Source organism: Passer domesticus, assembly GCF_036417665.1.
Source record: "Passer domesticus isolate bPasDom1 chromosome 26 unlocalized genomic scaffold, bPasDom1.hap1 SUPER_26_unloc_1, whole genome shotgun sequence".
NCBI lineage: Eukaryota > Metazoa > Chordata > Aves > Passeriformes > Passeridae > Passer > Passer domesticus.
This window is the reverse complement of record NW_026989901.1, coordinates 101,610-243,884: the sequence shown is the minus strand read 5'-3', so window position 1 is coordinate 243,884 and position 142,275 is coordinate 101,610. Positions and strand designations below refer to the sequence as shown.

Here is a 142,275-nt window from a genome sequence, read left to right as displayed (position 1 = left end):
AAATATGGGCTTTGAAAGACACGGTTATGAAGGATGAACCCCTCCTACCCAAAACCGATTCCACTGTCCAGCAAAAACCAGCCAGGGAAAGGGGCCTAATTTATTCCTATAGTAATGTTACACAGGTACAATCGATCTGGCTTTGCTCGTGAATATATGTACAATATCTACAGACACAAGGACTCTGGATGCTAGGGCCCGGGTAGTCTTCTCTAGCCTTGTTTTAGAGTGACCGAGGGCTGAAAGCAGCTCAGAGTTCTCGCAGTACCACTTTCCACAGGCCCCCATGGCGGAGCCTACATATTCAATGTCCACTGCATTAGTCAGTTGTTGTATCTGTGGGTGAAGGCACTGATATTTTTTGGCCTTCCCTGCAGCAGCCTCCCTCAGTGAGGAGTTACTGTGCTCATATCTGACCATAATGTCAACCACAATGCCTTGGAATCCTTCACAAAGATTAGATCTGGCTTTAACAGTTTGTTAACCTCATCTCACAAGCATGGTTCCTGGAAGACTGTCCAATCCGCTTTCTTAGTTTTGCAGCTAGGAGTTTCATAGATGGCATTATGTCTCTTAATCCTGGCATCCTGTCTAATTGGACAGTTCCCGACAATGTGAGCTACAGTTTCAAATCTAGCAGCACAATGCCGGCATAATTGAACAAAATTCTCCTGTCTACCCCTAGCCAGGAATTCCCTTGTGAGGTAGACATTTGCTCTTAACTGTAGGGCCGATATAAGTTTTTGGTGACGTATGCCGCTGTAGTGCCTAATTCAGGCGTTACTGATGTCATCATTCTCAAAATTCTCGATACTATGTCCCTGGGCAACCAGATGTATCCACTTTTGAAATTCTATTTTCCACCAACTGCACAGTTTTGGGTAGCGGACCTTGGGACTAGGTACCTCCCATTCTGACTGGCCTTCATCACCACCGCCTTCTATCCTTGGTATAGGTTCCCAAATCGATGGGATGGACTCTTTTCTTCCACCAGCTCTTACCCACAGTTTCTCATATACCAATTCCAGATGTTCATCCCTTAAAAAGCCCAGCAGAGCCGCATCAGAAGACTGCGCCAACCTATGGAGTCTTCTCGCCTGTATGCTTGGAATAAGCACCACCAATTTGATGATACCCAGACCACCATCCTTAAAACTCGAATACAAGATGGCATCACATGTACTCAGTGGAAGATGAAGCCATTCCTTGACCGCCTTACGAATCAACAGGTCAAGGGATTCCAGAAGGCCCACGCTCACCTCGGTATGGTCAGCCAAGTATACTAGTCTCTGGATGGTATAAGTCCTAAGTATCTTGACTTTCTGAAGAGGTTTGAGGAGTGAGTTCCCAATCCGATGTAACCAATCTATGAGCTTCTCTGACAAACCTGAATCTGCAAAGCCAGTTCAGGGGTCAACCCATGTGCCGAGAAATTTCTCTGAGCTCCCTGGGTCAATCATCTTCAGGGGGGAACTATTTATTTCCCGAGGGGGACAATCATTGATAGTATACGAGTCCTGAGTAGGCTTGATATAAAAGCCATGACATTTCTCCCCCTGAGTCCGAAGACCAGTAAGTTCACAAAAGGTCTCCAGAATTTTGATGTTACGATTCATGCCATCACAGGAGTCACTCAGCAGCTCTAGATCGTCAGCAAAAGTCATGGCCATTATTTTTAAATTCCCATGATGGAAACCTTCACCTTCACTTTTGAGTTTGCATAGAAGAGGGTCCATCGCCAAGTTGAACCGTACAGGTGACATGGGATCACCTTGCTTGACACCTGAGCAAATGTAAATGGGATCTGTCTTTTCCCTCCCAACGGAAATGTACGTTTTGATATCTTTGTACATTTCCCTTACCAACTTCACAACATGCAAGTAAATCCCTCTCTGGATCAGACCCTCAATTACATGCTGATGACTGTCAGTGTCAAAGGCCTTTGCATTGTCCACGAACACCACCCCCAGATGTTTATGCTCCCTTTTCGCATACTTCACCACAAGTTGCAATAACTTGAGGTTTTCAGCACAACCCGGAGCACAAATAAAACCCCGTTGACGAGAGTTGATGGGACATGCCCTAGACAGTCTCACAGTAGCGATCCTGGAGAACAGCCTAATCACCATGGAACCAATGGTGATAGTCTCCAGTTATTGATATAACCAAGTCTCACCACCTCGGAAGACTTGGGTATCAAAACTGTCCGGCAGTCCTGCAGCGCGTCTGGGATAGTGCCAGTAAGCAGCCAGAGGTTGAAGATCTCAGTCAACTGGGAAAACTTTGGGTCTTTTATTAAGATGACCCAAAGTAATCCCATCTGGCCCAGGACCAGAGGACTTAGCCATCTCACTCACGTATTTCTCAATCTCCTTTTCAGTAATCAGGCCTTCAAATACGATGTTACCTGTCTCCGCATGCGGAGGGAAATTCGCCAAGCTACCAAACTCTCCCGTTGTATCCCATTGTATCTTAAAGTGATCGTGGACAACCCCAGATGGTAACTGGAACCACACAGTTTCCGTACTGTCCAGAATAATAGGCGCCAGATGCCTTCTATGCAACTCGTACAACACCTGAAAACTGAGAAATTTCCCTCTTTTTACCGCCCTTTTACGCATCCAATTAGTTGCTGTTTTGGATGCACTCCGACCACGAACCATCTGCCTTTTTCAACCCCTGCTAGATCTCATATTTTGGCCTGGCACACCCAGGCTATTTCGAAACTCATCAAAACCCTCATTCACCAGCTTTGGCAGATTTTGACCCTTCAATGCCTTCTTGAAGACTTCATGATACCTGGCAAATATGCCAGGCAATAAACCAGTTTTGATGGCATCACGGTAATGGAGCCTCAACCGTCCCTCCTTTGGCAGTTTAGCAGACCCGGAGTGATGTACCATCTCCCTCACGCATTCCAGCCCAACCTGATCTTTCACAGAGGGACCTCTCCCCAGAAGGTGCCTCTTATCACTGATCTGCTTAGGAGTTTGCATGGAATCTGCTCCGCAATAAGTTGGTTAATATGCCCGCTAATTGTACCAGGAGAGCCTCCTCCTCTTCAGTCCATACCCTCTTGTGGGCCCCCCTCAATGATGACACCTTGGGATGGGAGGCATCAATCTGTTCAAGATATCTCACAAGAGGATGTCGTATCCTTTTGTGTCAGCCCAGGCCAATCTTGGTGGCAAACCCTCGTTGGCATACCTCACAGACCCACTTGCCAGTAGGAACCACACACACTTGTACCTTTACACGCTATACTGTGGTAATTAAGATTTTGCTTGCCACACTTTGAGCACTTAAATACCACCTTTTTCTGCCCGTGTGCCCTCTTCAGATGGTCAATCAGGCCCAGCATCCTCGTAAACTGGGTCAAGCAACAAGGACAAGATGGATTTTTGTCAGGTACGGATACAACTGGTGTTCTTATTGTACCATCATGGTTTGACCTTGGCACAGTGCCAGTGCCTCCATGAAAGGTATATTTTTAAAATGGTTACTGTGAGATATGACTCAGAAACAGAACAAAGCAGGGTCCAACTTGGGAATGGAGGGAAAAGACAACACTTCATTAATTTACAACATGGAGGCAAAAGGGAAAAAAAGAAAAAAAGCCCACACACAGCAATCCACAATGGAACACCTCCAAAACACTCCTTCTCCCCCCACCCCTCTAACACGCAATCCTCTCTAACACTCAATTCTCAGTTTAATACTATGCTTCACACAACCTCCCCCTAGTTCACCAGGAGAGTGGAGTCTCTCTCTTGCACTATGGGCCTCCCCAGGAAACATAGTTGGAACTTCTTGTGCTTCCATGTCACATGTGGCAGCCGCCCAGAGAGAATCTGCTGTAGTGACCATCTTCTTTCTATGTCCAGTGTTTTTACCACTGTCCATGGATCTAATCTGCTTCTTAGGTTCTTTTAAGAATTCCTTGCCCACTTCCAAGAAGTGGCAGCCTCTCACTATTTGGGACACCTGTCCCCCCTATATTTCACCCCCTGGGGTCGAGGGGCTTCATGAACAGAGATTCTTCTCTGCTGAAGGCAGGGAGCTCCACTACACCCTCCTCATCAGTCTCTGTTCCCTCTACTTCTTCTTACAACAGCTTTGTCACTCTTGGCTTCTGGCCAACTGCCTCTCCCAAGGTGCAGTCTCTACATTACAGGAAGAAATTGGTTCTGTCCCGGGGCCATGTAAGAGAAAAGTCCAGCCAAAAGGTCACTTCAAATCATCTCCTCCATCTAGGGCACTTCTCATCTGATAGCATTTCTTCACCTACTCAAGCTTTCTTCTCATTTGCCCATCCTCTGTCCCCTCTCAATTCTCAGCTGGGGAGGATCAGTGTTTTTTACAGCTTCCATTATCTCAGCACCAAGGGGGTTAAAACCTCAGCCGCGGTCTGCTGGCGGCTGGGCACCTTGCCCCCCCCTTCTTCTCCAGGCCATGGTGCCGGGACAAGATATCAAATTTCAAGCCAGCACAGTCTCTATCATTCTCTTCTGGGGGCGGGGTTCTGCCCAAACATCCCAGGTCTCCTCCACCCCTGCACCTTGCAGGGCTCCAGCCTCCCTTCCCACAGGTCGCATGGCCTCCCCTGCCCCACCCAGACGCAGCTGGGCAGAGGAGAGGTGAGATTGACTCACCGACTGGACTCAAAAGAGAAAGTGCCTCTGGGAATCCTCTACTTTTAACCCCTGTGTGTTCTCAGAGGCGTATCCAAGTCCCCAGTGGCCATACCAAGTGCCAATTTTCAAATCTGGCCACTGATTGGTTTGACCATAACTTTCCCAGAAACTCACTTCCTGGTCAAACCACGACACAGCTGCATATTTGTTGAAGCTGTGCGCTCAAGCCACTTGCCTCCAAGTTTCTTGAAATACATGGTATTGTACTGGTTGGACTAAAATTGTAGCAAGATGCATGATGTCATAAGGTGCAAGCATATCCGCATTAATTATATGTATTTATTGCATTGCCTCTGAGGAATTAATACCAAACTGTGGCACTTTCGATTGGAGATCTTGCACAACCTTCCAGGCAAAGACGTGATGACTATCATCCTGCCCTGTTCCAGGAACTGCTTTAAAAACTGCTGGAAAAGCCGTTCCCTTGGTTGTGGTTTCACTGGATAGTAGGTAGGGACAGTGGGCATCTCGTTCATCCGTTCATGCACGTCACTAATTAGATGACGAGGCATTTGGCTATTCAATAAACATATATAAATAATAAATGTCTCTTTTCTGGGTTAAGTAAGGTGGCCAGCCACTGGAAGTCCAGATTAGAATTGAAAGACCAAAATACAGGCTAGAAGGACACGGTTATGAAGGATGAACCCCTCCCACGTGAAACCAATTCCACTGTCCAGTTAAATTGGCCAAGGGAAGGGGCCTAGTTTATTTCTACAATAGTACTAAACAGGTACAATCGATTGAGCTTTGCTAGTCAATATATGTACTATATTTACCAAGGTGACAAGTACTTTGGATGCCAAGGCCCAGGCGGTCTTCTCTAGCCTAATTTTAGAGGGACCGAGGGCCAAAAGCAGCTCAGAGTTCTTGCAATACCACTTTCTACGACCCCCATGGGGAAGCCTCTATATTCAATATTTACCGCATGAGTCAGTTGTTGTATTTGCAAATGAAAGCGCTGATATTTCTTGGCCTTCTCGGCAGCAGCTTCCCTCAATGAGGAGCTACTGTGCTCCTATCTCACTGTGACATAAACCACTAACACCTTAAGAATCCTTCACAAAAATTAAATCTGATTTAAACACTTTGTTAACATAATGTCTCAGGTGTGGCTCTTGAAAAACCGTCCAATCCTCCTTCTTAGCTTCACAGCTAAGGATCTCACAGATGTCTTTTGATCCTGGCATCTTGAGTGATTGGACAATTCCCAACAATGTGAGCTACAGTTTCAAACCCAGCACCACAATGTCGGCATGATCGAACAAAATCCTCATGCCTAGCACTAGACAGGAATTCTCTTGTCAGGTAGACATTGGCTCACAGTTGTAGGACCGTTATAAGTTTTTGGTGAGGTATGCCCTTATACTGCCTAATCCAGGCATTACTGATATCGTCATTCTCAAAGTTCTCAACACCATGGCCCTGGGCAACCAAATCTACCCATTTCTGAAACTTCATTTTCTGCCAATTACAAGGTCTTGGGTAGCAGACTTTAGGAACGAGTGCCTCCTGTTCTGACTGGCTTTCATCACCAGCGCCTTCAATCTTTGGTATAGGTTCCCAAATTGGTGGGATGGACTCTTTTCTTTGGCCTGCTCTCAACCACAACTTTTCAAATAGCAATTCCAGCTGTTCCTCTCTTTAAAAACCCACTAGAGACTCATCAGAAGACTCTGCCAATCTATGGAGTCTTCTCACCTGTATACTTGGAATAAGTGCTGCCAACTTGATAATACCTAGACCACTGTCTTTAAAACTCAAATACAAGATGGCATCACATGTGCTCGGAGGGAGATGAAGACATTCCTTAACTGCCTTTCAAATCAGCAGGTCAAGGGACTCGAGATGGCCCACGCTCACTTTGGTATGGTTAGCCAGATATACCAGTCTCTGGATGGTATAAGTCCTGAGTGTATCGACCTTCTGAAGAGGTTTAAGAGGTGAACTCCCAATCTGATTGAACCAGTCCATGAGTTTCTCTGATAAACCTGAATCTGCAAAGCCAGTCCAGGGGTTAACCCATGTGCCAAGAGCTCCCTGGGTGGATCATTTTCAGGGGGGAACCATTTATCTCCCAAGTGGGACAGTCATTGATGAGTCCCTTTTAGGCTTGATGTAAAAGACACTTCTCCCCCTGAGTCCGGAGACCAGTAAGTTCACAGAAGGTCTCCAAAACTCTGATATTATGATTCATACCATCCCAGGAATCACTCAGCAGCACTAAATTGTCTGCAAATGCCATGGCCATTATTTTCAAATTCCCATGTTGGAAACCTTCACCTTCACTTTTGAGTTTCCATAGAAGAGCATCCGTCACCAAATTGAATAGTACAGGTGACATGGGATTGCCTTGCTTGACACCAGAGCAAATGCAAATGGGATCTGTCCTCTCCCTTCCAATGGAAATGTACATTTTGATGTCTTTATACATTTCCCTTACCAGCTGCACCACATGCAGATCAACCCCTCTCTGGACCAGACCCTCAATTACATGCTGATGACATACAGTGTCAAAGGCCTTTGCAATGTCCACGAACACCCCCAGGAGTTTATGCTTCCGTTTTGCACACTTAACCACAAGTTGCAATAACTTGAGGTTCTTGGCACAAACCAGCACGCAAATAAAGCCCCATTGTCAGGGGTTAATGGGACATGCCCTAGACAGTCTCACAGTAGCAATCCTGGAGAACAACCTAATCACCACGGAACCAATGGTGATGGGTCTCTAGTTATTGATATCACCAAGTCTCTCCAACTTGGAAGACTTGGGTATCAAAACTGTCCGGCAGTCCCACAGTACATCTGGGATAGTACCGGTAAGCAGCCAGAGGTTGAAGATCTCAGTCAACTGGGAAAACTTAGCGTTTTTAATGTGTAATTAGATTGAGAGGTTCTCGAAACAATTTAAATGCGCTGACTACTACTGCTAATTCTACCATTTGAGGTGAGTCCTGTATTGTTTGAATGTCTGATTCCCACTCTTTTGTGGTTGCGTTCTGCCAAGTAATTACTGATTTATGTGTTCTTCCTGAACCATCAGTGAATAATGTTATTGCATCCAATAGTACTTCACTTATCATGGACTTTTCTCTGAAGCTTAGTTTTGTTTGCAGCAGCTTGTGTCATGGGAAATGAATTGAACAAGCATTTGAATAATTTAATAATGCAATTTGCAAATCCAGTAATCTTTGCAATGTCCAATATTCTTATTTCAAAGACAGGTAGATTGTTTCAAAATCTTTGCCTGCCATTACTAACAATCTGGCTCTGGCTCTGATTATAATTTGGGCTGTCATTTTGAATGTGGTAAAAATTGTTTTGGGAGATCTGTAGGGTAAAAAAATCCATTCTCTTATCATCAACGGTCCTTTTCTGAGGAATCCCATTGGAATATGAGACCATACAATTGTATTTTTTTCTCCCAAGACTGCAAGGAAAAATGGTTGCATCATAAAACAATGTGCTTGTCTCTGTTGAAGAGCTTCAGCAATCTTCTCAAGGGCATCTTGAGCCTCAGGGGGATTTGATATCACATTCTCCTTGTTATAAATGAGCACAAAGGGCCATTCGAGTCAATTACATAGCCAATTTATTAATACAGAAAAGAGAAAGCAAGTGCAGCGCTGGGCGGCAGGGGAGTCCCCGCTCCACCAACTGCCGCCTGAGGTTGCTCTGTTCTTCCTTTTATACCCTCCTCCTTCTTGGCCACGTAGCGCTTCCCGTGTCCCTCTGTGCATGTTCGCCCAGTTGCTAGGGGGTCTTCTTCTGCCTCCTGGTGGTCGTTGATGAAGGCCTTCGGTAGTCTTCCTCGATGCCCTCTGCTTGAACCTTTGAACCTAGTACTTGGAACAACTTGTAGTTTGATTAGTGCAGCGAACCTAGCAATGTTTGTCTTTTGTGGTTTTTGTTTTCGTAAGCAGACTGCCTTACGGATTACTTATTTACATCACGTTCTTTTTCGTATCGGTGAACAAAAAGGTCAAGTTTCCATCACAATTCCCCCCTTTTCTATTTCATTCTTTTTGTTCACTAAACCGGGCAAGCTCTTTTCTACTGAGCTCTAAATAGTCTTCTGTTTCCCTACCATTCAGAGGTTCATACCTTGCTCTAATAAGCATAAGGTGGGCAGCTTCTAATCTTCCCTTTACTATGTTAATTATTTTATTGAATATGCAAGGCCCGAAAGTTAATGTTAGGATAAATAATATTAAGGGTCCTGCTATAGTGGACAGGAGTGTTGTGAGCCAAGGAGAGTGGTTGAACCATGAGTCATACCAGCTTTGCTGCGCTTCCCTTTCCTTTTTACGTTTTTTCAATTGCTTCCTGAGCTCGGCCATGGTATCTATTACTATTCCAGTGTGATCTGCATACGTGCAACATTCCTCTCGTAATGCTACACACAGCCCTCCTTGTTGTAAAAACAGTAAGTCTAACCCTCGTCTATTTTGGAGCACTACTTCCGATAATGATCTTACTGATTTTACTAGTCCATCTATGGCCTTTTCAATTCTACTTAAATCTTCATCTACTGACACTCTTAGGTCCCTCATTCCCTTCTGATGGTTTACTAGAGCGGCTGCCCCTGTTCCTACTCCTGCTCCTCTTATCCCTAGCAATATAGCTAGCGTGAGAGCTGAGGCTGTGAAGGGCTCCCTTTTCATCAAATGATATTCGGACACGGTCTGATGTTCGTATACGTACTCCTTTGGGTGATATATAACCCGGGGGAGTATCACTACCTGTATGCAATACTCGGAAGACTCGTTAAAATGAGGTATGGATATGCATGGAGTTACTCCCAACGTATTACACACCCATTTGGCATTCTCTGCCGGGAGGAGCCATTGAGCGGGTTGTCCTTTTCCTTTCCCGGTGTCTGCTGTGATGTTACACAAATGTTGTTTGTCCTCGGGAACTTTCCCTATACATTTCCCTTTCCCTGTTACTTGAGCTACTGATATACCTGGAGTTCTATCTGTTCCCTTTTTCCAATAACATTTTCGTGGATTAGATCCATTAATTCTGCGAAGCTCTGCTATAGTACCTATAGCCTCGTAGAAGGGGGGAGCAACAGCAAAGCACAACCAACATTCTTTTGTCAAATTTGGGTTTGTATGGTTTAAAACTCCAAATGCTGCTTGCATTACTTTCCATAACACGCTATGCTCTTGGGTGGTTTGGTCAGTTAATGGCCACTCACTTGATCTCTCGGTGGAATTTTTTACCTCGGAAGTGTTTGCATTCTGTATTTCTCCAGTTATTATTCTATTAGGCCCCACCGCTCGACTATCTACTGGTGCTGCCTCTTTTTTTATCAAAATCATCCCTCTTCTATCCCTTCCTGGTTCCCAGAGTTGTAGACCCCATGTTTTCCCTATGAGCCAACTAGAATCCTCAGGTTGTGTTACATTTAGACATATGTACTGGCACCACCGCGAGTTTCCTCCCTGTACTGTCCCATCATACCCATAACGTGGGTCTTGACATCTTGGGGGCCCACGGTTCACCCTTAAGTATCTATTTGGCCCTCCTCCGGGGGAGAATCCTAGTGCTATAGTCTCACATCCCCAATATGCACAGTAATTATATCTAGGGTAATTACAATAAGACTTCCCGGGATTCGAGGCTGGACACATGTAAAAGGTTTTATATCGTCTCTGGGGGTTATGGGGGCTTGTTGGAGCATTTCCTTCGGGCCATATGGTGAGCAATTCAGTTAAGTAAACACAAAAGGCTGGGGCTCTTGGTTGGGTAAGGTTCTTGATTACTCTCTGATCTTCCCATTTAACTAGAGACCATTTAAAGGGCTCGTGTGATACGCTGGCTTTTGCCCCAGACAATGTCATTAGCATTATCCACACACTCCAGCCCCACCTGGAAAAATGGAAGGACCCACTGCCAGAGTGGTTCATTCTATTAGTTCTCTGCTTTGTCTTCTCCCCTCTGTTATTCCCCTCGCCCAGTTTCGCCATCGTCATATTGTGGTCTCTATTTCTGGTGCTGTGCAAGAGTCGCCCTTCCCCATGAATCATTCCTCTGCCTAACCCGTCAACCCGGTTGCTTCGAGCTACGGGGTAACTCATCTTCTCGGCAGCAAGAATTTTCTTCGGGGATGGGTTCAACTCCTCCTTCTCACTTTCTTTCCGGCACTTGGTCCACAAAATATCGACAGCAGGCAGAATAAAGGGCTCGATAGGGTGATAACAGTAAAGCTCTGGATCGATTCCGTTAGGGTAGATTTTTCGCCACGCAAGGGGTCTTTTTCTTAATTCCCAGGTGGCTACCTTATATTTCAAAACCCCGGTTGGTTAGATCCCTGTATTATTCCCGACAGGGTGGGCATACACTTCGGGGAACCCTCCCCCTCTGGCAGTGAATCCACCACTTCTCCTTACAACTAAGTCTACAGTTAATCAGCTATAAGTATAATTTCGCAACCTGGTCCGCTAAAGCGTCCTCTGGAGTCTTGCCTTCTGGGACAGGTCCTATTACTGAAGTTCTTAGGGAGGGAACCGTATATAAACACTTAGTACTCACTATGAGAGAATGAGCTATCTCTGAACACTTACGCAGCCATCCTTTGACTTCCCATCGAGCCCAGGCTAGCAACAACTGTTCTGGGGTTTCATAAACTGCCCTAAATTGAGAACAGGGTACTCTATTTTCCTGCTTTAGTGCAAGACTCCAGTCGCCCTCTCTGAGGTCTCTACTCCGACATTGCCCACACCACAATTCATTCAATACCCTTTGTACTGTCCAATACACTTTATGGCAACCCCCGCACCTGAACGCTACCCATGCCTCGCAGCACTCCTTGCCGCAGTTACAACATGGACTGCGTCTAAGGGGTCGGAACGAAGGTTCTTCCTGATGTCTATAAGTCTCAATCCACCAAACCCAGTTGTCCGGGGGGTTCGTTATGGCCTCTCGCGCTGCTGAATTGAAGCGTGCTAAACTTAGTAGATATGGCTGCAGAACTAATGACAGCTTCTGTTGGACTCTCCTTTGGTCAGCCCGTTCCAGTCTTTCCCATTGCTCAGTCATCAGGATGATGTCCCATTTTTGGGGTTTTGGTGAAAGTTAGTTTTAGGCCGTCTGGGGGTCCTTTTATTCTCCACTGAGGGTTCTGTGGATGCTCAGGGAAGTTGGAAGGGTTCACTGGTCCTTTTATTCTGCTGGCGTGAGTCCACCCTCTTTCGGCTGTCCGTACAGCAGTGTCTGTGGTGAGCAGGGTGAGATATGGGCCTTCCCACTTTGGGGCTAAAGGGTTTTCTTTCCAGCTTTTGATTAACACCCAGTCTCCTGGCTGAACCTGGTGTAATACAAGATTTAGAGGAGGTCTCTGGACCCACATTCCCTTTTCCCACAGTCTCTTCCTGTATTTTTCTAAGGTGACTAGATAGCTGTTCAAACTTTTATTACTGATATTAGGGTTTGTCTGTACTTTTTCTAGGCTGTAGGGCATTCCATATAACATCTCAAATGGGGATAGCCCTGTGTCTGCCCGGGGTTGCGTCTTAATATTTAGTAATGCCAGTGGTATACACTTTACCCATGACAATTTAGTTTCTAATACTAATTTGGTTAACTGCTTCTTTATTTCCCCGTTCATCCTTTCTACCCTTCCCAAACTCTGGGGATGGTAGGGGGTATGCTGCTCCCACTTTATTCCCAGGGAGTTGGCAAGATCTTGGGTTACCTTCGAGGTAAAGTGTGGTCTTTTATCTGAGTCTATAGTTTCAGGTACCCCATATCGTGGCACAATCTCCTCTAACAAGATTTTTACCACAGTATGGGCGGTTTCCCTGGTGGTTGGAAATGCTTCTACGTAATGGGTAAGATGGTCTACCATTACCAAGAGGTATCGTGTCCGCCCTACCTTTGGAAGTTCAGTGAAGTCAATTTGTATGCGTGAAAATGGTCTTTTTGCTAACGGCTGACCCCCTGGGGGCAGCTTCCTTAGGTTGCTTCGATTGACCCGTAAACATGTTGGGCAGCTTTTGGTAATGTATTTGGCTATATCATGTAGTCCTATAGTCATATATTGGGTTGCGAAATGGTCTGCTAACCCCTGTGCTCCCCAATGTGTACTTTGGTGTAGTTTATACAGGACTCTCTGGGCTATCGCTTTTGGCAGTATCTTCCGCTTATCCTGAGTTACCCATTCCCCATTGAGTTTAGACAGTCCCATTTTCTTCAGTTTGTCTTCCTCCTCAGGAGTAAAGATCAGTGTTGGATCTTCTTGCCTATCCTGCTCCCTTGATTTTTCTTTTAGGAGCATTACTCTAGCTGCTGCTCGTTTGGCCTCTTGATCTGCTGCATTGTTACCCCTAGTCTTGAGATCTGTTCTTGTTTGATGGCCTTTCAAGTGCACTACTGCTATTCTCCTTGGTCCTCTCAGGGCTTGTAGTACTTCAATTATCAATTGCTGATGAATTAATCCCTTCCCCTGTGAATTTACCAATTTCCTCTCTTCTCATAATTTTCTAAAGGTATGTACCACCCCGAACCCATATCTAGAATCAGTATATATTGTTCTCTCTTTCCTTTTTAAGAGCTTCAAAGCCTTTAGGATAGCATATAGCTTACAGGCCTGTGCTGACCAGGATTTATCTAAGGCCCCTGATTCCACCACTTGTAGATTTGTGCCTTCAATAATTGCGTATCCTGATTGGCGTTTCCCGTCTACCACCCGGGAGGACCCATCTACAAATAACCTTTCTCCCTCGTCTAATTCTTCTTCTTCTAGGTCAGGTCTAATCTTGGTCTGTTCTTCGATGGTTATTAAACAATCATGTATTAAAGGTGTGTCTTCTACATTTCCGAACAAAAAGGTAGCTGGATTTTGAATAGCGGTTGTTTCTAATGTGAAATTTGGTGCTTCTAATAAAATCCCCTCATACTTCAGGAGCCTGGCGTCAGATATCCATTTATCTGCTTTTTGCTGCATTACACTCCTGATATTATGGGGAGAGTAAACCTTTAAGTTGCTGTTAAAGGTAATTTTCTTAGCTTTTTCAACTAATAAAGCACACTTGGCTAACATTTGCAGATACGTTGGCCATCTCCTGCTTACGGGGTCCAAAAGTTTCAATAAGTATGCTACAGGTTTCTTCTTGTCTGCTCATTCTTGGGTTAGTACTCCAAAGGCAATTCCCCCTTCTATATTAACGAATAAATAAAAGGGTCTTTTCAAGTCGGGGAGACTTAAAACTGGGGCGTGCACCAGGCTCTCCTTTAGTTCCTTCAGGTTCTCTGCGTCCTCCTGAGTCCATTTCATCCACCCGTCCTGAGTCAGTTTTTGATATAAAAACCTTGCCTTACTACTGTAATTCTCTATCCATTGTCTACAATATCCGGTTAAACCTAAAATTTGTTTGACTTGTCTCTTATTCCTGGGGGTTGGTAATGATAGGATAGCTTGCACCCTTTCCGGATCTATCCTTTTTTCACCTCGTCTTAAATAATGTCCCAAATACTTTACTTCTTCTTCTACAAACTGTAGTTTAGCCCTTGAAACCTTCAGTCCTTTAAGCCCCAGAAAATTCAAGAGTTTTATACTCTCTCTTCTCACTCCTTCCTCATCCTTCCCTGCTAACAATAGGTCATCTACATATTGTATCAGGGTTATCCCAGGTTCGGTTTGGTAATCCTCCAAAATTTGTTCCAAAGCTTGTCCAAATAAATTAGGAGATTCTGTAAAGCCTTGGGGTAATACCGTCCATCTAAGCTGTTGTTTTCTCCCTGTCTCCGGGTCTTCCCATTCGAAGGCGAAGTAATCCCTGCTTGCCTCATCTAAGGGGCAAGCCCAAAAGGCATCCTTCAGGTCGATTACACTGTACCAGTGGTTGTCCGGACTCAGTTTGCTCAATATTGTATAGGGATTAGCTACCACTGGAAACCTAGCTATTGTTCTCTTGTTTATTTCTCTCAGATCATGTACTAAACGATAAGACCCATTTGATTTTTTCACTGGTAAAATCGGAGTATTATAAGGGGACATACAGGGTTCTAATAACCCTTGTCTGACTAGTCGGTCGATTTCCGGTTTCAACCCTTTTCTCCCTTCCAAGGACATCGGGTATTGTTTTATTCTTACCGGAATCTCCGGATTTCTAATGGTTACCTTGAAGAGGGTAATTTCTAATCTGCCGGCATTGTCCGGATTATACCATACTTCGGGGTTGATTTCTCCCTCATCTTCTAATCTTAAGGGACACAACTTAATCTGAATCTCCTGTTCTATCACCTTAATTTGAATACCTAATTCTACAATCATGTCTCTACCTAATAGGTTATAATCTGATTCTGGTACTAATAGAAAATCCCCAATGCCCATCTTAGAGTCCGATTCTACTGCTACCTCTTTTATGATTTTAACTTCAAACGGTTCCCCTTTCGCTCCCACTACTGTAGCAGTTTCTCTAGATAATCTACACCCTTTAGGTAAAAACTGGAGAGTGGACCTTTCAGCTCCAGTGTCGACCAGGAAAGTAATGTCCTGGCTCTGGGGACCCACCTTCAATTTTACCAAGGGCTCTCTTCGATGTTTCTGGGTCCCCAAGAGATAGAGCCCCTGACCCCCCTAGTCCTCCTTAAACTCCTTCTCGTCCCTAATCCGTGTTCGACATTCCCTCTTAAAGTGTCCTCTCCTTCCGCAGTAAAAACACACCTTCAATTCCTGTCTATCCCGTGGGCTCTTGCACCCTCCTGGGGGAGGCCCATTCCGCCTCGGTTCTCCTTTGCTCTGTTCGGGTCTCCTATCCTTTTCCTGACTTTCGCGCACTGCTGCCACCATTATCCGAGCTTGTCTCTTGTCTCGCTCTTCCTCCCTTCTTACATACACCTTCTGGGCCTCCCGCAACAATTCATCCAATCCTCTGTCCTGCCAATCTTCCAGTTTCTGTATCTTTTTCCTGATATCTTCCCACGACTTAGAGACAAAGTGTACTTTCAGTACTGCCTGTCCCATTTGTCTATCTGGGTCCATTCCTGAATATAACTGGAAATTCTTTCTCAACCTCTCTAACCATTCAGTAGGGGTTTCATCTTTCTTTTGCCTTTCATTAAAGGCCTTGTTAATGTTCTGTCCTCGCGGGACTGGTTCCCTAATTCCTTGCACAATTATGGTCCTGAGATCCTGCATGTGTATCCTATGGGCAGGATTTTGATGGTCCCTATTAGGGTTTTGCAGGGGCCATTTTGTGTCTGCAGCTGGCCCTTGTGCATGTTGCGCGTCCCAGATACGCATTCCCTCTCTCCTAATCATATTCTTTTCTTCTGCAGTAAACAAGATATTCAATATAGATTGTAACTCCTCCCAGGTGTACATGTTGGGCCCTAAGAATTGATCTACCCGCTCGGCTACTCCAAGCGGGTCCTCCAAAAGGTGCCCCATTTCCTTCTTAAACTCCCTAACATCTCCTGAGCTTAGGGGCACTGATACAAACCCTATGCCAGCCTGAGGTCCTCCCATAGGCATTTCTCTTAAAGGGTATAAACCTGTTTTGGTTCGACTTCGAGTTACTGGCCCCGTGTATTCGGGTTCCTCCGAATCCGAATCTGTCCCTGCTGGCGCACTTGGAGGAGCCACTGCCGCTTGTGCTTGGGGTGGAGGTACATAGGGTGGAGGTGGCACTAAAGTGTCTTCCGGTTTACTTCCCTTTTTCTTGCTCTTATTTCCCTTTGATGTTTCGGAGAGTCTAAAGAGAAACACCCCGGGTCTCTCTACCCAGATTTTAGCACAATCACTCTCCTCCTGAGTACAGGGGGGTTTTCTACTATTTACCCAGATGTTTAAAGTTTGCCTGACCCAATCTTCCGAGGAACCAAATACGGGCTAGAATACACTCTTAGAGATTTCTTTCCCTCCCCATACTTCCACACAGTAATGAATCATTTTAGCCTTATCTTTATCCCCTGTACCTGGAAAATGCCGCCAGTTTTCTATCATAAATCCTAAAGGACTTTCCCTGGGTATCGGAGGGAGTTTTGCCTCGACAGGGGGGGGCTTACTCTTTCCCTGCCCCATTCTTCCGGAGTGCCTTCTTTCACACAATCAACTTTCGCTTCCCCTGGTTCGTGGCCCAAGCCCTCGCGGGTCTGTGGGAACCACACTACTAAGGGTCCACACTCACTTAGAGGGTCTGGCTGCCAGCCCTCCTCTCATGCACATCACACAGTCGCACTCCGGGATCCCGACCCCACCCGAACGGATCCCGTGATACTTACGCGTCCTGCGTCTTCGTCCGGACTTTGTGCACAAATCTTTTAAGGGGTCTCCTTGGGCCCGTAACCTCCCTTTGCTTCCTCTTTTCCTCTTTTCGGGGTTCGTCGGTCGGGGCTGGGGGAATCCTTTCAGGTCCTGGGGCCTCCGGATTGGAGGGGCGCCTCCCCAGGATTGAGAGAGCTCCCCAACGGCCACCGATCCGAGTCACGGCACCAAGTTGTTATAAATGAGCACAAAGGGCCATTCGAGTCAATTACATAGCCAATTTATTAATACAGAAAAGAGAAAGCAAGTGCAGCGCTGGGCGGCAGGGGAGTCCCCGCTCCACCAACTGCCGCCCCCGAGGTTGCTCCGTTCTTCCTTTTATACCCTCCTCCTTCCTGGCCACGTAGCGCTTCCCGTGTCCCTCTGCGCATGTTCGCCCAGTTGCTAGGGGGTCTTCTTCTGCCTCCTGGTGGTCGTTGATGAAGGCCTTCGGTAGTCTTCCTTGATGCCCTCTGCTTGAACCTTTGAACCTAGTACTTGGAACAACTTGTAGTTTGATTAGTTCAGCGAACCCAGCAATGTTTGTCCTTTGTGGTTTTCGTTTTCGTAAGCAGACTGCCTTACGGATTACTTATTTACATCACGTTCTTTTTCGTATCGGTGAACAAAAAGGTCAAGTTTCCATCACACTCCTTTCAAAAAATTGAGAAGTGATGCAAGTTCGTCATTTGTGATCCCCAAAATCGGCCTGATCCTATTGATCTATCCCAAAAGTTGCTGTAGATCCTGTAGATTATTGATTTGAGTCCTGACTTGTTTCTTCTCTGGTCATATAGTTTGTTCTGTGATCTTCCATCCCAAGTATTTCCATGGCAAGATTTCCTGGATTTTTGAAGTGGAAACTTCCAACCCAGCATTCTGGACTTCCACAATCATGCTACTAGGAGCCTCTCGCAACTCTTGATGTGTTGGTGCTGCAATGAGCAGATCATCTATAATAATGAATGATCAATACCTGTTGTCCTGGTTTAGGGCAAGTTTGGGAGGTAACCCCCAAAGGGGCTTCTCTACAAAAACAGATTCAATTGCCCCTCCTCCCTCAACCGGTTTGGGAGAAAATATCTCCTTGGAGAAAAAGTGGAAAGAAACCTGTTTATTAAACAATAGAACCCAAACAATATTAAACAGTAAAACTTCTTGCTGCCTCAAGAAAAAAAAAGGCAAACTCAGAACAGTCCCTTCCCCAGGTTGCAGCTCGGCTCACTCAGTCTTTGATCAGTCTCTCTGGTGCTGGAAACGCCGCGGCCCAGGCCTGGCCAGGGGGGCCACAGGTGGAGCTGCTAGTGCTCTTCTGGGTGTTCAGTCCAGAGCAGGCTTGAACAAGTCCAAGAAAAAAAAATCACAGTCCAAGGAACTTCCTTGCCTCAGCTGGCTAAAACTAACTAAAAGCAAACAAAAAAAAAAAAGGAAAAAAAAAAGAGCTCTGTCCTGCTGTCTGTCCATCCGCAGACAACACAGTCCAGGAGCAGGAATGTGGAGGAGTGAGTGCAGTCTGAAAACAAACTGCGCGCTTCTTCCCTTCCCTCTTCACTCTCTAGAAGAGAGTCTTAAAGGTGTAAAACTTATTATTCAGTATAAACAGAACAAGACAACGGGGGATAAAAGCATCATATAGTCAACACAGGACATTCCACCCTTTATCCCCATATTGTCAGCTTACTTACTAAAACTAATATATATTCTAACTCTACAAACACATGCATTATACATCCAATATACAGCTATACACAGACAATGGTGGTAACATTCAGCAAACAGTGATATTTATACATAGTTCTCACCCAACAATCAGATCTTCCTGAGGTACACATCGCTTTCTTCCATCTTTTTGCATTATTCACCATGTGCAGCCTGGTCCTTGAGCAAAAACAACCCTGCAAATGGGTTTATTTGTACTCAAGGCAGGATTGATCCAAACTGTCTTCTCTAACAAACCCCTGGCATGTACCACTGGGACTTTGTCTCCATCTACTCTGTGCAAAAGGTCAGATTGGGCAGGGCCCACTTGGTTAGTAGAGCCTTGGGTATTAACTAACCAGGTGGCTTTTGTCAGATGCTGCTCCTAAATTTTGAAAGATCGCCCACCTAAGGCTTTTAAGGTGGTTTTTAGCAGTCTATTGTACCTTTCCACTTTGCCTGCAGCTGGTGCGTGGTAGGGGATATGTTACACCTACTTAATGCCATGTTCTCTGGCTCAGGTGCTGATAAGGCTGTTCTTGAAATGAGTCCCGTTGTCTGACTCAGTCCTCTCAGGGGTACCATGCCTCCAAAGGATCTGCTTTTCAAGGCCCAGGATGGTGTTACAGGCAGTAGCATGAGGCACAGTGTAGGTCTCCAACCACCCTGTGGTGGCGTCTACCATTGTGAGCACGTAGCGCTTGCCTTGGCGTGTCTGGGGCAGTGCGATGTAGTCAATCTGCCAGGCCTGCCCATACTTGTACTTGGGCCACCGCCCACCATACCATAGGGGCTTCACCCTCTTGGCCTGTTTGATGGCAGCACACGTCTCACAGTCGTGGATAACCTGAGAAATACTGTCCATGGTTAAATCCACCCCTCGGTCTTGTGCCCACTTATAGGTGGCATCTCTGTCCTGATGACCGGAGGCATCATGGGCCCATCGAGCTAGGAATAACTCTCCCTTGTGCTCCCAATCTAGGTCTAACTTGGACATCCCTATCTTTGAAGACTGGTCTACCTGCTCATTGTTTTTGTGCTCCTCATTAGCTCTACTCTCGGCGACATGGGCATCTACATGGCGGACTCTCACAGGTAGCCTCCCTACCCTGGTAGCGATGTCTTTTCACTCTTCAGCAGCCCAAACTGGTTTTCCTCTACGCTGCCAATTAGCCTCTTACCACCTCTCCAGTCATCCCCACAGAGCGTTGGCTACCATCCATGAATCAGTGTAGAGGTAGAGCTTTGGCCACCTCTCTCTTTCAGCAATGTCCAAGGCCAGTTGAACAGCTTTGGGTTCAGCAAGTTGGCTTGATCCACCTTCTCCTTCAGTGGCCTCTGCGACCTGTCGTGTGGGGCTCCATATGGCTGCTTTCCACTTCCGATTCATTCCTACCGTGCGACAGGAACCATCAGTAAAAAGAGCGTATTGTGTTTCTTCCACTGGCAGTTGGTTATATGGTGGAGCTTCTTCAGCACGTGTCACTTCTTGTTCCTCTCCATCAGTGAGACTGAAGTTTTCACCTTCTAGTTTGTAATTATTTCCAGAATCCCAGGGTGATTCAGCTTTCCAATACGGGTGTGCTGTGTTATGAGAGCAATCCACTTACACCCTGTAGCACTGGTGGCATGGTGGGTAGAGGGAACCTTTGCTTTGAACATCCAGCCCAGTACTGGTAGTCGGGGTGCCAGGAGGAGTTGTGCTTCAGTGCCTATTACCTCTGAGGCAGCTTGGACTCCTTCATAGGCTGCTAAAATTTCCTTCTCTGTTGGAGCATAGTTGGCTTCAGACCCTCTGTAGCTTCAACTCAAAATCCCACTGGTTGGCCTCGAGTCTCCCCAGGCACCTTCTGCCACAGGCTCCAGGACAAACCATGGTTCCCGGCTGCAGAGTAGAGCACATTCTTCACATCTGGTCCTGTTCTGACTGGGACATGGGCTACCGTATGAGCAATCTCCTGCTTAATCTGGATGAAGGCTTGTTGCTGTTCAGGGCCCCAGTGGAAAGTGTTCTTCTTACGGGTGACTAGATAGAGAGGGCTCACGATCTGACTGTACTCAGGAATGTGCATTCTCCAAAATCCTATGGCACCTAGGAAAGCTTGTGTTTCCTTCTTGTTGGATGGTGGAGACATTGCTGTGATCTTGTTGATGACATTAGTGGGAATCTGTCAAGAAGCCTGCGGAGGCTGATGTCCGGTGGTGTCGCACCAGGGATGGACAGGGTACACAGCATCTCAGGACATTCTTTGGTCAGGACAGTGGTCCAGTGAACTTGAAGCAGCCCAGTGGATCGAAAGCCGCCATCTCCTTGCAACGGTTCAGCTGTCCTGCAAACAGAGGACTTAAAGGGCACAAGTTGAGCAATCCATGTCCCTTCTGGGATAGTGATGGGGGTGGGCGTGGAGACCATGGCACAAATGTGTCCCATGAAATCTGCATGAATGAGTCCCATGTGCACAATGATGCCCTGAAGGGCGGCACTAGATCTCCCCATAAGGAGAGCACTCATGCCCTCACCCAAGGGACCAAAGGCATCCAGGGAGACCTTGTGTATTTTGCAAGAATCTAAGACAACTGTTGCTGTTGTGCAGACATCAACACCTGCTGAGCCGTGGGTGCTGGCTGCAAGCTGGCTAAGCAGACCTCCATCAGCTCCAGGGCTTGGAAAGAAGCTTGTGTCTGGGCGTGTCTCCCTTTTGCGCTCTGCTTCCCATTTTCCAAGCCTGGCAAAGCCTGGCCATTAGCACAAACAGTTGCCTTACAGACATCTGCAGTATGGTTTGGCCTTCCATGTCGACCACACAAAAACAAGGGAGTTGTGACCTTCTGTACCTTCTTTCCCTGTTTCGTGCTGGCCTGAGCATTCCCCTGCTGTCGTTACCTGCCCTGCGGCACTGTCCAGACTGGCTGCACAGCAGTAGCCATGGCAGGCTGCGCAGCAGTAGCCAAAGCAGCCATCTTATGACCTGAGGTGCCTACCTTTGCACAGGCCTCCGCCATGTGGGAGACAGAAGGATCACCAGGAAGAACCTCTGTGTTTCTCCCTACAATCATCATTGCAGTTACATCTTGTAAGGTGTGTAAGCACAAGCCTCCTTGCCTCAGGATCTGCCACCTGATTCTCCACAGAGGCAGTCAGCCTCTCTGCAAATCATAGGAAAGACTCACCTGGATAACAGCCTCCTGGATAACAGTCACAAATGACTCCTTTGGAGAAGCCATTTCTATGGTCTAAATCAACGCTGCCATGCCTATTGTCTGGCACTGATTGAGCACAAGGGGATGGAAGCCAAGCTGCCCATTAGGACCAGCATAATTGCCTGTGCCCAACAGCACAATCACACGTCTGGGATCCTGTAGACCCAGTGTAGCATTCTGCTGCAGGAAATGGAAGCTCATTTCTGCTCCATGAGATCCTTCCAGATATCCAAGACCAGTAAGTCCTCCATAGAAACCACATGGGTTGGCATTATCACAAGAGCTGCAGGCAAAGTGCCAAATGGCTCACAGTCACCGCACCAAAGCAGGGAGCAGCGGGTAAAAACTGTAAGACCTCACCCATGGCTGTCTTACACACGGCAGTCACCAGATCTCGCAATCAACATGAAATGAACGACACTCATATGCTGAGATGTCCAAGGCAAAAAAGGCGCGTTTAATTCCAGACCTCGATATTTATAGAATTCCAAAATTTCCTGGCGGAAAGCTCACACAGCCTTGGACGTGTCCATGAAAACTGAGATTTTATTGAACTAATGAGCAGGTACAAGGAATTATCAGTAATCAAATACCACTATCAAATACCATAGCAAAATACTTGTGATCAATAACAACATGCAAAAGCCAATAGAGAAATGCAAAAGCCAATAGAGAAATACAAAAGCTAATTATTATATTGTCATTTATAACGTGGCTGCAGCCGCAGCAGAAAGCTGCCTCTGCTGCAAGGCACTGAGGGGGCTCATTCACCCCCTGACCCACCACCACATCCATGAGTGTCCCCAGAGTGCCCTCAGAATGTCCCCAAGTGTCCCCAGTGACGTCACCCCAAGAATTCCCATCAGGATTTGGGACAATTTCAATGCAAATTCCCATAAATTCCCCACATTTGTCTCCAGTCCCAAGCAGGCCAGGGGACAGGTGACAGCAGCGATGTCCCCAACGATGTCACTGCCACAATGATGTCACAGGGGTGACATCACTGTCCTGAAGCAGCCTCGGGATGTCCTCTATGGCTTTTTGGCACCTCTCAGCAACTGCGTGCCCACTGGGGCCATCAGGGTCACAACTGAAGAAGAGCGGGGCAATGTCCCCAAGTGTCCCCAGCAGGTGATCCTTGGCCAGGCGGGTGCTGGCCTCCCACAGCCGTTCAGCCACAGCCACCTTGGCCACCAAGTCCTTGGGGACATCGGGGGATGCCTCATTTGTCCCCTTCAGGGTGGCCTCAATGTCCTCAACCCTGCGCTGCAGCTCCCGGGGGAACGCGGTGGCTTCGTCACACGCGGCCACCAAGCGCTCCAGCAGCCCCAGGGCCACCTCCTCCTCCTGCCTCATGGTGGTGGCCATCGGGCTGGGGGCCACCACGGCTTCTCCTGTGTGCTCTCCCATGGCCTCTCCCATGGCCCTCCTCACGGCCATGGCAGTGCTCCTGCCGGTGGCCGCGTCCCTGCAGGCGTTGTGGAGCTTGGTGGCCTTCCTGGCCAGCTGGAACCAGCTGTGCTCGAGCACGGCCACTGACCGCAGCCACTCACTGGCCATCATTGTCACATGGTCCCAGGTGACCCCTGGGGTGCTCTCGCAGGCAGCCAGGACCCGGCCCAGGGAGATGGGCGGCTCATCCTCGCGGTGCCACCAGGTGAGGCCAGCATGGTCCAGGGTGAAGGAGAGCTGATGGGTGAAGCTCTCCAGGGCCAGGTGCAGGAACCCTGGGGACACGGCCAGCATCACATCCCCGTCCAGCCTGGCTGTGGTGGCCACCAGCTCACCCAGGGTGGCCACCACAGTGACCTGCCGCTCCAGCAGCTGGGAGTGGGACAGCTGGGGAGGGGACAGGAGAAGTGTTAGTGACCTGGTGGCACTTGTGGCCTCCTGCGGTGGCCTCTGTGCCCTCCCGGGGTCCCCTTTGCCCCTCCCTGCAGGGCTCTGCTGTCCCCTCTGTCTCTTTCTCACCCCCTCGTTCCCTCTGCCCCCCCCCCGCCCCCTCCCGTTGTCCCCCCCACCCCTCTGTCGCCCTTCTTCCCACTATGCCCTCCTGATCCCCTTTCCCACCCCCTGTCCCCTCCCAACCCCCCCCCCCCCCGTGTCCCCTCCGTCTCCCCTGTCCGCTCTGCCACCCCCGTGTCCCCACTGTCCCCTCCCGCCACCCCGTGCAGGGATTGTCGCACCTCGCGGGGCTCCATGGCCGCTGGGGACACTCCGGGGACACTCCGGGGACACTCCGGGGACACCAGCCCCTGTCCCGTGCCTCTGTCCCAGCCGGTGTCACCGCCCCAGTTAAAACACGCGCTGAAGGGGCGGGGCGAGGTGACGTCACACCCACAGGCCCCGCCCCCCGCAGAGCCACGTGCCGCTGGTGGCCCGCTGGTGGCCAGGTGACACCGCGATGTCCCCTCCCCCTGCCGGGCCCCCTGGCAGGACACGGCCACCGCGGGCAGGGCCAGCAGCGGGTGACCGTCCTCGGCCACCCCCAGGGCGGCCCGGGCCGAGCCCAGGGACACTGCGGGGACACGGGGGCACTGCACAGGTGGCACCAGGGACACGGCAGTGCCACCAGTTCCAGCCCAGTGACACCAGTTCTGTCCCACTGTCACCACCCCAGTGCCACCAGCCCACTGCTCCCAGTTCTGTCCCAGAGCCACCAGTTCTGTCCCACTGTCACCACCCCAGTGCCACCAGCCCAGTGCTCCCAGTTCCACCCCTGGGTTTTGGGGGTCAGGATTTATTTTCTGTTTGCTCCTGATCACCTGGGGATTTCCTTCCCATGGAGGTGCTGATTGATTAATTGATTAATTGATGCTTGGGATGGGGTGGGGGGGAACTCTGGGGGTTATTTTTGGGATTTTCACTCGGGGGATTTGGGCTGGGAAGGATGAAATTTCGACAGGAAAGTCTCACAGATATTTCTGCTGGGCAGGAAGATCTCTGAACGTGGAAGCTGAGAGCAGAATAGGAATGGAAGCAGGTTTTGGTACAGAATTGCTGAGCCAGCCTTGCTGGACAACTGAAAATTGTCTAAATTAAGAATTGCTGAGCCAGCCTTGCTGGACAACTGAAAAAATCAAAGGTTATGTCAAGATGGAAAGAGATTTTATGGCTTAGAGCAAAGGATAAGCTGACCACAAAATCACCTTATCTCTGCTGGGAGATAAAACAACAGAAATAAAAATTATATCTTTATAACAAAGTCACTTTAACACCACACATATAAATCCATTTTAATATTTCCAAAAGCCAATGTTATAATGTGTATCTCTAACATTTATAACAAATTCACTTTAACACCAGACGTACAAAATCTATTTTAATATTTGCCAAAAGCCACAGTTATAATGTGTATCTCTAACATTTATAACAAAGTCACTTTGTTATGAATAGAAAGTTGTATTTTTTTTAAGTTTCAGAGTTAAAAAAACCAAGCCAGACCGAGTCAGCTTCCTTTAGTTTCACTGCCGAAGGAAAGCTTTTCAAATACCTGTTAATGGCAGGTGATTAACTGATTGTTTCCCTGATGCTGGCTGCATACTAAGAAGATACCAAGAGAAACCCTCCAGGGTAAAGAGATGAACAGTGACACCAGAGACAACATGCAAATGAGAAACGCAGTGCACCCTGGATTGTTACAGTTTTACAGTTTTTATAAGAAAAACCCCTAAAATCACGAGCCATAAGTGACTTAAAGTGACGTCTAAGGATGGGAGCATTGTCCCGTACCTGCTTAAACCTTTTTATTTCTCACTCTAACTTGAAAAGAAACTGATTAAAGAGACGCCCCGGGTTTTTAAACCAACAAACTAAGGACTCAACGACTCTCCCGTGAGGGCAGAGTCCCCAGTTCTGTCTGCAGACCAGCGGACAAAACTGCATCATCCTCCTGCTTCGTGCCACGCCTGGGAGCAGCGGCGGCGAGGGCGCAACCCGTCGATTTCTTCCCACCTGAGCTGATTCTTCTTAATAAAGGCATTAAAAAGGAGAAAGATCTCCTGCCCATTTATTTCAGCTTGGGGGCTCGTCCGGGATAGCCACGCCTGAAGAAGACACCAGGACTGGGACGGCCGCCCACCCTGGACCTGCAGGACAGCTGGCTATCAGGACCAGAGAAGATTGGCTTGGGACAGTGACACGGAGCAGCGTCAGATAGGTGAGAATATCCGGCGGCGGGAGAGGGAGGCGAGCGAGTGTGTGTGCATGAGACGAGGGCCGGCAGCTCGGCTCCTCGAAGCGAGTGAGGACCCCTCAGTACCGCGGTTCCGCACCCCCGCGAGGGGGCCGGCCGGGAACAGGGGGAAGCGAGTGGAACTGGTGATTGAGGCGCCTCCAAAGGGGTAAAGAGGACCCCCCTCCGGGCGTGCGGAGGAAATAGCTGTGTGAGTGGCACGCACCCCACAGGACCCCCCTCCGGGCGTGCGGAGGAAATAGCTGTGTGTGAGTGGCACGCACCCCACAAGACCCCCCTCCGGGCGTGCGGAGGAAATACTGTGAGAGTGGCACGCACCCCACAGGACCCCTCTCCGGGCGTGCGGAGGAAATAGCTGTGTGAGTGGCACGCACCCCTCTGGGCGTGCGGAGGGAATAGCTGTGTGAGTGGCACGCACCCCAAAGGCCCTGATACAGGTCCTAACGAAAGAAGTTAGGGTATCAGGCAGTTTGGCCCAGACAAAGGGCGCCTCAGAAGCCAGGGTTTCGAGGTTTGACTGTTTGAGCCTTGGCAAGGGAAGGCCAAGGTCTCTCTAAGTCCTGACAAAGGAGGTCAGGCAAACCTCAGAGGTCAAGACCTCGAGGATGTTTTTTTGTATTTTGGTTGTTTGTTGAGTCTTGGCAAGAAGGCCAAGGTCTTAACAAAGTCCTGACGAAAAAGGTCAGTGAAATTGGAGTTTTGGCAGGAGGTCGAGACTTCTTAAATAAGATATATTTCCTTTAGAGAAAAAAGACATCTTTGTGATTTGTTTAGAGGCAGAAAATAATGGGAGGGTGTGGTAGTAAGAAAAGTGGCCAAAGATTGAAGAATATACCTCCCCACAGTCCCCTAGGTGAACTATTAGAGAAATGGGACTTTATAGAAGGCACAGAAGGATTAGATAAAGTTAAGATGGTACATTACTGTTCAGAAGTGTGGCCAGAATTAGAGGTGCAAGGAGGATGGCCATGGTGTGGGATGAAAGACAAGTGGATGTGTCAGCAGCTGAGTAACTATCTGACGGCCCGAGAAAATAGAGAAGAAGAAAAAGCAATAGCCAAAGCCAAGATCATGCTTGCTATAGCCAGAGAAAGTGTGGGAGCAAACAACCCTTTCCTACAGCACAAGGCCACAAAAGAGTGGGGGAGTACACCACCAGGAGCAGGCAAGAATACGGCAGTACTGTCAGGAACAGGAGGCATGGAGAGGCCTCGAGTCCCTTTGAGTGAAAGCTGCTGCTATTACTGTGGAGCAACTGGACCCCCCCCCAGACTGTTTAGCCTAAAGTTGTGAAACCTTTGCTAGCTGATCAAGATAGCAAAGGAAGCAGCTTTAAGACCAGAAGATCTGGTAAAAGGTTTTTTTTAAGCAGAAACCACACCCGAGTAGGGAAAAAGAAAAAAAAGAACTCATATTTTGTGAAATTTAAAGTTACATCAAAGGATATGGGGGAGTGGTTAATATCTGACGGACGGGTGTTGCTAAACAAAGCACTTGCTGGGATAGTGCTAACAGAACTACAGAAACTAACCTACTGGGGAGTCCAAGGACTATGTGATTATTTCCTAAGAAATAACCTGTGCATAAGCGGATATGACCTAGCAAAAACAATTATAAAAGAGTGTTTAACTTGCCAAAAAGTGAACCAGTATGAAATAGTGAATACCTTAGACTCAGACTGAGGTCCACATTTTGTGGCCCAAACATTGCAAATTATAATTGAAGCTTCAGGAATAAAGTGGAGATTGCATACTCTGTGGCACCCCCAGAGTTCTGGGAGGGTGGAACAAATGAACAAAATTCTCAAAAATGAATTAGCTAAAGTGTTTACCCCTAGCGCTCTTGCGCATCAAAACAAGACCCCAGTCTGATATAAGGATTTCACCTTATAAAATGATTTTCGGATTGCCATTCTTGTTAACACCCTATAGCACAGGAGACTACCTGGAAGGAGAAATTTGAAGGCCCCTTTCAGGTACTCCTCATCGCTAATTCGGCCGTGCGAACCAGAAAAAAAGGTTGGACTCACATTACGAGAATTAAAGGACCAGTCCCACCCCCAAGCATTGGACAAAATTCTTCAGTGTCTGGTATTGGACCAGATTCCACACCACTCTCACCCCCGGGCATTGGACAAGATTCGTCAGTGTCTCCTTCTGGTATTGGACCAGATTCTACACCACCCTCACACCCTAACTCAGGACAAGATTCAACTGCATCAGGAGTTAATTCAGCTGAGTATACTATTATAAAAGGACCAAATGACTTAAAATTGACATTCAAAAAGACTGATGAACTGCGTAAGAAAAAAGTTTAGAATCATAACATGTCTTGAAGTGTTTTAAGAAATTTGTAAAAGTTAAAAATTGTTAATAAGTAATTCTGGTTAAGTCGTCCCAACTTGGTACCAAAGACCCCAGGTTAATCTTCTCCAGAGTGCTCCCCTAGGAGGGACCAAATTAGCAGGGACAGATCAAGAGAGGTTTAACCAAAGGAGCAAGAGACTCTAAAGAACTTGGAGACTTCTTCTCAGTAAAATCCTCAAGAGGCAAGGCCGGGTGGGCAGGCTGTGCAAGATGACCCATACCGGACTCTTGGGAAGGGTAGTAGTGCTGGCTCTGATTGCTGGTGGTGCTCTGGAGAGCCCAGGAGAGCTGTGCAATGAGTACTACCAATCTTTCTATGAGAAAGAAGTAAGCTCCTTGCTGAGAGTCCACAACAATTGTGTTAACCTCTCCCAATTGATCTTTTATCAAAAGAATAAGAAAATATATTGGATGACCCGGAACACTGCCACCTTTAGGCAGCCACTCCTGGGAGAGCAGCCTGTAGGAGAAACCTGGTGGTGCTTTGAACGTGATGCTACTGAAGCAAACCTGGTAAATCTGGTAAAAAGAAAAAGTATTTCTAAATATTGGGAGGGCACGACAAAAATTAATATCTTTCAGGAAACCCCTAAACACCTGTTTTGGGTCAATGGTACCACAACATCCACTGAATTGCCAAGAGACTGGTCTAGTGGTGGCATCATTAGAATTATAAAACAAACTGTCTTTATAATACACAAAGAATCTGGATCAAGTTTAAGAGTTCCTATATATGAGGATTTGAGAAAAACAAAACTGAAGGAACAATATATGTTAAACAAAATTTTGAAACTACAATCAGAATTGGAAGTAATATCTAATCAGACCGCATTGGCTCTTAATCATATTAATGACCAACTCAACCAAACCAAAACAGTAGCTTATCAAATCAAATTAATTGTGGCAGTCATTAGAAACACTTTAAACGAAATAAAAAAACTAGCATATTTACGAAATCAAAAGACTCCTACACTTGATTCCAGTTGGTGGGATAATCTATAGATTTTCAAAAAAAGTTGGAAAACTATAACCTTCACTGTGGGTACACTTGTTAGTCTGTTCTTATTTCCATGTTTAACAAAAATAGTGACATCTGCTGTACAGAATAACCTAAGAATCTCTAAAGAAATTAACCTGAAAAAACCAAAAAAGGTAATGAAGCTTAGTATACTTATGATCACCCAAGTGCTGAGGAAATGTATGATCAATACAAAAAATATAGGAAATTCTATGTTAATAAACCAAAAATTATAAGTTGATGCAAGCTTAAGCTTGATCAAAGAAAAATAGGGGGGAACTGTTATGAATAGAAAGTTGTATTTTTTTTAAGTTTCAGAGTTAAAAAAACCAAGCCAGACCGAGTCAGCTTCCTTTAGTTTCACTGCCGAAGGAAAGCTTTTCAAATACCTGTTAATGGCAGGTGATTAACTGATTGTTTCCCTGATGCTGGCTGCATACCAAGAAGATACCAAGAGAAACCCTCCAGGGTAAAGAGATGAACAGTGACACCAGAGACAACATGCAAATGAGAAACGCAGTGCACCCTGGATTGTTACAGTTTTACAGTTTTTATAAGAAAAACCCCTAAAATCACGAGCCATAAGTGACTTAAAGTGACGTCTAAGGATGGGAGCATTGTCCCGTACCTGCTTAAACCTTTTTATTTCTCACTCTAACTTGAAAAGAAACTGATTAAAGAGACCCCCCGGGTTTCTAAACCAACAAACTAAGGACTCAACGACTCTCCCGTGAGGACAGAGTCCCCAGTTCTGTCTGCAGACCAGCGGACAAAACTGCATCATCCTCCTGCTTCGTGCCACGCCTGGGAGCAGCGGCGGCGAGGGCGCAACCCGTCGATTTCTTCCCACCTGAGCTGATTCTTCTTAATAAAGGCATTAAAAAGGAGAAAGATCTCCTGCCCATTTATTTCAACTTTAACACCAGACGTATAAAATGCATTTCAATATTTGCCAAATCCAGTGTTACAGTATTTATCTGTAACAGTGCCACTGCTCCCACCTGGGGAATTATTTCACACCTGAGTCAGGCATGCAAAAGCATTTGAAGGTGTCCCAGGGAGAGGAATGCCGGGTTTGTCTTTCCAAAGGAGCTGTGAGAGATAAAACCAGCACTGAGAGATAAAAGGAACAATGGGAAGGATTCCATTGATTGATGAAGGGAAAAAGATAATTTCCCTTTACAAACAAACTGTAGTTTGGCTGATAAATGAAATTGGATATTGAAAGATGAAAGGAACAATGGGGAAAACCTCTATAATTCCATAAGAATTGAAAAAAAAAATATTCCCCTCTAATGTATAATGGTACCTTTAAAATTTTTAATTCTTATGGAATTTAGGCATTTTCCCCATTGTTTCTTCATCTTTCAATGTCCAAGTGAATTTCTCAGACAACCTACAATTTGTTTGTAATGGCAAATTATCTTTTTTCCATCAATTCCCCTGAAAATTCCCAAGTTTATTTCATTCCCATACCTGGCGCATATGCATAAAAGTAATTTGCATATGCATTAAGCTGCCTGGTCCATTTTTATGAACCTGCGTAGTTTTTCAGTCCCATGGCTGTAACGTGGTGTTTACAACCCAGATTCAGGGTTTTTTTGTCTGTTCCAACCTCAAATGCAGTAAAACTTTCTATCTCTTTTTAACTCAGACACTTGTATTCTTTCCTATGCACTGCACTCTGTATTTTATGTATTCATTTTAATTTTATTATATGTATTTTATTTCTCCTCCTGGTTCCACCCTGTGCTTTTCAGCCCCTTATAAAAATAATTAATAGTTAATTTTATTAAATTATTATTAATTTGTTTTATTAAATGTTTCTTAAATTATTAATTAATAAATACCAATTTATGAAATGTTGAATAAATTAAAAAGGACGGTTCTACATTACAGGGGAATCTTCAGGATCAGCGTTCCAGAAAGTCTGAGCTTCTCAAGTACCACAGAAATGGGGACAGAGAGAGGGAAATTGGAATAAAAAGGAGCCTGTGACCCCAAAATTTGAGAGAGCCCAGAGGAATGCCCCGTGGCCTCTGCCTTTATTGGGATAAAGCAAAAGGCTGATCCTCTGGCTGATTTTTGGACATCAACCTCTGGGGTTTGATTTTCCCGACAACAGCAGAAATAAAAGCAAATTAATTTTAACATTGTACATATAGAATCCATCTTAATATTTGTGAAAAGCCAACAAGATAATCTGTATTTATAACACACTGAAAGGTAAAGACACACTCCTGACAGGACTCCTTGATAGAGGAGCTGTTATCTCAAAGTGTGGCTGTTATCTCAGATATATCTGTTATCTCAGGTGTGGCTGTTATCTCAGGTGTGGCTGTTATCTCAGATGTGGCTGTTATCTCAGGTGTGGTTTTTGTCTCAGTTGTGGCTGTTATCTCAGATTTGGCTGTTATCTCAGGTGTGGTTTTTATCTCAAAGGCCAATGGCCCAGTGAGTGGCCACTAAGGACGGTGCCTCAGGAGCCCCTGGCACACTCCACACCCCCACAAGGGGCCCTGGCTGAAGCCCCCAGGTGATTTAAAGCTTGAGGAGAAGAATCCCAGCTCTCAGAAGTGACATTTGATACAGATCTAAAGCTCTGAGGGACACCCAGACCAGGTCCAAGTTCCAATTTCTTGCCTTTTTTTAACCCTGTGTTTTGTTGGGAATTTTTCAGTAGAGCTATTTGCTATTATAGAATTATTTCGTATTGGAACTGTAATAGAACTGTAACTATTATAACTATAACTATTTCATGTTACAGCTGTAATTAGAACTATAATATAACTACATCTATTATAATGATAATATTCAGTATTATATAACTATTTAGTGTTATAACTGTGATTGGCAGAGCAGACAAACTGCACACCGTTGGTGGAAGCTGTGAAGCCGGGGTGTGTGACAGTGCTGGGTGCACGGGGGGATCGTTCCCCTCAGATGGACACGTGCATCTCTGGGAACTCCAGATCTGGTTTTATCTCCCTTACTAATCCATACGCGTGGCATTTCACAGCAGGTTCATAAATATTCATTTTACTGATTTTGGTTAGTTACATTTGCAGCTGGTTTTGATCAGAAGGTACAGAAAGAACTGCTGGGTCATGCTGCCCTGTCTCCTGCAGCCTCTCCGTCTGTCCACGTTTCTTAGAGCATAGGTTGTTTTGAGTACAGGCAGTCAGACCAAACAGCTGTGTTTGCAAGTCAAAGATGTACATTTCACCTAAATCAAAGTGGATTTTGAAATAAATGGGCAGGAGATCTTTCTCCCTTGTAATGCCTTTATTAAGAAGAATCAGCTCAGGTGGGGAGAAATCGACGGGTCGCACCCACACCGCCGTTTCCCCCAGGCGTGGCACGAAGGAGGAGGATGATGCAGTTTTGTCCGCTGGTCTGCAGACAGAACTGGGGACTCTGTCCTCATGGGAGAGTCGTTGAGTCCTTGATTTGTTGGTTTAGAAACCCGGGGGGTCTCTTTAATCAGTTTCTCCTCAGGTTAGGGTGAGAAATAAAAAGGTTTAAGCAGGTACGGGACTATGCTCCCATCCTTAGACGTCACTTAAGTCACTTGTTGGCTCGTGATTTTAGGGGTTTTTCTTGTAAAAACTGTAAAACTGTAAAAACCCAGGGTGCAATGCATTTCTCATTTGCATGCTGGCTCTGGTGTCACTCCTTGGAAAGTCTGTCCTGATGTCTTCTTGGCAAACGGCCAGCATCAGGGAAACAATAGTTAATCACCGGCCATTAACGGGTAATTAAGAACTTTTTCTTTGGCAGCGAAACCAAAGAAGTCTGACCGGTCTGACTTGTTTTTTAAGTCTGAAACTTAAAAAAAATACAACTTTCTATTCATAACAGATTTCTGCTCTGGAAAATCTCCACTCTGTCTCACCAGTCTGGAAGGTACAGGACATAATCTCCAGCATAAATAGAATAGAAGAGTGGGGACACAAGCATCATAATGTCACCCTAGGACACAGGCACACCAGAGATAACAGCCACACCTGAGATAACAGCCACACTTTGAGATAACAGCCACACCTGAGATAACAGCTCCTCTATCAAGGAGTCCTGTCAGGAGTGTGTCTTTACCTCTCGGTGTGTTATAAATACCGATTATGTTGTTGGCTTTTCACAAATATTAAGATGGATTCTATATGTATAATTCTTATGAATACAGATTATCTTGTTGGCTTTTCACAAATATTAAAATGGATTCTATATGGAAAATGTTAAAATTGCGTTTATTTCTGCTATTGTCAGGGAAATCAATCGCCAAACCCCAGAGGTTTATGTCCAGAAAGCAGCCAGAAGAATCCTTTTGCTTTATCCCAATAAAGGCAGAGGCCACGGGGCATTCCCCTAAGCTCTCTCCAATTTTTGGGGTTGCAGCCTCCTTTTTATCCCAATTTCACTCTCTCTCTCCAGGGAATTTGGGGGGCAGGAGGGGGCAGGACAAACCCCCAGGTGTTGACCACACCCCTTTTAGGCCACGCCCTGCATTTCCAGCCCCACCCCTTGCTGCTGGACACGCCCACTGCTGCCCCACCCCTTCAGGCCCCGCCTCTCCCAAGTCCCAGTTCTGCCTTCTGGCCCCGCCCCCTCCCAAAGCCCCGCCCTCTAAAGAGCCTTGGCCCCGCCCCCGGTTGGATTTTCAAAAATGGAAACCAAAAACTGCCCCCAATCGACCCAAAAATAGAAACCAGCATGGGGGGGAAGGGGCATGGCCACCTGTGACATCACGGGGGAGGGGACAGGTGAGCTTTTGGGGGTCCCAGGTGGATTTGGGGGGTCCCCGATGGTTTTTAGGTCAGTCCAGGTGGTTTTTGGGCAGTTCCAGGTGGGTTTTGGGCGGTTCCAGGAGTTTCTGGGGGGTTTCAGGTGCTTTTTGGGGGGATCCAGGTGTCCTGGGAGGGATCCAGGTGTGTCCGGGCAGGGTGCAGGTGCCCAGGTGTGCTGGGAACTGCTGATCCAGGTGTGCAGGAACCCGAATATCTGGGCGGGCTGGGACTCAGGTGTGAGGGGGATCCAGGTGTGAGGGGGATCCAGGTGTGAGGGATCCAGTTGTGACGGGGGGGATCCAGGTGTGAGGGATCCAGGTGTGAGGGGGGGATCCAGGTGTGAGGGATCCAGGTGTGAGGGGGGATCCAGGTGCCCAGGTGTGGGTGGGACTTGGTTATCCAGGTGTGATGTCACCTGGTTATGACATCACCCCCACCCAGGTGTGACGTCACCAGCTCACCTAGCCATGACATCACCTGCCCACACCCCCCTCCTGCCCAGGTGTGACATCATCCAGGTGTGATGGGAGTCACTCAGGTGTCCCAGGTGCCACTGCTCACCTGTCCCCTGCCCCATGTCCCTGTCCCCCCACAGGTGCCCCTGTGCCTCACAAAGCTGTCCCTGCACCTGCCCAAGTGTGGCAGGTGCCACTCAGGTGTCACTCAGGTGTGACATTACCTGTCCAGGTGTCACTCAGGTGTCACAGGTGTCACTCAGGTGTCACTCAGGTGTGACATTACCTGCCCAGGTGTCTCAGGTGTCACTCAGGTGTCACAGGTGTCTCTCAGGTGTGACATTACCTGCCCAGGTGTCACTCAGGTGTCACTCAGGTGTCACAGGTGTCACTCAGGTGTGACATTACCTGTCCAGGTGTCACTCAGGTGTCACTCAGGTGTGACATTACCTGTCCAGGTGTCACTCAGTTGTCACAGGTGTCACTCAGGTGTCACTCAGGTGTGACATTAGCTGTCCAGGTGTCACAGGTGTCACTCAGGTGTGGCAGGTGTCACTCAGGTGTCACTCAGGTGTCACAGGTGTGTCTCAGGTTGGGATGGGCTGTGTGTTCTGTTTCTCTCTGCTGGGGCAGTTCTCTCCTGCTCATCGCGCAGTTTTCTTTATCCCTTCCACAGCCAATCCTCCCTCCAGGAGAGATCTGCTGTTAATGAGCCATTAATTATTAATTATCTCCTGCTCCTGGGCCAGTGAGTGTCACTGCATGGCGGATAAAAATTTGGAACAGCAGAGAGTCTTTCCCACTGCATTCCCAGAGCAGCAGCTTTCTTCTTATTTTGTTTGTTTGACTTTGTTTTTATACTTTTTAAATTTTTTTATTTTTTACTATTTTTATTCTTATTTTTATCTTATTTATATTTTGGTTTTATATCGGTTTTATTTATATATTTTTAATTTTTTTTATCTTATTAATATTTTATTTCTATCTTTAGATTATTTATTTTTTTCATTTAAAATTTTAAATTTTATTTTAATCTAATTTTTATTTTTATTTCTGTCTTTTTATTTCTTGAATTTTTATTCTTTATTTTATTTTTATCTTATTTTTATTTTTATCCTTTTATTATTTATTACTTTGTTTTATTTTTATTTCATTTTTATTCTTATTTCCATATTACATTTTATTTTATTTTATTTTATTTTATTTTATTTTATTTTATTTTATTTTATTTTATTTTATTTTATTTTATTTTATTTTATTTTCCTTCCCAAATAAAGAACTGTTATTCCTGCTCTCATGTATTTGCCTGAGAGCCTTTTATTTTCAAATTTATAACAATTCAGAGGGAGAGGGTTCACATTTTCCATTTCAGGGGTCTCCTGCCTTCCTCAGCACACACCTGTCTGTTCAAACCAAGATACACCAAAATACCCCAAAATTACACCCATATACCTTGACAGACCCTGAAATTACCACAAATCACAACAAATATTGCACCAAATCACCCCAAAATCCCATCAGGGACGCCCAAAGTCCCTCAGGAATCCCAAATTACCCCAAAACACCCCAAAATTCCACCAAAATACCCAAAAATCCAGTCAGGGACCCCCAAAATCGCATCAGGGCAGCCAAAATTACCCCAAAAGTCCCCAAAATCTCATCAGGAATCCTCAAAATCAGGGCAGAGACCCCAAAATTACCCCAAATCCCCCATAACTCTGGTCAGAGACCCCCAAAATCAGCCCAGAACCCCCAAAATTCAGTTATGAACCCCCAAATCCAGTCAAGGACCCCCCAAAATTCCCCCAGATTTCTTCAAAATGTACAAAACCCAGTTGGGATCCCCCAAAATCCCCTCACGACCCTCCAACATCCCCCCCAAATTTCTGCAGGAACCTCAAAATCCCCTCAGGACCCCCCAAACACCCTCAGGACTCTCCAAAATCCCCCTCAAATCCTCTCACACCCCCAATTCTCCCTCAGGACCCCCTGAATTCCCCCCAAACCCCTTCAGGACCCTCAATTCTCCCTCAGATCCCCCCAACTCCCCTCATATCCCCTCAGCGCCCCCAAACCCCCTCATGACCCCTCCAAATCTCCTCAGGACCCACAAATCCACTCAAGACCCCCCCAGATCCACTCAGATCTCCCCAATTCTCTCTCAGAACCCCCAATTCTCCCTCAGGAACCCCAAACCCCCTCAGGACCCTCCACATCCCCTCAGAATTCCCCAAACCCCCTCACGACCCCCAGTTTTCCCTCACACCCCCCAAATCCCCTCAGGACACCCCAAATCCCCTCAAGAGCCCCCATTCTCCCTCAGAACCTCCCAAACCTCCTCAGGACCCCCCAAACCCCCTCAGAATCCCCCAAACCCCCTCAGGACCCCCCATTCTCCCTCAGGCCCCCCCAAACCCCTTCACAACCCCCAGTTTTCCCTCACACCCCCCAAACTCCCACCGCCCCCCATGCCGCTCCCCGCTCCCGGTGCTGGCCGCGGTCGCTGCCGCCCATCCCGCGCTGCCGGGGCGGTCCCGGGGCTCCCTCGGCGCCCCCAGATTCCCGCCCCGCTCCCCCCGGCCCCGCTCCGCCACCGCTGGGCCCCACCGGGACTACAATGCCCACAATGCACCGCGTCCCTGCCGGAAACTGTCGCTGACGCCGCCGCGGGGGAAACTTCCGCCAGTACTTCTGCCAGGCCTGGCTTCTGATTGGTCCGCGCTTCAAGGCAGGGCAGCTGTGCCGCCATCTTGGCTGAGGGCAGTTCCGCCCGCTCCTCACAGCGCTCCGCGTTCCCTCCTAAATCCAGCCGGGAACGGCGGAATTAATCCGGCTGGAAATGGCGAGGTGGAGCCTAAACCTCCTGGGGCTGAGCCTAAATCCCCTAGGATCCAGCCAAAGCGCCCAAATCCTGGAGCTTTCCAGGGATAGGGGCGGTACCGGTACGGTGTGAGAGGGCGGTGACTCCACATCGCCCCGCCCCTTTCCGGCCCCTCCAGAGGCGGTGCCGCCATTTTCTCGGCCCCGCCATTTTCTTGGCACCGCCCACGGGGCCGGTTCTGGGCCGGGACCGGCGCTGGTCCCCTATCTCCTTCGCCACCGGAGCGCCCTCAATGTGTCCCCAAGGTGTCCCCAGGGAGCATGGAGCCCCAAGAGGTGCGATGGGAGGGAGGGGACAGTGGGGGATGGGGCACACGATGGCAACAGTGTGGGGTGGCAGAGGGGTCAGGAGGGTGACAAAGGGACAGAGGGGACAGCAGAGCCCTCGGGGTGGGTGGACAAAGGGGCCCCCGGGATGGCACAGGGGCCATCAGGTCCCTGACACCTCCCCTGTCCCCTCCCCAGCTGTCCCCGGCAATGCTGCACCCGCCGGTCACTGTGGTGGCCACCCTGGGCGAGCTGCTGGCCACCCTGCCCAGGCTGGACGAGATGAAGATGCTCGTGTCCCCATTGCGCCTGTACTCGGACCTGAAGAAATTTTGCAAGGATCTCCGGGCCACGCTGTACCGCATTAATGGCACCTGGTGGCATCGCAATGTCACCTGTGATGGTGATGACCCTCCGACCTCCCTGAGCCGCGCCCTGGCTGCCTATGAGAGGACCCCATGGACCACCTGGTTCCACGTGACAGTGGAGGCCTGGCACTGGCACGAGTTGGTGGATGCTCTTGTGGACAGCTGGGCCCAGCTGGCCGGGGCGGCCACCAAGCTCCGCAACACCTGCAGGGAGGTGGCCACTGAGGCAGGATATAGAATGGCCACTGCCTGGGCCAGGCGGCTGCAGGACAAGGCTGCCCATGATGGGACAGCTCAGGAAAACACGGTGGAGCTGGGTCAGGCCCTGGGCAGGGAGGAGGGGGCCGAGGTGGTGGCCAGGCATGAAGCCCGGGTGAGGAGAGATGCCCGGGTGGCTACCAACAAGGCAACCAGGGCCACCACGGTGAGACAGCGGGCGGAGGAGGCCCTGGGGCTGCTGGAGCGCTTGGTGGCCGCGTGTCACGAAGCCACTGCTTTCCCCCAGGCGCTGCAGCGCCTGCTCAGGAACACTGAGGCTGCCCTGGAGGGGACAAATGAGGCGTCCCCCAATGTCCCTGAAGACTTGATGGCCAAGGTGGCCAAGGCCGAGCGGCTGTGGGAGGCCAATGCCCGCCTGGCCAAGGATCACCTGCTGGGAGCAGTTGATGACATCATCAAGTTCTATTTCACTGGTGGTCCTGCCAGCCCCAGTGGCTGTGGAGTGGCCGAGCGGTGCCAAAGAGCCATCGAGGACATCCCAAGGCTCCTTCGAGCCCAGGAGCATCCCCAGAGCATCCCCGAGGTGTCCCCAGTCAGCATGGAGCCCCAAGAGGTGGGACACTGGGGAGAGGGGGACAGAGGGGACACTGGGGGGGGTGGGGACAATGAGGGATGGATGGGACATGGGGCTGCAAAGGGGACAGGAGAGTATGGCAGGAAGGGGGGGGTCACAGAGCAGTGGAGGGAAAAGGGGGGGAGGGTGCAGTGGGGGCTGGGGATGACATGGTGTGGGAGGGGACACAGGGGACAACAGAGGGTGGCAGAGTATGAGTGTGGCAGCAGGGCGTGGCAGAGGTGACCGCGGTGGGGGCAGGGGGTGGGAGGAGCTACGAGGGGAGGGGCAGGGGATGGCAGAGGGAACAAGAGGCTGACAAAGGGGATCCCTTGAAGGCAGGGGGCCACCCCAGGAGGCCGTAAGTGCCACTATGCCAATGACACCTTCATTGTCCCCTCCCCAGCTGTCCCCAGCCCTGCTGCAGCCACAGGTCACCGTGGTGGCCATCCTGGGTGAGCTGCTGGCCACCCTGCCCAGGAAGAACGAGATGATGATGTTATCTGCAGTTCACCTGTACTGGGACCTGGTGGACTTCAACGAGTACCTCACCACCCTGTACTGGGTTGATGACATCTGGTGGCGCTACAAAGTCACCTCTGATGATGATGAACTTGTCACCTCCGATGATGATGATGACCATCTAATCTCCCTGAGCCAGGCCCTGGCTTCCTGGGAGAGCACCCCATGGACCACATGGGACCATGTGACAATGGCGGCCATCCAGTGGTCGGTGTCAGTGGACATGCTTGTGGACAGTTGGGCCCCACTGGCCAGGAGGGCCGCCAAGCTCCGCAACACCGGCAGGGAAATGGCCACTGAGGCGGCCGCAATGCTGGACCATGCCACCATATGGGAGAGGGAGCTGCAGGAGGAGGCTGCCCGTGATGGGACAGCTCAGGAAAACATGGTGGAGCTGGGTCAGGCACAAGGTGGGGAGGAGGGGGCCGAGGTGGTGGCTGGGCACGAAGCCCAGGTGAGGAGAGATGCCAGGGTGGCTGCCAGCGAGGTAACCAGGGCCACCATGGTGAGACAGCGGGTGGAGGTGGCCCTGGGGCTGCTGGAGCGCTTGGTGGCCGCGTGTGATGAAGCCACCGTCCTCCCCCGGGAGCTGCAGCGCAGGGTTGGGGACATCAAAGCCGCCCTGGAGGGAACAAATGAAGCATCCCCCAATGTCTCTGAGGCCTTGGTGGCCAAGGTGGCCGTGGCTGAACGGCTGTGGGAGGCCAACGCCCGCCTGGCTAAGGATCATCTGGAGGGGACACTTGATGACACCATCAACCTGTATTTCAGTTGTGGTCCCAACACCGCCTGTGGGGTGGCTGAGCGGTGCCAAAGAGCCACCGAGGGCATTTCAAGGCTCCTTCGACCCCTGGAGTGCCCTCAAGGTGTCTCCAAGGATTCACCAGTGAACATGGAGCTTCAAGAGGTGCGATGGGGGGAGGGGGGGACAGAGTGGGACATTTGATGGGGAGGAGGCAATGGGGTATGGGGGGGCATGGGGGGTGGTAGGAGGGGACAGGGAATCTTGAAGGGGACAGGGAAGCAGCAGGAAGCAGGGAGGTGACAGAGGGGGCGGGGACATGGTAGGCAGGGGACAGTGGGTGATGGGGGGACACACGGTGGTGGGGGACATGAGGGCTGTAGGGGGATGACAAAGGGGATAGCAGGGAGTGGCAGGGGCTATGAGTGTGGTGGTAGGGGGACAGCAGTGGGGCAGGAGGAGCTACGGGGGTAGGGGCAGAGGGAACAAGAGGTTGACAAAGGGACGGAGGGGACAAAGGGGATCCTTCAGCGGCAGGGGTCCACCTCAGGTTGCCACAAGTGCCACCAGGTCCCTGACACCTCCCCTGTCCCCTCCCCAGCTGTCCCCAGCCCTGCTGCAGCCACAGGTCACCGTGGTGGCCATCCTGGGCGAGCTGCTGGCCACCCTGCCCAGTCTGGACGAGATGATGCTGCTGTTCCTAAGGTGCCTGTACTGGGACCTGGAGGAATTTATCAGGGATCTCCGGGCCACTCTGTACTGCACTGATGACATCTGGTGGCACCGCAATGTCACCTCCGACGATGATGACCCTCCGACCCCCCTGAGGCGGGCCTTGGCCACCTGTGAGAGCACCCCATGGACCCCCCAGAACCATGTGACACTGGTGGCCAGCGAGTGGCAGGGGTCGGTGGCTGTGCTTGTGAACAGCTGGGCCGAGCTAGTCAGGGCAGCCACCGAGCTCCACAATGCCTGCAGGGAGGTGGTCACAGAGGCAGCCGACAGGGAGGCCACCAGCACCGCCCGGGCCAGGGAGCTGCAGGACAAGGCTGCCCGTGATGGGACAGCTCAGGAAAACATGATGGAGCTGGGTCAGGGCCCAGGTGGGGAGGAGGGTGCCACAGTGGTGGCCAGGCATGAAGCCTGGGTGAGAGAAGAGGCCAGGATGGCTGCCAGCTGGGCAGCAAGTGACACCAAGATGAGACAGCGGGTGGAGGAGGCCCTGGGGCTGCTGGAGCGCTTGGTGGCCGCGTGTGACGAAGCCAACGCCTTCCCCCGGGAGCTGCAGCGCAGGGTTGGGGAGATTGTGGCCGCCATGAATGGGACAAATGGGGTATCCCCAAATGTCCCTGAGGACTTGGTGGCCAAGGTGGCTGTGACTGAGTGGCTGTGGGACGCCAACGTCCGGCTGGCCAAGGATCATCTGGGAGGAACACTTGAGGACATAATCGACTGCTATTTCAGCTGTGGTCCCGACAGCCCCCGCTGCCACATGGTGGCCGAGCGGTGCCGAAGAGCCACCGAGGACATCCCAAGGCTCCTTCAAGCCCCGGCGCATCCCCAGAGTGTCCCCAAGCTGTCCTCAGTGAGCATGGAGCTCCAAGAGGTGCGATGGGAGAGGGGGACAGAGGGGACACGTGGTGGGGGAGGGGACAAGGTGGGGGGTTAAGGGGGCAATGAGGGATGGAGGGGAAATGGTGGGTGGTGGAAGAGGACGGGGTCGCAAAAGGGGAGGAGGGATTGGCGGGGGGGGTGACAAAGAGGGAAAGGGGACACGGGAAGCTGGGGCATTGGGGACGGGGGACACGGGGGGTGGCAGAGGGGACAGCAGCTGTGGCAGAGGCTACGAGTGTGGTGGTAGTGGGTGGCAGAGGGGACAGCAGAGGGGCAGGGGGTAGCAGAGGAGACAGCAGAGGGGCAGGGGGCAGAAGGAGCTATGTGGGGAGGGGCAGGGGATGGCAGAGGGAACAAGAGTGTGACAAAAGGACTGAGGGGGCAAAGGGAACCCCTTGGGAGTATGGGGCCACCCCAGGAGGCTGTAAGTGCCACCAGGTCCCTGACACTTTCCCTGTCCTCTCCCCAGCTGTCCCCGGCCTTGCTGCAGCCACAGGTTACTGTGGTGGCCATCCTGGGTGAGCTGCTGGCCACCCTGCCCAGGGTGGATGAGATGATGCGGCTGCTCATGTCCCCAACATGCCTGTACTGGGACCTGGAGGAATTCACCAAGGAGTTCCGGGACACCCTGTACCGCATTGATGACACCTGGTGGTACCGCGATGTCATCTTTGATGATGATGACCCTCCTACCAGCATAATCCAAGCCCTGGCTGCGTGGAAGAACATCCCATGGACAACCCAGGTCCATGTAATATTGGCAGCCTGCCACTGGCACAGGTCGGTGTCTGGGCTTGTTAACGGCTGGGCCCAGCGGGCCAGGGCAGCCACCAAGCTCCGCAACACCTGCAGGAGGGTGGTCAATGAGGTGGCCCACAGGGAGGCTACCTCCCAGACCAAGGAGCTCCAGGAGGAGGCTGCCCGTGATGGGACAGCTCAGGAAAACATGGCGGAGCTGGGTGAGGCCCCAGGTGCAGAGGAGGGGGCAGAGGTGGTGGATGTGCATAAAGCCGAGGTGAGGGAAGAGGCCAGGGAGGCTGCCAGCGAGGCAACCAGGGCCACCACGGTGAGACAGCGGCTGGAGGAGGCCCTGGGGCTGCTGGAGCGCTTGGTGGCCGCGTGTGATGAAGCCACCGCCTTCCCCCGGGAGCTGCAGCGCCTGCTCAGGGACATCAAGGCTGCCCTGGAGGGGATAAATGTGGCATCCCCCAATGTCCCTGAAGACTTGGTGCCCAAGGTGGCCGTGGCCGAGCGGCTGTTGGAGGCCAACGCCCACCTGGCCAAGAATCACCTGCTGGGGACAGTTGACAGAATCATTGAGTTCTATTTCACTGGTGGTCCCGCCAGCCCCAGTGCCTGTGGAGTAGCCAAGCGGTGCCGAAGAGCCACTGAGGACATCCCAAGGCTCCTTCGACCCCCGGAGTGTCCCAAGAGCATCCCCGAGATGTCCCCAGTCAGCATGGAGCCACGAGAGGTGGGACGGGGGGCAGAGGGGAACAGAAGGGACACTGGTATGGGGGGGGGGCACTGTGAGGGGGGGAGCAATGGAAGATGGGGGGACACAAGGAGGGGAAGGGACAGGGGGGCTTGTGAGGGGTGGCAGTGGAGACAAAATGCTGACAAAGGGACTGAGTGGCAAAGGTGATCCCTTGATGGCACAATGGCCACTGCAGGAAGCTACAAGTGCCACCAGGTCCCTGACACCTTCTCTGTCCCCTCCCCAGGTGTCCCCTCCGCATCTGCATGCGCTGGTGGCCGTGGTGGCCACCCTGGGCGAGGTGGTGGCCACTGTGACCGGGCCACACAGGGGCAAGTTCCTGCACGAGTCCCCAGACACCCTGCATGAGGACCTGAAGAACTTCACCCGAAGCCTCTGTAAGATCCTGGACCACAGCGATGTCACCTCTCTGGGCAACTCTGGTATCCCCTCCCTGGGCCGGGCCCTGGCCGCCCTCAGGACAGCCTCTGGGACCACCCAGGCCAATGTGAGAGCCGTGGCCAGCGCCTGGCGGGAGTTGGTGGCCAGGCTCGTGGACTGCTGGGACCAGCTGGCCAGGGAGGCCACCAAGCTCCGTGACACCTGCAGGAAGGTGGTCACAGACCAGCAGCTGATGGTGGCCCGGGACAAGGAGGAGGTGGCCCAGGAAATGGCCACACACGATGCCCAGGTGGTGGCAGCCACCAACGAGGCCATGGGAGAGGCTGTGGTGGCCACCAGGAGGGGACATTGGGCCGAGGTGGCCCTGGGGCCACTGCAGCGTTTGGTGGCCATGTGTGACAAAGCCACCTTGTTCAACTGGAACATGGAGTGCCGGCTCAAGGACATCAAGGCCATCCTGAAGGGGACAAATGAGGTGTCCCCTGATGTCCTCCAGGCCTTGGTGGCCAAGGTGGCCGAGTTTGAGTGGCTGTGGGTGGCCAGCGCCCGCCTGGCCAAGGATCACCTGCTGGGGACACTTGGGGTCATTGACAACATCCTCTTGAGTCCCTATGGTGACCATGGCGGCCCCGGTGGCCCCGGCAGCCACACAGTGGACGAGCGGTGCCAAAAAGCCATCGAGGACATTCCGAGGCTGCTGTTGTGGTGGTGTTTGTAGGTCCCAGGATGAGAGAAGAGATGAGAATCTGACTCCATTTTTCAGGATGATTTATTGTTTTATGATATTATATTAAATACGCTATACTAAAACTATACTAAAGAAATATCGAAAGGATACATCAGAAAGGTAGAAAAGAATGAATAGTAAAAACCCGTGACAGAGCAGAGAGCCTGACACAGCTGGTTGTGATTGGCCATTAATTGAAAACAATTCACATGTTTGGATAAACAATTCTCCAAACCGCATTCCAAAGCAGCACAACATGGAGAAGCTGAAGCTTCCCAGGAGAAAAAATCCTGGCAAAGGGATTTTACATGAAATATCACAGTGACATGCTGTGGGGACAGTGATGTCACCGGTGTGAAATCATTAGGGCAGTGATGTCACTGGAGAAAGTTGTGGACACTTCAGTCCCACCAGCCCCTCATGTCACCAAGTGCCCCTCAAGTGCCACCAGTTCCTCAAGTGCCACCAGCTGCTCGTGTCACCAAGAGTCCCTCAAGTGCCACCAGCTCCCCAAGTGCCACCAGTTCCTCAAGTGCCACCAGCTCCTCATGTCACCAAGAGCCCCTCAAATGTCACCAGTTCCTCAAGTGCCACCAGCTCCCTTAAGTGCCACCAGCTCCATTAGGTGCCACCAGTTCCTCATGTCACCAAGAGTCCCTCAAGTGTCACCACCTCCCTGAGTACCACCAGCTCCTCGAGTGCCACCAGCTCTTCGTGTCACCAAGACCCCCTCAGTTGTCACCAGTTCTTCGAGGGCCACCAGCTCCTCGTGTCACCAAGAGCCCCTTGAGTGCCACCAGCCTGGGACAGAACTGGCGCCACTGGGCTGGTGGTACTGCCATGTCACTGGTGCCACCTGCATGCTGTCCCTGTGTCCCCACAGAGGGGACACGCGGAGTGGCAGAGGGGACACAGGGGTAGTGGACAGGGGCTCTCAAAGGGACAGAGGGGACAGCAGAGCCCTCCAGGGAGGGCACAAGGGGGACCCTGGGAGGTCACAAGTGTCACCAGGTCCCTGACACCTCCCCTGTCCCCTTCCCAGCTGTCCCTTCTGCAGCTGGAGGTGATGATGGATGTGGTGGCCATCGTGGGCGAGGTGGTGGCCACCGTGACTGGGCCATACAGGGGCAAGTGCCTGCACAAGTCCCCAAACTCCCTGCATGAAGGTACCTGAGGAGATTCACCGGGAGGCTCCATAGGACCCTGAACCATGGCAGTGTCACCTCCACCGTGGTGTCCCCTCCCTGGGCTGGGCCTTGGCCACCCTCGGGGCCACCCTGGGACCACCTGGGCTGATGTGAGAGCCGTGGCCAGCGCCTGGCGGGAGTCGGTGTCCAGGCTCATGGACAGCTGGGCCCAGCTGGCCAGGGAGGCCACTGAGCTCCGTGCCACCTGCAGGGAGGTGGCCACTGCTGAGGCCACCACAGCAGCCACCGCCCAGGCCAGGGACTGGCAGGACACGGCCGCCTGCTTGGGGACAGCTCAGGAAAACACGGTGGCCACAGAACAGGAGCTGCCACTGGCCCTTGGCAGGGAGGAGGGGCTGCGCTCAAGGCCTGGGTGGTGGCGGCCACCAATGAAGTGCTGGTGGCCACCGTGGCCATGGGAGAGGCCGTGGTGGCCAAGAGCCAGGTGTTGATGGCCACCAGGAGGTGAAGGTGGCCCTGGGGCTGCTGGAGTGCTTGGTGGCCGCGTGTGACAAAGCCACCGCCTTCCCCCGGGAGCTGCAGTGCCTGCTCAGGGACATCGTAAACACCACGGAGGGAACAGAGGAGGAGTCCCCCAATGTCCCCAAGGCCTTGCCAGCCAAGGTGGCCATGGCTGAGTGCTGTGTGAGGCCAACGCCTGCTTGGACAAGGATCACCTGCTGGGGACACATGATGAAATCAACAACATCTTCAGTTCTGATGCCAACAGCTCCAGTATCCGTGTGGAGACCAAGAATGCCAAAAAGCCATTGAGGACGTCGTGAATTTGCTGCAGGGATGGTGATGTCACTGCTGTGACATCATGGGGGCAGTGACATCATGGGAGACATTGCTGCTCTCACCTGTCCCCTCCCCGTGCAATATTTGAGACAAATTGGGGGAATTTTCTGGGAATTTTCATTCATACTGTCCCAAATCTTGTTGGGAACTTCTGGGGTGATGTCACCGGGGACAGTCTAGGGACACTCTGAGGACACTCAGGAACACTCAGGGACAGGGGTGAAGGAGTCCCCTCAGCAGCTTCCTGCTTTCCATTGTGCCTGTAGCAGAGCCGGGACATAAATGACAATTTAAAAATTGCCTTCTGCAGTTCTGCATTGGCTTTTGCACTTTTGTATTGCCTTTTGCAATTTTTTACTGCCTTTTGCACTTTTGTATTGCCTTTTGCACATTGTTACTATTCAACAGCAATTTGATATGGTGTTTGATACTGATATTGATTGTTGGTGATTCCTTGTAGCGGCCGGTTGGTGCAATATAATCTATCAGTTCATGTGTGCACCGTACAGCCTCTAAATAAATTAATTAATTGAATATTTTATTAACTAATATTCTCTATATAAATCAGAGCGGGCTGATCTGAACTCTGTGTCAGACACATTACCTGACCCCAGTGAGAGACGAGTGGTCAATAAAGCCACCCCCACATTCCTTGAGGGGAGCACAGCCAGGGAGCTGCTTCACTGAGGTATATCCCCTTGGAAACCCTGGGTGGGATGCAAATACACCCGAGCAGATGGCAAAATTAAAATGATATCAAAGCCTTGTGATGTGTGGGTTAAAACATAGGGTCTCTAAAGCTGTAAATTGGTCAAAGCTTTACCAAATGAGGCCAAATTATGATGAATCTCCCGCTGATTTTTTTAAACAATTGAGGACAAACTGCCATCAAATATATTGATCTAGATCCTGAACCCTGATGGTAAAGCACACCTGGTTTTGTTCTGTGTGGATCAGGTTTCAAATTATATAAAAAGCAAAGATGAAGGGAGTTCAAGAGAGAGATAAACTCCTGGATGTTGCCTGGAAGGTATTTTGAGAAGGGGCTCCACTGAAAGAGTTAATCCCAACCTAGGAGGAAAGCAGCTCAGGAAAAGTCACCCAAGAAAGCTTTCCCTATGGAGAAGGACCAGAGTGCATCTTGTAAGAAATGGGGGCATTGGAAAAAGGACTGTCCAGTGATGAAAGAAAAATCATCCGTCCTTATCATAGCAGTGGTCCCCACTTGGAAATAATGAGCATTGGCTCCATGATTGCAGCAGGCTGATCAATCGCTTTGTTATACCATACTTTACTACTAAGAGAAACCCATTGCCTTGCCAGACAGTCACAACACACAGGTGGATCCAATGGGTCAATCAAGCCAAACAACCATTGCCAGTAGCCAATTGTTTTGGTTTAAAAGCAAAACCAGTGAGAAACTCCAAGGCAGAAACACAATTTATTTGGAAAAGAGAAAAAAACCCCAATTATATGTAATAGTACAAAATGAAACCACCGACTGAGTCAGAATACAACCTGACACGCTGCTAGTTAGGGCGGTGGTGGTAGCAGTCCAGATGAAATGGTCTTGCTGAAGTGGTGATCCCATAGAAAAGATCTGGCAGCTCTTGTCCTCTGGAAACCAGTGGGTAAGGGCTGCCTGTCCTGTCCCAAAGCCCAGATTATATCCAGGTGGGGATGCTGAGCTCCTCCCCCTGGGCTGAGCATCTCCCATTGGACTGATATCATTCTATGAGTTATGATTTGTCGGAACCCAGGACATTCCTCTGGCTGCTCTGGAGGACTCGAGACCCTGTCAGGGGGCTCAGAGACCTTGACACGGAGTCAAAAACACCTGTGTCTTTGAGTTTAGCCCATGGAAACAGCCACCAACTTGGTATGAAGATGTACAAGCCACAAGAGTATGGATAGAATGATATGAACTTGTCACAGGTAGAAAATGCAGAATTTTGGGGTTTAGAATGGGTGAAAAAGAGGCAAGATGGAGGAATCTGGGCTTGTTCTGCCTTTCTTCTTCTGGTCCTCCATCTTCTGCTGTGATGGTGGCACTTTGGGATTGGTTTAGAGACAGACTGTCTAACATAGGTGATAGGTATTGGAAAATTATTGTAAATAAAGTACACCTAGTTTTTAGTAGAAAAAGATAACAACACCCTGAGGGTGGTCAGTGTGCCACGAACCAAGGTCTGCTAGACCTCAGCAGGTCAGGGAAAGAATGTCACAGATAAGGAAAAATAGACAAGCTAGAAACCAGAGCTGAGGAATTCCGACTCCTTCTTTGATCACGGGGCTGGGAAAAAAGACTTTCCAACACCTTGGGGTCATCTTGACCACAGAGACTCCAACACTGGTGTCCCTGGGTGGGCATGGGCTTGCCTGCCCAGGCCACTGAACACCAGACATCGAATCCCAGCCCGAGAAGAGGCACACCATTGGAGAAAGATTCCTGAACAGACAACTTGACCTCTGCTGAGACAAGTCACTTCAAATTCAACCCGGAAAGGAGGAAACCTGGAAGGCGCCTGCGAGTTCCTCACCTGAGATCTGCTGGCCGGTGTCCAGGAAAACCTCCAGATTGATTTTGCAGATGACGCAGGTTTTTGTATGAGGGGTCAAAATTAAGAACATGGGGGGAGCTTATTCCCAGGAGCAACTTAGCATCTTGTCCGCCCTGCAGCGCGTGACGGCCACATATCCTATGGAAATTAATGAGAAGGAACTCAAGGAACTTTTACTATGGATTCTCTGTCATTACCCGTATTCAGAATCCTGTTTGTTTTTTGAGTCAGGGTTTTGGCAAGAAATCAAGAGACACCTTTATCATTGTCCTGGTTCAGGCCAAATTTGGGAGAGAACCCCCAATATCGGAACCCAGGACATCTCTCTGGATGCCCTGGATGGCTCAAAGCCCTGGCAGGGGCTCGGAGACCCTGGCCAGAAGCCAAAGACACCTGGGAATTTGATCTCAACCCATGGAGCAAATTACCAACTTTATATGGAGAAGTCCAAGTCACAAAACTTTAAGTAGCATAGTAGTAGCAATCACAGGGTGAAGGGAAAAATTTTGGAGCACTGTACAGGGGGGTTTTGAACCTTGTACAGGGGGTTTGGAACTCTGTATATGGGGGTCAGGGGTTCCAAGATGGAGAGATTTGGGTGTGCCCTGTCCTCTTCTTTCTTCTCCTTGGCATCCATGTTCAGGGTGATGTTGGCATTCACAGATTGGTTTAGAGTAGAAAGTCACTGTCTAACATAGGTGATAGGCATTGGAAAATAACTGTAAACATAGTATATGTAGTTTTTAGTATAAAAGACAGTACCAGCCCGAGAGGCGGAGAGTGTGCCTCAGACCAACCTGCAGAACAGACCTTGGCAGGCCAGGCAGAAAATGTTTGAGATAAAGAAATAATAAACAACCTTGAGAATGACAACCGAAGACTTCTTGACTCCTTCTTCGGCTGCTGGGTTGGGGAGAAGAGACTTTTAACAGAGACACACCTCAGGATCTTCCCAACCAGACCAGACCAGAGGAGATCCCGAGAGATTTTCAATCATCCACACCCAGGTAGAGTAAGGACCTGGCCACAGCCCAAGCTCAAACTGGATGGTATTCAGGATTACCTTTCTGTGTAAAACTGTTATCAAACTCAGAAGTGCTGAGAAAATCTCTAGAATGCCATAGCCACAGCCTTTAATTCAACCACTTGGGCTGAGGCTGGCTGGTGGCCTTCTGGCACTATGAGCTGTCAGTGAAGATGGTAGTTCTTTCCCCCTCCTTTTAATTACTTTTTTTATTATTATTTTCGTTTTTTCTTCAGAAGGCCAGCAGCAGTGGCGGGCAGTGGGACCCAGACGTGGTGGGCGGGATGGGAGACCCGGCCCTGGCGGGCAGGCCAAGGGACACAGACCCTGTGGGCAGGGCGGTGACACCGCCACTGCCGAGCCCAGATTCATTCGGCTCGTTCCCTTCCCCCAGCTTTGCACTGGTGTCATTTGGGGCACCTGGATCTGGGGTCCCTGGGACAGCCTGTGCCCATCCCCAGATGGGTGATTCACTTCTGCCTTCTCCTTCACCACCCACCCCCACCAAGCAGCCAACGTCTCAGCAATCCCCCCGGCATTTCGCCCTTCCCTCACTCCTGTGTCATCATCATATTTTCAGGAAAAATTCCCTTGCCCAGGATTCTTCTCCTGGGAAGCTGAGACACCTCAGAGAAAAAGGAAAACAATATTATCTCATTTGCTTCTCCCGTGTTTTGCTGCTTTGGAATGTGGTTTGGACATTGTTTATCAACAGGTGCATGTTTCATTGGTTTCATGTGAATCGTTTTGACTTAATGACCAAACTCTGTCGGGGCTCTGGAGACAGTAATGAGTTTTTCATTTTTATCTTTTAGCCTTCTGTAAGTATCCATTCTCTATTCTTCAGTACAGTTTTACTATTGTATTTTTTAATATAATATAGTAACATAATAAATTAACCTTCTAAGAACATGGAGTCAGATTCATCATTCCTCCCAATGATGGGGGACTCTGAAAATACCGCACTCCCGGGCATGGACCAGGGCACAGCCTCTCGGGACCCTGCTCCTCCCGCGCTGTGAATGAGAGTGGAACACACGCGGTGCCCCAAGGCATGGCAGGGAAGGTGCTGGTTCCAGGGAATGTTGACCTTTAGATTTTGCAGTACGGTCAGGATGGCGCCCAGCTGTGAGAGCACACCCCTGCTGAGGGACAGGCTGTGGGTGCTCGCTGCTGTCCCTGTCCCTGTTCCCTGGTGACCTGAGGGAAACAGCAGGGAGTAGGACAGCTGGGAGTGGCAGGGCAGGCCGGGGATCTTCTTCAGCACCACAGCTCACATCCCGGATGGGAGCCGGGCTGGCTGGAGGCGGTGGAGCCAGCAGCGGGGCATTCCTGGCCAGCACTGCAGGCACCACTGCTGATGAACCGGCTGCAGGCTGCGGTGTCTCAGGATCTCCTCTGGTCCGGTCTGGTTGGTGTGATTGGGAAGATCCCGAGGTGCGTCTCTGTTAAAAGTCTCTTTTCTCCAACCCAGCAGCCAAAGAAAGAGTCGAGAAGTCTTCGGTTCACATTCTCAAGGTTGTTTATTATTTCTTTATTTCAAACACTTTTTGTTTGGTCTGCTAAGGTCTGTTTTGTAGGTCGGTCCGAGGTGCACACACAGCTTCTTGGGCTGGTGTTATTTTTTTTTATTAAAAACTACGTATACCATGTTTACAATAATGTTCTAATACTTATCACTTATGTTAGATAGTGACTTTCTGCTCTAAACTAATTTGTGAATGCTAACATCATCTTGAACATGGATGCTAGGGAGAAAAAAGAAGAAGGATAGGGTATGCTTAAATCCCTCCATCTTGGAACTCCAGAATCTTATGTACAGAATTCTAAAGCTCCTTGTACAAGGTTCAAAACCCCCCTGTACAGTGTTCTAAAATTTTTTCTTCACTCTGTGATTGTTACTAGTATTCTACTTAAACTTTTGTGACTTGGAATTCTCCACATAAAGTTGATAATTTGCTCCATGAATTAAGATTGAATTTCCAGGTGTCTTTGGCTTCCTGCCAGGGTCTCCGAGCCCCTGCAAGGGCTTTGAGCCATCCAGGGCATCCAGAGAGATGTCCTGGATTCCGACAGCGATGCAGGGTATTGGATGAGGTGCAGGGGGTTGGATGAGGTGTGGGGGCCCTGGATGTGGTGCAGGAGGGCAGGATGTGGTGCAGCAGGGCTGGATGTGGTGCAGGAGGGCTGGATGTGGTGGAGGGTGGCTGGATGTGATGCAGGGCGGTTGGATGTGGTGAAGGGGGGCTGGATGTGGTGCAGGGTGGTTGGATATGGTGCAGGGTGGCTGGATGTGGTGCAGGGGGGCTGGATGTGGTGCAGGGGGGCTGGATGTGGTGCAGGGGGGCTGGATGTGGTGCAGGGTGGTTGGATGTGGAGCAGCAGGGCTGGATGTGGTGCATGGGGGCTGGATGGGGTGCAGGGCTGCTGGATGTGGTTCGGCTGGGCTGGATGTGGTGCAGGGGCCCTGGATGTGCTCTCCAGTATGAGGCTGCCAGCCGCAGTTATGGAACCAGCTGCCTCCCTTGTCGGTGGCTCCGGCAGTTCCTCTCTCTCCTGCAGTGCAGGGTTGGGGAGAACCAGTCAGCCTGGCCTCAGTACCTGGCAAGATAATGGAGCAATTTATACTGAGTGTCATCATGCAGCATCTACAGAATGGCCAGGGTATCAGACCCAGCCAGCATGGGTTTAGGAGGGGTAGGTCATGTCTGACCAATCTGATCTCCTTCTATGACCAGGTGGCCCTCCTGGTGGATGTGGGAAAGGCTGTGGATGTTGTGTACCTGGACTCCAGCAAGGACTTTGACACTGTCTCCCCAAAGCACATTCCTGGAAAACTACAGCCCACGGCTTGGACAGGAGCACTCTTTGCTAGGTTCAGAACTGGCTGCATGGCCGGCCCAGAGAGTGCTGGTGAATGGTGCTGCATCCAGCTGGCATCAGTCACCAGTGGTGTCCCTCAGGGGTCTGTGCTGGGACCATTTCTATTTAACATTTTTATAGACGACATGGATGAGGGCATTGAGTCTTTCATTAGTAAATTTGCAGACAACACTTAGCTGGGAGTTTGTGTGTCCATCTGTTGGAAGGTAGGAGGGCTCTGCAGACAGACTTGGAATGGTTGAATGGATGGGCAGAGTTGAACAGGATGAAGTTTAATAAATCCAAGTGCCCAGTTCTACATTTTGGCCACAATAACCCCCTGCAGTGCTATAGGCTGGGGGTGGTGTGGCTGGACAGTGCCCAGGCAGAAAAGGACCTGGGGGTGCTGGTCAACAGCCAGCTGAACATGAGCCACCAGTGTGCCCTGGTGGCCAAAAAGACCAATGGCTCCTGGCCTGTATCAGGAATAGTGTGTCCAGCAGGACCAGGGAAGTCATCCTTCCCCTGTAGTCGGCACTGGTGAGGCCACACCTTGAGTGCTGTGTCCAGTTCTGGGCCCCTCAGTTTAGGAAGGATGTTGAGATACTTGGGCATGTCCAGAGGAGGGCAACGAGGCTGGTGAGGGGCTTGGAACACAAGCCCTGTGAGGAACAACTGATGGAGCTGGGGTTGTTTAGCCTGGAGAAAAGGAGACTCAGAGGTGACCTCATCACTCTCTACAACTTCCTGAAGGGTGGTTGTAGTGAGGTGGGGTTGTTCTCTTTCTCCAGGCAGCAGTGACAGAACCAGAGGACACAGTCTCAAGCTGTGCCAAGGGAAATATAGCTTGGATATTAGGAAGAAGTTTTTCACAGAAAGGGTGATAAAGTTCTGGAATGGTCTGCCTGGGGAGGTGGTGGAGTCACCATCCCTGGGTGTGTTTAAGAAAAGACTGGAAGTGGCACTCGCTGCCAGGGTTTAGTTGGGGTGTCGGGGCATGGGTTGGACTCGATGGTCTTGGAGGTCTCTTCCAACCTGGTGATTCTGTGATTCTGGGATAATCATTTGTACATATTCAGACATTCCTGTGAGTTCAGATGTTCTTTTGTTTAGTTTTAACCCTTGACTTGCCTCCACACCATCTTGTGCATTAAACCAATTTATTTTATTTCTCCTTGCGGTTCCATTGTGTCGTGTGTTCACTCTCTGGTGACGAGAGAAGAATTTGTAAATTCTTCCTTTTTTTCACTGTTTTGGAACTGCGATGGGACTGGGGACACTGGGACACAACTGGGAACACTGGGACGGGGACACTGGGAGAGGATGGGGGACACTGGGATGGGGCTGGATTGGTGACATTGGGCTGGTGGCACTGGGATGGTGGCAGTGGGACAGAAGTGGGGACACTGGGATGGAACTGGGGACACTGGGACACAAATAGGAACACTGGGATGGGCACACTGGGATTGATCTGGTGGCACTGGGATGGGACTGGGGACACTGGGATGGTGACAGTAAGACTGAACTCGGGACACTGGGATAGAACAGGGACACGGATGCTGGGACAGGATGGGGACACTGGGACAGGATGGGGCCACTAGGATGGTGACATTGGTATGGGGACAATGGGGCGCTGGCACTGGGATGGAAGTGGGAGCACTGGGCTGGTGGCACTGGGACAGGACTGGGGTCACTGGGCTGGCACTGGGTTGCTGATGTCAGCATTAATTAATTAATTAATGCACCAAGCCCCAATTATTTGCAAAGGCAAATCTCTTTTTCCATTCATCAATCAGGGCAACCGTTCCCATTGTCCCTTTGGTCTCTCAGTGCCGCTTTGATCTCCCCCAGAGCCAGAGCGAATGTCCAAGGAATGGCACCTGCCGGACAGGGGCAGGACGAGGTGATGTCACCTCCCAGGCCCCACCCCCCGCAGGGCCATGGCCCTCTGGTGGCCAGGTGACACTGCGAGGTCCTCTCCCCCCGCCAAACCACTTGGCATTCAGCACGGGCAGGGCCAGCAGCAGGTGACCGTCCTCGGCCACCCCCAGGGACACTGCGGGGACACGGGGACACCACACAGGTGGCACCAGGGACATGGCAGTGCCACCCATCCAGTGGCACCAGTTCTGTCCCAGACTGGTGGCACTTGAGGAGCTTTTGATGACACGAGGAGCTGGTGGCACTTGAGTGGCCACAAGTCTTCCCAGGGATGTCACTGCCCTGATGACGTCACTGTCTCCGCAGCAGCCTTGGGATGTCCTCGATGGCTTTTTGGCACCGCTTGGCCACCGTGTGTCTGCTGGGGACATCAAAGATACTGTGGCCACCACAGGGACTCAAGAGGATGTTGTCGATGACCCCAAGTGTCCCCAGCAGGTGATCCTTGGCCAGGCGGGTGCTGGCCACCCACAGCCACTCAAACTCGGCCACCTTGGTGACCGAGGTCTGGAGAACATCAGGGGACACCTCATTTGTCCCTTTTAGGGTGGCCTCGATGTCCCTGAGCCGCCACTCCAAAATCCAGTTGAACAAGGTGGCTCTGTGACATGTTGCCACCAAGCGCTGCAGCGGGCCCTTGGCCACTGCTGCCCAATGTCCCCTCCTGGTGGCTGGCATTGCCCGCCTGGTGGCTGCCATGGCCTCTCCCATGGCCTCGTTGGTGGCTGCCGCTACATGGGCATCGTGCGTGGCCATTTTGCAGGCCACCTCCTTCGTGTCCAGGGCCACCATCAGCTGCTGGTCCGTGACCACCTTCCTGCAGGTGTCACAGAGTTTGGTGGCCTCCCTGGCCAGCTGGTCGCAGCTGTCCACGAGCTTGGCCACTGACTCCCGCCAGTCACTGGCCACGGCTCTCACATTGGCCTGACTAGTCCCAGGGGTGGCCCCAAGGGTGGCCAAGGCTAGTCGCAGGCAGGGGACACCAGAGTCTCCCAGGGAGGTGCCACCGCCATGGCCCAGGGTCTCACGGAGCCTCGAGGTGAATCTCCCCAGGGCCATGTGCAGGGACTTTGGGGGCTCAGAATGCCGCATGCCCCAGGATGGCCAGGTCACGGTGGCTGCCACCTCACCCAGGGTGGCCACCACGGACACCAGAGTCTCCAGCAGCTGTGAAAGGGACGGCTAGGGAGAGGACAGGGGAGGTGTCAGGGACCTGGTGGCACTTGTGGCCTCCAGGGGTGGCCCCTGTGCCCCCCCAAAGTCCCCTTTTTCCTCTTCCTGGACGTCTCTGCTGTCTCCCCTCTGTCCTTTTGTCACCCTCTCGTCCCCTCTGCCACCCCCTGCCACCACACTCCTAGCCCCTGCCACCCTCTGCTGTCCCTTCTGCCACCCCCTGCCAGCCCCTTTGTCCCCTCCCCACCCAGTCATTCCCATCCTCCACTGCCCCCTAACCCCCACTTTCCCCACCACCCCCCTTCTTGCCACTCCCTCCTGTCCCCTTCATAACCCCCTGTCCCCTCCTGCCAGCCCCATGTCCCATCCATCCCCCATTGCTCCCTCCCCCACTGTGCCCCCTCCCCCACCAATGTCCCCTCTGTCCCCTCTCCCCCTACCCGGTCGCACCTCTTGGAGCTCCATGCTGACTGCGGACACCTTGGGGATGCTCTGGGGATGCTCCGGGGGTTGAAGGAGCCTTGGGATGTCCTCGATGGCTCTTTGGCACCGCTCATCCACCCCACAGGCACTGGGGCTGGCGGGAGCACCAGTGAAATAGAACTTGATGATGTCTTGAAGTGTCCCCAGCAGGTGATCCTTGGCCAGACGGATGTTGGCCTCCCACAGCCGCTCGGCCTCGGCCACCTTGGCCACCAAGTCCTCGGGGACATCGGAGGACTCCCCGTCTGTCTCCTCCAGGGTGATCTCGATGTCCTCAACCCTGTGCAGCAGCTCCCGGGGGAACGCCGTGGCTTCGTCACACGCGGCCACCAAGCGCTCCAGCAGCCCCAGGGACACTTCTGCCCACTGTCTCACCTTGGTGGCCGTTGTTGCCTTGCTGGCAGCCACCCTGGCCTGTCTGCTCACCCAGGCTTCATGCCCGGCCACCACCTCATCCCCTTCCTCTCTGCTCAGGGCCTGACCCAGCTCCACCATGTTTTCCTGAGCTGTCCCATCACGGGCAGCCTTGTCCTGCATGTGCCTTTCCCAGGCGGTGGCAGTGGCTGCCATGTCCGCCGCCTCAGCGGCCACCCTCCTGCAGGCATTGTGGAGCTTGGTGGCTGCCCAGGCCAGCTCAGTCCAGCTCTCCTCAACTACAGCCACCGAGTGCAGCCACTCACTGGTTGCCATTGTTACATGGTCCCAGGGGGTCCATGGCGTGCTCTTGTAGGCAGCCAGGGCCCGGCTCAGGAAGGTGACAGGGTCATCATCATCGCAGATGACATTGCGGCGCCACCAGGTGTGATCAGTGTGGTGCAGGGTGGCCCGGAGCTCCTTGGTGAAGTTCACCAGGTCCCAGTACAGGCGCAATGCAGACACGGGCAGCATCTCCTCCTCCAGACTGGGCATGGTGGCCAGTAGCTTGCCCAGGGTGGCCACCACGGTGACCTGTTGCTGCAGCAGGGCTGGGAACAGCTGGGGAGGGGACAGAGGAGGTGTCAGGGACCTGGTCTCACTGCTGTGCCACCACTGCTGTCCCCTCTGCCACCACTTGCCCGCCCTCCCGTCCCCTTCCCGCCATGTCCCACCTATCCCTCACTGTCCCCTACATGTGTCCCCTGCCCCCCTTTGTCATCTCTCTTGTTCCTGCCACTCCCTCCTTTGTGACCGTCCATCCACTCCCGCCATGCCCCCTTGTGCACCCCCCGGGTGCCTCCAACCCTCCAACATCCATTGCCCCCTTCCCTCGCCACGTCTCCTCTGTCCCACTCTCTCCCCGCTCCCCATTGTACCTCTTGTGGCTCCACGCTCACTGGGGACCTGGCGGGGACACTCTGGGGACACTCCGGTTGTTGAACGAGCCTTGGGATGTCCTCGATGGCTCTTTGGCACCGCTCATCCACCCCACAGGCACTAAGGCTGGCAGGACGACCATCAAAATAGAACTTGATGTCTGGAAGTGTCCCCACCAGGTGATCCTTGGCCAGGCGGGCATTGGCCTCCCACAGCCGCTCGGCCTTGGCCACCTTGGCCACCAAGTCCTCAGGGACATTGGGGGATGCCTCATTTGTCCCCTCCAGGGCAGCCTCAGTGTCCCTGAGGAGGCGCTGCAGCTCTCGGGGGAACGCAGTGGCTTTGTCACACGCGGTCGCCAAGCGCTCCAGCAGCCCCAGGGCCGCCTCCACCCGCTGTCTCACCATGGTGTACCTGGATGCCCAGCTGGCAGCCACCCGGGCATCTCTCCTCACCCGGGCTTCATGCGCGGCCTCGGCCTCCTCCTCCCCACTCAGGGCTGGACCCAGCTCCACCATGTTTTCCTGAGCTGTCCCATCACGAGCAGCCTTGTCCTGCAGCTCCCTGGCCCAGGCCATGTCCTGGGCCACCATGTAGGCTGCCTCAGAGGCCGCCTCCCTGCAGGCATTGCAGAGCTTGGTGGCTGCCCTGGCCAGCCCGGCCCAGCTGTTGACAAGCGCATTCACCAACCCCTGCCACTTGCTGACCACCATTGTCACATGGAACCAGGTGGTGCATGTGGTGCTTTTGTAGGCGGCCAGGGCCTGGCTCAGGGAGGTGACAGGGTAATCATCATCGAAGGTGATATTGTGGCACCACCAGGTGCCATCAATGCAGTTCAGGGTGGCCCAGAGCCCCCTGGTGAAGGCCACCAGGTCCGAGTACAGTCTCACTGAGGACCCGAGCATCATCTTATTCCACCTGGGCAGGGTAGCCAGCAGCTTGCCCAGGATGGCCACCACGGTGACCTGTGGCTGCAGCAGGGCTGGGGACAGCTGTGGAGGGGACAGGGGAGATGTCAGGGACCTCATGGCACTTGTGGCCTTGTGTGGTGGCCCCCTGCCCCCGAGGGGTCCCCTTTGTCCCCTCCATCCCTTTGTCAGCCTCTTGTTGCCTCTGCCACTCCCTGCCCCTCCCCTTGGAGCCCCTCCCACCCCCTGGTGGCACTACTGTCCCCCTCTGTCACCCCCTACCACCGCACTCATAGCCCCTGCCACCCCCTGCTGTCCCCTCTGCCACCACCTGCCAGACCCCATGTGCTATACCCTCGTGTCCCTCCCATACCCCATTGCCCTCTCCCCCCACTTTCCCCTCCACCCCTCTGTCACCTCTCCACTTCCTGCCACTTCCTCCTGTCCCCTTTGCGAACCCCTCTCCCCTCCAGCCATCCTCCTCTCTCCCTCCCCAGCCCATTGCACCTCTTGGGGCTCCATGCTCACTGGGGACACCTTGGGGACAGCTTGGGGACGTGTTGGGAGTTGAACCAGTCTTGGGATGTCCTCGGTGGCTCTCAGGCACCGCTCAGCCACCCCACAGGGACTGGGGCTGGCGGGACCACCAGTGAAATAGAACTCGATGATGTCATCAACTGTCCCCAGCAGGTGAGCCTTAACCAGGTGGGCGTTGGCCTCCCACAGCTGCTCAGCCTCAGCCACTTTGGCTACCAAGTCCTCGGGGACATTGGGGGACACCTCATTTGTCCCCTCCAGGGCAGCCTCGATGTCCCTGAGCCTGCGCAGCAGCTCCCGGGGGAAGGCAGTGGCTTCGTCACACTCGGCCACCAAGCGCTCCAGCAGCTCCAGGGCCTCTTCTACCTGCCGTGTCTCCTTGGTGGCCCTGGTTACCTCGCTGGCAGCCACCATGGCATCTCTCCTCACCCGGGCTTCATGCCCGGTCACCACCTGGGCCCCCTCCTGCCTGCCCAGGGCCAGACCAAGCTCCACCATGTTTTCCTGAGCTGTCCCACCACGGGCAGCCTTGTGCTGCAGCTCCATGGCCCGGGCTGTGGCGGTGGCCACCCTGTCGGCCGCCTCAGTGGCAACCTCCCTGCAGGTGTTGGAGAGTTCGGTGGCTGCCCCGGCCAGCTGGGCCCAGCTGTCCACAAGCGTCGCCACTGACCCCTGCCACTTGCTGACCACCGTTGTCACGCGGTTCCTGGGGGTCCCTGGGGTGCTCTTGTAGGCATCCAGGGCCTGGCTCAGGGAGATGGGAGGATCATCATCATCGGAGCTGACATTTTGGTGCCACCAGGTGCCATCAAGGTGGTACAGGGTGGCCCAGAGCCACCTGGTGAAGTCCGCCAGGCTCCAGTGCAGGCTCTCTGCAGACCTCAGCAGCATCGTGTCCCGCCTGGGCAGGGTGGCCAGCAGGTCATCCAGGGTGGCCACCACGGCAACCGGTGGCTGCAGCAGGGCTGGGGACAGCTGGGGAGGGGACAGGGGAGGTGTCAGCCCCTCCCTTCATAGCCACTCCCATCCTCTGCCCTTCTGCTGTCCCCTCTGTTAGCCTTGCCAGGACACTCGTAGCCCCTGCCACCCCCCGCCAGTGCCTGTATCCCCAACTCCCCATGTCCCCCCATCCACCACTTCCCCCTGCCCCCCAATTTCCCCTCCACCCATCTGTCACCTTCCTGCCACTCCCTCCTGTCCCTTTTGTGATCGCTCTTCCCCTCCCACCACCCCTCGTGACCCGTCCATCCCCCATCGCCCCCTCCCCGCCCCGTGCCCCCTCCCCTCCAGTGTCCTCTCTGACCCCCTCTCCCCCCACACCACTGCACCTCTTGGAGCTCCACGCTCACTGGGGACACATTGGGGATGCTCTGGGGACACTCTGGTGGTTGAAGGAGCCTTGGGATGTCCTCGGTGGCTCTTCGGCACCGCTTGGCCACCTCACAGTCACTGGGGCTGGTGAGATCACCAGTGAAATAGAAATTGATGTCTTGAAGTGTCTCCAGCAGGTGTTCCTGGGCCAGGCGGGCGTTGGCCTCCCACACCCGCTCGGCCACGGCCACCATGGCCACCAAGGCCTCGGGGACATCAGGGGATGCCTCATTTGTCCCCTTCAGGGCAGCCTCGAAGTCCCTGAGGAGGCGCTGCAGCTCTCGGGGGAACGCAGTGGCTTTCTCACACACGGTCACCAAGCGCTCCAGCGGCCCCAGGGCCGCCTCCAGCCGCTGTCTCACCATGGTGGCTGTGGTTACCTCCCTGGCATCCACCCTGGCATCTTCCCTCACCCGGGCTTCATGCTCGGCCGCCACCTCGGCCCCCTCCTCCCTGCCTAGGGCCTGACCCAGCTCCACCATGTTTTCCTGAGCTGTCACATAATGGGCAGCCATGTCCTGCAGGCACCTTGCCCAGGTGGTGTCATTGGCCTCCTTGTCAGCTGCCTTGGTGGCCACTGTCCTGCAGGTGTTGCAGAGCTTGGTGGCTGCCCTGGTCAGCCGGGCCCATCTGTCCACGAGCGCGGCTACTGACCCCTGCCACTCGCTGGCCACCGTTGTCACACAGTTCCGGGGGGTCCCTGGGGTGCTCTTGTAGGCGGCCAGGGCCCGGCTCAGGGAGGTGGGAGGGTCATCATTATTGGAGGTGACATTGTGGCGCCACCAGGTGTCACCAGTGCGGTACAGGGTGTCCTGGAGGTCCTCGGTGAAGTCCACCAGGTCCCAGTACAGGCGCCCTGCAGACTGGTTCAGCAGCATCATCTCGTCCAGACTGGGCATGGTGGCCAGTAGCTTGCCCAGGATGGCCACCACAGTGACCTGTGGCTGCAGCAGGGCCGGGGATAGCTGGGGAGGGGACAGGGGAGGTGTCATGGATCTGGTGGCACTAGTGGCCTCTTGTGGTGGCCCCATGTCCCCTCCCGGAATTCCCTTTGCCCCCTCCCTGAAGGATTCTGCTGTCCCCTCTGTCCCTTTATCACCCCCTCATCCCCTCTGCCACCCCCCGTTGTTCCCCCCCCGTCACCTCCTCCCATCCTGCTATTCCCTCCTGTCCTCTTTTCAACCCCCTGCCCTCTGCCGACACCCACGTGTCCCCTCCGTACCCCACCATCCCCTCCTGCCACTGCCTGCCCCCATCTGCTCTGTCACCCCACTGTCCCCTCTGTCCCCTCCCCCCCACCACTCTGGGATTGTCTCACCTCGAGGGGCTCCATGGTCGCTGGGGACACCCCGGGGACACTCTGGGGACACCCCAGGGATATTCTGGGGCGTGTCTGGGTGACAAAAACACCCAGGTCACAGCCTTGGACACGCAGGAACGTGGCACGGCTGGATGGAGGAAGCAGGAAGAGGTGACGCCACTGCCCCCCCTGCCTGTGGGACCCGGGCAGGATCCCCAGTGTCCCCCCCCATGTACCCAGGGGGGACCCAATGTCCCCTCAGGGTCCCCAACAAGGCCCAAGTGTCCCCTGATGTCCTGATGGGGACACTGGGGACATAGCAGTGTCCTGTTGGGGACACTGTGGGGACATCGGGGACATTGTGATGACCCAAAACGAGACAGAGGATGTCAGGGTGGCCGCAATGTGCCCAAGGAAAGGAAACGGGGTGTCCTCAAGGTCCCCAACAGGACTCTGGTTGGCCCTGGTGTCCCCAGCTGGAGATTGGGGGACACTTGGGTCTTGTGGGGGACATGGGGGCAACACCAGGGCCATGAGGGGACACTCAGGGGACATCGGGGTTCTGTTGGGGGCATTGGGGGGACATTGGGGACCCTGTCTTGGCCCCACAGTCAGGGAGGCAGCAGGGACAATGACCTCACCTCTTCCTGCTTCCTGCATCTGGCCGTGCCACATTCCTGTGTGTCTCCAAATGTCACCTGGGTGTGTTTGTCACCTGGAGTATCCCCAGAGAGTCCCCAGAGTGTCCCCAGTGGCCATGGAGCCAGAAGAGGTGTGACAATCCTGGCATGCGAGGACACGGGGGTGACAGAGGGGACAGGAGGGCATGGCAGGAATGGAGGAGGTGACAGAGTGGTCAAGGGAACCAAAGGTGGCAGAGGTGACGGCAGGGGGATGGCAGGGGGTGGTAGAGGGGACAAGGGGGTGACAAAGGGACAGAGGAGACAGCACAGCCCTCCAGGGAGAGGCAAAAGGGACCCTCGGAGGGCACAGGGGCCACCGCAGGAGGCCACAAGTGCCAGCAGGTCCCTGACACCTCCCCTGTCCCCTCCCCAGCTGTCCCCTCCACAGCTGCTGGAGGCTCTGGTGTCCGTGGTGGCTACCCTGGGCAAGGTGGTGGCCACAGTGACCAGGCCATAGAGGGTCGAGCAGCAGCCCATGTCCCCAAAGTCCCCATCTGTTGCCCTGAAGAACTTCACCTGGCGCCTCCGGGATGCCCTAAACCACTGTGGTGTCACCTCCCTGGCCGCGGCAATGTCCCCTCCCTCAGCCCAGCCCTGACCAGGGCCACCCCAGGGACAACCTGGGCCAATGTGAGAGCCTCAGGCTGGGCCTGGAGGGAGTTGGTGGCCGTGCTGGCCCAGAGCTGGGGCCTGCTGACCTGGGGGGCCTCCGAGCTCTGCAAGGTTTCGAGGACAAGGCCACCACTGAGGCCACCACCAGGCTGGGGACCTGCAGGATGAGGCCACCCACAGGGAGACAGCCAGGGACAACCCTGTGGCCACGGCCCAGCAGCCACTGGTGGCTCTGGACAGCGAGGAGGTGGCCTCCATGGGGGACATGTCGGAGGTCCGGGTAGCAGCGGCCACCAACGAGGAGGAGGTGGCCACCAGGAGGGGACAGCACTCGGAGGTGGCACTGGGGCCCCTGGAGCACTCGGTGGTCGCGTGTGAAAGAGCCCAAGAGTATTTCCTGTGGGAGCTGCGGCACCAGCTCGAGGCCATTGAGGCCATCCTGAAGGGGACAAAGGAGGCATCCCTTGATGTCCCCAAGGTCTTGGTGGCTGTGGTGGTGGCCACAGGGTGGCCGAGCTGTGCCAAAATTCATCGAGGACATCCTGAGGCTGCTGTGGGGACAGTGATGTCACTGCTGCGATGTCATTGGGGTGGTGACATCATTGGGGACATCTCTGCTGTCATAAATGACAATTTAATAATTGGCTTCTGCAATTCTGCATTGGCTTTTGCAAAGAAATACTTTCAAAAGTATTTTGCTCTGGTACTTGATTATTGATTATTGGTAATTCCTTGTAGCTGCTTCTTGGTACAAAATAATCCATCAGTTTATCTGTGCACCGTGCAGCCAATTTAAAGCTGGAGTAACAAATTGATATTATATCATAGGCCTTAGAATATTAAAAATAGACAAATATTAAATAGATAAGTAATAAGTGTTAAAATAGAGACTATGCAATATTAAAATGCTTTTGTGTCACTGAGTCAGGTGTTAAACAATTCCCTTGTTTCTCACACCTGTGGACTGGCCTCTCCAGGTGATAACAGTGACACAAACCTGAGAAGAATTTATGAATTGATCAGGGGGTGTGAAAAAACAGGATGGAACCAGGAGAAGAAATCAAATATATTGACCCAATCTACAGAATGTCCTGCAGACAAGTCAGAGGTTCAAACCAAACAAGAGTTCCTGCAACATCCAAACCTCCCAGGAATGTCTGAAGAATGTCTCAACTCAGGAATGTGTTTGTAGCCCTGCAGTGGATGCGGATGTGGCGAACAACGGGTTAAGTTAAGGAAACTTGTTTGGCTGTCTGCCAAAATCCTTTTATATCACTTATTAATCTTTTACAATTTTCAAAGAGTGAACTTTGGTTTTCACACCCGGATGTGGTTTGCAGGAGCCGGGGACCCCCGCTGCTGAGCACTGACCCCGCCCCGGGTGTTGCTGGAACCCCCAAAAACCGCAGCTGCCACCGCCTTGTTGGGGGTTGGGGTTTTCCTGTTCTTTCCTTGTTACTTGTGGATTGTTTTCCCCATGAGCTAAGGGCACTGCTGGCTGAGTGCTTGAGAAGGCAAGGAGGGGGAACTCCTCTGGTTTTTGGGAGTTTCTCTCGGGGTGGGGGACAGAGATAGCGGGAGAATGGGGGTCAGGGTTTGGGAGCAGCCTCTCTCTCTCTCGCTCTTTGGCATTTGTGGAGGATGGCCAGACTGCCACTTACTGCCAGGAGAATTCACTGCCACCACTGGAGCTCAGCCCTGAGGGACCGATCATTGTCTGTGTGTGCGCTCCAGGAATCCTAACCAGGAATTGATCTGTTTGTGTACCCCTGGAATCCTGAATTTCATGTGCCCCAGGAATTGATCTGTTCCGGTGCCCCTGGAATCCAGCACTTTGTGTGCTGCAGGAATCCTGAATTTCTTGTGCCCCAGGATTCCTGAATTTGGTGTGCCCCAGGAATTCATTGTTCATGTGCCGCGGGAATCCTGAGCTTCCTGTGCCCAAGGAATTCTGAATTTCGTGTTGTTAAAAACGAGAGCAGGCTCCCAGTACTAAAAGTGATTTCAGCATTTATGATAAGAAAATGAGAGGCCTAGAGTATCTGGGCCAATGGGCCGTGCGGGACGGTTCCCGTCGAGGATGTTGCAGCTCTGCTGCTGGTCCTCTTCAACAAAGCTGGTCACTATGCGGACTAGACATGGAATTACACATGGTAGTAATATTACGCTTGCTAGTGCACACTCCACAAACAAGACTAATTCCTTCCACCATTTACCCTTCAGGTGAACAAGTCCCTCCAATCGGAGTCTCCAAAAAGGGGGGTCTATTTTTGTGCTCGAACACAGGTTAGTTTTCTAATAATTTGAATAGTGTTTTTAATTACGTGACTGTGGTCATCAATGTCTAGGCAGCATTCTGAAGTATTAAATGTCCCACAGATCCCTCCTTCCTCTGCAAGGAGGTAGTCCACTGTCAATCACATTTGGTAAATTACTGATCGTGTTTGTTGTTGCTGCTGGTTGAAGAGATGGATGGCCAGAGTTGTTGGATTGGACATGATTTCAAGTTCTGCTTGTAGACAGATGATTCGATTGAGCATGTATTCTGGGGTTCTGTAGCCCTAGGATCCATCTTGGGCCCAGGTAGCTGGCCCATAATTATCAATAATCCTTTCTGGGGGCCAAATTTCATTGCTCCAATTTTGGGTTCTGCCAATTAAGCTCCTTTTCTTTCTGGCCAGATCATCATGTACTGGGTCTCCAGAGTTTGATTTTGCATCCTCAGGCAGTAAGAAAAAGGATGGTTTTCTTGCTCCGGTTGTGCAGTTCCTGCTCCACGCTCCTGGTAACTTGACATATGCTGTGTTACCACAGATCCAAAATAGATTTTTCAGTGCATCCCAGAAATTAGAATCTCGATTTGTTATATATTTCCAATATTTGGATAAGGTTTCTATTGCCCAGAATGGGTTGATATAATCCCCTAAGCATCCAAATATTTTTTCTTTTTCACTGTATACACATGGACTTTCAGTTTTTTCTATTGAACAATATAAATGGGGGGTTTCTGGGATCTACCTGGTGAAGTTTGTGTATCATTTGCTGCTAGATCTCTTTTACATGATGTTTCTCCTACTTCTATCATGTACATTTTCTCTTTTCTTTATCAACACTCTTCCCTTATGATTGTTGATTTTAGCTTCCACTCTCCTTCCATTCTTTTGGGTACTACCACGTTTTTTTCTTGATGTCATCCATTTCAAAATATCTCGAGGACTTAAACTGTTACTGTCCCATGGCCAAATTTCAATTAAGTGTGTCCCTCCCCACACCCAACAGTCAGTCAAATTAAATAATTTTGTAATCTTTTCAACCTTATCAATGAAAAGATTATTTCCATGTGTTTGTCCCTCTCTATCCCTTTGCCTTTCCAATTGCACTTCTTTCTCTTTGAATGCATGCTCTAAGTTGTTTTCACTTTCTTGTTCAAAACATACCCATCTTTCTTTCACAGGGCACTCTCCTGACATCTTCTTGCTTGGATTTGCAATATTGCTAACCAGCTGTGAAAAATGTGTCTCTTACGGTTGGCTTTTCACAAATATTAAAATTATTATTATATGTGGTGTGTTAGAACATTGTGCTGTATTAATTTTTTAAGCAGTGTGTTAAATATAGTTCTAGGTTATAACATAATGCTAAAATAGAAACTATGTAAGGAGGATATTATTTTTAAGAAAGGAATGAGGTACTCGTACCTAGATAGCAGCCACTGGACACCTGAATCTTTCAAAGAAAGAGAATTTATTGCTCCGTTGCCAGAAGAAACAAACTTCTTCCCGCCTTGCTCAGCCCTGAAGACGCCGTTAGGATTCAGAGGAAGAAGTTGACACTGCCCAGACAGAATCCATGTTTGAATGGCATTTATGCATCATGTAGGAGGTGCATGAATATGCAACAGGCTATTGCTTTCAAGGGTTAATCCTCTATTAACATGTGTCCTTTCTTTGGGCTTATTCTACCCAGAAAGAGGTACCCCAACCATCCTTAACTCTTTGTTCTTATTGTCCCCTATTGTCCTAAACCCTAATTGTCCAAATATTTATTACTCTAATTATATTACTATTTTTATAACCATTTTATTACTATTAAAATGTTAAAATTTCAAAAACAAGTGATTGGCATTTTTCACACCACCCAATATATTTTATTATGCTCTTTACAGGCTGTTAACTGGGAGTGACCGATACATTTGGGATTCATGTTTGTGTGCACTCTGATTAATACATCTAATGTATCTCCTCTATACAAGGGACAGGAACACAAGTGTCTCACAAGTGTTTCCTCCACTTCCTCTGAAGTGAGTGAGCAGTAGCATTGCTACCAGTGGCAGTCTGGTATGGGCTGGCCTCCTCACCTCTCGATCCACAGGGGTTTTCTCAGTGCCCTGAGAGTTTTTCCTGGAGGGAGTTCCTGATCTAGTCTTGCCTCCCACCTCTGTTTTTCCCTTCTTCTGGAGGCATTCTGCCATCACCCTTATCCTACCGACCCCCTTCCCACATTTTGGTCCCAATTAAAGTCACAAGGAGAGTGCTCAATGGAACAGTACCAGAAACTGAGATGTTCTTTTGATTGTCAATTCTCAGCTGAACAAAACTGGAACTTACACTATAACTATAATTATAACCAACATTTACAAACTTCAAGGATATACAGATAACAATGTCTTTGTTTCCCATGAGGGGTTGAGTTCAGTGTTGTGCTTCTTTTGGTGTTTTCCTCAGGATCAGTTTCAAGTCTTTATCCTTTCTGTTGGCTCTAGTCCATTTGCTTGCCTCAGCTGGAGGTTGTACAGTACTGGTCCATTCACTTGACTTGCATGATTCTACCCCCACTCCTTTGTCCTTACTGTCCCTGGGTGCTGGAACAAGGGGGGATTGGGGCCTCACGTGCCTCACTTCCCTCTTTTGCTTTCCTCCATTCCCAGCCGGTCTCCTCATGGAGATCTCTGAGCCGTGGTAGTAGAAAGTCCACACTCATTTCACGGCTCTGAGCCTCTTGGGCTGCTAGCCCCATCTCAAACACACACACACACACACACACTTGCCCCCCCTGTCCCCTCAGGGCCCACCCCTGCCCATGGATGGGTGATACTTACCAGCTGTGCTGTGCCTCACGTGTGCCTCAGGCCTTTTTCCCAGATGCCAGCGCAAGGTCCCAGGCGGCCTGGTTGGGCAAGGTTGTATCCTGGCAGAGTCCCCAAGCTGTTAAAAATGAGAGCAGGCTCCCAGTACTAAAGTGGTTTCAGTATTTATTATAAGAAAAAGAAAGGCCTAAAGCAAGGGGGCCTGCGGGCCGAGCGGGAGCTTTCCTGTTGAGGATGCTGCAATGCCGCTGCTGGGTCTGCTTCAGCAGCAATATCCTTCAGCAGTGATGTCCCCAATGTCCCAGATGGAGTGGCACAAATTCAGTGGCTCTGAAGCCCCTTTTGATCCTGTTTTTTGTCCCTTTGGATTGGTTTCTTTTTGGATCCTTCATTTGCATGAAGGTTTAAGGTGCTTGATTGGCCCATTATAGGTCTATCCAGGCTGGCTGGTTTTGGTAGGGGCGTGGTGCATTTTACTTAGGTGTAATACGGTACATTGAGTGTTGTATTGTGTTATTCCTGTAATGTATTATGCTGATTTGGTTTGTCCCTTGTACCCCTTTTTGTTATGATGGTTCTGCCCAGGTTCTCCTTCTCCTTTGCTCGCCCTGTCAATCCAGCTTTTCTCCTCCCCCCCCCAAACATTATTGCAACCCTTGGTCCCTCCCTGGTCTCCTGTCTGTCACTCGGTGCCCCCACCCTTCCATCCAGAACCTTCCACCTTAGACATCGAGTGATTGGTTCGGGAGCCAGGGTTCCGCCCCCATATAGCCCCTATTGGATACCCCATGCTGTATATCACTCTTTCTTCACCCCCAATCTTTCGCTGAGGACCACCCCTTTAAAAACCCCGGTCGCGACCCAGTCTGGGTCCTCGGCTGGGAGTCCCCCTGGGATCCAATAAACCCGGATTGAACTGCTGTCGTGGTCCGTCTCTTTTTTGCCCTGTGGGTAGCAGCCTCTCTTCCTCTCCACCGCGGATCCTCGTCCCCAGAAGGCGAAACCTTAGGCGCTCTCCTGACCAAGCCCAGGATCGGGAGAGTGCCCCCGTGCTGCTGGCGGTGATGGCCGCAGCTAGCAGGATCTGTCTTCGAGGCCAGTCGCCGCTGCAATTGAACACCGTATTTCTTTTTTTCTGTTTCTGTCTTTTCAATTGCACTTCTTCCTCTTTGAATGTGTGCTCTAAGTTGGTTTCACTTTCTTGTTCAAAACATTCTCATCTTTCTTTCACAGGGAACTCTCCTGACATCTTCTGGCTTGGGTTTGCAATATTTTTACCCAGCCAATATATTTTACTATCCTCTTTACAGGCTGGTAACTGGCAGTGATCACAGCCGGGTATGAAAAACAAAGTTCACTTTTTGGAACTGTAAAATTTAATAAAGGATATAAAAGGATTTTGGCGGTTGGCTAAAGAACTCGCCCTTAACTTAACCAATTGTTCTTCAGATCTGGTTCCACTGCAGGTCTACAAACACATTCCTGAGTTTAGACATTATTCAGACATTCCCAAGAGGTTGGGATGTTGCAGGAACTCTTGTTTGGTTTTAAGCTCTGACTTGTTTGCAGGACATTCTGGAGATTGGATCAATATATTTGATTTCTTCTCCTGGTTCCATCCTGTTGTTTCACACCTCCTGATCAATTCATAAATTCTTCTCAGGTTTGTGTCACTGTTATCACCTGGAGAGGCTGGTCCGCAGGTGTGAGAAACAATGGAATTGTTTTACACCTGAGTCAGTTGCACAAAAGCATTTTAATATTGCATAGTATCTATTTAACATTTATTATTTATCTATTTTCTATTGGTCTATTTTTAATGTGTTAAGACCTACGATATATATATATACATAGTTAATTTGTTACTCCAGCATTTAAGCGGTTAAACAGTGCACACATAAACTGATGGATTATCTTGTACCAGCAAGCAGCTACAAAGAATTGTCAATAATTAATATCAATATCAAGTAGCAAAATTCTTGTGATCAATAATGTGCCAAAGCCAATGCAGAATGGCAGAAGCCAATTATTAAATTGTCATTTATGACCCGCTCTGCTGCAGGCGCACTGGAAAGTTGGAAGCTGCTGAGGGGACTCAGTCACCCCTGTCCCTTGTCCCTGAGTGTCCCCAGAGTGTTCCTGAGTGTCCCCAAGTGTCCTCAGAGTGTCGCTGCATGTTTTGTGTGTCCCCAAAGTGTCCCTGACTGTCCTGCTTGAGTGTCCCTGAGTGTCCTCCATGACTGTTCCTGAGTGTCTTCCCTTAGTGTCCCAGAGTGCCTCTGGGCATCCCTGAGTGTCCTCCCTGATTTTTCTGAGTGTCCCTACATGTCCCTGAGTGTCCCCAGACTGTCCCAGTGTGTCCTTGAGTGTCCTCCTTGAGTGTCCTCCCTGATTTTTCTGAGTGTCCCTACGTGTCCCTGAGTGTCCCCAGACTGTTCCAGCGTGCCCCTGCGTGTCCCTGAGTGTCCCTGTGTGTCCTTCCCACGTGTCCCTGAGTGTCCCCAGTGACGTCACCCCAGGAATGTCCCATCAGCATTTGGGACAGTATCTATGAAAATTCCAGGAAAATTCCCTAATTCTGTCTGAAATCCCCTGTGGGGAGGCAAGAGGGGGCAGTGATGTCCCCAAAGATGTCACTGCCCTCAATGATGTCACAGCAATGACATCAATGTTCCTGCAGCAATCTTGGGATGTCCTTGATGGCTTCTTGGCACTTCTCAGCCACCGTGCGGCCATCAGAGCCACCAGGGCCACCAGAGCCCCCAGGGCCATTGGAGCCACCAGGGCCACCAGGGGGCTTTGTGAGGAGCCTGCAGATATCCCCAAGTATCCCCACCAGATGATGAGTGGCCAGGCGGCTGCTGGCATCCCACAGCCGCTCGGCCTCGGCCACCATGGCCACCAAGGCCTCAGGGACATCAGGGGATGCCTCCTTTGTCCCCTTCAGGATGGCCTCAATTGCCTCGAGCCGGCGCCGCATCTCCAAGACGAAATACCTGGCTCTTTCACAGGCAACCACCAAATGCTCCAGCAGCCCCAGGGCCACGTCTGGGCACTGTCGTCTCCTGGGGGCTGCCTCCTCTTCACTGGCAGACTCCTCCTCCTCAATGGCCATCTCCTCCTTATCAGTGGCTGCTGCCACCCGGGCCTCGGACACGTCCCCTGTTGAGGCTACCTCCTCGCTGTCCAGGGCCACCATCAGTTGCTGGGCCTTGGCCACCGGGCTGTCCCCAGCTGTCTTCCTGTGGGTGGCCTCATCCTGTGGGTCCCCGGCCCGGGCAGGGGCCGCATCCTCACAGGCATCACAGAGCTTGGTGGTCTCCTCTTTTAGCTGTTCCCAGCTGTTCTCGAGTGCAGTCAGCAACTTCCACCAGCCGCTGGCTGCGGCTCTCACATCGGCCCAGCTGGCCCCCCGTGTGACCCTGAGGGTGGCCAGGGTCTGGCCCAGGGAGGTGACACCAGGGTCGCCCAGGGAGCTGACACCGGGGTGGTCCAGGGTCTTACAGAGACTCCAGGTGAAACTCCTCAGGGCTGCATGCAGGGACTTTGGGGGCACACAGTGCCTCATGCCGCAGTGTGGCTTGGTCACAGTGGCCACCACCTTGCCCAAGGTGGCCACCACAGACACCAGAGCCTCCAGTGGCTGGGAAAGGGACAGCTAAGGAGGGAACAGGGGAGGTGTCAGGGACCTGGTGGCATTTGTGGCCTCCTGGGGTGGCCTCCTGGGGTGACCCCTGTGCTCTCCCGGGGTCCCTTTTGTCCCCTTCCTGGAGGGCTCTGCTGTCCCCTCTGTCCTTGCGTTACCCCTCTGCCACGCCCTGCCACCCTCCCCGCTGTCCTTTCTGCACCCCCTGCCACCACATTCGTAGCCCCTGCCACCCTCTGCTGCCCCCTTCTGCCATCCCCCACCAGCCACCATGTCCCCTCCTCCCCAGTCATCCCCATCCCCCACTGCCCTCTCCCCCCACTTCCCCACTTTCCCTTCCACTCTTCTGCCACCTCCCGCCTTCCTGCTACTCCCTCCCCCTGTGCCGTTTGTGACCCCCTGTCCCTTCCCACCACACTCATGTCCCCCCCATCCCCCATTACCCCTTCCCCTCCCCCTCCATCCGTCACTCCCCCAGTGTCCCCTCTGTCCCCCTCTCTTCCCCCTCCCCCTCCCCGCACTCTGTCACACCTCTTGGAGCTCCATTCCCACTGGGGACAACTTGGGGACAACTTGGCGATGCTCCGGGGGTTGCACAACCTTTGGGATGTCCTCATTGGTCCTTTGACGTGGCTCGGCCACCCCACAGGCACTGGGGCTGGCGGGAGCACCATCGAAATAGAACTTGATGATGTCTGGAAGTGTCCCCAGCAGGTGATCCTTGGCCAGGCGGGCATTGGCCTCCCACAACCGCTCGGCCTCGGCCACCTTGGCCACCAAGTCCTCAGGGATATCAAGGAACCAGTGATTTGTCCCCTTCAGGGCAGCCACTATGTCCCCAACCCTGCGCTGCAGCTCCCGGGGGAAGGCGGTGGCTTCGTCACACGCGGCCACCAAGCGCTCCAGCAGCCCCAGGGCCACCTCCAGTTGCTGTCTCACCATGGTGGCCCTGGTTTCCTGACTGGCAGCCACCCTGGCATCTCTCCTCATCTGAGCTTTATGCCCGGCCACCACCTCGGCCCCCTCCTCCCTGCCCAGCTCCAGACCCAGCTCCACCATGATTTCCTGACCTGTCCCATAACGGGCAGCCTTGGCCTGCAGCTCCCTGGCCTGGGCAGTGGCAGTGGCCGCTCTGTTGGCCGCCTCAGTGGCCACCTCCCTGCAGGTGTTGTGGAGCTTGGTGGCCTTTCTGGCTAGCTCAGCCGACCTGTCCACAAGCTCATCCACAGACCGCTGCCACTTGCATGCCACCATTGTCACATGGTCCCAGGTGGTCCATGGGGTGCTCTTGTAGGCGGCCAGGGCCTGGCTCAGGGAGGTGAGAGGGTTATCATCATCATCGGAGGTGACCTTGCGGTGCCACCAGGTATCATCAATGCAGTACAGGGTGACCCGGAGGTTCTCAGTGAAGTCCACTAGGTCCCAGTACAGGCGCCATTGGGACAGGAGCAAAATCATCTTATCCAGACTGGGCAGGGTGGCCAGCAGCTCACCCAGGATGGCCACCACGGTGACCTGTGGCTGCAACAGGGCTGGGGACAGCTGGGGAGGGGACAGGGGAGGTGTCAGGGGACTGGTGGAACTTGTGGCCTCCTGGGGTGGCCCCCTATCTCCTCCCAGAGTCCCCTTTTTCCCCTCCATCCCTTCGTCAGTCTCTTGTCCCTTTTGCCACCCCCTGCCCCTCTCCTCGTAGCCCATCCTGCCCCCCTGCTTCTCTCCTGTCCCTTCTGCCACCCCCTGCCCCCACTGCGCTCCCCTCTGCCACCCCCAGCCAGACCCATGTCCCCTACCCTTGTGTACCCCCCATCCTCCACTGTCCCCTCCTACGCCTTGTCCCCTATCCCCCGTCACCTCCCCCCTTCCTGCCACTCCCTCCTGTCCCGTTCGCAATCCCCTGTCCCCTCCCACCACCCTCTCTGTGTCCCCTCCATGCCCCCTTGCCCCCTCCCCCCCCACTGTCTCCTCTGTCCCCCTCTCTCCCCGTCCCACCTCTTGGCGCTCCATGCTCACTGGGGACACCTTGGGGACACTCTGGGGACACTGCAGGGGTCGAATGAGCCTTGGGATGTCCTCGATGGCTCTTTGGCACTGCTCGGCCACCCTGCGCCAACGGGGGCCAGAGGGACCAAAACCGAAATACAAGTCAATGATGTCTGGAAGTGTTGCCAGCAGGTGACCCTTGGCCAGGCGGACATTGGCCTCCCACAGCCACTCAGCCTCGGCCACCTTGGCCACCAAGTCCTCGGGGACATCAGGGGATGCCTCATTTGTCCCCTTCAGGGCAGCCTCGATGTCCCCCAGCAGGCGCTGCAGCTCCCGGGGGAACGCGGTGGCTTCAGCACACGCGGCCACCAAGCGCTGCAGCAGCCCCAGGGCCTCCTCAACCCACTGTCTCACCTTGGTGGCCCTGGTTGCCTCACTGGCAGCCTCCCTGGCATCTCTCCTCATCCAGGCTTCATACCCAGACACCACCTCGGCCCCTTCCTCACCACCCAGGGCTGGACCCAGCTCCACCATGTTTTCCTGAGCTCTTCCATAACGGGCAGCCTCGTCCTGCAGCTCCCTGGCCCAGGCGGTGGTGGAGGCTGCCCTGTCAGCCGCCTTGGTGGCCATCTCTCTGCAGGTGTTGCGGAGACTGGCGGCCTTCCTGGCCAGCTTGGCCCACCTGTCCACAAGCACAGCCACCAATCCCTGCCACTCCCTGGCTGCCACTGTCACACAGTTCCGGGTGGTCCATGGGGTGCTCTTGTAGGCAGCCAGGACCTGGCTCAGAGAGGTGGGAGGGTCATCATTATTGGAGGTGATATTGCCGTGCCACCAGGTGTCATCAATGCAGTGCAGGGTGAACCAGAGCTCATTGGTGAAGTTCTCCAGGTCCCAGTATAGGCATCCTGGGGACATGAACAGCAGCACCTTCTCGTCCCGCCTCGGCACAGTGGCCAGCAGCTTGCTCAGGATGGCCACCACGGTTACCTGTGGCGACAGCAGGGCTGGGGACAGCTGTGGAGGGGACAGAGGAGGTGTCAGGGACCTCGAAGCACTTACGACCTCCTGGTGTGCCCCCCTGCCCCCGAGGGGTCCCCTTTGTCCCCTCCATCCCTTTGTCAGCCTCTTGTTCTCTCTGCCACTCCATGCCCTCCCCTTGTAGTCCCTCCTGTACTACTGCTGTCCCCTCTGCCACCCCCCTGCCCGTACTGCTGTCCCATCTGCCACCCTTCACCAGCCCCCTTGTCTCCTCTCTCCCTCATTTCCCCTCCCCCCCATGCCCCCTCCCCCCTTCCTTCCACTCCCTCCTGTTCCCTTGGCTACTCCCTCTTCCCTCCTGCCACCCCCAGTGTCCCCTCCACCCCCCATTGCCCCTTCCCCCAGGCCTCCTCCGCCCCAGTGTCCCCTCTGTCCCCCTCTCTCCATCCCCCCCTCTCCCCTCGTCACTCCTCTGGGGGCTCCATGCTCACTGAGGACACCTTGGGGACCCTCTGGGGAGGCTTCAGGAGTCGAAGGAGCCTTGGGATGTCCTCGATGGCTCTTTGGCACCGCTCGGCCACCCCACAGCCACTGGGGCAGTCGGGATGACCTTCGAGAGAGAAGTTAGTGATATCCTCAAGTGTCTCCCAAAGGTGGTCGTGGGCCAGGCGGGCATTGGCCTCCCACAGCTGCTCGACCACGGCCACCTTGGCCACCAAGTCCTCAGGGACATCAGGGGATGCCTCATTTGTCCCCTTCAGGGCGGCCTCGATGTCCCCAACCCTGCGCTGCAGCTCCCGGGGAAAAGCAATGGCTTCATCACACGCGACCACCAATCGCTCCAACAGCCCCAGGGCCGCCTCCACATGCTGTCTTCTCCAGGTTGCTCTGGTTGCCTGGCTGGCAGCCACGCAGGCATCTCTCCGCACCCGGGCTTCATGCCCAGCCACCACTTTGACCCCGTCCCCCTTGCCCAGACCCACACCCGGCTTCACCATCTTTTCCTGAGCTGTCCCATGACAGGCAGCCTTGTCCTGCAGCTCCCTGGCGAGGATGGTGAAGGTGGTCACCATGTTGGCCGCCTCAGAGGCCACCTCCCTCCAGGTGTTGCGGAGCTTGGTGGCCATCCTGGCCCGCTTGGCCCAGCTGTCCACGAGCTTGGCCACCAACCTGTGCCACTTGCTAACCGCCATTGTCACATGGTCCCAGGTGGTCCATGGGGTGCTCTTGTAGGCGGCCAGGGCCCAGCTCAGGGAGGTGAGAGGGTCATCATAATGCAGGCTTATTTTGTGGCGCCGCCAGATGCTCTCAGTGTACATCATGGCATCCCAGAGTTCCGTGGTGAAGTCCTCCAGGCCCCGGTACAGGCATCTTGGGGGCATGAGCACCATCTCCTCGTCCAGCGTGGGCACAGTGGCCAGCAGCTCACCCAGGATGGCCACCACGTTGATCTGAGGTTGCAGCAGGACCGGGGACAGCTGGGGAGGGGACAGGGGTGGCATTAGGAAACTGGTGGCACTTACGGCTTCCTGGGGTGGCCCCCTGCCCCAGAAGGATCTTTTTGTCCCCTCCATCCCCTTGTCAACATCTTGTTCCCTCTGCCACGCCCTGCTCTTTCCTTCATAGCCTGTCCAGATCCCTGCCCCTCTACTGTCCCCTCTGCCACCCCCATTCTCCCATTGCTGTCCTCTCTGCCACCCACCCTGCCCCCACTGCTATCACCTCTGCCATCCCCCTGCCACCCACCACTGTCCCCTCTCCCACCCTCTCCAACCCCCGTCCCCTCCACCTCGTGTCACCCCATCCCCCACTGCCCCCTCCCCCCCTTGCCCTCTACCCCTCTGTCACCTCCTCACTTCCTGCCACTCCCTCCTGTTGTCTTTTCGACCCCCTGTCCCCTCCTGCCACCCCCCGTGTCCCCCCTTCACCTCCCCTTCCCTCTCCCACCAGTGTCGCCTCTGTCCCCATCTTCCCCCCCACCCCCTACATCACACCTCTTGGGGCTCCATGCTCTCTGGTGACACCTTGGGGACACCTTGGGGATGCTTCAGGGGTTGAAGGAGCCTTGGGATGTCCTCAATGGCTCTTTGGCACTGCTCAGCCACTCCACTGGGGCTGTCGGGAGCACCAGTGAACAAGAACTTGATGGTGTCTGGAACTGCCCCCAGCAGGCGATCCTTTGTCAGGCGGGCGTTGGCCTCCCACAGCCGCTTGGCCTCAGCCACCTTGGCCACCAAGTCCTCGGGGACATTGGGGAATGCCTCATTTGTCCCCTTCACGACAGCCTTGGTGTCCCTGAGCAGGCGCTGCAGCTCCCGGGGGAATGTGGCGGCTTCGTCACACGCGGCCACCAAGCGTTCCAGCAGCCCCAGGGCCGCCTCTGCCCATTGTCTCACCATGGTGGCCCTTGTTGCCTCGCTGGCAGCCTCGCTGGCATCTCTCCTCACCTGGGCTTCATGCCTGGCCACCACATCGTCCCCCTCCTCCTCCTCCCTGCCCAGGTCCGGACCCAGCTCCACCGTGTTTTCCTGAGCTGTCCCATAACGGGCAGCCATGTCCTGCTCGGCCCCTGCCCAGAAGACGGTGTTTGCCGCCTTGGTGGCTGCCTCATTGACCACCTCCCTGCAGGTGTTGTGGAGCTTGTTGGCTTTCCGGGCCAGCTCAGCCCAGCTATCCACGAGTGTGGCCACTGACCCCTGCCACATGATGGCCTCCATTGTCCCATGGTCCCAGGTGGTGCATGGGGTGCTCTTGTAAGTGGCCAGGGCCTGGCTCAGGGAGCTGAGAGGATCATCATCATCAGAGGTGACCTTGCGGTGCCACCAGGTGTCATCAGTGCGGTACAGGGTGACCCGAAGGTTCTGTGTGAAGTCCACCAGGTCCCAGTAGAGTCTCACTGTGGACACAAGGTTCATCTTGTCCCGCCTGGGCATGGTGGCCAGCAGCTCACCCAGGATGGCCACCACAGTGTCCTGTGACTGCAGCAGGGCTGGGGACAGCTGTGGAGGGGACAGGGGAGATGTCAGGGACCTGGAGGCACTTAGGGCCTTTTGGGGATGCCCCTCTGCCCCCGCGGGGCCCCCTTTTCCCATCTGTTCCTTTGTCAGCCTCTTCTTCCCTCTGCAACCCCACTGCCCCCCTGCTTTCCCTTCTGCCACTCCCCGCCCCTCTGCTGTCCCCACTGCCACCCCCTGCCACCACACTCGTATCCCCTGCCACCCCCCACTGTCCCCACTGTCCCCTCTGCCACCCCCCTGTGTCCCCCCTATCCCCCACTGCCCCCTGCCCCCCAATGTCCCCTCTGTCCCCCTCTCTTCCTGCCCCCCCCCCCCACTCTTGTCCCACCTCTTGGAGCTCCATGCTCCCTGGGGACACTTTGGGGACGCTCTGGGGACAATGCAGCGATCTAACAAGCCTTGCAATATCCTCAATGGCTCTTTGGCACCGCTCGACCACCTCGCAGGCACTGGGGCTGGCAGTTCCACCGTCGATATAAAACTTGATGTTGTCTGGAAGTGTTCCCACCAGGCGATCCTTGACCAGGCGGGCGTTGGCCTCCCACAGCCACTCGGCCACCACCACCTTGGCCACCAAGTCCTCGGGGACATTGGGGGACGCCTCATTTGTCCCCTTCAGGGTGGCCTGGGTGTCCCTGAGCCGCCACTGCAGCTCCCGGGGGAAGGTGGTGGCGTCCTCACACGCGACCACCAAGCGCTCCAGCAGCCCCAGGGCCACCTCCAGCCACTGTCTCACCTTGGTGACCCTTGTTTCCTCACTGGCAGCCACTCTGGCATCTCTCCTCACCTGGGCTTCATGCACGGCCACCACCTCGGCCCCCTCCTCCCCGTCCAGGCCCTGACCCAGCTCCACCATGTTTTCCTGAGCTGTCCCATCATGGGCAGCCTCGTCCTGCAGCTCCCTGGCCTGGGTGGTGGCATTGACCACCATGTCAGCCGCCTCTGTGACCACTTTCCTGCAGGTGTAGTGGAGATTGGTGGCCTTTCTGGCCAGCCGGGCCCACCTGTCCACAAGCACTGACACCAACCCCTGCCACTTTCTGGCCGCCATTGTCACACGCTTCTGGGTGGTCCATGAGGTGCTCTCGTAGGTGGCCAGGGCCTGGCTCAGGGAGGTGGGAGGTTCATCATCATCAGAGGTGACATTGCGGTGCCACCAGGTGTCATCAATGCGGTACAGGGTGGCCCGGAGATCCTCGGTGAAGGCCACCAGGTCCCAGTACAGACGCCTTGGGGACATGAGCTTCATCTTGTCCCGACTGGGCAGGGTGGCCAGCAGCTCGCCCAGGATGGCTACCACGGTGACCTGTGGCTGCAGCAGCACTGGGGACAGCTGTGGAGGGGACAGGGGAGGTGTCAAGGACCTCAGAACACTTACAGCCTCCTGGGGTGGCCCCATGCCCCCAAGGGATCCCCTTTGTCCCCTCCATCCCTTTGTCAGCCTCTTGTTCCCTCTACCATCCCCTGCCCCCCCCATCATAGCCGCTCCCACCCGCAGTCCCCAATGCTGTCCCCTCTGCCACCCCCGCCAGCCCGTGTGTCCCTTCCCCGCCCATGTCCCCCCATCTCCTCCTACCCTGTCTCCCACCCCCCATTTCCCCCTCCTCCCTCTCTGTCCCCTCTGTCCCCCTCTTCCTTGGCTGTCTCACCTCTTGGAGCTCCATGCTGTCTGGGGAAACCTTAGGGACACCTTGGGGATGCTCTGCAGATCGACGGAGTCTTACAATGTCCTCGATGGCTCTTTGGCACCACTCGGCCACCTCACAGCCACTGGGGCTGGCAGGATCCCCGTCAAAATAGAACTTGATGGTGTTTGGAAGTGTCCCCACCAGGTGACGGGTGGCCAGGCGGGCGTTGGTCTCCAACAGCTGCTCGGCCAGGGCCACCTTGGCCATCAAGTCCTCGGGGATGTTGGGGGATGCCTCATTTGTCCCCTTCAGGGTGGCCTCGATGTCCTTGCGCAGGCGCTGTAGCTCCCGGGGGAATGCGGTGGCTTCAGCACACGCGGCCATCAAGCGCTCCAGCAGCCCCAGGGCCACCTCAACCCACTGTCTCTCCATGGTGGCTCTGGTTGCCTCACTGGCAGCCATACTGGCATCTCTCCTCACCTGGGCTTCATACCTGGCCACCACCTCGGCCCCCTCCTCCCCACCCAGCGCCAGACCCCACTCCACCATATTTTCCTGAGCTGTCCCATAACGGGCAGCCTTGTCCTGCAGCTCCCTGGCCCGGGCAGTGGAGGCGGCTGCCTCAGCGGCTGCCTCATTGACCACCTCCCTGCAGGTGTTGTGGAGCTCGGTGGCTGCGCTGGCCAGCCGGGCCCAGCCATTCTCAAGCACAGACACTGGCTGCTCCCAGTGGCTGGCCGCCATTGTCACATGCTTCTGGGTGGTCCCTGGGGTGCTCTTGTAGGTGGCCAGGGCCTGGCTCAGGGAGGTGGGAGGGTCATCATCATTGGAGGTGACAATGTAGTGCCACCAGGTGTCATCAATGCTGTAGAGCGTGGTCCGAAGTTCTCTGGTGAATTTCACCAGGTCCCTGTACAGGTTCACTGCAGACAGGAGCATCATCTCAGCTCGACTGGGCAGGGTGGCCAGCAGCTCGCCCAGGATGGCCACCACGGTGACCTGTGGCTGCAGCAGGGCTGGGGACAGCTGTGGAGGGGACAGAAGAGGTGTCAGGGACCTTGTGGCACTTACAGCCTCCTAGGGTAGCACCCTGCTACTGAGGGGTCCCTTATGTCCCTTCCCTGGAGGACTCTGCTGTCCTCTCTGTCCCTTTCTCACCCCCTCTTCCCCTCTGCCACCCCCTGCCACATCCTGTTGTCCCGCCCTCCACGCCTCTGTCTCCCTCCTCCTTTCTTCTATGCCCTCCTGTCCCCTTTGTGACCCCCTGTCCCCTCCTGCTGCCCCATGTCCCCTCCATCCACCACTGCCCCCTTTCACCACTCCCTGTGTCCCCTCTGTCACCCCCGTGTCCCCACTGTCCCCTCCCCCCACCAACACTCTGGGATTGTCGCACCTCGAGTTGCTCCATGGCCACTGGGGATGCTCCAGGGATGCCTTGGGGACACTCCAGGTGACAAACACGCCCGAGTGGCAGTTGGGGATGAGCAGGAACTTGCCACGGCCAGATAGGGGAAGTAGGAAGAGTTGACGTCACCATCCCGCCCTTCCCGTGGGGACAGGGCAGGGTCCCCAATGGCCCCCTGATATCCCCAACAGGACCCCTGATGTCCACATATGGTCTCCACATGGCCCCAGTGTCCCCTCAGGGTTCCCAACAAGGTCCATGTGTCCCCCAATGTCCTGTGGGGGGCACTGGGGACACACCAGGGTCCTGTTGGGGACACTGTGGGGACATCGGGGACATCGTGGTGACCCAAAATGGGACAGGGGAAGTCATGGTGGCCCCAATGTCCCGAAGGGAAGGACACAGGGATGTCCCCAAGGTGCTCAACAGGACCCCAGTGTGTCCCTGGTGTCCCCATCTGGACATTGCGGGACACTTGGGCATTGTGGGGAACATCGGGGCAACACCAGGGCCATGTGGGGACCCTGAGGGGACATCAGAGTTCCGTTTGGGACATCGGGGGGACATTGGGGACCCTGCCATGGCCCCACAGTCGGGGGGTCAGTGACGTCACCACTTCCTCTTTCCCGTATTCAGCCGCACCACATTCCTCTGTGTCCCCAGCTGTCACCCAGGTGTGTTTGTCACCTGGAGTGTCCCCAGAGTGTCCCTGGAGTGTCCCCAGTGGCCATGGATCCCTGCGAGGTGCAACAATCCTGGCATGGGGGGATATGGGAGTGACAGAGGGTACAGGAGGGTGTGGCAGGAAGGGCAGAGGTGACAGAGGGGTGGAGGGAACCAAGGGTGGCAGAGGGGTGGCAGAGGGGACAGCAGGGGATGGCAGGTGGTGGCAGAGGGGATGAGAGGGTGACAAAGGGAGAGAGAGGACAACAGAGGCCTCCAGGGAAGGGACAAAGGGAACCCGGGAGGGCACAAGGGCCACTGCAGCAGGCCACAAGTGCCACCAGGTCCCTGACACCTCCTCTGTCCCCTCCCCAGCCCTTCCTGTCCCTGCTGGAGTGGCAGGTCACCTCGGTGGCCACCCTGGGTTAGATGGTGGCCACTGTGACCAGTCCACACAGGGGCGTGCAGTGGCGTGTGTCCCCAATGTTCCTGCCCTCGCCCTGGAGAGATTCACCCAGAGCCTTTGTGAGACCCTGGACCACGGCGATGTCCCCTCCCTGGGCCACCCTGGTGTCCCCTCCCTGGGCCAGGCCCTGGCCACCCTCAGGGCCACCCCGGGGGCCAGCTGGGCCAATGTGAGAGCCACGGCCAAGGCCTGGCAGGAGTTGATGGCCAAGCTCAAAGAGAGCTGGGAATGGCTGGTTCAGGAGGCCGTTGGGCTCCATGGTACCTGCATGCACGCAGCCCCCGCTGTGGCCATCACCTGGGCCAGAGACCAGTAGGACAAGGACACCTGCATGGGGACAGCTGGGGACAACCTGGTGGCCACAGCCCAGCAGCTGATGGTGGCCCTGGACAGGGCTGAGGACACCTCAGAAGGGGTTATACACGATGCCCAGGTTGTGGCAGCCACCAAAGAGGCCATGGACGAAGACGTGGTTGCCACCAGCCAGGCGAGGGTGGCCATCAGGTGGAGACATTGGGCAGAGGCGGCCCTGGGGCCACTGGAGCGCTTGTTGGATGTGTGTGACAGTGCCACATTGTTCCTTTGGCAGTTGCAGCATCGGCTCAGGGCCATTGAACCTGATCTGGAGGGCATAGATGAGGTGCTCTCCAGTGTCTCTGAGGCCTTGGTGGCTGCGGTGGCCAAGTTTGAGTGGCTGTGGGTCACCAGTGCCTGCCTCTTCAAGCATCACTTGCAGGGGGACACTTGGAGACATCCACGATCTCCTCTTGAGTCCCTATGGTGGCCATGGTGGCACCAGTGGCCCCTTCAGCCATGCGGTGGCCAAGCGGTGCCAAAAAGCCATGGAGGACATCCCGAAGATGTCCTTCCAGACAGTGAGGTCACCACTGCAACATCATCGTGGCAGTGACATCACTGGGGACATCACTGCTGTCACCTGTACCTGCTCCCCTCCCCACAGGGGATTTGAGACAAATCTGGGGAATTTTCTGGGAATTTTCATAGCTACTGTCCCAAATGCTGATGGGACATTCCTGGGGTGATGTCACTAAAGACACTCAGGGACATGCAGAGAGGACACACAGGGACACTCAGGGACACTCTGGAGACACTCAGGTGAATGCTGGGACAGTCTGGGGACACTCAGGGAAAATCAGGGAGGACACTCAGGGACCTTTTGGGGAGACTCAGGGACACTCTGGGGACACTCAGGGACAGGGGACAGAAGTGAATGAGTCCCCCTCAGCAGCTTCCAGCTTTCCACTGGGCCTGCAGCAGAGCCGGGTCATAAATGACAATTTAATAATTGGCTTCTGCAGTTCTGCATTGGCTGCTGCAATTCTGCATTGGATTTTGCAAAAAAATACTTTCACAAAACTTTTGCTCTGGTACTTGATTTTTGATTATTGATAATTCTTTGTAGCTGCTCGCTGGTACAACATAATCTATCAGTTTATCTGTGCACCGTTTAATCAATTTAATGCTGGAGTAACAAATCAATATTATATCATAGGCATTAACACATTAAATATAGACAAATAGTAAATAGATAAGTAATAAATATTAAAATAGAGACTATGCAATGTTAAAATGCTTTTGTGTAACTGACTCAGGTGTAAAACAATTCCATCGTTTCTCACATCTGCGGACCAGCCTCTCCGGGTGATGATAACAGTGACACAAACCTGAGAAGAATTTATGAATTGACCAGGGGGTGTGAAACAACAGGATGGAACCAGGAGAAGAAATCAAATATATTGACCTATATCTACAGAATGTCCTGCAGACAAGTCAGAGGTTAAAACCAAACAAGAGTTCCTGCAACATCCAAACCTCCTGGGAATGTTTGAATAATGTCTCAACTCAGGAATTTGTTTGTAGCCCTGTAGTAGAACCGGATCTGGAGAAAAATGGGTCAAGTTAAAGGGGTGTTGTTTGGCTGAATGCCAAAATGCTTTTATATCCCTTATTAATCTTTTACAATTTTCAAAGAGTGAACTTTGTTTTTCACACCCAACTGTGACTTGGGAGGGGCACCCCTGCTGCTGAACACTGACCCCGCTCTGAGTGTCACTGGAACCCCCAAAAACCACAGCCACCATGGCATTGTTAGGTATTTTTTGTTTTTTCCTTGTTACTTTTGGATTTTTTTCCTTTTGAATTGCTAACAGGCACTGCTGGCTGAGTGCTTGAGAAGGCAGGGAGAGGGAACTCCTCTGGTTTTTGGAAGTTTCTCTCCAGAGGGAACAGAGATACTGGGAGAATGGGGGGCAGGGGTTGGGGGCAGCCTCTCTCTCTCGCTCCTTTTCATTGGAGGAGGACGGCCAGGCTGTCCCTTACTGCAGAGACAATTCACCGGCACGGTGGGAGTGGGACCCTGAAGGACCGATCACAGTCTGCTAATCTGCCACGGGAATCCTGAAGTTCATGTGCCCCGGAAATCCTGAATTTTGTGTGCCCCAAGATTCCTGAATTTCCTGTGCCCTGGGAATCCTGACCTTCGTGCACCCCAGGAATCCTGAATTTCATATTGTTAAAAATGAGAGCAGGCTCCCAGTACTAAAACTGATTTCAGAATTCATTGTATGAAAAAGAAAAGCCTAAAGCAAGGGGGCCCATGGGCTGAGAAGGAGGGTTCCTGTCGAGGATGCTGCAGCACCGGTACTGGGTCTCCTTGAGCAACGATGCAGCAATGTCCCCGATGTCCCAGATGGAGCGGCACAAATTCAATGGGTCAGATCCACAGGGGTTTTCTTGGTACCTTGAGAGTTTTTCCCTGAAGGTTTCCCCATCCAATCTTGCCTCCCTCCCCTGGTTTTCCCTTCTTCTGGAGACATTCTGCCATGATCCTTATCCTACCGACTCCCTTCCCACATTTTGGTCCCAATAAGAGTCAAAAGGAGCATGCTTTATGGAACAGTACCAGAAACTGAGATTTTTTTTGATTGTCAATTCACAGCTGAACAAACTTGAACTTATACTATAACTATAACCAACATTAACAAATTTTAAGGATATACAGAAAACCAAGTAGATGTTTCCTGTGGGGGTTTGTGTTCAGGGTTGTGCTTCTTTTGGTGTTTTCCTCAGGACCAGTTTCAAGTCTTTATCCTTTCTGTTGGCTCTAGTCCATTTGCTTGCCTCAGCTGGAGGTTGTACTGGACCTTTCACTTGACTTGAATGAGTCCACCCCCGCTCCTTTGTTCTTACTGGTCCCGAGTGCTGGAACAAGGGGGGTTGGGGCCTCACGCGCCTCACTTCCCTCTTTCGCTTTCCTCCGTTCCCAGCCGGTCTCCTCATGGAGATCTCTGAGCTGTGGGAGTAGAAAGTCCACACTCATTTCACGGCTCTGAGCCGCTTGGGCTGCTAGCCCCATCTCAAACACCCCCCCCCACACACAGTTGCCCCCCTGTCCCCTCGGGGCCCACCCCTGCCCGTGGATGGGTGATATTTACCTTTTCCACTGTGCCTCACGTGTGCCCCAGGCCATTTTCCCAGATGCCAACGCAAGGTCCCAGGTGGCCTGGTTGGGCAAGATTGTATCTCGGCAGAGTCCCCGAGCTGTTAAAAACGAGAGCAGGCTCCCAGTACTAAAGTGGTTTCAGTATTTATTATAAGAAAAAGAAAGGCCTAAAGCAAGGGGACCCACGGGCCGAGCAGGAGCTTTCCTGTTGAGGATGCTGCAATGCCACTGCTGGGTCTTCTTCAGCAGCAATATCCTTCAGCAGTGATGTCCCCAATGTCCCAGATGGAGTGACACAAATTCAGTGGGTATGAAGACTCTTTTGATCCTGCTTTTTGTCCCTTTGGATTGGTTTCTTTTTGGATCCTTCATTTGCATGAAGGTTTAAGGTGATTGATTGGCCCGTTACAGTTCTATCCAGGCTGGCTGGTTTTGGTAGGAGGGTGGTGCATTTTACTTAGGTGTAATACGGTACATTGAGCACTGTATTTCTTTTTTTCTGTTTCTGTCTTTTCAATTGCACTTCTTCCTCTTTGAATGTGTGCTCTAAGTTGGTTTCACTTTCTTGTTCAAAACATTCCCATCTTTCTTTCATGGGGCACTCTCCTGACATCTTCTGGCTTGCGTTTGCAATATTTTTACCCTACCAATATATTTTATTATCCTCTTTACAGGCTGTTCACTGGGAGTGATCGGTACATTTGGGATTCATGTTTGTGTGTACTCTGATTAATACACTTACTGCATCTCCTCCATACAAGGGAGAGGAACACTTCTCACAAGTGTTTCCTCCACTTCCTTTGGACTGAGTGAGCAGTAGCATTGCTACCAGTGGCAGTCTGGTATGGGCTGGCCTCCTCACCTCTCCATCCACAGGAGTTTTCTCCATGCCCTGAGAGTTTTTCCTGGAGGGAGTTCCTGATCCAGTCTTGCCTCTCACCTCTGGTTTTCCCTTCTTCTGGAGACATTGTGCCATCACCCTTATCCTACCGACTCCCTTCCCTCAGTTTGGTCCCAATTAGTGTCACAAGGAGAGTGCTCTATGGAACAGTACCAGAAACTGAGATGTTCTTTTGATTGCCAATTCTGAGCTGAACAAAACTGGAACTTACACTATAACTATCATTATAACCAACATTTACAAACTTTAAGGATATACAGATAACAATGTCTTTGTTTCCCATGGCGGGTTGAGTTGAGGGTTGTGCTTCTTTCGGTGTTTTCCTCAGGACCAGTTTCAAGTCTTTATCCTTTCTGTTGGCTCTAGTCCATTTGCTTGCCTCAGCAGAAAGTTGTACAGTACTGGTCCATTCACTCGACTTGCATGAGTCCAGCCCCGCTCCCTTGTTCTTACTGCCCCGGGTGCTGGAACAAGGGGGGTTGGGGCCTCACGCGCCTCACTTCCCTGTTTCGCTTTCCTCCGTTCCCAGCCCATCTCCTCATGGAGATCTCTGAGCCGTGGTAGTAGATAGTCCACACTCATTTCACGGCTCTGAGCCGCTTGGGCTGCTAGCCCCATCTCAAACACCCCCCACACACACACTTGCCCCCCCTGTCCCCTCGGGGCCCACCGCTGCCCATGGATGGGTCATACTTACCTGCTCCAATGTGCCTCAAGTGTGCCTCAGGCCTTTTTCCCAGATGCCAACGCAAGGTCCCAGGCGGCCTGGTTGGGCAAGGTTGTATCCTGGCAGAGTCCCCAAGCTGTTAAAAATGAGAACAGGCTCCCAGTACTAAAGTGGTTTCAGTATTTATTATAAGAAAAAGAAAGGCCTAAAGCAAGGGGGCCCATGGGCCGAGCGGGAGCTTTCCTGTTGAGGATGCTGCAATGCCGCTGCTGGGTCTTCTTCAGCAGCAATATCCTTCAGCAGTGATGTCCTCAATGTCCCAGATGGAGTGGCACAAATTCAGTGGGTCTGAAGTCTCTTTTGATCCTGCTTTTTGTCCCTTTGGATTGGTTTCTTTTTGGATCCTTCATTTGCATGAAGGTTTAAGGTGCTTGATTGGCCCATTACAGTTCTATCCAGGCTGGCTGGTTTTGGTAGGAGGGTGGTGCATTTTACTTAGGTGTAATACGGTACATTGAGCACTGTATTTCTTTTTTTCTGTTTCTGTCTTTTCAATTGCACTTCTTCCTCTTTGAATGTGTGCTCTAAGTTGGTTTCACTTTCTTGTTCAAAACATTCCCATCTTTCTTTCATGGGGCACTCTCCTGACATCTTCTGGCTTGCGTTTGCAATATTTTTACCCTACCAATATATTTTATTATCCTCTTTACAGGCTGTTCACTGGGAGTGATCGGTACATTTGGGATTCATGTTTGTGTGTACTCTGATTAATTCACTTACTGCATCTCCTCCATACAAGGGAGAGGAACACTTCTCACAAGTGTTTCCTCCACTTCCTTTGAAGTGAGTGAGCAGTAGCATTGCTACCAGTGGCAGTCTGGTATGGGCTGGCCTCCTCACCTCTCCATCCACAGGGGTTTTCTCCATGCCCTGAGAGTTTTTCCTGGAGGGAGTTCCTGATCCAGTCTTGCCTCTCACCTCTGGTTTTCCCTTCTTCTGGAGACATTGTGCCATCACCCTTATCCTACAGATTCCCTTCCCTCAATTGGTCCCAATCAGGGTTGCTAGGAGAGTGCTCTATGGAACAGTACTGGAAATTGAGATGTTCTTTTGATTGCCAATTCTCAGCTGAACAAAACTGGAACTTATAATATGAAAAATATTAACAAACTTTAAGGATATACAGATAACAATGTGGATGTTTCCTGGGGGGTGTTGTGGTCAGGGTTGTGCTTCTTTCCATGCTGTTCTCAGGACCAGTTTCAAGTCTTCATAATTTCTGCTGGATATAGTCCATTTGCATGCCCCAGCTGGGGGTTGTACTTGTGAAAAACTCCAATCACTTTTTTTTTTTTTAATTTTAAAAGCTTAATAGCAATAAAATGGTTAGAAAAATAGTAATGTATTTAAAGTAATAAAAATTTGAAGAACTGAGGTTTTGGACAATACGATACAATGAAAAGAAAGATGTACAGACAGTGGGAGTACCTTTTTCTGGGCAAAATAAGCCTGAAAAAGACTCACGTTAACAGATGATTAACCCTTAAAAGCAATAGCCTGCTGCATATTCATACATCTCATACATGATGGATAAAAGGATTCTGTCTGGACAGTGTCAATTCTTCCTCTGAGTCCTGATGGCGTCAGCTTTGCATCTTCAGAGATGATGGAAGCAGGAAGAAGTTAATTTCTTCTGATAATGGAGCAATAAATTCTCTTTCTCTGAAAGATTTAGGGGTCTTGTGGCTGCTATCTCAGTGTGAGTACCTCATTCCTCTCTTTTAAAGGAAGTATCTTTCATATCATAGTTTCTATTTTAACATTATGTTGTAACCTACAACTGTCTTTAACACACTACTTAAGAAAATTAATATTGCATACCTTTCCTAACATAACACATATAATATTCATTTTAATATTCATGAAAAGCCAATCATAAAATATGCATTTTTCACAGCCATCAAAGAGAAAGAATAGGAAGATTCCTCCTGGAAGCCCCCCAGGTTATTTACTGGAGAACTGGAATAAGTGGGAAACAACTAGAACGTTAGATCGAGAAAGGATGGTTTATTATTTTGTGGAACATTGGCCAAAGAGGAAATGATAACAAAAATCTTTAAAGTGGCCCTGGTATGGGAGTAGAGATAAGTGGTTGTTTAATTTATTATATCAGCAAGTGTGTAGCCAACAAAACCCCAATTCAGAAGAAGCTGGGTCAAATTCTTGCTGGGTCAAATTCTTAGAAGGAGATCCTAAGGTATACAAACTAAAAGAGGATAAAGAGCAGAAATCAGAGGAAAAGGACCAAGAAAATGAGGGAGTTATTCAAAAAAGGTGGGATGCCTTGGACTATGTAGCCCCACCAGCTCTCCCTCCTAATTATCAAGCTACCACCCCCCCTGCCACTTAACTCCCAGCCTCCAGCTTCTCAAAACCCATCTTTATCCTCTCCAGAGATCCCTGCTTCTCCTCTATCTCCTCAGGCAATCCCCAGGACATTTTTACCTCCTCCAACAACCCCTCTCCCCCATATATATCCACCCCTTTATGCTTTTTCCCCACTGCCTCCTACCCCCACTAACTTGCAGCATGCTCAGCCTGTAAGTCAGAATACAACACCTTCCCCTGAGAAAGAAAACCTCTGGATATAGCCTCCAACCTAACAACTGAACCCTCCTAAAACCATAACAAAGAATCAGTGAGCCAGTCAAATGACCTTTCAGATACTGGCCCTTACTGTAATACCAGATCAAGAAGTGGTGTAAGGGCAGAGGTAAATCAGGACAGGCTGTTTCCTCTGAGGGAAGCTCTACTAGGTGGCGGAGGTAGGAGGATTAACTCCAGACCGAAGATATAAACACCTCTTGGTCATAGCTGGCCATCTCACCCACTGAGTTGAAGCCTTCCCCACAAGAAGGGAGACAGCCCAAACTGTGATGAAAGTTCCCTTGAAAGAAATTATTCCAAGATACGGGCTGGTAAATCTTATTGATCTGGAATATAGCCCCCACTTTACATCCAGTGTTCTGCAACAAATCACCAGGGCCCTGGGAATAAAGTGGGAGTTACACACCCCTTGGCACCCTCAGAGTTCTGGAACAGTTGAGAAGGTGAATCAAACCTTAAAGAGTATCTTAACCAAATTGGTCTTAGAAGCCCAATGGAATTGGGTCAAATGTTTACCACAAGCCCTGTTATGAATAAGAACAAGACCCAGAACAGATTTAGGGGTCTCTCCTTATGAAATGTTGTTTGGGCTGCTTTTCTTGCTAATCCTGTCTAGTATTGGGGAAGATCTAGAGGGAGGGACGACTGTGGTGGATGCCCCGTGTGTGGAGACGCGAATCTTGACTCCATATTTCAGAAGGCTGGTTTATTATATTATTATATATATTATATTGAAATGATACATTAAAACTATACTAAAAGAATAGAGAGAAAAGGATTCATCAGAAGGCTAGAAAGAACAGGAATGGAATGAATAACAAAGACTCCTGACTCCCAGAGTCCAAGCCAGCTGACGTTAACTGGCCATTATTCAGAAACAACCAACACGCACCAATCACAGATGCACCTGTTGCATTTCACAGCAGCAGATAGTTGTTGTTTATATTTCTTTCCTGAGGCTCCTCAGCTCCTCAGGAGAAAAAATCCTAGCAAAGGATTTTTCATAAAATATCATGGCTACAGACGACAATGCAGAAATATATAGAAACAGTAACAACAACCCTAGAAGAACTAAGGCAAAGGGTTACCTCCCCCAAACTTCCAAAATGAACTGTAAAATACATTGTATTAACCCAGAGACTGGGTATTGACTGAAACTTGGAAAAACCCTCCGCTAACTGCTTGATGTGAAGGCCCCTTCAAGGTGCTGCTTACAACAAACACCGAAGTAAGAACAAAGGAGTGAGGGTGGACTCATGCAAGTGGAGTGAGGGGTCCAGTGTGTGAAAAATGCATATTTTATGATTGGCTTTTTGAAAATACTAAAATGAATATTATATGTGTTATGTTAGGAAATGTATGCTGTCTTAATTTTTTTAAGTAGTGTGTTAAAGTTTTAGGTTATACAATGATGTTAAAAAAGAAACTATGTAGGTAGGATATTTTTTTAAAGAAAGGAATGAGGTACCAGCCACAGGACCCCTAAATCTTTCAGAGAAAGAGAATTTATTGCTCCATTATCAGAAGAAATTAACTTCTTCCTGCTTCCATCATCTCTGAAGATGCAAAGCTGACGCCATCAGGACTCAGAGGAAGAATTGACACTGTCCAGACAGAATCCTTTGTTTGAATGGAATTTATCCATCATGTATGAGATGTATGAATATGCAGCAGGCTATTGCTTTTAAGGGTTAATCATCTGTTAACGTGAGTCTTTTTCAGGCTTATTTTGCCCAGAAAAAGGTACTCCCACTGTCTGTACATCTTTCTTTTCATTGTATCGTATTGTCCAAAACCTCAGTTCTTCAAATTTTTATTACTTTAAATATATTACTATTTTTCTAACCATTTTATTGATATTAAGCTTTTAAAATTAAAAAAAAAAAAAAAGTGATTGGAGTTTTTCACAAGTACAACCCCCAGCTGAGGTAAGCAAATGGACTATATCCAGCAGAAATTATGAAGACTTGAAACTGGTCCTGAGAACAGCATGGAAAGAAGCACAACCCTGACCACAACACCCCACAGGAAACATCCACGTTGTTATCTGTATATCCTTAAAGTTTGTTAATATTTTTCATATTATAAGTTCCAGTTTTGTTCAGCTGAGAATTGGCAATCAAAAGAACATCTCAGTTTCTGGTACTGTTCCATTGAGCACTCTCCTAGCAACCCTAATTGGGACCAATTGAGGGAAGGGAGTCGGTAGGATAAGGGTGATGGCACAATGTCTCCAGAAGAAGGGAAAACCAGAGGTGGGAGGCAAGACTAGATTTGGAAGTCCCACTGGGAAAAACTCTCAGGGCACCAAGAAAACCCCTGTGGATTGAGAGGTGAGGAGGCCAGCCCATACCAGACTCCCTCTGGTAGCAATGCTACTGCTCACTCAGCTCAAAGGAAGTGGAGGAAACACTTGTGAGAAGTGTTCCTGTCCCTTGTATAGAGGAGATACAGTAAGTGTATTAATCAGAGTGCACACAAACATGAATCCCAAATGTACCGATCACTCCCAGTGAACAGCCTGTAAAGAGGATAATAAAATATATTGGTAGGGTAAAAATATTGCAAACGCAAGCCAGAAGATGTCAGGAGAGTGCCCCATGAAAGAAAGATGGGAATGTTTTGAACAAGAAAGTGAAACCAACTTAGAGCACACATGCAAAGAGGAAGAAGTGCAATTGAAAAGACAGAAACAGAAAAAAAGAAATACAGTGCTCAATGTACCGTATTACACCTAAGTAAAATGCACCACCCCCCTACCAAAACCAGCCAGCCTGGATAGAACTGTAACGGGCCAATCAAGCACCTTAAACCTTCATGCAAATGAAGGATCCAAAAAGAAACCAATCCAAAGGGACAAAAAACAGGATCAAAAGGGGCTTCAGACCCACTGAATTTGTGCTGCTCCAAAGGACATCACTGCTAAGGGACATCGCTTTTGAAGAAGACCCAGCAGCGGCGCTGCTGCATCCTCAACAGGAACGCTCCTGCCCGGCCCACGGGCCCCCTAGCATTAGGCCTTTCTTTTCCTTATAATAAATACTGAAACCACTTTAGTACTGGGAGCCTGCTCTCGTTTTTAACAGCTTGGGGACTCTGCCAGGATACACCCTCGCCCACCCAGGCTACATGGGACCTTGCGTTGGCATTTGGGAAAAAGGCCTGAGGCACATGTGAGGCACAGTGGAGCAGGTAAGTATCACCCATCCACGGGCAGGGGTGGGCCCCGAGGGGACGGGGGGGCAAGTGTGTGTGTGTGGGGGGTGTTTGAGATGGGGCTAGCAGCCCAAGCGTCTCAGAGCCCCGAAATGAGTGTGGACCTTCTACTACCATGGTTCTGAGATCTCCATGAGGAGACCAGCTGGGAACGGAGGAAAGCGAAAGAGGGAAGTGAGGCGCGTGAGGCCCCAACCCCCCTTGTTCCAGCACCCAGGGACAGTAAGGACAAAGGAGTGGGGGTAGACTCAGGCAAGTTGAGTGAAAGGTCCAGTACAACCTCCAGCTGAGGCAAGCAAATGGACTAGAGCCAACAGAAAGGATAAAGACTTGAAACTGGTCCTGAGGAAAACACCGAAAGAAGCACAACCCTGAACACAACCCGCCATGAGAAACATCTACATGGTTATATGTATATCCTTAAAGTTTGTTAATGTTGGTTATAATTATAGTAGAAGTTCAAGTTTTGTTCAGCTCAGAATTGACAATCAAAATAGTATCTCAATTTCCAGTACTGTTCCATAGAGCACTCTCCTTGCGACTCTAATTGGGACCAAATTGAGAGAAGGGAATCAGTAGGATAAGGATCATGGCAGAATGTCTCCAGAAGAAGGGAAAACCAGAGGTGGGAGGCAAGACTGGATCAGGAACTCTCTCCAGGAACAGCTCTCAGGGCACCAAGAAAACCCCTGTGGATCGAGAGGTGAGGAGGCCAGCCCGTACCAGACTGCCACTGGTAGCAATGCTACTGCTCACTCAGTTCAAAGGAAGTGGAGGAAACACTTGTGAGAAGTGTTCCTGTCCCTTGTATGGAGGAGATACAGTAAGTGTATTAATCAGAGTGCACACAAACATGAATCCCAAATGTATCGGTCACTCTCAGTTAACAGCCTGTAAAGAAGATATTAAAGTATAGTGGTTGGTGTAAAAAGCGCCAATCACTGGTTTTCAGAATTTTAACAGTTTAATAGAAATGATTATAAAAATAGTAATATAATTAGAGTAATAAATATTTGGACAAGTAGGGTTTAGGATAATATGAGGGAATAAGAACAAAGAGTTACGGACGGTCCGGGTATCTCTTTCTGGGTAAATAAGTGTAAAAAAATACACACACACAGACACACACATTACCAGTGGATTAACACTTAAAAGCAATAGCCTGTTCTGCACATTGATACACCTCCTACATGATGTATAAATGCCATTCAAACAAAGGCTCTGTCTGGGTAGGGTCAACTTCTTCCTCTTAATCCTAATGGCATCTTCAGGGCTGATTGAGGCGGGACGAAGTGAGTTTCTTCTGATCATGGAGCAATAAATTCTCTTTCTCTGAAAGATTGAGGTGTCCTGTGGCTGCTATCTGGGTGTGAGTACCTCATTCCTTTCTTTAAAAAAAATATCCCACATACACAGTTTCTATTTTAACATAATGTTATAACCTAGAACTATACTTAACACACTACTTTAAAAAATTATACAGCATAATGTTCTAACATAGCACGTCTAATACGCATTTTAATATTTACAAAAAAGCCAAACATAAAATACACATTTTTCACAGCTGGCTAAAAATATGTTTTGAACAAGAAAGTGAAAACAATTAGAGCATGCATTCAAAGAGAAAGAAGTGCAATTGAAAAGACGAAGGGATAGAGAGAGACAGACACATGGAAAGAATCTTTTTATCAGTATGGTGGAAAAGATTACAAAATTATTTGATTTAACTGATTGTTGGTGTGTGGGGGGACACACTTAAGTGAGTTTTGGCCATGGGACGGTTTCAGTTTAGGTCCTCCAGACATTTTAAAATGGATGACATCAAGAAAAGTCATGGTAGCACCCAAAAGAAGGGATTCTGGGGCTACAGAACCCCAGAATACAGGTTCAATTGAGACATCCATCTACAAGCAGTGCTTGAAACCATGTCCAATCCAACAACTCTGACCATCGATCTCTTCAACCAGCAGCAATAACAAACACGATCAGCAATTTACCAGATGTGATTGGCAGTGGACTACCTCATTGCAGATGAAGGAGAGATCTGTGGCAAATTTAATACTTCAGAATACTGCCTAGAGATCGATTACCACAGTCATGTAAGTAAAACATTACTCAATATATAAGAAAATGAACCTGTGTTGGAGCACAAAAATGGACCCTCTTGTTTGGAAACTCCTATTGGTGGGACAACTTGTTCACCTGGAAGGGTAAATGGTGGAAGAAATTGGTCTTTGTGGTGTGTGCACTAGCAAGTGTAATATTACTACCATGTGCAATTCCATATCTAGTCCGGATAGTGACCAGCTTTGTCCACAGCAGCATCATGCTGCAAGGGAATGTGGAAGGGAAAAATGGTGACAAATTAATGTTAATGAAAGAACAGTGATCAGAATGCCAGAGATATGCTTGAACAGTATGAGAAACTGAGAAAAGTAGAAGCTGAACTTTACAATGTTGATGCAGGTTGGAAGCCTGATCAAATAGTTAGAGGGGGAAATTGTTAAAAATAGGTTAGAAACTGTTGTAAAATAGTTGATAGATCATTAAGCATGTACTGTTATTTTGGTTATTACATTGTAAAAGGAGTCAAAAGGGTAGATATAAGAGATACGATAGTCAACGTACCATAACACACCTAAGTCAAGTGCAGCACACCCCAGGCAAAATGAGTCAGCCTGGACAGAACTGTAATGGGCCAAGCAGGCACCTTAAACCTTCATGCAAATGAAGGATCCAAAAAGAAACCAATCCAAATGGAAAAAACAGGATCAAAAGGGGTTTCTGACCCACTGAATTTGTGCTGCTCCATCTGGGACATCAGGGACATCACTGCTGAAGAAGACCCAGCGCTGGTGCTGCAGAGTCCTCGACAGGAATGCTCCTGCTCGGCCCGCAGGCCCCCTTGCTTTAGGCCTTTCTTTTTTTTAATAATAAATAATGTAATCACTTTTAGTATCAGGAGTCCACTCTCGTGTTTTACAACACAAAATTCAGGATTCCTGGGGCACACAAGCAGATGGTGATTGGTCTCTCAGGGCTGAGTTCCAGCCCTGCCGGTGAATTCTTTCTGCAGTAAGTGACAGCCTGGCCGCCCTCCTCTGATGCCAACGAGTCTGAGAGAGAGAGGCTGCGCCCAAATGCTGACCCCCATTCTCCCAGTTTCTCTGTCCCCAAGAGAGAAACTCCAAAAAAACAGAGGAGTTCCCCCTCCCCGCCTTCTCAAGCACTCAGCCAGCAGTGCCTCTTAGCAATTCAAAAGAAAAAAAATCCACAAGTGACAAGGAAAGAACAGGAAAAACCCAACCCCCAGCAAGTTAGTGGTGGCTGCGGTTTTGGGGGTTCCAGCGGGGTCAGTGCTCAGCAGCGGGGGCACTCGCAAATCACAGTTGGGTGTGAAAAACAAAGTTCACTCTTTGAAAATTGTAAAATATTAATAAGGGATAGAAAAGGATTTTGGCAGATGGCCAAACGACTCACCTGTAACTTAACCCATTGTTTTCCAGATCCAGATCCACTGCAGGGCTACAAACACATTCCTGAGTTGAGACATTCTTCAGACATTCCCGGGAGGTTTAGATGTTGCAGGAACTCTTGTTTGGTTTTAACCTCTGACTTGTCTGCACGACATTCTGTAGATACCGGTCAATATATTTGATTTCTTCTCCTGGTTCCATCCTGTTGTTTCACACCCCCTGATCAATTCATAAATTCTTCTCAGGTTTGTGTCACTGTTATCACCTGGAGAGGCCAGGCCCAGGTGTGAGAAACAAGGGAATTGTTTTATACCTGAGTCAGTGACACAAAAGCATTTTAATATTGCATAGTCTCTATTTTAACATTTATTACTTACCTATTTACTATTTGTCTATTTTTAACATTTTAAGGCCTATGATATAATATCAATTTGTTACTCCAGCATTAAATCGGTTACACAATGCACACGTAAACTGATTGATTATATTGTACCAGGGAGCAGCTGCAAGGAATTATCAATAATCAATAATCAAGTAGCAGAGCAAAATACTTGTGAAAGTATTTTTTTGCAGCAGCCAATGCAGAATTGCAGAAGCCAATGCAGCAATGCAGCAGCCAATGCAGAATTGCAGAATCCAGTGCAGAATTGCAGAAGCTAATTATTAAATTGTCATTTATGACCCAGGCACAGGGGAAAGCTGAAAGCTGCTGAGGGGACTAATTCACTTCTGTCCCTGAATGTCCTCAGAGTGTCCCTGAGTGCCCCTGATTGTCCCCAGACTGTCCCAGAGTGTCCTCTCTGTGTGTCCCTGAGTGTCCCCCAGTGATGTCACCCCAGGAATTCCCATCAGGATTTGGGACAATATCAATGAAAATTCCCAGAAAATTCCCCAGATTTTTATTAAATCCCCTGTGGGGAGGGGAGAGGATACAGGTGACAGCAGCGATGTCCCCAGTGATGTCACCACCCGGAAGACATCACAGCAGAGACATCACTGTCCCTGCAGCAGCCGTGGGATGTCCTCCATGGGTTTTTGCACCACTCGGCCACCACGCAGCTGCCAGGGCCACTGGGTCCACCATGGCCACGACAGGGACTCAAGAGGAGGTCGTGGATGTCCCCAAGTGTCCCCAGCAGGTGACACCTGAACAGGCAGGCGCTGGCCTCCCACAGCTGCTCAGCTTTGGCTACTTTGGCCACCAAGTGCTCAGGGTCATCGGGGAACGCCTCCTGTGCCCACTTCAGGGTGGTCTCGATGTCCTCGAGCTGGCACTTCATGTAACTGATAAACTCGGTGTCTCTGTCACACTCGTCCTCCAAGCGCTCCAGCAGCCCCAGGGCCACCTCTGTCCAATGTCCCCTCCTGATGGTTGCCCTTGCCTGCCTGGTGGCCACCACGGCCTCTCCCACGGCCTCGTTGGTGCGCGCTGCCACCTGGGCATCGCGCATGGCCCTCGCCGAGGCCTCCTCATCCCTGTCCAGGGCCACCATCAGCTGCTGGGCTGTGGCCAGCAGGTTGTCCCCAGCTGTGTCCCTGTGGGTGGCCTCATCCTACTGATCCCTGGCCTGGGCAATGGCCACAGCGGTTGCCATGTCCTTGCAGTTGTCACGGAGCCCAACAGCCTCCTGAACCAGCCATTCCCAGCTCTCCATGAGCACTGCCACTGCCAGTTCTCCATGAGAACTCCTGCCAGGCCTTGGCTGCGGCTCTGACATAGGCCCAGGTGGCCCCCGGGGTGGCCCTGAGGGTGGCCAGGGCCTGACCCAGGGAGGTGACACTGCCATGGTTCAGGGTCTCACGGAGGCTTCAGGTGAAGCTCCCCAGGGTGCGGGCAGGAACTTTGAGGACACTCACTGCCACTGCCAGTGGTGTGACCCGGTTATGGTGGCTGCCACCTCGCCCTGGGTGGCCAGCATGGTGATCTGCTACTCCAGCAGGGACAGGAACAGCTGGGGAGGGGACAGGGGAGGTGTCAGGGACCTGCTGGCACTTTTGGCCTCCTAGGGTGGCCCCTGTGCCCTCCCGGGGTCACCTTTGCACCTCCCTGGAGGGCTCTGCTGTCTCCTCTGTCCCTTTGTCACCCCCTTGTCCCCTCTGCCACCCCCTGCCACCTCTCGTTTTTCCCCCTCCCCTCTGCCACCCTCGGTTCCCTCCACCCCTCTGTCACCTCTCCCCATCCTGTCACACCCGCCTGTCCCCTCTGTCACCTCCTGTGTCCCTCCATGCTGGGATTGTCACACCTCGCAAAGCTGCATGGCCACTGGGGGCACCTTGGGGACATTCTAAGGATACTCTGGGGACACTCTGGGGACACTCCAGTTGACAAACATGCCCAGGTGACAGTTGGGGACATGGCAGAGCATGGCGTGGCCGGATGGAGGAAGCAGGAAGAGGTGACGTCATTGTCCCCCCTGACCTCCTGGCTAAGGGGGCAGGACGGGGTTCCCAATGTCCCCCCAATGTCCCCAACACAACCTCAATGTCCTCTGAGTGTCCCCACATGGCCCTGGTGTTGCCCCGATGTCCCCCACAAGGCACAAGTGTCCCCCAATGTCCAGCTGGGGACACCAGGGACACACCGAGGTCCTGTTGGGGACCTTGGGGACACCCCCGTGTCCTTCTCTTGGGGACACTGGGGCCACCCTGATATCCCTTGTCCCGTTTTGGGCCACCACAATGTCCCCTATGTCCCCACAGTGTCCCCAACAGAACACTGCTATGTCCCCAGTGTCCCCAACAGGACATTGGGTGACACTTGGGCCTTGTTGGGGACTTTGAGAAAACATTGCGGTCCCGTTGGGGACATCGGGGAACATTGGGGACCCTGCCCTGTCCCCACAGGAAGGGGAGCAGTGACGTCACCTCTTCCTGCTTCCTCCATCCGGGCATGCCACGTTCCTGCATGTCCCCAGCTGTGACCTGGGCGTGTTTGTCACCGAGATTGTCCCCACAGTATCCCCGGGGTGTCCCCAGAGTGTCCCCAGGGTGTCCCCAGCGACCATGGAGCCCCTCGAGGTGAGACAATCCCAGAGTGGTGCGGGGGGGAGGGGACAGAAGGGACAGTGGGGTGACAGAGCAGATGGGGGAAGGCAGTGGCAGGAGGGGACGGTGGGGTACGGAGGGGACACGTGGGTGTCAGGAGAGGACAGGGGGTGGAAAAGAGGACAGGAGGGAATGGCAGGATGGGAGGAGGTGACACAGGGGTGGACGGGTGGGGACAAGGGGGGCGGCAGAGGGGACAAGGGGGTGACAAAGGGACAGAGGGGACAGCAGAATCCTTCAGGGAGGGGGCAAAGGGGACTCTGGGAGGGGAGAGAGGCCACCCCTGGAGGCCACAAGTGCCACCAGATCCATGACACCTCCCCTGTCCCCTCCTCAGCTGTCCCCGGCCATGCTGCAGCCACAGGTCACCGTGGTGGCCACCCTGGGCAAGCTACTGGCCACCATGCCCAGTCTGGACGAGATGATGCTGCTGAACCAGTCTGCAGGGCGCCTGTACTGGGACCTAGTGGACTTCACCGAGGACCTCTGGGCCACCCTGTACCACACTGATGACACCTGGTGGCACCACAATGTCACCTCCAATAATGATGACCCTCCCACCTCCCTGAGCCAGGCCCTGGCCGCCTACAAGAGCACCCCAGGGACCCCCAGGAACTGTGTAACAACAGTGGCCAGCGAGTGGCAGGGGTCAGTAGCCGCACTCGTGGACAACTGGGCCCGGCTGGCCAGGGCAGCCACCAAGCTCTGCAACACCTGGAGGACAGTGGCCACCAAGGCAGCTGACAAGGAGGCCAACGCCACCGCCTGGGAAAGGTACATGCAGGACAAGGCTGCCCGTTATGGGACAGCTCAGGAAAACATGGTGGAGCAGGGTCAGGCCCCGAGCAGAGAGGAGGTGGCCGAGGTGGTGGCTGGGCATGAAGCCCGGGTAAGGGAAGAGGCCAGGGAGGCTGCCAGTGAGGCGACCAAGGCCACCAAGGTGAGACAGCGGGTGGAGGCGGCCCTGGGGCTGCTGGAGCACTTGGTGACCGTGTGTGAGAAAGCCACTGCGTTCCCCCAGGAGCTGCAGCGCCTCCTCAGGGATATTGAGGCCGCCCTGGAGGGGACAAATGAGGTGTCCCCTGATGTCCCCGACGCCTTGGTGATCATGGTGGCCATGGCCGAGCGGCTGTGGGAGGCCAACGCCCGCCTGGCCAAGGATCACCTGCTGGGGACACTTCAAGACATCAAGTTCTTGTTCAGTGGTCGTCCCGCCAGCCCCAGTGCCTGTGGGGTGGCCGAGCGGTGCCAAAGAGCCATTGAGGACTTCCCAAGGCTCCTTCAACCCCCAGAGTGTTCCCAGAGCATCCTCAATGTGTACCCAGTGAGCATGGAGCTCCAAGAGGTGCGATGGTGTCAAGGAGAGGGAGTCAGAGAGGACACTGGAGGGGATGGGGCACGGGTCGGGGAGGGGGCAATGGGGGATGGATGGGACACGAGGGGTGGTGGGAGGGGACAGGGGATCATGAAAGGGACAGGAGGGAGTGGCAGGAAGGGGAGAGGTGACAGAGGGGTGGTTGGGAAAGTGGGGGTAGGGGGCAGTGGTGGATGGGGGGACATGGGGAGTTGGGGATACAGGCACTGGCGGGGGGTGGCAGGGGCTACGAGTTTCCTGGCAAGGCTAACAGAGGGGACAGCAGAAGGGCAGAGGATGGGAGTGGCTATGAAGGGAGGGGCTGACACCTCCCCTGTCCCCTCCCCAGCTGTCCCCAGCCCTGCTGCAGCCACCGGTTGCCGTGGTGGTCACCCTGGATGACCTGCTGGCCACCCTGCCCAGGCGGGACACGATGCTGCTGAGGTCTGCAGAGAGCCTGCACTGGAGCCTGGCGGACTTCACCAGGGGGCTCTGGGCCACCCTGTACCGCATTGACTGCACCTGGTGGCAGCAAAATGTCAGCTCCGATGATGATGATCCTCCCATCTCCCTGAGCCAGGCCCTGGATGCCTACAAGAGCACCCCAGGGACTCCCCGGAACCGCGTGACAACGGTGGTCAGCAAGTGGCAGGGGTCAGTGGCGACGCTTGTGGACAGCTGGGCCCAGCTGGCCAGGAAAGCCACCGAACTCTCCAACATCTGCAGGGAGGTGGCCACTGAGGTGGCCGACAGGGTGGCCACCGCCACCACCCGGGCCAGGGAGCTGCAGGACGAGGCTGCTCGTGGTGGGACAGCTCAGGAAAACATGGTGGAGCTTGGTCTGGCCCTGGGCAGGCAGGAGGGGGCCCAGGTGGTGACTGGGCATGAAGCCCGGGTGAGGAGAGATGCCATGGTGGCTGCCAGCGAGGTAACCAGGGCCACCAAGGAGACACGGCAGGTAGAAGAGGCCCTGGGGCTGCTGGAGCGCTTGGTGGCCGAGTGTGACGAAGCCACTGCCTTCCCCCGGGAGCTGCTGCGCAGGCTCAGGGACACTGAGGCTGCCCTGGAGGGGACAAATGAGGTGTCCCCCAATGTCCCCGAGGACTTGGTGGCCAAGGTGGCTGAGGCTGAGCGGCTGTGGGAGGCCAACGCCCGCCTGGCCAAGGGTCACCTGCTGGGGACAGTTGACAGCATCATCAAGTTCTATTTCACTGGTGGTCCCGCCAGTCCCAGTACCTGTGGGGTGGCTGAGCGGTGCCTGAGAGCCACCGAGGTCATCCCAAGGCTGGTTCAACTCCCGACACGTCCCCAAGGTGTCCCCAAGCTGTCCCCAGTGAGCATGGAGCCCCAAGAGGTGCAATGGGCTGGGGAGGGAGAGAGGGGGATGGCAGGAGGGAGAGGGGTTCGCAAAGGGGACAGGAGGAAGTGGCAGGAAGTGGAGAGGTGACAGAGGGGTGGAGGAGAATTGGGGGGGAGAGGGCAATGGGGTATGGGAGGGACATGGGGTCTGGCAGGTGGTGGTGGAGGGGACAGCAGGGGGTGGCAGGGACTAGGAGTGTGGTGGCAGGGGGCGGCAGAGGGGGACCGTAGTGAGGCCGGGGGGTGGGAGGGGCTCCAAGGGGAGGGGCAGGGAGTGGCAGAGGCAACAAGAGGCTGACAAAGGGATAGAGGGGACAAAGGGGACCCCTCGGGAGCAGGGGGCCACCACACGAGGCCACAAGTGCCATGAGGTCTCTGACATCTCCCCTGTGCCCTCCACAGCTGTCCCCAGCCCTGCTGCAGCCACAGGTCACCGTGGTGGCCATCCTGGGCAAGCTGCTGGCTACCCTGCCCAGGTGGAAGAAGATGAAGCTCATATCCTCAGTGAGCCTGTACTCACACCTGGTGGCCTTCACCAGGGGGCTCTGGGCCACCCTGAACTGCATTGATGGCACCTGGTGGCGCCACAATGTCACCTCCGATGAAGATTACCCTGTCACCTCCCTGAGCCAGGCCCTGGCCGCCTACAAAAGCACCACATGCACCACCTGGTTCCATGTGACAATGGTGGCCAGCAAGTGGCAGGGGTTGGTGAATGCGCTTGTCAACAGCTGGGCCAGGCTGGCCAGGGAGGCCACCAAGCTCTGCAATGCCTGCAAGAGGGTGGCCTCTGAGGCGGCCTACATGTTGGCCCAGGTCATCGCCCAGGTCAGGAAGCTGCAGGACAAGGCTGCCCGTGATGGGACAGCGCAGGAAAATGTGGTGGAGCTGGGTCAGGCCCTGGGCAGAGAGGAGGGGGCCGAGGTGGTGGCCGAGCATGAAGCCTGGATGAGGAGAGAGACCAGCCTGTTAACCAGGTACACCATGGTGAGACAGCGGGTGGACGTGGCCCTGGGGCTGCTGGAGTGCTTGGTGGCCGCGTGTGACGAAGCCACTGCCTTCCCACGGGAGCTGCAGTGCCTGCTCAGGGAGTTTGAGGCCGCCCTAGAAGGGACAAATGAGGAGTCCCCCGATGTCCCGAAGGACTTGGTGGCCAAGGTGGCTGTGGCCGAGCGGCTGTGGGAGGCCAATGCCCACCTGGCCAAGGATCACCTGGTGGGGACACTTCCAGACATCAAGTCCTATTTCGATGATGGCCCAGCCAGCCTCAGTGGCTTTGAGGTGGCCGAGCGGTGCCAAAGAGCCACCAATGACATCCCAAGGCTCGTTCAACCCCCAGAGTGTCCCCAGAGCATCCCCGCCAGGTCCCCAGTGAGCATGGAGCTCCAAGAGGTACAACGGGGAGCGGGGACAGAGTGGGACAGAGGGGACATGGTGAGGGAAGGGGGCAATGGAGGTTGGGGGCACAAGGGGGCAAGGCGGGAGAGGATGGGGTTTCGCAAAGGAGACAGGAGGGAGTGGCAGGAAAGAGACAGGTGACTGAGGTGGGATGGGGACACAGGGGGTAGGGGACAGTGAGGGATGGGTGGGACATGGCAGGGAGGGGACAGGGACGGCAGGCAGTGGGTGGCAGAGAGGACAGCAGTGGTGGCAGGGGGTGGCAGAGGGGACAGCAGTGGTGGCACAGCAGTGTGACCACGTCCCTGACACCTAGCCTGTAACTCTCCCCAGCTGTCCCCAGCCCTGCTGCAGCAACAGGTCACCGTGGTGGCCACCGTGGGAGAGCTGCTGGCCACCCTGCCCAGGCTGGAGGAGGAGATGCTGCCTGTGTCTGCGTTGCGCCTGTACTGGGACCTGGTGAACTTCACCAAGGAGCTCCGGGCCACCCTGCACCACACTGATCACACCTGGTGGCGCCGCAATGTCATCTGTGATGATGATGACCCTGTCACCTTCCTGAGCAGGGCCCTGGCCGCCTACAAGAGCATGCCATGGACCCCCTGGGACCATGTAACAATGGCAGCCAGCGAGTGGCTGGACTCGGTGGCTGTAGTTGAGGAGAGTTGGGCTGAGCTGGCCTGGGCAGCCACCAAGCTCCACAATGCCTGCAGGAGGGTGGCCGCTGAGGCGGCCGACATGGCAGCCACTGCCACCGCCTGGGAAAGGCACATGCAGGACAAGGCTGCCCGTGATGGGACAGCTCAGGAAAACATGGTGGAGCTGGGTCAGGCCCTGAGCAGAGAGGAGAGGGCCGAGGTGGTGGCCGGGCATGAAGCCTGGGTGAGCAGACAGGCCATCGCAGCTACCAGCAAGGCAACAACAGCCACCAAGGTGAGACAGTGGGCGGAGGTGGCCTTGGGGCTGCTGGAGCGCTTGGTGGCTGCGTGTGACAAAGCCACGGCGTTCCCCCGGGAGCTGCTGCACAGGGTTGAGGACATTGAGGCCACCCTGGAGGAGACAGATGGGGAGTCCTCCAATGTCTCCGAGGACTTGGTGGCCAAGGTGGCTGAGGCCGAGCGGCTGTGGGAGGCCAACATCCGTCTGGCCAAGGATCACCTGCTGGGCACACATGGGGACATCATCAAATTCTATTTCACTGGTGCTCCCGCCAGCCCCAGTGCCTGTGGGGTGGCCGAGCGGTGCCAAAGAGCCATCGAGGACATCCCAAGGCTCCTTCGACCCCGGGAGTGTCCCCAGACCATCCCCAAGGTGTCCCCAGTGAGCGTGCAGCTCCAAGAGGTGAGACAGGAGGGGGGAGAGGGGACAGAGGGGACATTGGTGGGGAAGGGGGCACAGTGGGGGAAGGAGCAATGGGGGATGGATGGGACATGGGGCTGGCAGGAAGGGACAGGGGGTTATGAAGGGGACAGGAGGGAGTGGCAAGAAGGGGAGAGGTGACAGAGGGGTGGTGGAGAAAGTGGGGGGGTAGGGGGCAGTGGGGGATGGGAATGACGGTGGGGGAGGGGACAAAGGGGCTGGCAGGCGGTGGCAGAAGGGGCAGCAGAGGGTGGCAGGGGCTAGGAGTGTGGTGGCAGGGGGTGGCAGAGGGGACGAGGGGGTGACCAAGGTACAAAGGGGACAGCAGAGGCATCCAGAAGGAGGACAAAGGGGACTTCGGGGGGGCATAGACGCCACCCCAGGAGGCCACAAGTGCCACCAGGTCCCTGACACCTCCCTTGTCCACTTCCTAGCTGTCCCTTTCGCAGCTGCTGGAGACTCTGGTGTCCGTGGTGGCCACCCTGGGTGAGGTGGCAGCCACCGTGACCTGGCCATCTTGGGGCATGCGGCATTCTGAGCCCCCAAAGTCCCTGCACATGGCCCTGGGGAGATTCACCTCGAGACTCCGTGAGACCCTGGGCCATGGCGGTGTCACCTCCCTGGGCAACTCTGGTGTCCCCTGCCTGCGACTAGCCTTGGCCACCCTCGGGGCCACCCCTGGGACTAGTCAGGCCAATGTGAGAGCCGTGGCCAGCGCCTGGCGGGAGTCAGTGGCCAAGCTCGTGGACAGCTGTGACCAGCTGGCCAGTGAGGCTACCAAGCTCCGTGATGCCTGCAGGAAGGTGGTCACGGACCAGCAGCTGATGGTCGCCCTGGACAAGAAGGAGGTGGCCCGGGAAATGGCCACGCACGATGCCCATGTGGTGGCAGCCACCAAGGAGGCCATGGGAGAGGCTGTGGTGGCCACCAGGCAGGCAGTTGTGGCCACCAGGAGGTCACATTGGGCAGTGGTGGCCAAGGGGCCACTGCAGCGCTTGGTGGCAACATGTCACAGAGCCACCTTGTTCAACTGGATTTTGGAATGGCGGCTCAGAGACATCGAGGCCGCCCTGAAGGGGACAAACGAGGTGTCTCCTGATGTTCTCCAGACCTCCGTCACCAAGGTGGCCGAGTTTGAGTGGCTGTGGGATGCCAGTGCCCGCCTGGCCAAGGATCACCTGCTGGGGACACTTGGGGTCATCGACAACCTCCTCTTGAGTCCCTGTGGTGGCCGCAGTATCTTTGATGTCCCCAGCAGACACGCGGTGGCCGAGCGGTGCCAAAAAGCCATCGAGGACATCCCAAGGCTGCTGCGGAGACAGTGATGTCACCGCTGTGACGTCATTGGGGCAGTGACATCACTGGGGAGACTTGTGGTGATTCAAGTGTCACCAGTCTGGGACAGAACTGGTGGCACTGGACGGGTGGCACTGCCATGTCCCTGGTGCCACCTGTGCAGTGTCCCCGTGTCCCGCAGCATCCCAGGGAGTGGCTGAGGATGGTCACCTGCTGCTGGCCCTGCCCGTGGTGGCTGTGTCCTGCCAGGTAGCCCTGTGGGTCTTGGGGACATCGCGGTGTCACCTGGCCACCAGCGGGCCACCAGCAGGCCATGGCCCTGTGGGGGCAGGGCCTGGGAGGTGACATCACCATGTCCCACCCCTTTCTGGCGGGTGCCATTCCTTGGACATTCACTCTGGCTCTGGGGGAGATCAAAGCGGCGCTGAGAGACCAAAAGGACAATGGGAAGGGTTCCCCTGATTGATGGATGGAAAAACAGATTTGCCTTCACAAACAATCAGGGCTTGGTGGGTTAATTAATTAATTAATGCTGACATCAGCACCCCAGTGCCAGCCCAGTGTCCCCAGTTCCATCCCTGTGCTCCCACTTCCATCCCAGTGCCAGCGCCCCATTGCCCCCATACCAATGTCACCATCCCAGTGTTCCCGTCCTGTCCCAGTGTCCCCATCCTGTTCCAGCGTCCCTGTCCCAGTTCTATTCCAGTGTCCCCAGTTCTGTCCTACTCTCACCATCCCAATGTCCCCAGCCCCATCCCAGTGCCACCAGTTCTATCCCAGTGTCCCCATCCCAGTGCTCCTATTTGTGTCCCAGTGTCCCCAGTTCCACCCCTGTGTCCCCACTTCTGTCCCACTGCCACCATCCCAGTGCCACCAGCCCAATGTCACCAACCCAGTCCCATCCCAGTGTCCCCCATCCTGTCCCAGTGTCCCTGTCCCAGTGTTCCCAGTTGGGTCCCAGTGTCCCCAGTCCCATCTCAGTTCCAAAACAGCGAAAAAAAGGAAGAATTTATGAATTCTTCTCTCGTCACCAGAGAGTGAACACATGACACAATGGAAGTGCAAGGAGAAATAAAATAAATTGGTTTAATGCACAAGATGGCGTGGAGGCAAGTCAAGGGTTAAAACCAAACAAAAGAACATCTGAACTCACAGGAATGTCTGAATATGTACAAATTATTATCCCAGAATCACAGAATCACCAGGTTGGAAGAGATCTTCAAGATCTTCGAGTCCAACCCATGCCCTGACACCTCAACTAAACCCTGGCACCGAGTGCCACTTCCAGTCTTTTCTTAAACACACCCAGGGATGCTGACTCCACCACCTCCCCAGTCTCTGGGAATTCCCAAAATTCCCCCAAAATTCCCGGAATGACCGGGCTGGAAGAGACTTCCAAGATCATCGAGTCCAACCCATGCCCTGACACCTCAACTAAACCCTGGCACCCAGTGCCACTTCCAGTCTTTTCTTAAACGCACCCAGGGATGGTGACTCCACCACCTCCCTAGGCAGACCATTCCAGAACTTTAGCACCCTTTCTGTGAAAAACTTCTTCCTAATATCCAACCTATATTTCCCTTGGCACAGCTTGAGACTGTGTCCTCTGGTTCTGTCACTGCTGCCTGGAGAAAGAGACCAACCCCACCTCACTACAACCACCCTTCAGGAAGCTGTAGAGTGATAAGGTCACCTCTGAGTCTCCTTTTCTCCAGGCTAAACAACCTCAGCTCCATCAGTCATTCCTCACAGGGCTTGTGTTCCAAGCCCCTCACCAGCCTCATTGCCCTCCTCTGGACATGCTCAAGTGTGTCAACATCCTTCCTAAACTGAGGGGCCCAGAACTGGACACAGCACTCAAGGTGTGGCCTCACCAGCGCCGAGTACAGGGGAAGGATGACTGTTGGAACCCAGGACATCTCTCTGGATGCCCTGGATGGCTCAAAACCCTGGCAAGGGCTCAGAATCCCTGGCAAGAAACCAAAGACACCTGGAAATTCTATCTCAACCCATGGAGAAAATTACCAACTTTATATGAAGAATTCCAAGTCACAAAAGTTTAAGTAGCATAGTAGTAGCAATCACAAAGTGAAGAGAAAAATTTTGGAGCACTGTACAGGGGGTTTTGAACCTTGTACAGGGGGGTTTGGGATTCTGTACATGACGTCAGGACTTTCAAGATGGAGGGATTTGGGCATGCCCTGTCCTTCTTTCTTCTCCCTGGCATCCATGTTCAGGATGATGTTGGCATTCACAGATTGGTTTAGAGTAGAAAGTCACTGTCTAACATAGGTGATAGGTATTGGAACATAATTGTAAACACAGTATACGCAGTTTTTAATATAAAAGATAGCACCAGCCCAAGAGACGGAGAGTGTGCCTCGGACAGACCTGCAGAACAGACCTTGGCAGGCCAGACAGAAAATGTTTAAGATAAAGAAATAATAAAAAATGTTACAATGTTCTTAATTTTGACCCCTCTTACAAAAAGCTGCGTCAGCTGCAAAATCGATCCAGAGGTTTTCCTGGACACCGGCCAGCAGATCTCAGGTGGGGAACTCCCAGGCACCTTCCATGTTTCCTCCTTTCTGGGTTGAATTTGAAGTGACTTGTCTCAGCAGAGGTCAAGTTGTCTGTTCAGGAATCTTTCTCCAATGGTGTGTCTCTTCTCGGGCTGGGATTCGATGTCTGATGTTCAGTGGCCTGGGCAGGCAAGACCATGCCCACCCAGGGACGCCAGTGTCGGAGTCTCTGTGGTCAAGATGACCCCGAGCTGTTAGAAAGTCTTTTTTCCCAGCACCATGATCAAAGAAGGAGTTGGGATTCCTCAGCTCTGGTTTCAAGGTTGTTTATTTTTCCTTATCTGTAACATTCTTTCCCTGACCTGCTGAGGTCTGTCTAGCACACCTTGGTTCATGGCACACTGACCGCCCTCAGGGCGTTGTTATCTCCTTCTACTAAAAACTATGTATACTTTATTTACAATAATTTTCCAATACCTATCACCTATGTTAGACAGTCTGTCTCTACTCTAAACCAATAGAAAAGTGCCACCATCACAGCAAACGATGGAGGACAGGAAGAAGGAGAAAGACAGAACACTCTCAGATTCCTCCATGTTACCTCTTGATTGCCCATTCTAAAACCAAAAAATTCTGCATTTTCACCCTGTGACAAATTCATATCATTCTATTCAAACTCTTGTGGCTTGTTCATCTTCATACCAAGTTGGTAGCTTTTTCCATGGGCTAAAATCAAAGGCACAGGTGGTTTTCACTCCGTGCCAAGGTCTTTGAACCTCCTGCCAGGGTCTTGAGTCCTCCAGGGCAGCCAGAGGAGTGTCCTGGGTTCCAACAAATCATGACTCATAGAATGATATCAGCCCATTGTGAGATGCTCCGCCCAGGGGGAGGAGCTCAGCATCCCCACCTGAATATAATCTGGGCTTTGGGACAGAACAGGCAGCCCTTACCCACTGGTTTCCAGAGGACAAGAGCTGCCAGATCTTTTCTAGGGGATCACCACTTCAACAAGACCATTTCATCTGGATTGCTACCACCGCCCTAACTAGCAGGGTGTCAGGATGTATTCTGATACTGTCAGTGGTTTTGCACTATTGCATGTATTTGGGGTTTTTTCCCTTTTCCGAATAAATTGTATTTCTGACGTGGAGTTTCTCACTGGGTTTGCGTTCAAACCACAACAATTGGCCACTGGCCATGGTTGTTTGGCTTGATTGACCCATTGGATCCACCTGTGTGTTGTGACTGTTGGGCAAGGGTGATGGGTTTTTCTTAGTAGTAAAATATGGTATAACAAAGTGATTGATCAGCCTGCTGCAATCATGGAGCCAATGCTCATTATTCCCCACTGGGGACTGCTGCTACAATAGGGACTGATGATTTTTCTTTCAGCACTGAACAGTCCTTTTTCCAATGCCTCCATTTCTTACAGGATGCACTCTGGTCCTTCTCCACAGAGGAAGCTTTCTTGGGTGACTTTTCCTGAGTTGCCTTCCTCCTAGGTTGGGATTAACTCTTTCAGTTGGGTCACTGTCTCAAAACACCTTCCAGGCAACTTCCAGGAGTTTATCTCCGTCTTGAACTCCCTTCATCTTTGCTTTTTATATAATTTGAAAGCTGATCCACAAAAAACAAAACCAGGTGTGCTTTACCATCAGGTGATTCAGGATCTAGGTCAGTGTATGTGATGGCAGTTTGTCCTCACCTGTTTAAAAAAATCAGTGGGAGATTCATCATAATTTGGCCTCATTTGGTAAAGCTTTGACCAATTTACAGCTTTAGAGACCCCATGTTTTAACCCACACATCACGAGGATTTGATATCATTTTAATTTTGCCATCTGCTTTGGTGTATTTGCATCCCACCCAGGGTTTCCAAGGGGATATACCTCAGTGAAGCAGCTCCCTGGCTGTGCTCCCCTCAAGGAACGTTGGGATGGCTTTGTTGACCACTCGTCTCTCACTGGGGTCAGGTAATGTGTCTGACACAGAGTTCAGATCAGCCCGCTCTGATTTATATAGAGAATATTAGTTAATAAAATATTCAATTAATTAATTTATTTAGAGGCTGTACAGTGCACACATGAACTGATAGATTATATTGCACCAACCAGCAGCTACAAGGAATCACCAACAATCAATATCAGTATCAAACACCATATCAAATTGCTGTTGAATAATAACAATGAGCAATAGGCAATACAAAAGTGCAAAAGGCAATAAAAAATTGCAAAAGGGAATGCAAAAGTGCAAAAGCCAATGCAGAACTGCAGAAGGCAATTTTTAAATTGTCGTTTATGTCCCGGCTCTGCTGCAGGCACAGTGGAAAGCGGGAAGCTGCTGAGGGGACTCAGTCACCGCTGTCCCTGAGTGTCCCGAGAGTGTCCTCAGAGTGTTCCTAGACTGTCCCCGGTGACGTCACCCCAGAAGTTCCCATCAAGATTTGCGACAGTATCAATGAAAATTCCCAGAAAATTCCCCCAATTTGTCTCAAATATTGCACGGGGAGGGGACAGGTGAGAGCAGCAACGTCTCCCATGATGTCACTGCCCCCATGATGTCACGGCAGTGACATCACCATCCCTGCAGCAAATTCACGATGTCCTCAATGGCTTTTTGGCATTCTTGGTCTCCACACGGATACTGGAGCTGTTGGCATCAGAACTGAAGATGTTGTTGATGTCATCTTGTGTCCCCAGCAGGTGATCCTTGGCCAGGTGCACGTTGGCCACCCAAAGCCACTTGGCCATGGCCACCTTGGCTGGCAAGGCCTTGGGGACATTGGGGGACTCCTCCTCTGTTCCCTCTGTGGTGTCTATGATGTCCCTGAGCAGGCGCTGCAGCTCCCGGGGGAAGGCGGTGGCTTTGTCACACGCGGCCACCAAGCACTCCAGCAGCCCCAGGGCCACCTTCACCACCTGTCCCCTCCTGGTGGCCATCAATGCCTGGCTCTTGGCCACCACGGCCTCTCCCATGGCCATGGTGGCCACCAGCACCTCGTTGGTGGCCGTCACTACCCGGGCCTCGAGCGCAGCCATCGCCGAGGCCCCTCCTCCCTGTCAAGGGCCAGTGGCAGCTCCTGTTCCGTGGCCACCGTGTTTTCCTGAGCTGTCCCCAAGCAGGCAGCTGTGCCCTGCCAGTTCCTGGCCTGGGCGGTGGCTGCTGTGGTGGCCTCAGCAGTGGCCACCTCCCTGCAGGTGGCACGGAGCCCGGTGGCCTCCCTGGCCAGCCGGGCCCATCTGTCCATGAGCCTGGACACCGACTCCTGCCAGGCGCTGGCCACGGCTCTCACATCAGCCCAGGTGGTCCCAGGGTGGCCCCGAGGATGGCCAAGGCCCAGCCCAGGGAGGGGACACCACGCTGGCCCAGGGAGGTGATACTGCCACGGTTCAGGGTCCTACGGAGCCTCCAGGTGAATCTCCTCAGGTACCTTCATGCAGGGAGTTTGGGGACTTGTGCAGGCACTTGCCCCTGTATGGCCCGGTCACGGTGGCCACCACCTCGCCCACGATGGCCACCATGTCCATCATCACCTCCAGCTGTGGAGGGGAACCCTGGGGAGGGGACAGGGGAGATGTCAGGGACTTGGTGGCACTTGTGACCTCCAGGGGTCCCCTCTGTCTCTTTGCGACCCCCTGTCCCCTCCCGCCACCACTGTGTCCCCTCTGCCACCCCTTGTGTCCCCTCTGTGGGGACACGGGGACAGCACACAGGTGGCAGCAGGGACATGGCAGTACCACCTGCCCAGTGGCACCATTTCTGTCCCAGACTGGTGACACGTGAGGGGCTCTTGGCGGCACGAGGAGCTGGTGGCACTCGAGGAAGTGGTGGCACTTGAGGAGCTGGTGACACTTGAGAGGCTCTTGGTGACACGAGGAGCAGGAGGCACTTGAGTGTCCACAAGTCTCTCCAGTGACATCACTCTCTCCACAGCATGTCACTGTGATATTTTATGAAAAATCCCTTTGCCTGGACTTTTTCTCCTGGGAAGCTGGCAAGCTTCAGCTTCTCCATGTTGTGCTGCTTTGGAATGTGATTTGGAGAATTGTTTATCCAAACATGTGAATTGGTTTTAATTAATGGCCAATCACAACCAGCTGTGTCGGACTCTCTGCTCTGTCACGGGTTTTTATTGTTCATTCTTTTCTACCTTTCTGATGTATCCTTTCTGTATTTCTTTAGTATAGTTTTAGTATAGCGTTTTAAATATAATAAATATAATATAATATAATATCATATCATATCATATCATATCATATCATATCATATCATATCATAAAACAATAAATCATCCAGAAAAATGGAATCGGATTCTCATCTCTTCTCTCATCCTGGGACCTACAAACACCACCACAACAGCAGCCTTGGGATGTCTTTGATGGCTTTTTGGCACCGCTTGGCCACCACACGGCTGCTGGGGCCAATGGGGCCACCATGGTCACCACAGGGACTCAAGAGGATGTTGTCAATGACCCCAAGTGCCCCCAGCAGGTGATCCTTGGCCAGGCGGGCGCTGGCCACCCACAGCCACTCAAACTCGGCCACCTTGGCCACCAAGGCCTGGAGGACATCAGGGGACACCTCATTTGTCCCCTTCAGGATGGCCTCGATGTCCCTGAGCCGGCACTCCATGTTCCAGTGGAACAAGGTGGCTTTGTCACACGCAACCACCAAGCACCGCAGCAGCCCCAGGGCCACCTTTGCCCAATGTCCCCTCTTGGTGGCCACCATTGCCCACCTGGTGGCCACCACAGCCTCTCCCATGGCCTGGTTGGTGGCTGCCACCACATGGGCATCATGTGTGGCCATTTCCTGGGCCACCTCCTTCTTGTCCAGGGTCACCATCAGCTGCTGGTCTGTGACCACCATCCTGCAGGTGTCACGGAGCTTGGTGGCCTCCCTGGCCAGCTGGTCCCAGCTGTCCACAAGCTTGGCCACTGACTCCTGCCGGGCGCCGGCCGCAGCTCTCACGTTGGCCCAGGTTGTCCCTGGGGTGGCCCTGAGGGTGGCCAGGGTCCGGCCCAGGGAGGTGACACTATGGTGGCCCAGGGAGGTGACATCGCCGTGGTCCAGGATCTTACAGAGGTTCTGGGTGAAGTTCTTCAGGGCCTCATGCAGGGACTCTGGGGACTCGTGCAGGAACTTGCCCCTATGTGGCCCGGTCACAGTGGCCACCACGTTGCCCAGGGTGGCCACCACGGCCACCAACGCCTGCAGCTGCGGAGGGGACACCTGGGGATGGGGCAGGTGAGGTGTCAGGGAACTGGTGGCACTTGTCGCCTTCTGCTGTGGTGCCGTGCCCCTGAGGGGTCCCCTTTGTCCCTCCATCCCTTTGTCAGCCTCTTGTCCCGGCTGCCACCCTCCCGCCATCCCCCCTGACCCCCACCCCTCATTGCCCCGTCCCCACCCCTGTGCCCCCTCCCCACCCAGTGTCCCCTCTCTCCCCCTCTCCCCCCCCACCCCCATTGCACCTCTTGGAGCTCCATGCTCAGTGGGGACACTTTGGGGACACCTTGGGGACACTCCTGGGGTCGAAGGAGCCTTGGGATGTCCTCGATGGCTCTCAGGCACCGCTCGGCCACCCCACAGGCACTGGGGCTGGCGGGAGCACCATCGAAATAGAACTTGATGATGTCATCAACTGTCCCCAGCAGGTGATCCTTGGCCAGGCGGGCGTTGGCCTCCCACAGCCACTCAGCCTCAGCCACCTTGGCCACAAAGTCCTCAGGGACATCAGGGGACATCTCATTTGTCCCCTCCAGGGTGGCCTCGATGTCCCCAACCATGCACTGCAGCTCCCAGGGGAACGCGGTGGCTTTGTCACACGCGGCCACCAAGCGCTCCAGCAGCCCCAGGGCCACCTCCACCCACTGTCTCATCTTGGTGGTCCTTGTTGCCTCACTGGCAGCCTCCTTGGCCTGTCTTCTCATCTGGGCTTCCAGCGTGTCCACCACCTCGGCCCCCTCCTGCCTGCCCAGGGCCTGACCCAGCTCCATCTTGTTTTCCTGCGCTGTCCCATAACGTGCAACCTCCTCCTGCAGGGAGCTTGCCAAGGAGGTGGCGGTGATCGCCATGTCGGCCGCCTCACTGACCACCTCCCACCAGGCGTTGCGGAGCTTGGTGGCCTTCCTGGCCAGCTCGACCCACCTCTCCATGAGCACATCCAGCGACGCCTGCCACACAATGGCCGCCGTTTTCGCACATTCCCAGGCGGTCCATGAGGTGGTCTTGTAGGCAGCCATGGCCCAGCTCATGGAGGTGACAGGGTCATCATCATCGAAGGTGACATTTCGGCACCACCAGGTGTCATCGATGCGCTTGATGGTGGCCCGGAGCACCCTGGTGAACTCCTCCAGGTCCCAGTATGGGCACTTTGAGGACGCGAACAGCCGCATCATCTCATCCCGCCCGGGCAGCGTGGCCAGCAGCTCGCCCAGGGTGGCCACCACGGTGACCTGTGGCTGCAGCAGGGCCAGGGACAGCTGGGGAGGGGACAGGGGAGGTGTCAGGGACCTGGTGGCATTTGTGACCTCTTGCGGTGGCCCCCTGCCCCCGAGGGTCCCCTTTGTCCCCTCCCTGGAGGACTCTGCTGTCCCCTCTGTCCATTTCTCATCCCCTCATCCCCTCTGCCACCCCCTGCCACCTCCTGTTGTCCCCCCCTCTATTCCTCTGTCACCCTCCCCCTTCCTACTATTTCCTCCTGTCCCTTTGCCATCTCCTGTCCCCTCCTGCCACCCCCATGTCCCCTCTGTCACCCCCGTGTCCCCTCTGTCCCCTCCCCCCCCACCACTCTGGAATTGTCTCACCTCGAGGGGCTCCATGGCCCCTGGGGACGCTCCAGGAACACTCTGGGGACACTCTGGGTGACAAACACGCCCGGGTCACTGCTGGGGAGAAACAGGAATGTGGCGTGGCCGGAGGAAGCAGGAAGAGGTGACGTCACTGCTCCCGGCCCGTGGCACCAGGGCAGGTGCCCCCAAAAGTGCCCCCCAATGTCCCCAACGGGACCCCAATGTCTCCTCAGAGTCCCCAACGAGGTCCAGGTGTCACCCAATGTCCTGTTGGGGACACTGTCGACAAAACAGGGTCCTGTAAGAGACCCTGTGGGGACATTGGGGACATTGTGGTGACCCAAAACAGGAAAGGGGATGTCAGGGTGGCCCCGGTGTCCCCAACAAAGGACACGGGGGTGTCCCCAAGGTCCCCAACAGGACCCCGGTGTGTCCCTGGTGTCCCCAGCTGGACATTGGGGGACACTTGTGCCTTGTGGGGGACATCGGGGCAACACCAGGGCCGTGTGGGGACACTCAGGGGACATCAGGATCCCGTTGGGGACATTGGGGACCCCGCCCTGGCCCCACAGCCAGGAGGGCAGAGGGGACAGTGACGTCACCTCTTCCTACTTCCTCCCTCCGGCTGTGCCACATTCCCGTGTGTCCCCAACTGTCACCTGGGCGTGTTTGTCACCTGGAGTATCCCCAGAGCGTCCCCAAGGTGTCCCCGGAGTATCTCCAGAGTGTCCCCAGAGGGTCCCCGGAGTGTCCCCAGTGGCCATGGAGCCTGAAGAGGTGCAACAATCCCAGCATGGGGGGACATGGGGGTGACAGAGGGGGCAGGAGGGCGTGGCAGGAAGCGGGGAGGTGACAGAGGGGTGGAGGGAACCGAGGGTGGCAGAGGGGACAGGGGGTGACAAAGGGACAGGGGAGACGGCAGAGCCCTCCAGGGGGGGCAAAGGGGACCCCGGGAGGGCACAGGGGCCACCGCAGGAGGCCGCAAATGTCACCAGGTCCCTGACACCTCCCCTGTCCCCTCCCCAGCTGCTGGAGGCACTGGTGTCCGTGGTGGCCACCCTGGGCAAGGTGGTGACCACAGTGACCAGGCCACAGAGGGATGAGCAGCAGCACGCGTCCCCAAAGTCCCTGCCCGTGGCCCTGAGGAGCTTTGCCTGGTGCCTCCGGGGTGCTCTGAACCACCGTGGTGTCACCTCCCTAAGCTACCTTGATGTCCCCTCCCTTGGCCTGGCCATTTCTGCTCCTGCTGGAGCGGCAGGTCACCATGGTGGCCACCCAGAGTGAAGTGGCATCCACTGTGACCGGGCCACTCTGGGACATGTGGCAGCGCGTGTCCCCAGTGTTCCTGCCCGCACCCTGGGGAGATTCACCAGGAGACTCAGTGAGGCCCTGAACCACAGCAATGTCCCCTCCCTGGGCCACCCTGGTGTCACCTCCCTGAGTCAGGCCCTGGCCACCCTCAGGGCTACCCCGGGAGCCACCTGGGCCGATGTGAGAGCTGTGGCCAAGGCCTGGCAGGAGTTGGTGGCCGTGCTTGGGAAGAGCTGGGAATGGCTGCTTCAGGAGGCCATCAGGCTTGATGACACCTGTGAGGACACAGCCACCACCGTGGCCATCGCTCGGGCCAGGGATCAGCAGGTTGAGGCCACCCACAAGGAGACAGCTGGGGACAACCTGCTGGCCTCAGCCCAGCAGCTGATGGTGGTCCTGGACAGTGAGGAGGAGGCCTCGGCAGGGGCCATGCGCGATGCCCAGGTGGCAATGGCCACCAGCGAGGCCGTGGGAGAGGCTGTGGTGGCCACCAGGCAGGCAAGGGTGACCATCAGGAGGGGACATTGGACAGAGGTGGTCCTGGGGCCGCTGGAATGCTTGGTGGATATGTGTGACAGAGACAGAGTTTATCAGTTACATGAGGTGCCGGCTCAAGGACATCGAGACCACCCTGAAGTGGGCACACGAGGTGTTCCCCGATGACCCTGAGCACTTGGTGGCTAAAGTGACCAAGGCCGAGCAGCTGTGGGATGCCAGCGCCTGCCTGTTGACGTGTCACCTGCTGGGGATACTTGGGGACATCCACAACGTCCTCCTGAGTCCCTATGGTGGCCCAGGTGGCCCCGGTGGCCCCGGCAGCAGCGCGGTGGCCGAGTGGTGCCAAAAAGCCATCGAGGATGTCCCAAGGCTGCTTCAAGGCAGTGACATCACTGCTGTGACATCATCGCAGCAGTGACATCACTGGGGACACCGCTTCAGTCACATGTGCCCTCTCCATGCAGTATTTGAGACAAATCTGGGGAATTTTCTGGGAATTTTGATTGAAATTTCCCCAAGTCCTGGCTGGAATTTCTGGGGTGACGTCACTCAGGGACATTGTGGAGACACTCAGGGAGGGGGACACGGGTGAATGAGTCTCCTCAAGAGCTTCCTGCTTTCCACTGTGCCTGCAGCAGAGCCGGGTCATAAATGGCAATTTAATAATTGACTTTTGCACTTTTGTACTGCCTTTTGCAGTTTAGTAATGCCTTTTGTACTTTTTTATTGCCTTTTGCACTTTCATATTGCGTTTTGCACATTGTTGTTTATTACCTGCCATTTGATACGGTATTTGATACTGATAATGATTATTGAGAATTCCTAGAGCTGCTGGCTGGTGCAATATAATCCATCAGTTTATGTGTGCACCGTACAGCCTATAAATAAATAAATACCCTCTGTATAAATCAGACTGACCCACCACTCTGGGGGGAAGAGACCATAAGTGACGGTCAGACAGTTCCTCTGCCAGCTCAGGATATGGTACAGAGGGATCAGGGTGATGGGGGTTCACTGAAAGGTGCAATTCAGGCTTTTCCCATGCACAAAATGGTCCCAAATATGGGACAAAATGACAGACACGAGGTCGTGGCCTGGCGGGTTGTTGAAGATTTGCAAGATAAGGTGGTGAAGTACGGGCTGGGTTCTGCTCAACTTATGCAGGTTCTCACAGTGATAAACCCTGACCTGCTTGCTCTCTATGATAGTAAGAATTTGGCCTCTGTGTTGTTCCAGCCAGTGCCATTTCACGTTTTCATAACCAGCTGGGGATGGATGGCTGAAAGGGTGGCAGCATGTGCCTCATCTTAGATCCTCATCCATCCTAGAGGGTGTGGATGCGCTCGTGGGCCTTTTCTAAGCCTGATCTTCAGGCCACCTGGGACCCTCTCATTATCGAGCAGGCCCAAAAGGTAGGCTTCATGGCATTGTTGAAAACCATAGAAACAGCCACTCCCAGGCCACAATATGTGAAAATAACCCAGGGAGCGAAGGAATTGTTCTTGCCCTTTGTTGAAAGGTTTGCGTCAGCGTTAGAGAAGCAGGTTGGGGATGACAATTTGAGGCAAATTCTATGTAAGACCTTAGAGAGAGATAACACAAATGATTATTGCAGAAAGATCCTAAATGCGCTGCCAGGTGACCCATCATTGACAGAAATGATTGAAGCATGTACAAGATAGTTACTGTGGACCACAAAATGTCTGTTCTGGAAGCTGCTTTGCAGACAGACCAGGCACTCTCTGGGGATGGCCACTGTAGGAAAGGGAAGAAAATGAGCAAGAAGAAAAAGGGGACAGTGGTGAAAAAGGGAACAAACTAATTTCTTGTGCTCAAGGTGTGGGAAGCCAGGTCATTTTGCAAATAAATGCAGGTCCACCCACCATGCCAATGGCAAATGTTTGGCAGATTCGGGAAGCAGGGGACGGAGTGCACAGGGGAACTGCACATTGACACAAATGATTCCTTAGGACATGGCACTGGCACAGGGTGTCTCAGCCAACTCAAGGCAGGCACCTATGGTTCTGCCAGGGTGGATGTGCACACCACAGCAGCAGTCAGCTTCTTGTAGTACGCATAAGGCTCCTCTGAATGCATTTGGGCCTTTGGGCCATGGACTTGAGTGCATTGCTGGTAGGACGATCTAGTACCACCCTTCTAGGGATCTTTGTGCACCCAGGTGTCATTAACTCTGATTTCATGGGCCAGATTTGTGCCATGGTTTCCACACCCACCCCTCCATCACTATTCCAGCCGGGACTCACATTGCTCAACTTGTGCCTTTCCAGTCATGTGTTCCCAGGGCTGACCAGCAGCTGTGTGGAGATGGTGGCTTCGGATCCACAGGACTGCCACAAGTCCTCTGGTCCACAGACATACCTACTCTGCAGCCTCAGGTGGCATGCTCCATGATTCTACCGGGTGCCAGCCTGCCTCAGGTTCAGCTGCAAGGTTTGATCAATGTGACAGTCATCTCCTCCTCTGCGTGGCCTCCTAAGTGGCCTTTGGACTCTGGGTGGGGCTGTCAAAGGGTTGGGGGGTACAACACAGACCTTTATAAGCCAAAGGGCCGTGTTGATCAAAAACTCAGATGGGCAGACAGCCAAGGTGCAGCCCTATGTCACTGCAGCTCCAATCACCCTCTGGGGATGGGATGTGCTGGCAGCCTGGGGGGTTTGGATTTGGATGGATTTTTGATGCGGGTTACTGTGCTGAAGGGCACAAAATATCCTACGCTGCCTTTATGGTGGCTAGTGACTAAACCCATCTGGGAGAACCAGTGGCCCCTACCACATGGTAAATTAGTCGCCCTTCGTGATTTGGTTCAGGACCAGTCTCGGGAGGAACACTCTACCAGTCCCTGGAACGCTCCTGTTTTTGTGATCGAGTAAAAGTTGGGAAGTGAAGGCTCTTGCAGGACCTCCGTAAGGTTAATGCAGTCATGGAAAGCATGGGGGCATTGCAGCCTGGTATGCCCTCACCCACCATGCTCCCCACAGGATGGGAGATCTTGATCATTGATTTGAAGGATTGTTTTTTACGATTCCTTTGCATCCTGATGACACACCTATTGGTTTGTACCAATATTACTGAACGGGACGTGCCTTGGCTTGTCTGGCCCCTGCTGCCAAACCAAATAGTGGCGACTGTGGTGTTTCTCCCCAGAGACATTTTTGGCTAGCTGTGAGTCGCAGCTGGGCACGTTGAGGCAAGCCCAGGCATGCCCGAGCTCCGGTATTGCGGGGTAGAACTTCCTCCCATGGAGAGTCTGCTCCTCAGGTCCTCCGACGGAGAAGCTTTGAGGCAAATGGTGAAGGAAGGAGTCAGTCCTGATGGAGGGTTTTATTCCGGAGTTTTTATTCTGGGCTGCATGGCCCCTGAATGTATCAACAGCTCCGTCAGGACCCCTGAGCGCATGGTGTGCTTGCCCTTTCAACTGTGGGGAGAGGGGGAGGAGGGGGGAACCAAGGACCACCAATCAGATATGGGCCGGGCAGGTCTCAGGTGAAAAGGACATCTGGATGGGCCAATGGCCCCCAGGGATGGAGAGCAGCTTTTGAATCTGCCCAATCACTCGATGCTCCTCTGGAATTTCTCGGTTGATAGACAGTGCCCAGCATGAGTCAGTGTAGGGGAAAGGAGAGGTGATTGACACCTGAGGAAGGAAACTTCAGAGAGAAACCCAGGGTAACTGAAGCAACCCATGACAACACACCACAACATCTCCCCCTTGTGTTGTTTAAAATGAAGAGGACTGGGTTTGGGGGGCAGAATGCTCACCAAACCACAGTTGGTAAATTGGTTCCTCCTCTTCTGGAGGGTCAGTATTTTCTTCTGAGGCTTCCAGGTCATCCATTGGAGTACTAGGGGCTTCCAAATGGAAGACTTCAGGAGAGGAAGATGAGCTTGAAATTATCTTGTGAACCATGTGCTTGATTAGCCTGAAAACAATGCTAACAACTACAATAAAACAATAACTAGAATCAACAGTACTAACAACACAGTTTTCAGAATAGATCCCAACCAACCCCAGAGTCCCCAGCCCCTGAACAGTCTACTCAGCCAGTCGTCTGCTTCTCTCTTGATGTTGTTCACCATGATTTTCATTTTGTCAATCGTGGCTTGGGTGTTCTCTGCTTTCAATGACAAGTTGAGGCAGCAGAGACTTTCAAACTCTTCACAGCTGTGAACCTGTCCAAAGGTTTTGGCTGAAGTGGTCTATACATTTGCTTTGGGCTGAGGGACTATCCAGAAGACGAGGAGCAGACTCCGTCTCATGGTGTCTCGAGACTGCACATGAACAGTGGGATCTAAACTGGTACAAGGAAACTTAAGACAAAAATATCTTAAAAACTGTTCCAGATAGGAGGTGTCAATGGAATTTCTTCCAGTGAACACGCACGGCATCTCCTCCAGGCAGCATTAGCAAGCTGGGGCGCTTCTGTAGACTTCCCTGAGACCTTGGGGATGTAGGGCCTTACCCATTTGGATGGAACCACTTTAAACCAGAGGGGGTGGACATGCAGGCATATCCACGTCCCCATATAACTAATTTGTAAGGTCCCACTGTCTTCCAAGTCTCAGGGTCCTTTACTAGGACTGGAGGCTTTTCTTTCACTGACATCTGATTGCTCCCCCCAAAGTGGCATACAATGGGTGGACTAAGGCTGTCAAAAGAGCAGCTCAGCAAATTGATTGTCAGCAGTGCTCTGGATAACCGCATGTGGGAGGTTCCACTTTCAGGACCGGATGTTGCTAGTCCAGGATTCTTTTGATATCACAGTGAGTCCTTTCCACTACAGCTTAACCTGTAGGGGAGTAGGGGATGCCATTTTTGTGCTCTACTCCTCATTGCTGCAGGAAGCCCCCAAATTCCTTGGATTTGTAAGTGAGACCATTATCAGTTTTCAACTACTTGGGGATGCCCATGAATGAGAAAGCTTGTAACAGGTGCTTTACGGCATCAGAGGATGATTCTCCCATGTGGGCAGAGGCATAGACTGCTCCAGGAAAGGTGTCTACACTGACAGGAACATATTTCTGCCGTCCGAATTATTATATGTGTGTTAGATCTGTTTGCCACAGTTCACAACTGTTCAACCCCCTCCGGTTTGCTCCCATGCTTATCATAGGGAGTGTGTGTTCCTGGCAGTTGGGGCATGTGGCCACAATCGCTTTGGCCTGTTCTCGAGTGATGTGAAACTGACAAACTAGACCAGGTGCATTTTGGTGGAAAAGCTGGTGGCTGATTTTTGCCTGTTCAAAAACATTTGGGAGAGGGGCCATCTCTGCAGGCGCAGCAAGAGCATCTGCCCTTCTGTTGCCTTCAGCGATAAACCTGGTTAAATCAGTGTGTGACCTGATGTGCATCACATAAAATGGTTGCTCTCAGTGAGAGACCAACTTTACAAGTTTTGAGAGCAGTTCGAAAAGCGTGAAGTTAAAAACTTCTCTCAGTATTGCTTGATCTGCCCTGGATACTACTCCTGCCACGTAGGTAGAGTCTGTAATCAGATTGAATGGTTCTGAGAACTTTTCAAAGGCCCTAACAACTGCAGCCAATTCAGCAACTTAAGGTGAACCTTCCACCTCAGCAATGTCATTTTCCACTGCTGGGTTTGAGGATCCTTCCAAGTCATAATGGACTTGTGGGATCTCCCAGATGTGTCTGTAAAGACGGTCAGAACCTTTTTTAAAGGTCTCCTACTTAGAACGCTTTCCAATTTCAGAATAAATTGAATTTCTTGTTCAAAAAGTTTGTGGGCAGGCCGATGGATAGAAATTTGTCCTGAGTAGGAATCCAGAGCAAACTGCAATGCCTTGTTTTCCTGGAGCAAATATTCCAACATTGCCTTGGTAATTTGGCCTGATTTTAACCCGACTGGAATGTGAATGCACTCAAAGTCACATCCTGCCAGCTCCCTGATCCAGGTCCTAGCTTTCTGGATCAGTTCTGATACCAACTCTTGGGGCTTTGTCATTCTCTTGGACCTTTGGTGACTGAGGAAAACCCACTCTATGATCAACAGAGGGTCCCTCTGGTCCTGGCCCTTTTTAGGTGTTTCTTTTGCCTTAAGTGTTTGTTTCTGCTCCCACTGGAAAATGATTCCATGGACGTGTGGCAGCTTACCTGAAATGATAAATTTGAATGGCAGATCAGGCCGACATTGGTTGGCCTGTCTTGTGGACATGGCTGTCTGAACTTTTTCTAGAGCTTTCTGTGTCTCTGTGGTAACAGCCCTAGGGGAACTTGGTTTCCCCCCCACCTTTCAATAAATCAAAAAGAAGGGCAAGGTCTTCGTTGGTCAGACCCAGCCAGGGCTTTGCCCAATTTAAAGACCCACACAACTTGTGGACATCCACAAGGATCTCAATCCTCATTTTGATTTCTAGTTTTTGAGGAACAATGGTGCTTTTTCCAATTTCTAAGCCCAAATACCTCCAAGGTGGCATCTTTCGAATTTTCTTTTCCTGGAGCTCAAATCCTGCAATAATCAATGCATCGATTGTTAGGTCAAGCGCATGGGTGAGTAAATCATCATTGGGGGTACACACAAGGATATAATGTATATAATTATATAAAATGGCCTTTTCTGCAGCTGCACGCACTGGGGACAGTAAAGAAGAGACATACCATTGGCAGATCAGTGGCGAGGCCTTTAATCCTTGAGGAAGAACTTTCCAATGGTACCTTTTCTAAGGGACTTCTCTATTGATAGTAGGGACTGAGAATGTGAAACGCAGTGCATCGTAGAGGTGTAGGGGAATTTGGAAAAAACAATCTTTTATATCAATGACAGCTAGTTTCCAATATTGTGGGAGCATTGCTGGGGATGGCATACCGGGTTATAGAGACCCTGTATCTTCAATGACATTATTAATTTGTCAGAGGTCGTGGAGGAGCCGCCATCTCTTTTAGTCAGCCTTCTGCATGACAAACACTGGAGTGTTCCATGGAGACGTGGTCTCCACTATGTGACCTTTTTCCCTTGCTCTTCCACAGGCTCCTCGAGCACCTTCAGTTTTTGTTTACTGAGCGGCCACTGTTCTACCCAGACTGGTGTATCTGTCTTCCAATTCAGCTTTTAGGTAGGGGGCTTTTCAGTGACCGCTGCCCCAAAATCCTGTGGAGAGTCTGGAATGTCAATTGTGACACCTCATTGTGTCACCAAGTCTCTGCCTAACAGGGGCTCTGGATAATCTAACACAAATGGACGTAGATTTGTCAATTGTCCATTTGGCCCTTGATTTGGACGACATTCTTAGATTGTCTCACTAATTGCATGCCCCCTATACCTCGAATGTGACCAGCCACATTTTGCAAAGGCCAATGTGCTGGCCAATCCTGTGCTGGGATCACTGTGCAGTCTGCACCTGTGTCTACAAGAATGCCCATTCGTTTTAACTCCCCTCTCCCTCTGACATTACACCAGATGAAATAAATGGGCAGGAGATCTTTCTCCTTTTTAATGCCTTTATTAAGAAGAATCAGCTCAGGTGGGGAGAAATCGACGGGTTGCGCCCTCGCCGCCGCTGCTCCCAGGCGTGGCACGAAGGAGGAGGATGATGCAGTTTTGTCCGCTGGTCTGCAGACAGAACTGGGGACTCTGTCCTCACGGGAGAGTCGTTGAGTCCTTGGTTTGTTGGTTTAGAAACCCGGGGGGTCTCTTTAATCAGTTTCTTTTCAGGTTAGGGTGAGAAATAAAAAGATTCAAGCAGGTACGGGACAATGCTCCCATCCTTAGACGTCACTTTAAGTCACTTGTTGGCTCGTGATTTTAGGGGTTTTTCTTATAAAAACTGTAAAACTGTAAAAACCCAGGTTGCACTGCATTTCTCATTTGCATGTTGTCTCTGGTGTCACTGTTCATTCTCTTTACCCTGGAGGGTTTCCCTTGGTATCTCCTTGGCATAGGGCTAGCATCAGGGAAACAATCAGTTAATCACCGGCCATTAACAGGTATTCGAAGAGCTTTTCTTCGGCAGCACACCTAAAGAAGTCTGACCGGTTTAACTTGCTTTTTTTTTTTTTTTTTTAACTCTGAAACTAAAAAAATACAATTTTCTATTCATAACAGTTCCCCCCTATTTTTCTTTGATCAAGCTTAAGCTTGCATCAACTTATAATTTTTGGCTTATTAACATAGAATTTCCTATATTTTTTGTATTGATAATAGATTTCTTCAGCACTCTGGTGATCATATTTACTAAACTTCATTACCCTTTTTGGTTTTTTCAGGTTAATTCCTTTAGAGATTCTTAGGTTATTCTGTACAGCAGATGTCACTATTTTTGTTAAACATGGAAATAAGAACAGACTAACAAGTGTACCCACAGTGAAGGTTATAGTTTTCCAACTTTTTTTGAAAATCCATAGATTATCCCACCAACTGGAATCAAGTGTAGGAGTCTTTTGATTTCGTAAATATGCTAGTTCTTTTATTTCGTTTAAAGTGTTTCTAATGACTGCCACAATTAATTTGATTTGATAAGCTACTGTTTTGGTTTGGTTGAGTTGGTCATTAATATGATTAAGAGCCAATGCGGTCTGATTAGATATTACTTCTAATTCTGATTGTAGTTTCAAAATTTTGTTTAACATATCTTGTTTCTTCAGTTTTGTTTTTCTCAAATCCTCATATATAGGAACTCTTAAACTTGATCCAGATTCTTTGTGTATTATAAAGACAGTTTGTTTTATAATTTTAATGATGCTGCTACTAGACCAGCTTCTTGGCAATTCAGTGGATGTTGTGGTACCATTGACCCAAAACAGGTGTTTAGGGGTTTCCTGAAAGATATTAATTTTTGTCGTGCCCTCCCAATATTTAGAAATACTTTTTCCTTTTACCAGATTTACCAGGTTTGCTTCAGTAGCATTACGTTCAAAGCACCACCAGGTTTCTCCTACAGGGTGCTCTTCCAGGAGTGGCTGCCTAAAGGTGGCGGTGTTCCGGGTCATCCAATATATTTTCTTATTCTCTTGATAAAAGATCAATTGGGAGAGGTTAACACAATTGTTGTGGACTCTCAGCAAGGAGCTTACGTCTTTCTCATAGAAAGGTTGGTAGTACTCATTGCACAGCTCTCCTGGGCTCCCCAGAGCACCACCAGCAATCAGAGCCAGCACTACTACCCTTCCCAAGAGTCCGGTATGGGTCATCCTGCACAGCCTGCCCACCCGGCCTTGCCTCTTGAGGATTTTACTGAGAAGAAGTCTCCAAGTTCTTTAGAGTCTTTTGTTCCTCTGGTTAAACCTCTCTTGATCTGTCCCTGCTAATTTGGTCCCTCCTAGGGGAGCACTCTGGAGAAGATTAACCTGGGGTCTTTGGTACCAAGTTGGGACGACTTAACCAGAATTACTTATTAACAATTTTTAACTTTTACAAATTTCTTAAAACACTTCAAGACATGTTATGATTCTAAACTTTTTTCTTACGCAGTTCATCAGTCTTTTTGAATGTCAATTTTAAGTCATTTGGTCCTTTTATAATAGTATACTCAGCTGAATTAACTTCCGATGTGGTTGAATCCTGTCCCGAGTTAGGGTGTGAGGGTGGTGTGGAATCTGGTCCAATACCAGAAGGAGACACTGACGAATCTTGTCCAATGCCCGGGGGTGAGAGTGGTGTGGAATCTGGTCCAATACCAGACACTGAAGAATCTTGTCCAATGCTCGGGGGTGGGACTGGTCCTTTAATTCTCGTAATGGGAGTCCAACCTTTTTCTCTGGTTCGCACAGCTGAATTAGCGATGAGTACCTGAAAGGGGCCTTCAAATTTAGGCATTAATGGTCTATAATTCCAGGATTTTATTAAAATCCAATCTCCTGGGTTGATGTCGTGTGCTTTTGTATCCAGAGGGGAGGTTTGGGGGAAGGTATCCTCTTTTTCTAAGTCCTTCTAGGGTTCCTCCAATGACTTCTAAATATTTCCTTGTAGCTTCTTCTCCTTCCAGGTAGTCTCCTGTGCTATAGAATTATATAGAATGACAGTCCAAAAATCATTTTATAAGGTGAAATCCTTATATCAGACCGGGGTCTTGTTTTGATGCGCAAGAGCGCTAGGGGTATTGTGCAATGTTTGAGCTACAAAATGTGGACCTCGGTCTGAGTCTATGGTATTCACCATTCCGTTCTGGTTCACTTTTTGACAAGTTAAACACTCTTTTATAATTGTTTTTGCTAGGTCATATACGCTTATGCACAGGTTATTTCTTAGGAAATAATCACATAGTCCTTGGACTCCCCAGTGGGTTAATTTATGTAGTTCTGTTAGCACTGTCCGTGCAAGTGCTTTGTTTAAGAACACCCGTCCGTCTGATGTTAACCACTCCCCTCGTTGCCCTTGGCATAACTTTAAATCTTTTATAGCCTTTAATTCTTTTTCACTAAATATGGGGGTTTCTCTTTCATTCTCTTTGAGTGTGGTTTCTGCTTTAAAAACTCTTACTGGATCTCCTGGTTCTAAAGCTGCTTCCTTTGCTATCTTGATCAGCTAGCAAAGGTTTCACAACTTTAGGCTAAACAGTCTGGGGGGGGTCCAGTTGCTCCACAGTAATAGCAGCAGCTTTCACTCAAAGGAACTCGAGGCCTTTCCATGTCTCCTGTCCCTGACAGTACTGCCGTATTCTTGCCTGCTCCTGGTGGTGTACTCCCCCACTCCTTTGTGGCCTTGTACTGTAGGAAAGGGTTGTTTGCTCCCACACTTTCTCTGGCTATAGCAAGCATGATCTTGGCTTTGGCTATTGCTTTTTCTTCTTCCCTCCTTAAATACACTTTCAATGCTTCCCTCAATAATTCATTAATATCTTTTCCTTGCCAATCCTCAATCTTTTCCAATTTTCTTCGTATATCAGGCCAAGATTTAGTAACAAAATGGACTTTTAGTAGCATTTCACCTTCGCTGGTGTCCAGGTCTGTTTTGGAGTACAATTGAAAGTTCCGCCTCAGGCGATTAAGCCAAGTGGCAGGAGTTTCATCTTTCTCTTGTATACTCTCAAATGCCAGTTTTGTATTGGTTCCTTTGGGAATTGATTCTCTTATCCCTCGAATTATCAAGGACCTGTACTCCATAATGGCCTTCCTCCCTTCCTCCTGGTTAGGATTCCAATTGGGATCCACTAGTGGCAATTTTTCTTCTCCTGATGGCACTTGGGGCCCTGGACGGTTATCTTTTTCCCAAACTCTTATGCTTGCAGCCCTAATCATTCGGGACTCTTCTGGGGAAAATAATATATTTAGAATGGAATTCATCTCCCCCCAAGTGTAGAAATTTGGACCTAAAAACTGATCTACTGGGTTAGCAATGCCCACGGGGTCTTCAACTAGATTCCCTAACTCCTTCTTGAATCCTCTCACCTCAGAAGCAGTTAGAGGAGCATTTACAAAACCAACACCTCCTGCTACTCCTCCCATAGGAACTTCTCTAAGGGGAAAAAGTCTCTCTGCTTTGGAGGTCTTGGATCGGGTACTACAGTATGGCCCATCTTCAGACACAAGATTGTTCACTTGAGGGGTAATAGCATTAACTTGGACCTGCTGTAAGTCAACGGCTATACCTGGTGATAAGGGGTTATTAGATAAGGAGGTATTTATGTCACAGTTAGGAGGAGGTGGAGGGACTGCAGTAGGAGGGGAAGAAGAGCTTGGGTGCATGTTAGGTGGAGCTGGAGAAGGGGTGGAGCATGCAGCAGGTGTAGTAGGTATTAGTGGTGGTGCAGAAGCAGCTGAAGGAGTCGAAGGGGGTGGTGAGGGAATGGCCCCCATGGCAGCCGGGAGAAGAACTGGATCTGCTATTTGAGGTGCTCGAAGGAGAGGGTTATAAGGTGGAGGGGCATCAGGAGGCAAGTAGTCTAGGGGGTCCCACCTTTTACCAATTTCCTTAATTCTAGCATCTCCTCTTTCATTCCCTTCTTTCTTGCTCTGCACTTTACAAATTTGCACTCCTTCTTTCTGTATAGCATTCAACCAACAAGCTATATACAATAATTCCTCAGCATCAGTATTTTCTCTAGCCGTCAGATAGTTACTCAGCTGTTGACACATCCACTTGTCTTTCGTCCCACACCATGGCCATCCTCCTTGCACTTCTAATTCTGGCCACACTTCTGAACAGTAATGAATCATCTTAACTTTATCTAATCCTTCTGTGCCTTCTATAAAGTCCCATTTCTCTAATAGTTCACCTAGGGGACTGTGGGGAGGTATATTCTTCAATCTTTGGCCACTTTTCTTACTACTGCACCCTCCCATTATTTTCTGCCTCTAAACAAATCACAAAGATGTCTTTTTCTCTAAAGGAAATATATCTTATTTAAGAAGTCTCGACCTCCTGCCAAAACTCCAATTTCACTGACCTTTTTCGTCAGGACTTTGTTAAGACCTTGGCTTTCTTGCCAAGACTCAACAAACAACCAAAATACAAAAAAACATCCTCGAGGTCTTGACCTCTGAGGTTCGCCTGACCTCCTTCGTCAGGACTTAGAGAGACCTTGGCCTTCCCTTGCCAAGGCTCAAACAGTCAAACCTCGAAACCCTGGCTTCTGAGGCGCCCGACCTCCTTTGTCTGGGCCAAACTGCCTGATACCCTAACTTCTTTCGTTAGGACCTGTATCAGGGCCTTTGGGGTGCGTGCCACTCACACAGCTATTTCCTCCGCACGCCCGGAGGGGGGTCCTGTGGGGTGCGTGCCACTCACACAGCTATTTCCTCCGCACGCCCGGAGGGGGGTCCTCTTTACCCCTTTGGAGGCGCCTCAATCACCAGTTCCGCTCGCTTCCCCCTGTTCCCGGCCGGCCCCCTCGCGGGGGTGCGGAACCGCGGTACTGAGGGGTCCTCACTCGCTTCGAGGGGCCGAGCTGCCGGCCCTCGTCTCACGCACACACACTCGCTCGCCTCCCTCTCCTGCCGCCGGATATTCTCACCAATCCGGCGCTGCTCCGTGTCACTGTCCCAAGCCGATCTTCTCTGGTCCCGATAGCCAGCTGTCCTGCAGGTCCAGGGTGGGCGGCCGTCCCAGTCCTGGTGTCCTCTTCAGGCGTGGCTATCCCGGACGAGTCCCCAAGCTGAAATAAATGGGCAGGAGATCTTTCTCCTTTTTAATGCCTTTATTAAGAAGAATCAGCTCAGGTGGGGAGAAATCGACGGGTTGCGCCCTCGCCGCCGCTGCTCCCAGGCGTGGCACGAAGGAGGAGGATGATGCAGTTTTGTCCGCTGGTCTGCAGACAGAACTGGGGACTCTGTCCTCACGGGAGAGTCGTTGAGTCCTTGGTTTGTTGGTTTAGAAACCCGGGGGGTCTCTTTAATCAGTTTCTTTTCAGGTTAGGGTGAGAAATAAAAAGATTCAAGCAGGTACGGGACAATGCTCCCATCCTTAGACGTCACTTTAAGTCACTTGTTGGCTCGTGATTTTAGGGGTTTTTCTTATAAAAACTGTAAAACTGTAAAAACCCAGGTTGCACTGCATTTCTCATTTGCATGTTGTCTCTGGTGTCACTGTTCATTCTCTTTACCCTGGAGGGTTTCCCTTGGTATCTCCTTGGCATAGGGCTAGCATCAGGGAAACAATCAGTTAATCACCGGCCATTAACAGGTATTCGAAGAGCTTTTCTTCGGCAGCACACCTAAAGAAGTCTGACCGGTTTAACTTGCTTTTTTTTTTTTTTTTTTTAACTCTGAAACTAAAAAAATACAATTTTCTATTCATAACACCAGATTTTGGGTTTGTCCTTTCCAAGCTTGGACCCAGGTGACTGTGGGCCCTTGTTTTTCGGTGCCTTCAGGCAGACTCAGCACTGGGATAGCTTGTGATATGATTTGTCCTTTGGGAAGAAACAGGGATGGGTGGAAACAGTGCAGCCAGAGAACAAATTGCTCAGGATCTGATGTTATCATTCCTGGGGCAATTATGATCTCTTGTGTGTTATGAATAGAAAGCTATCTAATTTTTTTGGTTGCAGAGTTAAAAAACAAGTCAGACCAGTTGTTGTAAGTTAGTTTCACTGCCAAATAAAAGTTCTTCAATTACCTGTTAATGGCTGGTGATTAACCATTGTCCCCCTGATGCTGGCCGCTTGCCAGGGAGGGACACCAGGACAGACCCTTCAAGTACCAGGAAAATAGCAGTGGCATCAGAGCCCGTATGCAGATAAGAAATGCATTGCGCCCCGAATTTTTACAGTTTTTACAGGAAAAGCCCCTAAAATTATGAGCCAACAAGTGACCTAAGTGACGTCTAAGGATGGGAGCGTAGTCCCGTACCTGCTTGGACCCTATTTGCTTCTCACCCTAACCTGAAAAGATGTTGATTAAAGAGACGTCCCGAGGTGTTAGACGAAAAAGCCAGGAATCTGCTACTCTCCCGTGAGGACGGAATCCCCAGTTCTGTCTGCAGACCAGTGGACAAAGCTGCATCATCCTCCTTCTCCGTGCCACACCTGGGAGCAGCAGCGGCGTGGGCGCGACGCGTCGATTTCTCCCCACCTGAGCCGATTCTTCTTAATAAAGGCATTAAAAAGCAGAAAGATCTCCTGCCCATTTATTTCATTGTGTGTGTCTGGTGTCCCCAGTGAGGATGTACTTACAGCTCGGTGCCAAGTACCCTGCTTTTGTGGGTCAACGGAGACAAAATGCCAGTCAGTGTCTTTCAGGTGGAGTGGTTCTGTCAGCTGCAACCTGAAAGGTTCATTAACAGAAGTTGTGGTTAACATAGGTTTGCCTAAGTCATAGCAAAGGTTATTTGGTTTCACATTTGGTGGTGGACCAGCAGACGTGGTCCTTGAAGCATCTGCTTCACTTTCAGAAATCTCAGTGTTACCACGTGCTTGGTCTTTATCGCTTCCCCCATTCCCTTGGCCTGCTCTTCTTGTGTCTGTGCGCCTGGCAGGCTGGCACTCCGCATTCAGTTTTTTTGTTATTGTTGACCTCCTGGGAGCACTTGTAGTACTCCTCCCTGCTATTTTTAAATTCATCAAACTCTTTTTTCCGGGGACACTGGTTAACCCAGTGCGCAAGGTTCTTACAAAGCAGGCATGGCCTTGTGGGGTCGACCATTGCTGGTCTTTGCTGCTGCCCAGTGTGTCGCTGTGCTGAAGGAAAGGGCGCTGGGCTGGCAACGGCGACTCCCTGTGGTGATCTTGGCAGCAGCTTTGGTCTGGTGTCCTGAGCCACACTCATCAGAGGCACTTTTCTGTTACAAACTAGAAGCGTATCTTTTAGTGTAAGGGGGGTTTTAAAGGAGAGGAGTAGGGAAAGCCCCCCCTGCCCCTCTTTCTGTGCCATCATCGCACTGCCGCTGCTGATGCGTCGGTTCCCAAGCAGCAAAGCCACGCTGTCTGTGACTATACTGAACGTGCTCTCACCCCTGACCGTGTGGGGCTGCGCAGCCTTCCCGTGCTCTGAATTAAGAGCAAAAAAGAACAAGTCTCTCCTTAGAGACTGTTTTTGAACTCCCCCGTCCTGCTTTCAGAGTGGAGATACTCAGCAAATTGGTGCAATCAGTGCCATGATCTGGCAGGTCTCTTCACTTGAATAGGACTTTTCAGGGCAAGAAAAGGCTCCCCTATTCTCCCCCTGGGAAGATCTGCTCACCAAAAAGGAGCAGCTTCTTTCCCAGAGGCACAGGACATCCGTGAGGCTTTTGTGGAATAAATTGCAAAGTCTCTACTGCAGAGCTCTGTCCTCACAGCTCTGCCAGCAGACGTCAAGCTGCCTTTAAAGTCTCTCTGGTCTTTTAATGTTCTGAAGAATCTGTTTGAGCTGCAGGAATGAATCAGCCGCACATTTTGGGTGCCAAAATATTGGTTTGTACCAATATTACTGAATGGGATGTGCCTTGGCTTGTCTGGCCCCTGCTGCCAAACCAAATAGCGGCAGCTGTGGTGTTTCTCCCCAGAGACTCTATGGCTAGCTGTGAGTCACAGCTGAGCATGTAGGGACAAGTCCAGGCATGTCCGAGCTCCGATGGTTGCAAGCTGCAGCTTATTCTCTTACAGGGTCACTCCTCAGCCCTCCCTGTGACTGGAGGAGCTGTTAAGGTGAATGGTGAAGGAAGGAGTGGGTCCTGATGGAGAGCTTTTAATTCAGAGTTTTTATTCTGGGCCGCGTGGCCTCTGAATGCACCAACAGTTCCAACAGAACTCTCGAGCATAGGGTGTGCTTGCCCTTTTACCTGGGGAGAGGGCGAGGGGAGGAACCCAAAGACCCCCAATCAGGTACAAGGGGAGGGGGTCTCAGGTGAAAAGGACACCTGGATGGGCCAATGGCCCCCAGTGGGTGGAAAGCATCCTTTGAACCTGCCAATCACTCGATGCTCCCCTGGAATTTCAGGACTGACAGACAGTATTCGGCAGAGGTCAGGGAGGGGGAGAGGAGAGGTGATTGACACCATCTGGGGAAGGAAACTTCAGGGAGAAACCGGGGAAACTGAGGCACACCAGGATAACACACTGCAACAAAGGGTCATGGCAGAATATCTCCAGAAGAAGGGAAAACCAGAGGTGGGAGGCAAGACTGGATCGGGAACTCCCTCCAGGAAAAACTCTCAGGGCACTGAGAAAACCCCTGTGGATCGAGAGGTGAGGAGGCCAGCCCGTACCAGTCTCCCACTGGTAGCAATGCTACTGCTCACTCAGTTCAAAGGAAGTGGAGGAAACACTTGTGAGAAGTGTTCCTGTCCCTTGTATGGAGGAGATACAGTAAGTGTATTAATCAGAGTACACACAAACATGAATCCCAAATGTATTGGTCACTTCCAGTTAACAGCCTGTAAAGAGGAAAATAAAATATATTGGCTGGTGTGAAAAACGCCATTCACTTGGTTTTAAAAATTTAATGGTAATAAAATGGTTAAAAAAATAGTAATACAATTAAAGTAATAAAAATTTGAACAACTGAGATTTAGGACAATGTGAGGGAAGAAGAATAAAGAGTTATGGATGGTCCAGGTACTTCTTTCTGGGCAAAATAAGCCCAAAAAATGACACATGTTACCAGAGGATTAACCCTTAAAAGCAATAGCCTGTTGCATATTCATACATCTCATACATGATGCATAAATGCCATTCAAAAAAAGGATTCTGTCCAGTCAGTGTCAACTTCTTCCTCTTCATCCTAAGGTGTCTTCATGGCTGAGCAAGGCAGAAAGAAGTTCGTTTCTTCTGGTAATGAAGCCATAAATTCTTTTTTTCTGGAAGATTTAGGTGTCTTGTGGATGCTATCTCGGTACGAGTACCTCATTCCTTTCTTTAAAAAAATATCCCACATACACAGTTTCTATTTTAATATTATGTTATAACCTAGAGCTATATTTAAAATAGTACTTAAAAAAATTAAAACAGCATAACTTTCTAAAATAACACATATAATATTCATTTTAATATTTGCGAAAAGCCAGTCATAAAATACTCATTTTTCACAGCTGGCTAAAAATATTGCAAACCCAAGCCAGAAGATGTCAGGAGATTGTCCTATGAAAGAAAGATGGGTATGTTTTGAACAAGAAAATGAAACCAACTTAGAGCATGCATTCAAAGAGAAAGAAGTGTAATAGAAAAGACAAAGGGATAGAGAGGGACAAATACATGGAAATAATCTTTTTATCAATACGGTGGAAAAAATTATGAAAGAATTTAATTTGACTGATTGCTGGGTGTGCGGGAGGACACACTTAAGTGAAATTTGGCCAATGCTCCTGCTCAGCCCGTGGGCCCCCTTCCTTTAGGCCTTTTTTTTTCCTTATAATAAATGCTGAAATCACTTTTAGTACCAGGAACCTGCTTTGATATTTAACAACACTAAATTCAGGATTCCCTAGGCACGTGAAATTCAGGATCCCTGGGGCTGAGCTCCAGCGGTGGCAGTGAATTCTCTCTGCAGGAAGCAACAGCCTGGCTGTCCTGCTGTCCTCCACTAATGACAAAGAGCGAGAGCAAGAGAGAGAGAGGCTGCCTCCAACCCCATCGTTTTTACCTGCCCCCCATTCTGCGGGTATATCTGTCCCCCACTCCCAGAGGAACTCCCAAAAACCAGAGAAGTTCCCCCTCCCCGCCTTCTCAAGCACTCAGCCAGCAGTGCCTCTTAGCAAGTCAATGGGAAAAAAAATCCACAAGTAACAAGGAAAGAACAGAAAAAACCCAACTCCCAACAAAGCGGTGCTGGGTGAAGTTTTTGGGAGGTTCCAGCAACACCCAGGGTGGGGTCAGTGCTCAGCAGTGGGGCCCCCCGGCCCTCCAAACCACATCCGGGTGTGAAAAACAAAGTTCAGTCTTTGGAAATTGTAAAAGTTTAATAAGGGATATAAAAGCATTTTGGCGTTCAGCCAAACAACTCGCCCCTAATTTAACCCATTGTTCTCCAGATCCAGATCCACTGCAGGGCTACAAACACATTCCTGAGCTGAGATATTATTCAAATATTCCTGGGAGGTTTGGATGTTCCAGGAAGTCTTGTTTGGTTTTAACCTCTGACTTGTCTGCAGGACATTCTGGAGATTAGTTCAATATATTTGATTTCTTCTCCTGGTTCCATCCTGTTGTTTCACACCCCCTGATCAATTCATAAATTCTTCTCAGGTTTGTGTCACTGTTATCCCCTGGAGAGGCTGATCCGCAGGTGTGAGAAACAAGGGAATTGTTTTACACTTGAGTCAGTGACACAAAAGCATTTTACCATTGCATAGTCTCTATTTTAACATTTATTACTTATCTATTTAATATTTGTCTATTTTTAATATTTTAAGGCCTATGATATAATATCTATTTCTTAACCCAGCATTAAATTGGTTACACGGTGCACACATAAACTGATAGATTATATTGTACCAGCGAGCAGCTACAAGGAATTGTTGATAATCAGTATCAATATCAAGTACCAGAGCAAAATACTTGTGATCAATAACATTGTGCAGAAGCCAATGCAGAATTGCAAAAACCAGCTATTAAATTGTCATTTATGACCCAGCTCTGCTGCAGCCTCTGTGGAAAGCTGGAAGATGCTGAGGGGACTCATTCACCCCTGTCCTCTGTCCCTGAGTGTCCCCACAGTGTCCCTCAGTGTCCTCAGAGTGTCCCTGAGTGTTCCTGAGTGTCCCTGACTGTCCCCAGAGTGTCCCCAGGTGACCCCGAGTGTCCCTGAGTGTCCTCCACAGAGTGTCCCCAGTGACATCACCTCAGGAATTCCCATCAGGATTTGGGAAAATTTCAATGAAAATTCCCCAGATTTGTCTCAATACCGTGTGGGGAAGGGAGAGGGGACAAGTGACAGCAGTGATGTCCCTGAAGATGTCACCACCCCAAAGAGGTCACAGCGGTGACATCACTGTCCCCGCAGCAGCCTCGGGATGTCCTCCATGGCTTTGTGGCACTGCTCAGCCACCGCACGGCTGCCGGGGCCACTGTGGCCACCGGGGCCACCATAAGGATTCAAGAGGATGTTGTCAATGTCCTCAAGTATCCCCAGCAGGTGATCCTTGGCCAGGCGGGCACTGGCATTCCACAGCTGCTCAAACTTGGCCACTTGGGCCACCAAGGCCTCGGGGACATTGGGGAACACTTCCTCTGTCCCCTCCAGATAAGGCTCAATGGCCCCGAGCTGCCCCTGCAGCTCCTGGAGGAACAACCCGGCTCTGTCACACGCTTCCATCAAGCGCTCCAGCTGTCCCAGGCGCTCCTCTGCCCAATTTCCCCTCCTGGTGGCTGCCCTTGCCCCGATGGTGGCCGCCGCAGCCTCATCCATGGCCTTGCTGGTGGCCGCGGCCTCCCGGGCATCGTGCCCAGGCCCCTCATCCATGCCCAGGGCCACCGGCAGCAGCCGGACTATGGCCTCCAGCTCCTCCAAATCTGTGTCCCAATCCGCCTGGCGGGTGGCCTCGTACTGCGGGTCCCTGGGCCAGGCGATGGCCATGGTGACCATGGCCATGTGTGCACAGGCTTCATGGAGCTCAGAGGTCTCCTGGCCAGCCAGTCCCAGCTGTCCTGGAGTGTGGCCACCAATTCCCACCAGGCCTCGGCTGCAGCTCTCACATCGGCCCAGGTGGTCCCAGGGGTGGCCCCGAGGGCAGCCAGGGCCTGGCCCAGGGAGGTGACACCAGGGTGGCCCAGAGAGGTGACATTGCCAAGGTCCAGGGTCTCATGGAGTCTCCAGGTGAATCTCCTCAGGGCCGTGTGCAGGAACTTTGGGGACACGCGCCGCCACATGTCCCTGTGTGACCCAGTCACAGTAGCCACCACCTTGCCTAGGGTGGCCACCACGGCCACCAGTGCCTCCAGCAGCTGGGGAGGGGACAGGGCAGGTGTCAGGGACCTGGTGGCACTTGTGGCCTCCTGCGGTGGCCTCTGTGCCCTCCTGGGGTCCCCTTTTTCCCCTCCCTGGAGGCCTCTGCTGTCCCTTCTGTCCCTTTGTCACCCCCTCATCCCCTCTGCCACCCCCGTCACCTCTGCCAGCCCTCTGTCACCCTCAGTCCCCTCTGGGCCTCTGTCACCTCCCCCCTTCCTGCCACGCCCTCCTGTCCCCTCTGTCACCCCTGTGTCCCCCCGTCATCTCCCCCCCAGCACTGTGCCGGGATTGTCGCACCTCTTGGTTCTCCATGGTCACTGGAGACACTCCAGGGACACCTTGAGGATGCTCTGGGGACAGTCTGGGTGACAAACACGCCCGGGTGACAGCTGGGGACACGCAGGAACGTGGCCCCGCCAGATGGAGGAAGCAGGAAGAGGTGACATCACTGTCCCCCCTGATCCCCCTACCTGGGGCCAGGGTGGGGTCCCCAATATCCTCTCAGTGTCCCCAATGAGACCCCGATGTCCCCTGAGTGTCCTCACATGGCCCTGGTGTTGCCTCGATGTCCCCAACAAGGCCCAAGTGTCCCCTGATCTCCAGCTGGGGACACCAGGGACACACTGGGGTTCTGTTGTGGGGGTCCCCCAAGGTGTCCTTTCCCTTGGGGACACCAGGGCCACCCTGACATCCCCTGTCCCATTTTGGGTCACCATGATGTCCCTGATGTCCCCACAGTGTCCCCAACAAAACTCCGGTGTGTCCCTCGTGTCCCCAACACAGGGGCGACATCGGGGGGACACTTGGGCCTTGTTGGGGACATGGGGGGGGACATCGGGGCCATGTGGGGACCCTGCCCTGGCCCCACGGGTAGGGGGTGATGGTGATGCACCCTCTTCCTGCTTCCCACATCCGGCTGCACCATGTCCCTGCGTGTCACCCGAGTGTGACCTGAGTGTCACCTGAGTGTCACCTGGGTGTGTTCACCTCCCGGAGTGTCCCCAGAGTGTCCCCAGAGTGTCCCCAGTGACCATGGAGCCCTGCGAGGTGCAGCAATCCCGGTGTGAGGGGATGGGGTGACATGGGGGTGACAGAGGGGACGGGGAGGGACAGACAGGGTGGAGGGGACACAGGGGGTGGTGAAAGGGGGCAGTGGGGGATGAAGGAGACATGGAGGGTGGCAGGAGGGGACTGAGGTCACAGAGGGGACAGCAGGGGGTGGCAGGTGGTTGCAGAGGGAGCGAGGTGAGGACAAAGGGACAGAGGGGACATCAGAGTGCTCCAGGGAGGGGACAAAGGGGACTCCAGGAGGGCACAGGGGCCACCCCAGGAGGCCACAAATGCCACCAGCTCCCTGCCACTGCCCCTGTCCCCTCCCCAGCTGTCCCCATTCCTGCTGAGGTTTCTGGTGTCTGTGGCGGCCACCGTGACTGGGCCACACAGGGACGTGTGGCACTGTGTGCCCCCAAAGTCCCTGAACGTGGCACTGAGGAGATTCACCTGGAGCCTTCAGGACACCCTGGGCCACCCTGGGTCACCTCCCTGGGCCAGGCCCTGGCCGCCCTCAGGGCCACCCCTGGCACCACCTGGGCCGATGTGAGAGCTGCAGCCAAGGCCTGGCAGGAGTTGGTGGCCGCACTCACGGAGAGCTGGGAATGGCTGCTTCAGGAGGCCACTGGGCTCCGTGACACCTGCGAGGACACGGCCACCACCGTGGCCATCACCCAGGCCAGGGATCAGCAGGATGAGGCCACCCACAGGGACACAGCTGGGGAGAACATGGCGCCACAGCCAAGCAGCTGATGGTGGCCCTGCACAGGGATGAGGAGGCCTCGGCGAGGGCCATGCGCGATGCCCAGGTGGCAGCGCGCACCAACGAGGCCGTGGGAGAGGCCGTGATGGCTGCCAGCCAGGCAAGGGTGACCATCAGGAGGGGACATTGGACAGAGGTGGCCCTGGGGCCACTGGAGCGCTTGGAGGACACGTGTGACAGAGACACTGAGTTTATCAGTTACATCAAGTGCTGGCTCGAGGACATCGAGAGCACCCTGAAGTGGGCACACGAGGCGTTCCCCGATGCCCCTGAGCACTTGGTGGCCAAAGTGGCCAAGTTTGAGCAGCTGTGGGATGTCAGCGCCTGCCTGTTCACCTGTCACCTGCTGGGGACACTTGGGAACATCAACGACCTCCTCTTGAGTCTCTGTGGTGGAGGCAGTGGCCCCGGTGGCCCTGGCAGCCACGTGGTGGCCGAGTGGTGCAAAAACCCATGGAGGACTTCCCGAGGCTGCTGCAGGGACAGTGATGTCACTGCTGTGATGTCTTTGGGGTGGTGACATCTTCAGGGACATCGCTGCTGTCACCTGTCCCTTCTCCCCTCCCCACAGGGGATTTGAGACAAATCTGGGGAATTTTCTGGGAATTTTCATTGATACTGTCCCAAATCCTGATGGGAATTCCTGGGGTGATGTCACTCGGGACACTCAGGGACACATAGGGAGGACACTCAGGAATTATCAGGGAGGATACTCAGGGACACTTGGGGACACTCCGGGGCGTGCTGGCTCAGTCTGGGAACACTCAGGGACACGTAGGGACACTGAGGAAAAATCAGGGAGGACACTCAAGGAGGACACTCAGGGACACACTGGGACAGTCTGGGGACACTCAGGGACAGGGGACAGAAGTGAATGAGTCCCCTCAGCAGCTCCCAGCTTTCCACAGTGGCTGCAGCACAGCCGGGTCATAAATGACAATTTAATAATTGGCTTCTGCAATCCTGCATTGGCTTCTGCAAAAAAAAAAAATTTCACAAGAATTTTGCTCTGGTACATGATTATTGATTATTGATAATCCCTTGCAGCTGCTCGTTGGTACAATATAATCCATCTGCTCACGTGTGCCCCGTGCAGCTGATTTAACGGCAGTGTAATGGTCCCTGTGACCCCCCCTCAATTTAGCAGGGTCCCCCCATGCATCGGGACCCCCCCATTCACTGCTTCCCCCCCTTCACCGACCCCCACCAAAGCGCTGGGACCCCCCCAGTCCATTGACCCCCCCAGTGCGCCAGGACCCCTCACTCACCGCCCCTCCCTCACCCAGGGGACCCCCCCTCACTGCCCCCCACTGCCCTCCCACTCACCAGGACCCCCCAATCCATGTGTGGGGGACCGCCCCTCACACTCACCACGCCCCCCCGGGCCCCCCCATTGATTGAACACCCCCAGCCCCTTCCCCCGAGCCCCCGGCCCTCGTTGATCCCCCCGCTGGGGCCGGGCTGGCTCCACCCCCGGGGCCGCCGCCGTTCGGAGCCTTTCAATGAACACCGATCAATGTTGTAGCCACGCCCACGGAGGGGCGGGGCCGCGTGATTCGGCCAATGGGGAGCGGCAGAGTGGGGAGGGGGCGGGGATTGGGGAGGGTTGGGAATGGGAGCGTGAGAAAGGGGCGGGAGCATCAGCCAATGGGGAGTGGAGGGGGCGTGGCCTGAGGGGCGGGCAATGAATGGGGTGTGAGAAGGGGCGGGGCCTGGAAGGAACCGAAACTGGGCGGGGCTTGTGCGGGCAATGAATGGGGTGTGGGAAAGGGGCGGGGCCATCAATAGGAGCGTGGGAAGGGGAGTAAAAGGGACCCCTTGGGGACATCGGGGGGGTTTGGGGGCCCCTGGGTTCCCAAATGATCACAAATCCTGCAGGATCCCAAAGAATGATCCCAAATGATCTCAAATCCCAAATCCTGCATCCCAAAAAATCCCAGATCCCGAATGCTGCTGGATACACAAAACCAATCCCAAACAATCCCAAACCCCAGATCCCAAATCCTGCTGGATCCCAAGGAATAATCCCAAATTATCTCAAACTCTGGATCCCAAGCAATCCCAAAATTGCACCAAATCCTGGATCCCAAGCAGTGTTAAATTCCAGATCCCAAATCCTGCTGGAACCCAAGGAGTAGTCCCAAATGATCTCAAATCCTGGATCCCAAGCAATCCCAAATCACAGATCTCAAATCCTACTGGACACTCAAAACCAATTCTAAATGCTCTCAAATCCCAAACTCTGAATCCCAAAAAATCCCAGATCCCAAATGCTGCCAGATACCCCCAAATGTGATCCTAAAAGATCTCCAGCCCTGGGTCCCCAAACAATCCCAAATCCCAGAGCCCAAATTCTGCTGGATCTCCAGAAACAATCCCAAAAAAACAATTCCAAATCATGGTCCTGGCAGGGGAAATCAGAGCCCTGGGTGGGGTAAATGGGCCCTGAGGGGGTCAGTGGGGTCCTGGAAAGATAAATGGGGTCCTGGAAGGGTAAATGGGATCCTGAGGGGTTAAATGAGGGCCCTGAGGGGTAAGTGGGGTCCTGAAAGGATGAATGGGGGTAAATCAGGGTCCTGGCAGGGGAAATCAGAGCCCTGGGTGGGGTAATTGGGCCCTGAGGCGGTCAGTGGGGTCCTGGAAAGATAAATGGGGTCCTGGAAGGGTAAATGGGATCCTGAGGGGTTAAATGAGGGCCCTGAGGGGTCAGTGGGGTCCTGGCAGGGAAATGGAGCCCTGGGGGGTGGATCCGGGCC

General features: G+C 52.3%; 3 protein-coding genes and 1 long non-coding RNA gene across 5 annotated transcripts in view; 2 read left to right on the top strand and 2 right to left on the bottom strand.

Annotated features, from left to right (window-relative positions):
* LOC135291660 (uncharacterized) overlaps nucleotides 1–2,847 on the top strand; it is a 16,182-nt gene extending 13,335 nt beyond the window's left edge. The window contains exons 3-4 of one of the 2 annotated variants that reach the window (XR_010354419.1): nucleotides 1,029–1,263; nucleotides 2,381–2,847. This is a non-coding gene — a long non-coding RNA (uncharacterized LOC135291660). The other variant, XR_010354417.1, reaches the window with a different exon arrangement.
* A 34,567-nt stretch (nucleotides 2,848–37,414) lies between these two features.
* Nucleotides 37,415–51,438, top strand: LOC135291659 (uncharacterized). The gene is made up of 6 exons (XM_064405921.1): nucleotides 37,415–37,823; nucleotides 38,013–39,014; nucleotides 39,421–40,443; nucleotides 40,880–41,884; nucleotides 42,362–43,366; nucleotides 43,617–51,438. Exons 1-6 carry the CDS (start codon nucleotides 37,809–37,811, stop codon nucleotides 44,487–44,489), a joined length of 4,923 nt encoding a protein of 1,640 aa, XP_064261991.1. The 5' UTR covers nucleotides 37,415–37,808; the 3' UTR covers nucleotides 44,490–51,438.
* A 3,727-nt stretch (nucleotides 51,439–55,165) lies between these two features.
* LOC135291651 (uncharacterized) lies at nucleotides 55,166–61,975 on the bottom strand. The gene is made up of 6 exons (XM_064405900.1): nucleotides 61,961–61,975; nucleotides 60,600–61,607; nucleotides 59,242–60,246; nucleotides 57,823–58,818; nucleotides 56,498–57,505; nucleotides 55,166–56,056 (listed from the first exon to the last, which is right to left on the bottom strand). Exons 1-6 carry the CDS (start codon nucleotides 61,973–61,975, stop codon nucleotides 55,166–55,168), a joined length of 4,923 nt encoding a protein of 1,640 aa, XP_064261970.1.
* An 8,044-nt stretch (nucleotides 61,976–70,019) lies between these two features.
* LOC135291650 (uncharacterized) lies at nucleotides 70,020–82,445 on the bottom strand. The gene is made up of 8 exons (XM_064405899.1): nucleotides 82,377–82,445; nucleotides 79,600–80,604; nucleotides 78,279–79,283; nucleotides 76,928–77,932; nucleotides 75,425–76,411; nucleotides 73,959–74,969; nucleotides 72,501–73,511; nucleotides 70,020–71,981 (listed from the first exon to the last, which is right to left on the bottom strand). The coding sequence occupies exons 1-8, from the start codon at nucleotides 82,443–82,445 to the stop codon at nucleotides 70,989–70,991; spliced, it is 7,086 nt and encodes a 2,361-aa protein (XP_064261969.1). The 3' UTR covers nucleotides 70,020–70,988.
* Nucleotides 82,446–142,275: the final 59,830 nt, after the last annotated feature.

Coding starts and splice junctions, on each gene's coding strand:
- LOC135291651 (XM_064405900.1), bottom strand. Junction 58,819..59,241: donor TGAGCATGGAGCCCCAAGAG/GTGCAATGGGCT, acceptor TCCCCTCCACAG/CTGTCCCCAGCCCTGCTGCA. Junction 57,506..57,822: donor TGAGCGTGGAGCCACAAGAG/GTACAATGGGGA, acceptor TCCCCTCCCCAG/CTGTTCCCAGCCCTGCTGCA.
- LOC135291659 (XM_064405921.1), top strand. Junction 41,885..42,361: donor TGAGCATGGAGCTCCAAGAG/GTGCGATGGGAG, acceptor TCCTCTCCCCAG/CTGTCCCCGGCCTTGCTGCA. Junction 43,367..43,616: donor TCAGCATGGAGCCACGAGAG/GTGGGACGGGGG, acceptor TCCCCTCCCCAG/GTGTCCCCTCCGCATCTGCA.
- LOC135291650 (XM_064405899.1), bottom strand. CDS start 82,445: ATGCAGGTGTCCTTGTCCTACTGGTCTCTGGCCCAGGTGATGGCCACA. Junction 76,412..76,927: donor AGAGCATGGAGCCCCAAGAG/GTGTGATGTAGG, acceptor TCCCCTCCCCAG/CTGTCCCCGGTCCTGCTGCA. Junction 71,982..72,500: donor TGGGAATGGAGCTCCAAGAG/GTGTGACAGAGT, acceptor TTCCCTCCTTAG/CTGTCCCTTTCCCAGCCACT.